At 47.3% G+C, this 105028-nt stretch overlaps 1 protein-coding gene and 1 pseudogene across 1 annotated transcript; one reads left to right on the top strand and one right to left on the bottom strand.

The window, feature by feature from the left end:
* Nucleotides 1-8587: 8587 nt before the first annotated feature.
* On the bottom strand, nucleotides 8588-79479 carry Taf4 (TATA-box binding protein associated factor 4). The gene is given in 16 exon segments (XM_060382740.1): nucleotides 8588-10010; nucleotides 22714-22833; nucleotides 23243-23299; nucleotides 24202-24327; nucleotides 25298-25428; nucleotides 25735-25904; nucleotides 27623-27737; nucleotides 29716-29863; nucleotides 32322-32567; nucleotides 33000-33089; nucleotides 34935-35057; nucleotides 35782-35901; nucleotides 38634-38756; nucleotides 40046-40206; nucleotides 78242-78497; nucleotides 78499-79479. Coding segments are annotated over 16 exon segments (3111 nt in total). The 5' UTR covers nucleotides 79456-79479; the 3' UTR covers nucleotides 8588-9842.
* LOC132653554 (peptidyl-prolyl cis-trans isomerase NIMA-interacting 4-like) lies at nucleotides 41367-42409 on the top strand (annotated as a pseudogene).
* Nucleotides 79480-105028: the final 25549 nt, after the last annotated feature.

Here is a 105028-nt window from a genome sequence, read left to right as displayed (position 1 = left end):
GGGTCAACGGCCCCCTCTCTCCACTAACCTTCTCTCTCCTACTTAGGGTTGAGGGGGTTGGGAGACGCTTTAAGGAAAAAGTTGAAAAGAAAAGTTACATCTAAGACCCTCTCTACAGCTGAATGCCTGTCCCTGTACCTCCATTTCGTGTCACAAGCAGCATGGATACACGTGATGACCAAGATCGGTTCAAGGCTCAAGGCTAACCTCCCAGCATGGAGGGCCCACACCCACCAGGGGACACAGCTCGTGACAATGGCTTCTTGTCCAAATGGAGCTCTGGCCTGAAGCTGCTCTCTGGCTTGCCCTGATCAAGTTGTCACTGTAGTGACTTTTCCCAAGACTGGTTTCCTCCTTTTATTAAAATTAATTTTATTTTACTTTTTGTGAATGGGTGTTTGCTTTTCTGTGTACCACATGCTTGCCTGGTGCTAGGGAGGCTAGAAGAAGTCCTGTAACTGGAGTTAGAGATGGTTGTGAGCTGGCTGATGAGTGCTGGGAATTGAACCCAGGTCCTCTGGAAGAGCAGCCAGTGCTCTTAATTTCTGAGTCATCTCTCCAACCCCAAGTCTGGCTACCTCTTCACTTTGATTTTTTTTCCAATCAGCTATATTTGAGATATAATGTGCCTATAATGAAATTCATTCATGTTATTTTATTTACTGGATGTTTTAGATTCTTTTATTTTATGAGTGTTCTGTTTACATGTAAGTATATGTACCATATGCTGGCACCCATGGAGGTCAGTCAGGCAGCATCAGATTCCCTGGAACTAGAGTTATAGATGAATGTAAGCTACGATGTGGGTGCTGGGAACCAACCCAGAGCCTTCTGCAAGAGAAGCAAGTTAAGAATGCTCTTAACCATTTAAGAAGTGCCATTGGAAACTGGGTGGTGGTGGCAAATGCCTTTAATCCAGCACTCAGGAGGCAGAGGCAGGCAGTACTCTGTAAGTTTGAGGCCAGCCTGGTCTACAAAGTGAGTTCAAGGACAGCCAGGGCTACAAAGAGAAACCCTGTCTTGAAAAACCAAAATAACAATAACAACAACAAACAAACAAAAACCCCACTGAGCCATCTGTGATGATTTGAATGAAAATGCCCTTATAGGCTCACAGGGAGTGGCACTATTAGGAAGTATAGCTTGTTGGAGGAAGTGTGTCATTGGGGTGGGCTTTGAGGTTTCAGAAGCCCAAGTCAAGCCCACTGGCTCACTGTCTCTTCCTGCTGCCTGCTGATCCAGATATAGAACTCTCAGCTACTTCTCCTGCACCATGCCTGCCTGCATGCCACTATGCTTCCTGCCATGATGACTGCTAGAGACCAGCTCCAGCACACAGGGTGAAGCAAGGTGGGTTGCAGTATCAGCAATGACCGGCTGATGGTTCGTGTTTCTATACTTTAATCTTTCAGGCTTGTAGATTCGCTACTGTCTATATACACTTTAATTCTTAAACTTCCAGGCCTCACTATTTGGGGCTCTACATATATACAGTTTAATTCTGTAAGTACAGTCTAACTCTATATACAGTTTAACTCCCAGGAGCCATTGGTCAGGAGAGCCTCTAAAGGAAAAGACAGCAGAGGGTCTCAATCAGTCAAGCCAGGTGGCTCCTCTAACTCCCAGTACAAGTGGCCTCAACCCTGACAGTTTCTACAAAGGGTTGTATTTACGGTTCTTCTAACTTAATGGCTTTTAACTTAGTTCTTTTAACTTAACGGCTCAGCAGTGAGCAGCGGCTTGCTAGAAGGTAGAGTCCTAATTAAGAAGGCCGGTGAAACACTCTGGACTGCTGATCACTCACTAACCTTAATAACTTAGAAGCATGCAAAAGTGTACACATTTGGCAGGCAAAGCAAGCAGATCTTTACGAACCTAACACACACATGCACACACAGGCAACACAAGGGAGCTCCTAAAGACACCATTCATCCACATATAGGTAAATATACAGATACACATGTAGATACATACAATATATTCAGATGATTAGACAGACACATTTCTGGATGAAGTGAGTGGCCTCAACAAATGTTTAATTCTGTCTTGGGTTTTTATGCTCTCTAATACAAAGGTTCTCTATGTATGGAAAAACTTTCAAAAACATTCAAAAATAGATGCAGGGGGATGGAGAGATGGCTCGGCAGTTAAAAACACTGTCTGCTCTTCCAGAGGTCCTGAGTTCAGTTCCCAGAAACCAGATGGTGGCTCCCTGCCATCTATACTGGGATCTGATGCCCTCTTCTGGCATGCAGGTATACTTAGCACTCATATATGTAAAATAAATAAATACATCTTTAAAAAAAATAGATGCAATCATTACATAAAAGGGGAGCTACAGTAGGACTACTGATCCTAACATCTAACTAGATACTCTGTTTATTATAAGTTTGAAACAGTGATTTTATCTATATTCTCAGTATGAGTTCAAAGCAGAAGCCTTATCTTCTTATTTCAAATGTACATTATGTGTTCAAAGCAAGTTTTTTTACATCAAGGTTTTTCTAAGAAACGGGTGTCTGTCTTGCCTTATACAGCTAACCATTTATTCTTTGTTTCTATATTTATATGGTCTTTCTTATCGTGGTGCACACCTGGGCCTTATCCCTGGACTAAACCTAGAATGAGTGTATCTCCTTGATTATTAATTTACTTCAATCTCGTTTTCCTTCTTGGTGTAATTCAAGTGCTTGACATATCTCCATATGTCCACAGAGCTCCTAGCAATTTTTTTGCTATACTGCAGGACAGTTTTTAAATTACTTGAATCAAATCAGAAATTCTTTAAAAATCATCATCAGGGGTTATTGAAATCATCAATTCGTTTAAACAGCACTATGTCATGAAGGTACATCTTCAAAATAATTGACAGGAAATCTGCCCAACAGTGAAGCAATAAGCAGTGAGGGTCTCTGCCATGCCAGCTATATGAGACAAGCATGTAAATTAGCAGTCTTATGGCAAAATCCTCGGGGCCTTGCGTACTCCAGGGATACAGCTATTCGTCGGCCATGCAAAAACAAGTGGGCTGCCTCCAGGAAACCCACTTGCTTGCTTCTGTCAATCCAGCATGCAGTTGCTCCCAGCAGATGACAGCGGACCAGCCCCATTAACCAATTAAATGTTTCCCTTTATAATAAAGTTTCCTTTATAATAAAGTTGCCACGGTCATTTCTCTTCACAGCAATAGAAACCCTAGCTAAGACATGATCTCTACAGCCCCTTGGAGATATATATATATATTAAAACTTTTTTTTTTGAGACAGGCTCTCTCCCTCTCTAGCCCTAGCTATCATGTTACTATAAATTCCAGGCTGGCCTTCAACTAACAGAAACCCTTCTGCCTTCGTCTTCTGAGTGTTGGGATTACAGATGAGAGCCACAACATCAATGGAATTCACCAGTCTTCTATACCCTCTGATGAGTGTTTATGGCTATGTACTGATGGATGCCCCTACAATGGCACAGTGCATTCCTGCCTGCCCAGCGTGTGCTCTTTGTGTCCCCTGCAGTCACCCTTGGCTGGGTTCCAAAACCAGTGCTGTACCTGCTGTCACCAAGGCTCCCTGTCCCCAGACTGGCTGACCTCTCTAACAGGACACGGTTGAGAACATGCTGATGTGAAAAGCATTTCTCATTTCATAGTGCTTCCCATTCTGAAGGTATACTAGGTGCTTGTTTCACTGGCATGCCTGCTTCCCGCAGTGACTGACTGAATCAAGCTTGCTGCCGTGTCTGCTGGGACAGACCTTCCTCTGGGGTGGCCTGTGCTTCACTTCCCAGGAAACCTCCGTGCCGGTTCACAATAGTGGTACCACTGCATATCACAGATAGAGCTGCATTCCTCCCAGCATTTAGCCATCGTGTTCAGCAGCATTCTTGCAGTGTGCAAAGTCACCTTGCTGAGATCTCAGTGGGTGTTTCCTTAGTGGTCAGTAGCCAAGCATCTTTCCATAGGCACATCTGCTCTGGCGGTTTCTCTGCTCAGGTCTTGCCTTTGGGGTTCCTCTTTATGGTCTGTTGGTTAGTGGGCTTCAAATGCATCTCTCCAGTCCCTCGGGCCTCTCTGGGGGACGCAGTACTACCTGACATCTGAGATGACAACAGAATTTTATGTGGTAGCCCTCTGAGGAGTCTTGCAATTTTTCCATTTCTGAAAGCCTTTTTAAAAAGACATGTTTATTGGGTAAAAACTTTAATTTTTTTCTTTCAGTGCTTCAAGTATGCAGTGTCATCGTGTCCTTGCTTGCAGTTCTTCCAACAAAAATATCTTTTTTTGTTTCTTTGTTTTTGACACAAGTTTCTCTGTGTAGCGTTGGTGTCCTCCCTTTGTAGACCAGGCTGGCCTTGAGATCCACCTGCCTCTACCTCCCTGAGTGCTGGGATTAAAGTGTGTGCCTGGCTTCTTATCCTTATTTTGTTCCTTAAATTTTTTTCCTCCATTTTTTTTTTTTTTTTGAGTTTAACATACCTCCACATTGTTTTTTCCTTCGTATTTCACATGCTTGAATCTTACTGAGCTTGGGCTTCATCAAATTTGAAAAACAAATCAAAGTTTTCTGAAGCCGGAGAGATGGTCCAACAGTTAAGAGTCTAGCTCTAAGGTCAGGACTGCCAGCGACCCCAGCATCAGGAGATGCAAACACCTCTGGACTCCTCAGGCGGCTGCACCCACATGCCCATCCCCACACACAGACATAAACAATCCACATAATGTTTACAAAGGCATCCTCCACTGTTATCCAAATTTCTGTTCCCCCTCTTGGAACTTGAATGGATAACTTCCACTGTCCCTGTGGAGTTTCCCACACACAGCGGCTTTATTCCAGCGGCGTGCAGTGTCATGTGATTTTTGTGGCTTTGGTCTGCTCCCACTTGTCTTCCACAGTGTCACGTGTGGGGCATCTCCTCCTAGACGCTGTAGTCCTGGCTGAGGCAGCTTTGTGGAAACCCCTGTCGCTGCTTGCACTCAGCCTTCTCTCCTCTTCACCATGTACTGAGATTTTTCAACGGCTGGATTTTTTTCCATGTCACATTTCCAGGTCCATTTTAATCAGCCGGTTTTTGTTGTTGCTGTTATTGTAGTTGCTGTTTTCTCCTCACTTCAGCTGTTTCTGTTTCTTTGAGCACCTGGCGACCCGATGTTGTGACTTGGACCTTTCTTAGGTTATGGGTATTTCCACGTCCCCGGAAGTGCTCTTGGGTGTTGTTATGGGACGCTCCCTTTACCTGAATGTCTTGAGCCATTTGGGAATCTCTGAGCTTCATCAAGTACAAATGAGTCCACACACTTCTGAGATCTGGGCTCTGTCCCACAAATGGCGGAGGGTGGGAGCGATGGTTAATAGTGTGGGCGGGGTCTCTAGGTCAGGTGAAGGTTTTTAGATCTGCTCTAATGTGGGAAGCACCACCCCATGGGCTGGATTCCTGGAGTGAATCAAACAGAGAAGGGCAGCTGAGACCCAGCATCCACGTCTCCCAGTTTCCTGATGGATTCAGCGTGACCAGCCACCTCGGGGCTCCTGCCGCCATGACTCACCCACGATGCCATGGTACACTCCAAACTGTAAGGCAAAACAAGCTTTTCCCTGCTTGTTTCTCATGTCAATGTGTGCATATGCATGTGACAAAGAACACGTATTTTAGCCAAAGTCATGAGAAAGGTGAAAAGTCATCTACCAGGCTTCAGGGCTCACATCTGTGTGCACGTGTGCGCACATCCGTTCACGCATGCACACAGAACACATGTGAAGGGCAGAGGCCGATTTGTGAGTCAGTCTTGCCTCCCACCGTGTGGGTCCCAGGGACTGAACTCAGGTCTGCAGGCTTGGTGGCAAATGCCTTTACCAGCTGAGCCACCCTGTGTGCCCAAGCTGCAGGATCTTACTCCTCTGTCAATTATACATTTTTCCAAGTCTGTGGTTTGCCTTCCTAGTTTCATAAGGAAATCTTTTTAAGAAAACATTCTAAAAAGGAATCACATTTCACTTTATTTTTAGCCTGTCTCATTGATACAGCAGTCTCAGGATACCAAGTAACATCTTACTTTTCAGAAGTAATACTCTTCACAGAGAGACTCGATGGGCACTACTGTCTCCTCTGTCTCCACTATTTGAATTGTTTATTATGGAGCAGTACGCGCCACAGACAGGCCTGACTAAGAAAGTCTGTGGAATCTTCCCTTCAAGTGAGCAGCACACAGCTATGGAAAGCGGATTCATTTACTGTGACAATGGGCTGGATGCTGACTGTCCTCCACATGATGGCCATTAGCAAAAGCCCTGTGACCCACACCACCCGCAGTGGGCACACCTGCAGTCTAGTGACCACAAGCTGAGGGTCTGCTGCTTACTGGCCCCCACCCCTGGCACTGAGCACAGCACCATTAGGCTGCCCCAATAAGGCAGAACAGCAGTCGCCTCAACTCTTCTACGCCCTCATCTCCAAATCCAGTGAATCTCTAAATCCAGCCTGCAGTTCTGCAAAATGTCATGGCACTGCTCCAGCTACGGCAGTGGTTCTCAACCTTCCCAAGGCCATGGCCCTTTTAACACAGTTCCTCAGTAACACAGTTACTTTACTGCTACTTCAAAACTGTAATTTCACGGTTATGAATTTTAATATAAGTATCTGATATACACAATGTATATCAGAGCCCTGTGGGGGTCTTGACCCTCAGACTGAGAGCCACTGACCTACGGGTTTGGGCAGATCTTCTCAAATCTGGCCTGAGGATCTTGGGGTGGTTAGTGTTATCAACTTGACAGAATCACCTGGGAGACAGGCCTCTGGTCCTGCCTGTGGGTGGTTTTCTTGATTTCACGGAGACCCTACAGTGGGTGGGTGACATCGTTCTGTGGCTAGGGAAAGGGAGCTGAGTGGTGACACACATTCACTCTGCCTACTGACTGGAAGCCTGGGACAAGCTTTGTGCTCCTGCCGCCCTGACCTCCCTGCCCTGACGGACTGCTCCTTCCAACTATGAACCAGGATAAACCCTTTCTCCTTGAAGATACTTCTATCAGAAATGTTATCACAGAAGCAGGAAACTCTTACACAGCCGTCATGAAATGCTTTCTAGGTGTCTGTCTGTATGCTACTTTTAACAGCATGTTCCGAAGTTTTCTAATCATTTGTTCATTTGTCTGTGGTGCGCAGAATTACAAGTTGGCTGAAGGCCTTAGATACGGCACTGAATTCACAGTGCCTCAGCCAAGCATCTACAAGGTGCCTGGCATTTTTCCCTAACCTCATCCATGTCATCTTCAATTCTTCATGTTCTTCCTCTCCAAATTTGGTCAACATTTCTTTCTTGTCTCATGCCTGATGTGAGACACCAGTCCCCTGAGAGTGGAGAAGTCCTGTCATGTCCCTGTCCTTACAAGAGACACATTATCACATTGCCCTCTATCCCTTGATGTATAAATAGTTAAATGGGACCCAGGACGCTCCTGTCATACTGCTGGGTTCAAGCATCAAGTGGTCTTATGAATATAACAGTGGAAGAGCCTAGGGGCTATATGCCACCAGTGCAGGATCATCTCACCTGGATACAGACGTAGGTCTTCACTGTGGCTGTCCTGGAGGACTGGACACAGCAGGAAGAGCAAGAAAGTGAAAACAAAGTCAACTACATGCACAGAGAGCCAGTGTCCTTTACAGTCAGTTGCAGGCCAGGAAGCCAAGCAACAAGAGCAGTGAGGCCACAGGAACCTGAGCCCACAAATCCACAGCCCTTTACCCTCAAGCTTTAGGTCTCATTTTTCACTGCTTAATATTGTAGGCTCTGTGTGTTGAACTTTGTCCCCTCCCCAAGGTTATGGTGGTGTCCCAACACCAGGACCTTAAATGTGCCTGTATTTGGAGAGAGGTCTCCAACTATGGCAATCAGGATAACATATTGCTTGGGTATCCTTGACCCAACCAGACTGGTGTTCTGACAGAAAGTGAAGCCTCAGCACAAACAAATACAAGCCAGGAGCTGCTCAGAGAGAAGGAAAGGAGAAAGGGTGCTGTTGTACATGGCCAGGGCCACCAGAGAAACATTGGAAGCCAACCCTTACCACCTGGACCTCAGACCTCCAGCCAGCCAGGACATGAGGACATTTGGCCATGGTCCCTGATCTGTGTCCTTTCATCACTACAGCTATGAGAGTGTCAAGGAGTCTTCAGCTAAGCCTAACTACCTGCCTGCAGGGCCGTAACACCAGGTGGGTAGAGGCTCTCTGTGGGGAGCAGCTCCAGTTACACTGACTCAGGCGGCTGGGCCTTGAATAAATTCCACTCTGTTGAGGGGCATGGTTCACTGTGACCACCCCAAACATAAGAGTGACAGAAACTCCACCCCTCTCTATGTGGCTACCTGTGGCCAGGCTTACTGGGTTACCAGTCTTATCACATACCCCTCTGTCCACCCCCAAATGGTCTACAGACCTGGAATGCAAAGTATCCTCTAGTGGACAGAACCGAGGGCTGGCCCTATCTCCAGCCACTGGAGGAGCCTGTCCTCAAGTTAAGCCCTAGATTCAGAGAGGAGTCTCGGTAGCATTATCAGAGACTTAGACACTGGAAAAACAGGCACGACAAATACAGATAAATTTGTTTTTAATAAAGGAGTTAATTTTCTTTCAATCCTATATAAAACAATAGCAATTAAAAACTTCATTTTTGAAAGTAAAATATTTACATATGAACAAGTAACTGTGCAAAATTTACATGAAAAAATGGAAAGACAGGGATTTCCTAAAAGATAAAATGAAAGGTGTAACAGTTCTCAGGTGTCGGTAAAAAATACTGATCAGCGTTCAGTTCACACGTGCGAATTAAAGTCTAACATGAGAATCCACACGGAGAAAGCCAAAGTATTTACAGTCATAAAAGTACTATCAATAGACAATTTAATACAATAACCTCTGAAAATATAAAGAACCAATTAGTATATTTGTAATAAAAAAATAGGTACAAAGAAGGGACTTTGCTCTGGACGCCTGTAAGGTTGGCCACAGCTTGCATACAGTCTCTTAGCAAAATAATTATAGTTTACATAGCCATTTTATGTATGTGCCAAAAATTATGTACAATTACTGACAAAATACACCAACCATTTCCAACACTTGATCCACACTGAGAAACAGTCTGTTGTTGATTCTTCTCAACTCTGATTTTATTTCATCTAAGTTTTCACTCTGAGCTAAAAACACAGTGCAAGTAAAATATATTTATGCTGAAAAGGTTTTCATTTCCTTCCACTTTACAGCTTCCAAACTGCAGCAAATAAAATGTATTTGTACAGGTGCTGCACCCCGGCCTCCACTAGCAGAAATTCGACCCTGCTTGGAGCTTGTATTCCTGGGGAATTTCATGTAGAAGGGAGGTAAGGGACAGGGTGGGGGTGATAAATAGTCTAAAAATCAGTTTGCTTCGCCAACTGACTTCTACAACAGTAAAATAAGTGAAATGAGGTCATCGGCTGTAGATGTACACTTAGTGGGTGAGTCAGAGTGAACTGAACCAAATGCACACAGGATGAGCAACTGCTAATTATTTGCTAAGCGCTTCCATCAGTCTTTAATATGGCTTGTTTGGCAAGAAGGCCACTCAGTCGAGGATGAGCTCGGGGCAGCTGTCCTGTAAGAGCATCCACAGGCCTTTGTATTCTCTCTGCTGCAGACACGGTTTCTGCTGCACTGAAGAGCTGATTTAGAAACAGGAGTATAAAACTGCTCCATTGTAAAGAGGTGGCTGTTTTAAACAATATCCCGTTTGCTTGTTACAAAAAGGCGTAATCTGCAAATATATAAAAACGTCCGCAGGCACCCCATCAGAAACGCCGGCTCATCCTGTTACTTAAGGAATGCTTTGTAGAGCAACAGTGAATGGCTTGTCTCACGCTCATTTTCTAAACAAAATATGAGGTCCCTGAGGTTGACCCGCGTGATTCTTTGCCGTGTGAACTGTCTGGGGGTTCCTACGCCGGAGCCGCCTGGGACTGCTGAGCCTGGGCCTGAACCCTGGTGACCAGAAAGGAGAAAAGAAGTACATTAGTGACTGCAAAACAGTTAAGAGGGAAAGGGGATTCCAGGATCCCAAGAACCCTGGTGTTGAAGGAAATAGGCATGGCTATGCCCCTTCCACAGTCCTAGGACTGGAGATAAACTGTTATTTAAGTCGCTAACTAGGGCAGAGACCCACACACTCCACTCTACAACACACTCAAGACACCCCCCTGCGACGCCCCAGACCACTGGCCCTGATGAGAGAAGACAGAGCAGTGGCTCCCATCCAGAGGATCTGAAGCGTGCAGCCCCCAATTTCCACATCACCACAGCACAATACTGCCCAAGAGGCTCAGGTGAAGGGACCAAAGACACACTGGATGCCACACCTGGGACTGCCATCCCTGCTTGGCTGACAGAAGCACTAGGCCTGAATTCTTGGGCTAGGCGGGCTGCTGGTCAGCTGGAGAGGCCGACTGCTCAGCGGTCATGACGGTGATCCAAGGGAAGGGGGCTCCCTGCTCCCCTGAGTGGGCCCTGCTGTAGACCCATTCCCTGGGCCACCAGCTATCCAGTGAGCCCAGCCCAGTTTCTTCCTGCTCAGAGACATGGACGCTCGAGGGCGGGCTTTCTGACCACTAAGCAGAGCAACAGCAGCAGCAGCAGTTTATCTCATCACTGCCTCCATTTGAGCCCCTGCTGGGCTCAAACCACACGATCCCACTGGACAGCTCTCCTCTTCTGCTCAGTAAAGAACAGGGTGTTTGTCCTGCTGGTTTAACTGCTCATCCATATTCAAGTATACAGGCTGCAGTGGCGTCCTTACTCTGCTTCCATAGTCAAGCTTAAGAAACTGGAAGTGCCACGATCTACTCAGCAGGCCACAGGGCCCAGATGCCAACTGGTGGCAGGCCAGGTACAAGTGTGCCTGCATGACCTGGCCACAGTTTCTTCATGCATATAGCAGTGCAACTGAAGACAGGGTACTTTTCTGCAGATGCTGGGAGCCACCACTGTCCATCTTTTCGTCCAGCCTCCATCACCACCTTGGTAGCCACATCCTTTCAGTAGACAATCTCCTTGGATTTTGTTACAGTAACAGCCCCCAAGAAGCGTTTCCTCATGAGATCATGTGGCCTCTTAAAGGACCACAGTGAAAATGAACAGTCAGTAGGAATGAGGAAACCAGTCCATCGCCCCACAGCCACCTCGGGCTGCAGCTAGGCCAACAGGCACGTGAGTTTCCTTCATAGGGGGGTCTTGACGGTCTGCACAAGAGCAACAGGCGAGTTTCTGGGAGGAAAGCCAGTAAAGAAGGAGGGTCTCCAACAGGAGCAGCAAAAGGAGAAGGCTGCTAAGATGGGCAGAGTTGACAGGTCCGGAGCATTATAGCAGGTCAGATCCAAACTGCCTCCCATTTCCAGATGTGCGCTCCGCTCTTCTTGCACTTGCTATATGTCTGACCAGAATCACCCTGACTCTAGGCCCAGAGAAACTCAGGCGGTGACGATGTGGTGCCCAGGCCCACAGAGACCCCACCTGGGCAGCAGGATGAGTCTGCGGCCAGTGTCCAGGCTGTATTTCATGCCTCTACTTTCAGATTCAACAGCCAACACAACAGGGCTTGGGATGAAAGGGAAGCATTCATCTTAGATGCAATATGTAAGAAGCGCTAAAAGTTAGAAATTGAGACAAACAGGATCAAACTGGTACCCAAACTTGCTGATGAGCAAGTGTTGACACTGTTGAGGCCCAAAGCACTTCATGTAGTCACATCCAACCTGGGCCTGGTGGCACAGCTGTCACTGCTGGACCCACTCAGCCTGAGGGGTAGTTGGCCAGGTGAGACCACAACACAAATTCTCACTTGTGTTCTGAGGGCTTCATAAGCAACAGGACGTAGCTTCAGTTGTAAAAACCCAAGTACAAGCGGAGGCATAGCACACTGAGTACTGCACCCATTTCTGAGCATGTGCAGGGTTGGCCACAGCAAGAAGAGCCTAACCCTCTCAGGACTACGGCCAACTGAGTGAGACCTGAGTGAGAATGGTCCTTAGAAGACTGTGTGGCACCAAAGTATATCCAAAATCCTTGTGGGCTATGAGAGGACACACAGGTCATCCAGCAAGTGGGGTCTCGGAGGCCCCTGGGGAGCCTTAGCTGGGGGTCCAGGGAAAGCCAGGGATGGAGTGAACGTATTCCTGGCTACTAGGTTTGAAGCTTCTGCTCAGAGCCCAAGCACATACAGGGATCCATAGGAACAAGGCATTTGCTAACACCCACATAAAAGCTGAAACCTTAACATGGTAACTACAGTTTGGACAATTCTCTGAGGTATTTCAAGGATTGTCATGGACACACAGACAGAGACGGGAACACACAAGGTAGAGATACCAGGGAATCTCTCCCTGGTCCATGAGTCTGTGCCTCCTGGGTTGTACTGCTGTGTTTTACTCACCTGGCCCTCTCCAAGGCTACTGAAAGGACTAAATAAAGGGTAAGTGTCTTTCTTGGCTATCTAGCTTGCTCTATCAAGGCCAGCCTACTATACACAGGGCCTATGCAGCAAAAAGTACTTATCTGAAAGGAAGCACTAGGCTTTAGCTCCTCCCCAAAGCCGCAGGGCTACAATACTGCAATCTGATTCTTTTTCTTCACCAAGGAGTCTTATTCCAGTAACAGACTAGAGCTCTGTACTCCAGAACAGAGTGAGGGTTCCTGAAAAAAATCTCTAAGACCCCGAATCTGCATCACTGTCTCCTGACCAGATAGGTGATGGCAAGCCATTGGGTGAGAAGAACATTTGGGAGAGTAACCTACATAGTACTGAGAGTGTCTGTGCTCACCTGCAAAACATTTGAACAACATTAATGAACACCCAGAAGCCCGCTAAGAAATGACATCAGTTCTAAGGGGCTCAGCAACAGAGAGCCTGGCCACCTCCCCAGTACAAAGCACTTGTGAACCCCCTGAGAAAAACAGCTGCTCAAAAAGGCAGGGTTGTTAGAAGAGAGGATCCTACCCCTAGAGCATGACCACACTCCCAACAAGGCTGCTCATAACAGGGACACATGTGGGAGACTTGAGATTGGAAGGAGCCTATGAGAAATGTGCAGGTGGTCCAAACACAGGCAGCGAGGAAGGATCCCTCAAGGCTGCAGTGGCTCCTCAGATGGCAAAAAAGAACCTTCCACACATGGGAAAAATGAAGAGGAAGAAATGAGAGAGGTTCAGGGTCTGTAAAACAAGCATCTATAGTCACTGGCATAGACACTGGGAGGTCCTGAGCAATCACAGCAAAATGTGGCATGACAGAGATAGAGTTCCCAAAACCACCAGAGGAGGGTGCCATCACCCCACAAGTAACAACACCCAGGTGCCACTTTTGGGAGGTAGAACACTGGCACAGACTAGTTCCTGGTCAAGCAGAGGTGACCAAGGGTCTATGAGCAGCAGGACCCAGAGGCTCAAGAGTTCAGAAGCACTGACCTCACAAAGAGAAGGAGAGACAGAATCATCTCAGGGAGAAGAGGCCAGTGTGAACATAAAATAAGGAGGGCTGAGCAAGTCCAGGAAAAGGAGAAAGAAAAAGAGAAGGAAAAAGAGTGACAGGGTCAGAAAGGCAGTCATGCAAAGAAAGTCTGCAACTATGTAAACAGAAAGACCAAGGCTTACAGCATAGCAAGGGCCAAGGGGCATGATGACAGTGACAATAGCTCTCAATGATTAAGTAACTTACCAAGACAAGAGAAAACATGGCACCTATGCCTTTAGCCAACACACAAATCAGGACAATGTGATCAACCACCACCAGATGACAGCAGCAAGAAGCGCAGCTGAGTTGCTGGAGGCTGGCTTCATCTCCTTCATGTAAAACACAGGTTCAGTTAGCCTCTAGCTGAAAAGGAAAACAGCTAAAAGGAGGCCAACCTCACAGGATCTTAAGTGATAAGGGGAGGCAGAAGGTGTGAAAAGGAAACACCATTACTACTGGAATTGGTAAACAGGCATCTCTATGGCCAAGCTCCCCGGAAACCCGACAAGAGGGACATCAGGCATCTCTAAGGCTACCTCCAGAAATTCAGCAGCAATAGGACCCTTCAGCACCTGCAACACAAACACCTGCTCGTCCTGCACATGTGCTGGATCACCTTAGAAAAGGAATTGGCTCCCGTCTCCCCTTACCTACGGACTGTTTCTGTAACCCCTCCCCTTCCCCTAATAAAACCTCCCATGTGGAACCTTGTCATGTGGTATGATTCCCTAACCCTCTGTATAACTCTACTACATAAATCCTAACAATTGCATTAAAGAAACAACTATGAAACTAGGGACATTTAAAAACTGTTTAAGGGGCTGGAGAGATGGTTCAGTGGTTAAGAGCACTATCTGCTTTTCCAAAGGACCTGGGTTCAATTCCCAGCACTCACATGGCAGCTCACCATTGTCTATAACTCCTGTTCCAGGGGACCTGACCCCTTTACATATGGAGACAAAACACCAATGTACATAAAAAATAAAAATTAAAAACACTGTTCAAGGATGAAAATAACCACAAGAACACAAACTTAAATCTTCCTTAACATAACAACTTTCACAAAGAAGCCAGGTGTGGTAGTGAACCCTGTTATGCTAGCACTTGGGTGGCAAGGGTATGAGTTCAAGGTCAGGCTGGACTCTAACCAAGTCACTAAATCAAAAACTGTAAAGAAACTGGGAACAGTGCTGCACATCTTCAATCCCAGTGCTCAGGAGGCAGAGGCAGGCAAATGGATCGGAGTTTAAGGCTACCTGGGCCTACATAGTGAGTTCCAGGACAGCCAAGGCTATACAGAAAAACCTGTCTCAAAGCCTTACCCTACTCCCCTCCCAAAAAATAAAATTAAAAAAAGAGAGAGGGAGATAAAAGGTTTTTTGTTTGTTTGTTTGTTCTGTTTGTCTCTGAGACAGGGTTAAAAATGTACATGTGGTGGTTTGAATAAAAATGGCCCCCATAGGCTGACAGGGATTGGCACTACTAGATGTGGCCTGTTGAAGTAAGTGTGGCCTTGTTAGAGAAAGTGTGTCACTGGGAGCCGGCTTTGAGGTGTCAGATGCTCAAGCCAGGCCCATACTCTCTGCCTGATGCCTGCAGATTCAGACATAACTCTCAGCTGTTCTCCAGTACCATGTCTGCCTGCATGCTGCCATGTTTCTCCATGACAACAGTGGACTAAACCTCTGAACTGAAAGCCTGTACCAATTCAATGTTTTTCTTTTTAAGAGCTGCTTAGCCATGGTGCCTCTTCACAGAAATAGAACCCTAGGGCAGCACCTTAGGGAGTTAGAGAGATGGCTCAGTGGCTAAGAGTACTTGCAATACAAGAATTAGGGTTAGAGTTTAATTCTCAGCACCCATGTAAAAAGCCAGTCATGGTTCCACATGCCTGTAACTGTAGCACTGGAAGCGGACAGGCAGATCCCAGGGACTTACTGGCCAGCCAGCCAGTCTCCCCAACAATGCAAGTTTTTGGTTCTCTGGCTTTTGCATACATGAAGTCAAATATTAAGTCATGTGTGCAGACACTCTGTGCAAGCACCACACACAGACACATGCATGCTACCAAAAATCAAAACTCCAAATCATAAAAAAACACAGCAAACACACATAATTATTTATATATAATATCACTAGTAGACATCAATCATGTTACTCATATTAACAAGCCTAATAGCTTAACTTGACTGTCAGGAAGTTTTCAGTCTGAGTCACAGGTAGTGCACACCTGTAATCGTAGCACTTGGGAAGTGGAGTCAGGACTGGCAGAGGTCAGGGCCAATTTCAACTGTATACATGACCCATGGCCAGCCTGGGTGACATAAGATACCTTGTCTACCCCATCCCCAACCGCAGCCCAATTTACTTTAGCTGATACAAAGCCTAACAGCATGATATAGCCACACCCAGTCACAACATGTCAGAAGGGGCAACAAGGTCAGGGCATCCAAGCTACTGGAAAGAGACTGAAAGGAGTTGGGCCCAATGTAACACACTGACCTTAGCAATACTTCTCAATGCTTAGCTGCAATCTGTACCGCAGATGTCACTTAGATTGTCCTGCATGCACACACACCTCTAGAGCAAAACCCCAGAGTTAGAAAAAGAAACACACCTGGACCCGGGCTACAGTGCACTAGACTTGTCCCAAATCACACTGACAGAAGTAACCAAGACTACAAAGATCAAGGCCCTGACCCTATCACATCATCAAGCTCACCACCCATGCCAGAAACCTGCTCTCAGGCCCCTACCACACACACATGGAAATTCCCCTCACCCTTCAGACTGAACAACTGATGCTTCAGGAAGTAGCCCATTCCCAACACAATGGCATCCAAACAGGAGCTCACCACCACAGCATGCCTGCCACTGTGCACACTCTACTGTACCCGGCACACAGAGACACCTGTAATGAACGCCACACAGCTGACAGAAGGACCAAGGGGACCTGATAACAGAGTCAGCACCAGAACATGTTGCCAAGGGGCAAGGGTACCAGTGCCATGGTCCCTTTTCCTTGAAAGAAGGAAAGATCACGGGAGATGGGACAGGAAGGAACACAAAAGAGGCAGGCACTTCTTTGCATGCATATTCTTTTGTAAAGTCTGACTCTTAGAACCATGGCAACATTGTACCCAAAACAGTGAGACACAGCCAACATGGGCAACATGACACAGGGCCTAGCTAGTGAAAAGCATCTTCTACTGAGCCAAGGTGAGGTGTACAGTGAGGGTGGCCCCTCCAGGAGCAGAAAGGAGCCACTATGGAACTCAGACGATGCAGATACCATGTGGTCTGGTAAGGCTAAACATACAGTACGTGTGTGGGAATGGTATCTTTTTGCTCACAGGTGTTCATGTTTCTCACAGGGTACAGCAACTCTGAAATTTACCGGGAACTGAGAAAACCAGCAGCTCAACTGGGACAGTGAAACTCAGGTCCCCAGAGAAAAGGGGAGCGTGAGGAGATGCCCTACAGTAGCAAGTGGAGCCTGTGGCCTACAGACAGGTCCGTGTCCTCAGCAGAATACAGAATGTGCTAGTGAGGGTCTGGCACAAGAACATCTGATACCACCTACCCTGTGCCAAGCTCATCCTTAAGACTACCCCCAGGAAAAGAACTGTGCTTCCTGGAAAGGGCCTGGTCATGCAGGCCTCAACACTTGATGGTGCTGGAAGGCAAGTAAACCTTGGGAAATGACAGGCCACCAAAAATGCTCCAGAACCAACCCAAGGAACTCAAAAATCACTGAAGCTAAAAAAATAAGAAAAACCAAATGATAGTAAGAAAGTACAACATACAAAACAGAGCAAAGCCTGCAGTGACCAAGTCACTCGGAAAATGAGGCATGGAAAGGAAGGCCAAGCTCTCTTTACAGAGCTGCACTTACTAAAAAAAAAAAAAAAAAAAAAAAAAAAAAGCCAGAAGAACAGCAGCACACCAGAGCAGATGCAGGCAAAAACACAGTGCAAAAGCATGGTGAGAACAGGAGCTTCCAGATACCAATAGTGACGTCAACAGTGTCAAGCCTGGCAGAGCTTTCAATAAAGGTTCACAACTGTCAGCAGTTATGTCCAGATGTCTGCCTCTGCCCCACCACAGCTGGACATAGGGCTCTACAACACTTCAGCCTGAATGACAGAATCCGACACTTTATCAAAGAATGTATGTGAACCCAAATGAGAATATTTTATAACTGACCCACTCTCTTCAAAGACTCATGGTCATGAATGAGCTATCACAACAATAGAGGGACAAGCTTATCTAGCATGTGCAAGGCCCTTAGTCAAATGAGTCTAATGCTACAAACAAAAACATGTAACAGTACAAAACAAGCTAAAGACACTAAGGAAAATAAGCATGAAAGAACAGTATGAATTAGAATAAGCAAAACTTAGAAACAAAATTTAGAAATAAAGTTTCATTTGAAGAAAAAAAAAATCAAAGGCTGGCTGGGCATGGTTAATCCCAGCATTCAGGAGGCAGAGGCAGATGAATCTCTGAGTTCAAGGCCAGCCTGGTCTAAAGAGAGAGTTCCAGGGCAGCCAGGGCCACACAGGGAAACCCTGACTCAAAAAACCGAAACAACAGCTACAACAAAATGAAATCAAGGCAGAAAACAGTAGCAAATGCTTATAATCCCTGAACTTGATAAGAAGGGTGGGGTGAATTTAAGGTCACGCTCAGACACAAAGCAAATTCAATTCCAGTCTGGACTGCAAGGGCCATTGTCTCAAACAAACAACAAACTCACAAGCACAAGTAAAGAAACAGGAAATTCCAAGGAGACAGGTATATGTGTATACAAGTGTGCATGCAAGGCCAGAAGCTGGTGGTCACCTTATCTGAAACAAGGTCTCTCACTTGCTGTCTCAGCTGTACTGTTAGTCAGCAAACCCCTAGATCTCTCCCTCTCCAAGTGATGGGATTATGGGTATACACTAAAGCACCTGATTTCTTATGTGGACGCTGGAGAGCAAACTCAGACTCATGCCTGTGTGGCAAGGATATTGTCTACTGAGCCACCACCCCAATCATCACCCCTGCCCATGAAGGAGGCTCAGATATTAAGAAGAAAGAAAAAAGGTACTTAGGGGAGACACAAAAACAGCCAAGATTTCTGGCAAAGACACTGCTAAATACAAACCTGAAGCTGACCACAGAAAGAACACCCACCCAGAAAAACCATCTAAGATGACAGCTCCTATGGAGAAATAGGCAGAGGACACAAAGAGAGGGTCACCACCCCCTGACAGAACTCTGTACCAGAAAAAACCTGTACCAGGTGCTGAAGGCCATCAGGACAGCAAGGAAGCCAGGTGCAAAGCTGCTGCCTTGTCTCTTGAAGAGTACTGCTGTGGAGACTGCGTCAGGTCCAGGGAGTGGAGACTCAGCACACCAGAACTGATGTATTAAACAAAGCCTCACTCAGGGAGGAAGGGAAGAAGGAGGATGAGGAGCGGGCAGCACGGCACAGTGCCAGTTGTTGGCAAGGAGAGGATAGCACAAAGAAAACTGGGGCAAAGACTAGGACATCTACAGAGACAACTCCTGCCGTCCACAGCCGTGGCAACTGCTGGGACAACATCACTCAGTTCTCTGGTAACTCGGCCACGGAGAACTAGGGCTCTTTTGCTCTCCCTTCTCTGGTCTCCAAGCCAGTATATCCAAGACCAGTGCTATTAATGGGAAAGACAACCACATCATCTGAGAGAGTAAAATTCTGTCCCTCTGAATTTAAATTCTTTAACGTCCAGGAACTCTAGCACCCCAGTCCCATTTTTTGTGACCTTCAAATCCCACTTTCTAAAGGAATGAGTTTTTTCCAGTCTGACAGGCCTGAAACATCCAGTGCCACACTGCAGGAACATTAAATAGAAAAAAATCCAATCTCACCTTGCCATGGGGAAAAAACATGCACCAACACACACATGCGTGCAAGCACAGTACAGACCTAAAACCACTTAAACAGGCAAGGGAGACCACAGGGTATGGGCTGCATAGTGGAGGGGGCATCATGGACTTTAATTTCTTCAAGTTGTGATCATCAGGATACATTGTTTCTGGAGTACAGTGCCAGGGACTAAGAAACTAGAGGAAGAGGCAAGACACAGGAACTTCTCAGGCAATTGGCAAAGTCCTAACCCCTGAACCAGAAGTGAGTTACCATGATTTACATCTCAGGATAATTCAGCAGGTCCCAAAAACAACCAACAGAAAAAGTTCACGAATGTCTTCTAACTCCCCCAAAGTTTTACTCACTTCTTGTCCTCATTTCTGGTGTGGGCTTTACAGGCCTGCATACGTGAAGGCCAGACCGACCTGCCGCAGGCTCTTGCTGACAAGTTTTGTACAGCAGAACCAGCCTGGGCTCCTGCAGCCAGCCACTTCTGTCTTTATACCAGCCAGGGCCCTAACTGAGAGCCAGGAATTATATTTTCTTCCAACTCACTTAGGAATAAACCTAAGTCCACATACAGCTCAGACAACACATTTACATAAAGATTCTAGCCTGGGTTTTCTTCCTATCTTACACCCAGACTTTCTTCCTACCCTTGAACTGAGAGGTATGCCCCTGAACCTCTAGGGACTTCTCACCAAAGCAGAGTCTACACATCAAAAGAACACTACCCAGGGAGTCATGGCTAGCACTAGGGCCAGGGCTATAGTTCTAGGCAGGGACAGCACTGCCCCAGAGTCTACCTGCATACCTCCACAGCAAGACATAACTGTCCAAGCAAAGCAGACAGCCGTTTCTTCTTTTTTTTTTTTTTTGCTTTTTGAGTCAGGGTTTCTCTGTGTAATAGAGCCAGGCTGTCCTGGACTCACTTTGTAGACCAGGCTGGCCTCGAACTCATAGAGAGATACCTGCCTCTGCCTCCCAAGTGAGGAAATTAAAAGGCATGTACCACCACACATGGCCAGACAGCAGTTTCTATGGGGATAAAGATAAAACAAACAAACAGGTCAGGTGGCAACACAAGGGTTCAGCTGAAATTTTAGACAAGCCCCTCCCCAGGATTAAGGGTCATACTCCATTACGACTCCTTCTAAAATATCCAAAAGCCACACACAGTAAGGCGTGTTTGTTGTTAGATTGGGGGGGTGCCCTACCTCTCTACAGAGCCTTACTAACAAAATACATAGCAAATGAGCCACTGACTTGAGTGGCTGCTGAAACAGTCTAGTCCAGAGTCTTCGGAGGAAAACCAGGAGCACCCTTAGCTCTCATCCCAGGGTGTATTCAGGCAACAGTCTTCTGATACGCAATAAAACAGGAAAAGTAGTCCAGACTGAAGGAGAGCAGTGAGGAGAAACTGAGGCTGTGAGGCAGGCTTTAATATGTATGCTCAAAGACTTAAAGATACAGCCATCGTAAAGTCGTAGACAGGGCAAGTCTGCCGCTCCTTAGTTAGACGCTTGCAAAGAGCCTACAAACCAGTTGTGATGGAAGTTTTCATTTCTTTAAAAGCTCAGTTATGTTATATGAGTATGTTTTTGTTTTAATCCCAAGTATGGGATTTTAGTTTGGGCTTAGTTTGTCCAAAACTGATAATTGGCTCCTGTGGTCTTTGCCAGCTCGTAATAGCCTGCCTCGTGCTGCACAGAGAGGAGAATGGTGGACAAATCTGAAGGATATAAATAGGAGAGCCTGGAGAAAGCGTTGGGTGGCAGTTTAAGGAAGAGTAGAGGCTGAAGGTGTGGATATTTAGAACAGACAGAAACACTTGGGGCACAGCAGCTTGGAGGAGACTGCTGGCTGTGTTTGCTATTGACGGAGATTGGTAAAGGCCCCCAAAGAACCCATTGATCCAAACAGCCAATAGAAGTAAGGGGTTTGTGCCCTCTCTCCCCATAACCTTCTTTCTCCTACCTAGGGTTGGGGGGTTGGGAGAAGCTTTAAGGAACCCCAAATAGAGTTTTAAAAAATGAACACAACAACCAGTGGTTCTAAAACCTTCCTAACACTGCAACCCTCTAACTCAGTTCCTCATGCTGTGATGACGCCCAACCATAAAATACTTTTGTTGCTATTTCATAACTGTAATTTTGTTACTGCCATGAATTGTAATGTAAACATCTGATATGCAACCCGCAAGGGGGTCTCAAGCACAGGTTAAGAACTGCTGCAGTAGATGCTCTAAAACCGAAGTCTGCATAAGTAAATGAAAATCTCACAGGACTTAACACCAGCAGGGGCTGGCACAGCTCCCATCTGACCAAGGAGCATGACCCAACCTGAAGGGCAGAGAGGAAAACTACTGATGAAAATGAGCACAGGCTATGCCACAGCCTAGTGTGTGAGCAACTGGAGATCATGATGAAGACAGGTGGAAAGAGAAACAACCTGAAGAAACAATGGCCAACATGTTTCAAATGTATTGTAAAGCACAGACCCACATGTGGCTCTAGACAGCTCCGCACATGGAAGCAGGCTCAACACCCAGAGACTGAACCTAACACAAGAAAACTTTATAAAGAAAGGTCTCAAGTGTCAACAGTCAGACAAGACGCACTCCACGCAGAGCTAAGGGTAGTAATCACAACAGGTCTGCAAATAAAAGCAACACAACACCCTCTTAACACCCGAGAACTTTATAACAGTGAAAAATCTCACAGATGAAAATGAAGCACGCCTAGTTCAAGCAAACATCATCAGAGAAGCGGATCCAGAAGCACACACCAGCCCAGACAGCCTGCAAGCCATTGTGAGTAGTGATGCACAGACCAAGGTAAGAGAAAGAAGAGGATAACAGTGATGACAACTGGTAAATACAGAGGGTTGCTACTATACTCTTCTGAAATTCAAATAACAACCAATGGTTTAAAGCAAAAGTAACCATTAAGGCAGCATATATATAAGACACTCAAACTTTGGGCTCAGGAAACAGGTGGCTACTTCTCTGGATTATACACCCTGCAGGTCTCCTCACACTGTCCCCACCAGAGCAAACCCTGAGTTCCTCCCCGTGCTTTTCAAAGTTTGCCAAACCTCAGTCAGAGCCAACCATGTGAGCATGTGTTTCAGCTCATGTGATATGAACAAAAAGGCAACTTGAGCATCAAGTGTCAAATTCAAAACGCCTCTACAAAGACCAGGAGCTCCCACTGGCTACCTAAGCAAGGCTCTCTAAGCTCTCGATGCCTTCCAGACCTCAACCCCATGTTCTGTTGTACCTCTGCTCCCGATCCAGGCCCGGCACAGTCCACTTTCCTCTTTTTCCTGGGCCCAATTGCTGCCAGTGCCGTGAGGTTGGCATCTCGTTGTCGCATCTGTGCCAGCTCCTGCTGCTGCATCTACGTGATGGGAAGGAAACAAGAGCTATTGTTGCTTGAGAGTTCTTACTGCAAATGCAGCAGCAGCTATCAAGAACCTTCTGAGTTTCCTAAGTTACACCTTCTTTAAGCTGTGACTTTTAAAACTAAGAACATATCTGTAACCAAAAATATTTTGAATATTTTTAAAACAGAAGCTTACCTTAAAATGCTCAGAAAATTAGAAGTACAAGTTTAAAGAGCCTAACCTCACTGAGTGGTCACCAGGAACTCTCCAGCCAGATGCAAACTGCACAGGAAAAGCCTGTGGTGGCGCTGGCCGCCTGAGAGCTCTAGTGAGCAACAAAGCCCACATTCAGGCTTTCTAAAGTAATCTCTTTTCTTCTGGGCAGAGCATGAACATGAGCTGCAAATGCAGTGAGAAGCTCACCTCTTTTGCTTTCTGCTTCAACCTTAATTGCTCTGGGTCTTCTTGTCTGGATCGAGACTATTTTGAAAGAAAGAGAGAAGGAAGAGTCATGCCATCCATGAGCATCACGGAGCCAACGCCACTGTATCCAACCTGCAGCAGCACTAAGCCAGACAAGTGACACAATTCCTGCTAATTTTATGTTTACATTCAAAACATGAAAGTTTAGATTACAAAGCATAAAAAAAAAAGTCACCAGTAGTCTCCAGATGCAATAAGACAGAATCTTAGCCACACAGCTACCAGTTTGTCATATGCCTGACTCAGTGTGGCCTAAGAGAGCCAGGACACTGGGCTCAGGGGCTAGTAAGGGCTGGTATTCAGCTCTCACTCCTCCTACCACACAAAAAAACTTGGCACTAGAATTAATATCTCTAGATGACTCTAATAATAAATAAATAAGGTTCCAACTCTTAGCTCTGAATGCTCTAGACCAAAGGGCAATGTGAACTCATAGCCATTCTGCAATGTTGGGGAAGGCAAGGTGTCAGAATCTCAAAAACACCAACACCACCAAGCATAGTGATACACACCTTTAATCCCAACACTTGGAAGGCAGAGGCAGGAGGAGCTCTGTGAGTTCAAGGACAGCCTGGTCTACACAGTGACCAGAGCTACATAATGAGACCTTGTCTCAAAAAAAAAAGTAAAATAAAAGAAATTATTAATTGATTGATTGAATGGGAGAACCACATCACTTACATCAAATCCCCAACTGGAGTACATCCTCCAGCAGCTGAAGTACTCCACAGGAGTCAAGCTTCTCTCCCACCTATCCAGCTCCACTTACGACACCTGTTCTTCTACACCAGTCAGAAACATGGTCCTGAGTACTGGCAAACCCAATGTGCCAGATTAGTGTGTCAGGAGGGGATGACTGCAAGCTCAGGCCTGAGACCTAAGAATAGTGTTTAACTTGCCTTTGCTGCCCGCATTAAGATCTCCCTTTCCTGCTCATCTTTCCTCTGCTTTTCAATCTGATCGAGCTGTTCAAAGAATTTGAGCTGAGCCCGGACATCACTTGCTTGCTCATATCTGTCGTCATCCTACAAAAGAAAAGAACAGTGAAAACGCTGCCACAATAAATTTGGAATTTCAGCAAGCATAAGTGTGCATTACATAGCTGGGCATTCTGCGCTCGGCTCCAATGGGTGCTGGCAGCTCTTACTTCTCACTCCAGATCGTACTCTCACAAGGACAGGAAGTCTCATGAGTTACCAGGAGTTCCACAGAGGGTTCCACCTGATACACTTTGATATTTTAAAGACACATTTAAGCCCTTCTTTGTACAAGTGTTTATTTATTTGTTTACTTGTTTGGTTGGTTGGTTTGGGTTTTCTGAGACAGCCTTCCTCTGTGTAGTCCTGGCTGTCCTGAACTCACTGTGTAGACCAGGCTGGCCTCAGACTCACAAAGATCCACCTGCCTCTGATGAATTAAGGGCGTGCACCACCACATCCAACTTTAGAAGTGTTTTAAAACTGACAGTTCACCATAAGATACTCTGAAGGCACAGACACTGACTCCAGAGTGACATCTGTACAACTGCTCAAGACTTATTTTGCCTGAAAAGTCTCTTTATAAACAGGGCCACAGCTGGCTGAGAGCCTGTAGTTTTCACTCATGGATCAGGAAGGACCAGGCTGCAGGTACTGAGCACTTTGGATGGAGTAAGAGTTAAGACTCCATGATTTCCTAAGCTGACAGGCTCATGTTCCAAAGCAGGAGGCCTGCAGAGCATTCTGGTAGAGCCCCATCCCTACCTTCCCAGCCCAGAGGCAGGAGCCCCTCAACAGCACTTCGGGGAGTGAGTGAGTTGAATGAGTAAGTGAGTGAATGCATACATGTGAGAGTGTGTGTGTGTGTGTGTGTGTGTGTGTGTGTGTGTGTGTGTGTGTTATGTGCATGAAGCTGAGACAATGAGCACAGGAACAACCTGGAAATTAAGGCCTCCAGACAGCCCCCGAGCAGTAGCTGAGAGCACAAACATTCTCCCCAGGAAAACAGACCCATTACCTTATAAGAGAAGTTTTTCTGCTGAGCCGTTTCAGATATTTTTTCTACAAGATTCTGCAGCCTTTGCTGTGTGGCATGAGACACATAACTCACTACATCCGGATGCAGTTCCGTGATGCCGTGCTTTTTACCTGCAGGCCATGCAGAAAAAGAGCACTTTATGGTACTTACCCAGATTTCTTCTTCACCATGGTACTGGCTTCTCTCACCCACTAGTTACTGCTTTGTACAATCAAGGGCAACCTAAGCAGGACAGCAGATGGTCACTGCCCACCCTTCTCCTACCTACGAGTGGAGCCACCATGGATGAGCCCAAGACAAGGCAGAGGGCACACTCACCCAAAAGTGCTCTAATGAGTCTCATCAGGGTCACGGAGTACATCAGACACAGATGTGGACACTGAGCATCCCAGAGGCATCATCAGGTGCAAACGTACCTATTTCCAGTATCCTCCTCTGCAAAGGCGCGGGGAGGAGGAAGGTGTCGTCCTTACAGGATCGAGTCAGTGTCCCGACCAACTCAGAGTTTGTGGCCAATATTCTTGCACTTTCTTCAGACAAGTTCACTCCAGCCATTGATGCAACATCATTGATGTCATCATCATCCCTGAAAGGAGAACAGATCATTTTTATCACGTAAGAAAGTTACAGCTGACTGACATGATTCTAATTCAGTGGTAGCTTGCAAGGGGCAGGAAAGAGCAGAAGGCACTGGGACACTGACACACACAGGCACTCCAGCCCCCGTGCTGGCTGTGTCCTGTTGTCTGAAGGAATCTTGCTTCCTTATGTGAAAATTTAAGTGTTCAAAGGCAGAACTGTGTGGAGTCATAGCTGTGTGCCCACAGTCCATGCTATGCCTTGAGAAAACAAAACCCAGAACACCATCTGTTGCTTTGAAAACTTACAGGGAGAGAAAGGTGAACCAGCAGTACGTTTTTCAGAGATGGAGGAAGAACACAAAACTCATTCTGAGCCACCACAGAACAATGCCAGACAGATCCCAGACATGTATTTGCTTGTGCTTCCTGGATAGGAGCACCACGTGAAAATGCCCCGGCAAAAGGACTTGTGTACATGTGGCCACTGTCCGAAGACCTTCCTCTTTAGTGGGGAGGTCTACATCCAGCAAAAGGGGCCCCAGTGTCCCTCAATGAACACTCCTCAGCCTCTCTATATGACACTTATGCCCTTGGCACAAAATCAGTAATAGGATGACAGCAGAATACCCTCCTTGCAGCCTGACTCTTGGCATGGCTCCAATGAATCATAACTACCCTTTGAGCCCTGCTACCTGCTGCTGTGTGCACTCTGAGAGCATATGACACCCCAGTGCTAACCAGTATTTTGGAGGTATCCTGAAGCTGTGAACATACTCAAACTTCCTACTGCTTACAAGTTAATCAGCAGCTCACTTCTGCTCAGGCTTGTCATCCTGCCCTACTTGATTCAGTGCTGACCATCCACATATTGTATCCCAGTCTGGGCTATAGGAAGGAGCCATATCCTGACATGATTAGGTGGCCACCGCTCACCTTGTCTTTTGCTTATTCCCACTCTAAAGAATTCTCTTCTCTGAAGAGCCCCATCCCACTGGTCTTATACTGGAAAATGGCCTCTGGTGGGTAAGATCTAAGTGCAAGGCTCTTCCAGTAGACCAGTGGGAATCCTAGCCTCCACTGCAGTCCTGAGCATGCTGAGACCAAGGCTGCTGCTATCTTTAGCTCCCTTCATCAACTTTAGCCACAGCACCTAGAAGCCTGTACAGTGATGTATATACACCTAGCCACTATCCCATCCATTCAGTTCCTGTCCTGCTCTGCCTGGCTGCTCCTTACTCTACAGAGCCACTACAGCTCTATCCAGCCCCATTTGATAGCTTTGGGATGAAGAGTCTCCATGAAATTCAAACACTTCCATTTCCCAGTCACAGTGAAGGTCATGTTATGGCCTCTGGTGTATCCACACAAGAATCCCAGGACACAGCAATGTCCATGAAGGCTATTCTGTTCATCAAGATCAAAGTGAGCACACAGAGTGACGAGGGTAATCTGTATTACAAATGGTAGTGACCTTGGGGCACTGTATTGGTACCAAGTCAGCTGACCTGCTCTCCATTCCTGCACAGGGCATGAAGCAAGCCTCCACTGCCACACTCACGTCGGGACCCCACACTGACAGATGTGTGGTCAGAACCAAGAAAAAGAAATAGTCCTGAAGCAGCCAATGCCAAGAACTAATAGGGAAGACCCAGCAGTAAAGTCCACAGATAGCCTGAACCCCCTCCCATGCTTTCCCGAAAGTAAACGGGGCTTCCATCCTTACCGAAAGGAGCCTCCCCCTGGCTCCTTGAGTTTGTTTTTCTGTGCAGCGACTGCTTGTGCAGATACAGTAGAAAGGGCTTTGGTTCCAGGTAATACGGTGGGTTTCACCACGGGGACTGCAAAGTCAAAGACACAGTGGAGACCAGACAACTGTTACCAGAGGCCTGATGCTGCTGGATTACAAGCCCCAGGGAGAAACTGCCATCTCCTTACTCGTCACAGTAACATTCTCAAAACTCTGAGCTCTAGGTTGTATACACATTTAAGTTGCAGTGTTGGGCTGCTCAGTGGTTAAGTGCTGAGACTGCTCTTCAGAGAACCCACACTCAGCTCCCAGCACTCCTGTCAGGCAGTTTGCAACACCTGTAACCAGAGCTCCAGGGACCCAAGGCCCTCTTCTGAACTCTGGAGGCACTTGTACTCACACACACCTGGTCATACTGCAGAGAGTCAGAGACTAATCCCCTAGATGGGACCATTTTTCGTACAACCTTTCCCCTTAGGAATCATCACAGAAGGAGGGGATAGAAAGACTCTAAAAGTGAGAAACTATGGAAGACTGCTTGGAAACAGTGTTTTCCAGACATGGCAGGCCCCTTGCACATATAAACTCAAAGCAGCCATGGTTGCCTATACAATATCTGCTAAGATCAAGCCCATTAAAATCCCAGCATGGGGGAAGGGAAAGATGGCTCAGTGGTTAAGAGCACTTCCTCTTCCAGAGAACCTAGGTTTAATTCCTAGCACCCACACAATGGCTGACGCCAGTTCCAGAGACTCCAACACCCTCTTCTGGCCTTCAAGAACACCAGGCATGCACTTGGTTTATAGATATACATGCAGGCAAAACACTCATACCCATGAAACGATAATAATAAAGTTACTGTGGTGTTTTTCTTTTGTTTGTTTTGTTTTTTGTTTTTTAAGTCCTAACATGGACAGGGAGGAGCTCCTAGCTGAGGAACTCTGGGAGTTGATATCAACTGAGGGTGGGATGTCAGTCCTCTCCAAGGATGCACCCCTGGACAGTCTGCCCACGCTACAGTGGATAGAACTAACTCATGCACACAGCCTGTACCAACAACAGGACTCAGAAAGACAGACGTGGTGGTGCACACCTTTAATCCCAGCACTCAAAGAGGCAGAGACAGGCGGACTTCTGTGAGTTTGAGGCCAGCCTGGTCTACAAAGGGAGTCCAGGACAGCCAGGGCTACACAGAGAAAGACTCCTAACAGAGACTAACAGTAAGCAGACATATGGTATGAGTCCAAAGTCTCAGCTAGGAGACTGAGGCAGGAGTTTCTGGCCAAGGCAACAGTGAGGCTGCCCTGGAAATGGAGGGGCGGGGGGTGGTAAGTAGGTAGGTATTATTATAATCTAAAACCTAAGTCTGCTGGAAAGGAGCTGATACAGAGTTACATTTCAGAATAAACTTTACTGTGAGGAGCCCATAGCCAGGCTTGAAGTGGGAAGGGCCTTAGAAGAGACAATGTCACACCATAGGTAGCATGATGGGGCCTTGAAGGGGGAGAATACCTTCCATTCAAACCCCCAAAACAAAGCAGGTTTCTGGCTTTTTATAGGTTTTTAGAGGGTGGGAACAGCATTTATACCACACAACCTAGACTAACCTATGTGCCATGAGGAGGCACTGAAAGGCTACTGCACAGTTTACAATCTGTAAACTCTGGGAAAGGGGGCAAGAAGGAGAGAAGGAGGGAAGACAGAGGAAGGGAAGAGGGGCGAAGGAACAGAGGGAGGGAGGAGGGGGAGGAATGAGAACATGCAGACCACTAACACAAGGTGTGAAAGGGTATGAGAGCTGCAGGGGGTGTGGCCTGACTGCTAGGAGAACAAGAAAGGCAGCTAGAAGGTCTGTGACCTAATAGAGCCTAACACTGACAATCCTATATAATCCAGGTAATTTAAAAACCACACAGACAAGGGCAATGGCTGCATAACTTCGTAAATGAAGTCACTAGTGGTGTGCATAAATGAATTTTATCGCAATGATTAAATGAAATCAAGTACCGTCCCACAACTGGCCATTTCCGGGAATAGCCAGCCCTGGGTGGCAGCAGCCGGGGCCTCACCTGGCTGCAGCTGGTTCAGTTGGATCTGCTGTGGTGTGGTGAGCATGATCCGGCTGTGAGGCTGCCGCAATGCGACCATGGGTGTCTGCGTCAAGGTCACCTGCGGGGGCCGGATCAAGGCTCCAGGCTTCGGGGGCTGCTGGATCACCTGGGGCACAGCCAGCACAGTGCATGAGCACACACACACACACATCCTGGGGGCTACCACACTGACCCCTGAAGCCAACTATTTGCTTCATCAGTGCTACCCCAACCTTGCCCTGCCAGAAGCTCTAGGAAGTTCAGGTATACACTTCATTCCAAATCTAAAAGCCTGGCTAAAACAAGCCCTACCACAAGCCTCTACACAGAACTTCAGAAGACTCAGACAAAGACAGAATGGCAGCACACCAGGCCACAGCACAGCAGAACAAGTACATGGGATACATGATACTGAAGACCTGAACTGGACCCACACACATCCTAGAGGGAGCAGCAAACCCCACAAGAAACATGGACTTCTCCCAACCCATTAGCAGAGCAGCACTGTTGCCTAATGGGCCCCGCCAAATGACTTATTTCTATTCTAAGTTTTCTATAGGATCAGGTTACATTCCTATTGTGAAGGTGGATCTCCAAGTCCTACCCTGAACTTGGTTCTCTGTCCCAACACAGCCTTGTGCCCCTCATCATTCTCTGTACCATGCTTGGCCCAGAGGTACTTGGTCCTTACTTCAGGGCCTGCTCAGCTCGCTGTCCTGCATGCAGTCCTAGGCTTACAATAGGGATCCAAGAGCCCATAGCACCCCAAAGGCCTTCTAAGATTTGATCCTCAACTCTGCTTTAAAAAAAAAAGTAGGGGTGTGCTTTCATTAGGCACCACATGTAACAGGACACTTGCAAAGGTTGAGGCCTGCACCAGAACTGTCTCTGCAACAAAACATGGTGCTCACACCACAGGATGGGTGAGCAGCTCAGGCTAGGCTTTCCACTGAGAGCCACTAAATGCAAACACAGGCAAAGCAGCCCACTTCCATGAGTTCTGAGATCCTCTGGCCTCAGGCCCAGGCTTGCATGATGCTGACCTATCTGCCTCAGCTGCACATACAGGCACAAGTAAAATTTCTGAGTATCGGTAGGGGATCAGGACAGTACACAGCAATGACCGGGTGGCTGAACATACCACGTTCACATTTATGAAAACAAATACCATTGTTCTAGCTTCATTTCAGAAGCTGTGATCAAACACCCTGACCAAAAGTAACTGACAAAGAAAGAGATTTATTTGGCTTATAATTCCAGGCCTGTCACTGCAGGGAAGTCACAGAGGCAAAAATTGAGACAACTGGTCCACATCTATAGTCAAGAGAAACAAATGAGGCCCTGTTGCCTGCCTGCTCCCTTCGGTTCAGCTTGTATTCTTTGCTGTTTCATGGCCCAGCGCCCCACCCATACTCAGGGTAGGTCTTCCTACAACAATCAAAAATCAAGATGATCCCCACAGACATGCCTACAGGCCATTCAGATCTCATTAACAATACTCTGCCCAGATGATTCTGGGTTGGACCAAATTGACAGCTAAAACCAATACAATAGAAGTGATGGTTCTACGTGCAATCCAGCACTCAAGGCACAACTGATGATACAACTGACAAGACCATGCACCAGAGGCCAAACCCTTACACAGAAAGCAAATCCTTCCTCAAAACTGCCCTCTAGGTAAATCAGTGAGCTGATCACTGAACAGGACAGTTCCCTACTTGAACTATGTGAAAGCAAAGGACACAGTAATCCTGCCCCAAGAGAAACCCTACTCATGTGGTTCCTCAGCCTGCTCTGGACACGAGGTCTCCTCGCCACCAACAGAATGAAGACAGAAGCAAGCTCTATCAGAGCAGAGGAGTCTGTCCTCCTCAACACCCTTCTCCCATACAGCACTGTGCAACCTGTAACTACTCATCTTTAAGATACATTTACAATTCCAACCGCCTGTCGTCCATCTCCCACCACCCAGTGCTGAGACCTCATAAATGCTCTCTATAACATTTTACTATACAGCCAGCCCCCTCTAGAAGTTTGCTGTTTTAGGTGTGGAGAGGCTATGCTGTTAATGGCAGGTGCACTTTGAATGCAACTCACAGTGAAGAGCTCCTGCCTCCAGTAAGAGAATACAAACTGAACAAAGCTAGATCCACCCACCTGCCAGCAGCCCTCAGCTTCCCCTGAGCACTGGCTAGACTGCACTATTGCCACCAGCCAGCTGTACCCTCAAAAGGCAAAAGCCTGACTGACCAATCCCAAAGATTTGAACATTCAGGCATTACTCAAAAGTCCAGAGTGCATCCTCCTAAGAGACCCATTAAACACACTGTGCTCATGTACAGGAAACCTATACAAGAGCCAACCTGTTGTAAGTGAGCCAACAAGTTCACTTCATTCTACGAAAACACCAGGTCATGGGCCTCAACCTCCAGCTCACACGTTAACCACTTAAGAGAACAACCACACATCTTTCCAGCAGGAGCTTCCTTGCCTGCTCTTTCCAGACAGGGGCTCCGAGCCAGGGCTGGTGAGTTAAGTGGCATGGTGGCTGGCAAGAACACCATGCCAGGCTCGCGCCTTCATACCAGTGGTGTGGGCGGTGCCTGCTTGCCAACGCCAACCTGTGTGGGCTGAGTGAGACTGATGACCGGAGGCTGGAGGGCACTGGTCACAGAGGCGGCTGTCTTCCCAGCTGTGCGCTGCACCGAGCTGCTCAGCACCACAGCTGTGAGTGCAGTGGTAGCCTGCGAGGCAGGTGGCTGCTGCTGCTGGCTCTGCTGGATGAAGGCTGCGGAGTCTGGCGTCAGCTGTCTCAAGGCAGGTAAGCTCCTCTAAGGACAAACAGATATGTAGGGTCAGTCACAGTGGAGCGCAAATGCTGCCAGTGTCTTAAAAATTCAGAAGCATAAACCTTCACAAAAGCCTTGTGGCTAATAACACTCTGTACACTCTAACATCAGGTATTAATCCCCCACCTATAACTCAACTCCAAACATGCTTATCAACCAAGACTTTCTTTGTAAGAACTGGCTAAAATGTGTTTCAGAAACAAAATGCATCTCCAAGATGTACCAACACCATCAAGCTTACTCTGGAAGCAAACCCCTCCCCACAGGGAGCACTAGCCAAAGAGGCAACACCACTCAGGGCTCAGCCGCAAGAAAGCCAGTTGTAAACAGAAACCTGACATGCGGTCCCAGGCATGCCAGGTAGACACACCCACCCTGACTGGACCACACTGCTGCAGCACAAGAGTCAGTTACCTTCAGGAAAGGCACAAGGTAAGGTTGAGGTGAAGAGTTCAGCTCTCGATACAACCTGCTAGTGAAATCTTCTGCTTCAATTTTCCCATCCTGAAAAGTAAACCACACTGACACTGCAGTGACACCACAACTGCCTTGACACATTTCCACACAACTTCACAGCACACAGCACCACACTGGTCGGACCCTTCTGACAGCGGACTGTGTGTCATATGCTACTGCCCGGTTCAACACATGCAGATCCCAGATGCACGTGTGTCTGGTGTGCCCTTGGATCCTGAGCAGCAGCTGCAGAACATGTCTCTAGCTGGCCAGTTACAGGTCCATGTTACCAGCCTCCCACAGGTTTCTCACTCAGTGTGTTTTCACTTGGGGAATACCAGGCACTTACCCAGTGCCAGGCATTTTGTTAGGAAACAAATGAGCTATGGTACAAAGTGCCAAAGGCAACACTTTAGCACAACCCAGTCAAGAAGTAGTGTACCTGTCAGCAGAGACTGGCACCTATACTTAGACCTATACAGCCCAAAGGGGAAACATAAGAGTCTACAAGTAAGGCATACGCAGACGTCTCACAGTCGTCTTATACATCTGGGAACTCTTGTGTAAACTAGAAAACCCCCTAAGATGGGTGAGAACTACAACAGCCTTCTTCCATGAAGTAGGCACCTGAAGTGGGACAGAAGCCTAGCCATGCTGCCATGAAGAGGGATATCCCAAACTACTACAGCATCTGTCCAGGGCTTGCAAAACCTGGATAAGGCAGCAGCAGGCACAGCAATGGTAGACTACTGAGAGCAGGTTTATGGCAGCAATCTGTGCCTTTAGAGTAAAAAGCTGGATTTCAAGCTGGCAGGGGAAAAGAGATGCCATCAGTGTCACCAAAGCACAAAGCATCAACAGCTGGCCTGTGCAGCAGATGAGCAGCCACCCTCACTGGGCTCTGAGGAGGGCTGAAGTAGCCAAGGTGAGGCAGAAAGGCTGACAATATTTCTGATCCCAGGAATGGTGTGCACTGTGGGCTGTTGAGCCCGTTTGACTGATGCAAAGGCCAGAAGGGGCAGCCTATGAAACAAAAGGCCACAAGAGTCATGTAAGAAAAAGCTAGGAGGGCCCCAGGGCCCTGCGGAAAGCTGGATGCAGCTAAGGAGTGAACAAGTGAGGAAGACAGCACTGGACAAGGATGGGTCCTTGCTGACATCAGAGCAGTGCAGGGGGCAAACCTCTGCCTGGCCTGCAAACCCCTTACAGACAAAAACGATGAGAAGTGCAGAAATGAACCAACCAACACACTCCATCAGCTCAAAACCAAAAACCACAAAATCCCTATGCTTCCTGATCAAAGAAGCGGGTGCTTTAGGTTAAGAGGGACAGAGTTAGAGGAAACACGAGGCAAGGAACCCAGTTCAAATGGTGATACAAGCAAGCTACCAAAATAAAGTAAACATGGGACATCCAGGGACAAAGGAGTGACAACTAATGGCAAAAGCCAGTTCTGTACATCAGTAACACAGGCACCTTCACAGCAGCTTGGGCAGTAGAGTGGGAGGTGCAGCAGAGACTACCTGCTTGCAAACTGGAGTTAAGGATGCTACCTGTTTCCTTTAGTTTTAAAGGGGAAGAAGAAGAGAAGGCAGGCTGCAACCTTAAGCAGCACTGCTCTGTGACTCTCAAGCAAAGGCAACTGCTACTTAGGGGGTCCTTTAACCTTCCTCCAAATGCTGGCAGGTCTCCTCAGGTGACTCCTCTAAATATAGTAGGAATGGTGGGATTCACTCAAGCCACTATCCACACACCCTCGAAGTGGTGCACCCTGCTCCCTCTCCAGGTCCTTCCACAGGATCTCCCCTGTCCACCCAGTCCCCATGGTAGGCTGAGCTGGGGCTGCAGGTCACACACCATGCTCTGAGGCAGAGTTCCACCTGAGTTCCTTACCAATAAGTTTTGTACTAATTCTTTCACATTAGCTGCTGTCTCTGTAGACTGTTTACCAGAGGAAGCCAGTTTTATTAATGTAGATAGAAAACTTTTACATTTCTTCACATTTTCCATAGTTTCCTGTATTAAAATAAAAAGGTATAAGTTACAGGAGATTTCATCACAGCATCTCATTGCAGTGAAATGTGTACAGGTTTTTAAAACATGTACACTTAGCATTTAAACTTCTTTCAAGAAACATGCTACTTCTTGCACAAACCAGAAGGTTCTTAGAAGGGTAATCAGCCACTCTGAGGACACCAAGCCTGCATCTCTCAACCCAGTAGCTCTCTTCTAGGGAAGGCTGCATCTGCCAAGACTCTGCCCTTATATCAGGAGCAGAGGCTGCCGTCTGCCTGCCTAAATGTGCACAAGCAGACTAAGGTCCAGGCAGCATCTGTAAAGGTTCAAAAGTCCTTGGCAAAGCACACACACACAAGTTAACAGAGCACGGCCCCAGCTTGTGTAACGCTGCCGGCACATCAAGGAGGCAGTGCCATGAACACAGACAAACTGACGGCCCAACCCCAGCGGCTCGGCAGCTACCTGTATATGGCTTCCATAGGCATTTGCAGGGTCTAGATCCCAAGCAGGATGCTGAGGGCCCTTTCCTACTACTTCTCAGTGGTTACCCCATAAGGGGAAGGCAGAGCCCAAGGTCACATGGGTCCCCTCTATGTCGCCAGTGCTCTTGGTTGGGTTGTGGGACCCAAAACATTCTCAAGCCCCTTTGTATACAGCTCTACTTCCCCACTAATATCAATGGGCTGTCTCTGCCCCTAGGGGCCCCGAAGGGAGTCCTTACCGTGGCAGCTGTGGAGGTGGTGCTGGCCCCGGGGACTGTTCGTTGAGGTGTCCCTGTCTGAACAGCTGTGGCCGTTCCAAGTGAGGCTGTCTGTGCAGAACCACCCAGAACCAGCTGAGGCTAGAAGAGTTCAAAACATAAGGTAAATGCATCTCTCAACTGCAGTACTAGTCCAGGGAAGTACCAGCTTCTAAAGAAGTAAGGAGCCCAAATGGCTGAACAAGTCCCAGTTGTCACACCTCCTACAGCCAGATGAGGTAGCCAAGGGCATTCCTGGCAGACCCACACCTGAGGACCACAGTGATGACAGGTAGATGTATTCGTATCTGCAATAAAACATGATGGACTTGAACCTATCACTGTCAAGAATCTGTGTCAGGCGGACAGCTGTCACAGAGACAAGCACAGAGGACTGGATAACACCATGAGCTCCCAACTCAGAAGCTACTCCTGAGAACGCTTTAAGCTGTTCACAGAGCCCTGGCTACAAAGCAATTGTGGCCCTCAAGCACACAGAAGCCACTACAGGGTCTGTAGTGGAAACAAAAAAAAGGGAAGGGCCTCCACTCCCCAGGACTACTTTGCACTAATGTCTTCTGCTTTCCAAAAGTGAGTCGGAAGCCACAGCAAGTAGAGGTACATGTACAAGAGCTGGGTCACCAGTACTGGCCCAGCTGTGAAAAGGTGCTGCTTGTCCAAACATAAGAACATTTGCAAAGCAAATGGGCACTTAGATGTGAAATGACTTAGATTCTCCAAATCCACTAGCCCTTAGCCCCTTTCCCAAGATTTCTGCTTTTCTTGAATAATCATGATGAAATATCAACTGGTTTTTAAATTAGTACCTCTCCAATTTATAAATCTAGCTGCTCACATTTCCTCACTCCAGTTTTTTAAACACTAACCCCAATATCAGAAGGCAGGGAGCTTCCTGAGAGCAAAGCCTTTGAGTACTCCAGCCACAGATGCTCATGAGGGTGCTGCACAGCTTTGACCCACTTCCAGGTCTCTTGGCCCTCAAAGTTACCCTACAGCCGGTGACAGATTCAGGGGTGATAAGTGTCTCCTTATAATAAGCATGCACTGCCACTGTGACTGGAAACCACCAAACAAAACATCACATGAAGATAATATACAGAACAAACCAAGAGGCTGACTCAACAAGCCAGGAGTAGCCAAAACACCAGAGACCCTTCTGACCAAGTTTCTTTCATCTTAAAATTTTATTTCTCAGCTGACTCCTATGGACCTAGGGATACAGATCTCATCCTGACTGGAGACTGTGTCCACCTACTTCAATACATGTCATCACTAAACACAATACACAGTTTCCATGAGCTTCTGTGACCTTCTAGAGGGCCCTCATCAGAAACACAGACCCTTTCATCAGATGCGGACAGCATAAGTTCCCCTCAGGAAACCCCAGACCTCCTAGACTCCAGCTTCTGAAACACAGAGTTCTCTGCTGGCTTACAGCTCCCTGGGACAAAACTACTATCCAGGCTGTTCTTACTCCCCACCACTGCCCCAGAACAGGGAGCTGAACTCCAAGATTTAGAAAAGCCCATGTGTGGGGCTGCCCTGCAGCCCATCACCTAGCTTAGGCTCCCACTGGGATGCAGGTACAGCTTATGCAGTAATGGTGCGGCTAAGACATAAGTAGGCACAGCACTGATGCACAGTATGGCAAGAGTTTCATTGCAGATCCAAAGCCCTACACTGTATGGCTGCTCATAAACACAATATCAGGAGCCTTTGAGGCTCTTTTCTTCCCACCTGCTCCCAAATGACTGTCCAGAGAGAGTTTCCCTAAACAAGTTTGCCTCCCCAGCCAATGATGTCTTCCCTGACAAGAGTCTCCCTCATCAAATGTGTCTTCTCTGTCTAGGAATGTCTTCCATAGTCAGATCTCTCCAAACATGTTATGTCTTCTCTGCTCAGGTATGTCCTCCTGGAGCAGCCCCTTTCCCCACTTGACATGTGCTTTGAGCTCTGCAAAAGAACCCCTGACATGTAAACTCCTCCTGCTTGTGCTACAAGCTACACAGGTTGATCAAGAGCATCAACCTGTGCCAAGTAAGGCCAGTATCTGCAGGACACTCTCTCCTGCTGCTACCTAGAACACTGCTTTACAGACAACTCCTAGCACTCAGGAGACAGAGGCAGGAAGAGTATTACAAGTATATGACAGTGCAGTCCACACAACAAGTCCCAAACCAAACAGGTTACTTCCTGGGATCCTAGCTCAAAAGAGCGGTGGAAAAAGAGGAAGCAGAGGAAGAGGAGAAGGCGGAAAAAAGAGATGGAGGGAAAGAGAGAGGGGATGAGGGGAAAGGGAAAGCCCATCTTTTCTAGGTCTGTGCTATGAGCAATGGGCCACAGGGGGGCAGTGTGGGCTGGAAGCCACGAGAGGCTGGAGTGGTCCCGGCTAGGAAAGCAAGACCCAGCTCACCTACAAACTTGCCATGGGAAGGTGAGAGGACATCCTGCACACACAGCAGTCACACTGCCCCTGAGTATGTCATGGGTCACAGCACAGACAAACTCTCCTCGCTACAGATTTTCCTTCCTCAAAAATGCCGTGAGTCCAGTGTCAGTGAGGTGACATTCCTAGTTATACTTTATAAAGAGCTTTTGAATGTTGCTAATGCTAAACTGTTTGATTTTTAAGGAAAAAGGATGTAGCCTACATTCAGACACAGTGAAATCACGTTCTTCAGTGACCACCTGCATCCTCAAATTTAACCTGGTTTCCAATAGTAAAAGTCCTGAAGCCTAGTCTTTGCATCAAAGCAAAAGCAGGCATTGCCAGCCAGGCCACCCTACCAATGCACCAGGCTGCATCCTCTTACCTGCACCCCAGGAGAGCGTTGTAGGGTTGTAGTGGGCTGTACCGTAGTCGTCTGGGCCTGAGACACTTGCTTGATTATGGTAGTTGGGGTCACCTGCCGTGCAATAATTGGTGTTCCTGGAGCCTGAAAAATAAATTAGGAGTCATCTAAAATGAGCTACAATAAGTAATATATGCGTGTGCGCAAACATCACACTCATGCGTAAATGAACTCCCAAATACATACTAGTGCTCTCAAGTAATCCACAGCTTACTATTAACCCATAAGAAAGTCATCCTATGCCCAAAACTTTCTAGGCAAAAAGAAAAATGTATAATAAGAAACTTCTCATGAAAAATCCTAAAAGCAGATTCTTTTTTTTTTAAAGCAAAGTCTACAAAATGCCATCTTTTAAAGTAGACATCTGGAAACCCCACTGTGTCCGTGCTCTTAGGGTGACAATGGCCTGCACTGAAAGTGAAGGAGATGCCCTGGTCCTAGCCACAGGCAGTATAGGGAAGGCAGGGGCTGACCAGGAGGAGTCCTGAGGCGGCTACAGAGAAGCTGTGTGAGTAGAGATGCAGAGGTCAGTTGGAGAAGCACAGCCCACCGCCACACAGAACCTTCAAAAACAGTCCACATGCTTCCTACTCAGGACACAGAACACTGCAGAGGTGCTCAAAGAGGTGCTCTATGTTATTTCCTATGTGGGAGCTCTGCCTATCTCCAGCACACACAACCCCATCTACAGGACAGGGCGCAAATCCAGAGAGAGCTCAGAGCTATCAGGATCACTGCCTGCCATCTCTTTAGTTGCCAGCTATCTAGGGAAGGCACTGGACAAAAGCAAGGACACAAAAGCATAACACAGAGTGTACTGGCAGACCCAAGGGCTTGTGGTGCTGGGGATGAGAGGGTACTGCACACTGGGACAGCACAGCTTGGCATCAAGACCTATGACCTCAAGGCTTGGGAGCCAGGGTACACCTGTAAGGCCTTTGCTCTGCCCTACTGCTCACTCTTGGTACTACAAGCATCCTCAGTCTTCATGACAGTCCCATGACCTGTACACTGCTGGATCTGCACTTTAGAGAGGAAGACACTGGGACACAGAAAGGTAAACCTACTGGCAGCAAGAAAAAGGCCGGGGCTCAGCCAAAGCAGCTGACTCCAAGTGTCTAACCCTACTCAGTCAACAAGCTGAGCACTGGCCACAAGAACTGGCTCTTCCAAGAGCTTGTGGTCTCAGCCAGGAAAATGGGGGACCTGAGCCATCCTAGACCCTGCCTGATGGTTGGGTTTGAAAACAACTTGCATGTCTCAGCGTCCGCTCACCCAGGACACACCTTCACTCTTGCAACATCCCCAGTGTGGGTGAGCTACGCTGAGCTGGGGCCACCCAACACTAGCCTATTCACCATGCATGCACTCACCTGCACGGTGGAGATCTGGACAGGTGGAGCACCTGTGGGGGTTGCAGGACGGGGAGCCATGGTGCTCTGAGGCTGGGCCTGGGCATGGGCCTGCATCTGGGCCAGGGCCTGCTGAGGGATCATTAACAGCTGCCCATTCTCACTCCGCACGAGGACCATTCCTGGGGGACAAATGAAACTTGGCATCAGGAAGCGCTCCCTACTCCAGCTCAAGAAGACCCTAGCCAGGGGACAACTTACTACAAGAGAAACACATGAGCAGCTGCAGAACAGTTGGCTCCTCAGGAGAGACACAGCACAGGGTGGGGCGAGGCTCCCTACACTAACACCACACATCATACCTCCTTTCACCAAGAACACAAGTGACAAAGCCAAGCTCAGCAGCCACAGCTTCAGTCCAAATGTGTGCCCTATAGATTCTTCTGATGTAGGAGCCTAAGACATAGACTCACAGCTGCCTCTGTCTTTTCTACACTCACAAAGTAGCAGGTACCATTCAAGGCAGGCTTCCATAGCCATGAGCTCGTGTCCTGGGTAGCTACTCTGCACTGTCTCCACACTTTTCTAACCAGCACACTCAAGTGTGCAGGTCATGCTTCTGAGTGCAGGACACCATCACCTCTACAGTCCATATGCCATGTCTCTCTAGCCTCATGCCCCAGAATGTCCACACCAAACCAAAAAGTGTAGTCCTCTATTGTTCATGAGAAGGAATACTAGTCAGACATACAGGTATGCTTTGCTCCAAGTGACCAGGAGGCCCACAACACAACACAGATGTCCACAGCAACAGGTACAGAACTGTATCTCTCACCCTTCAAAGTTCTTGAAACTCTGGGAAAGCAAATTCTACTACAGTTAAGTTTGACTTTAATACCAGCAAACAATTGTACCCTTTGTCCTAGAAGCAACAGTAACACAACCTATCTGAAATGTAACTTCCACAACAGAGCTACAGATACTCTCAGCAACAGCCCGGCACAGCAGGACACAGCTGCAAAGTAGCACACCTGCAGGGGAGGGGATGCTGGTACGGGCACTGGGGCTAGAACCTTCTGTAAGCTACACATCCAGCAAACCCTGGGCTTTCCTTCTGTGAGGAATAAGCCAGAGCAATCATACAGAAAGTCTTTGATGCTGTCAAGCTCTGAGTATACCAGAAACAGCAGTAGGGCCTCTTTGAACTCACTAAATTCATCATCCAGAAAGCCCTATTGTTGGCATTAAGGAAATGAATGTCCCTTCAGAACTACCTCATACAATCTGCATCAGCACGCTTGTGGCCAGTGTTTCTCTATAAACCTAACAAGATACAGGCAACATGTCTTGGGAGGTTTGGTCTAACTATCCATATGGCCACTGTCACACATACCCACTCTCACTGCAAACTGGGTCCAGCTTAGTTGGTGGAACACAGGCCCCTTACAGGATTCCTCAAGAGACACTTCTTCCCTACTGATGCAAAACAGACTGAAGGGACTCTGTTCCCTTGGCTGATAGGGTCTTTTGGTCTACAGGATCTTAATGCCACCCTACCCTCAAGCTTTGCAGCTCCTTGGACTGTGTAGCATAAATATCCAATATAACAGGCACAGTGGAGCCTGGAGGCAAGGTTCAGCCAGCCCACAGTGGCTCACAAGCCCTGCTCTGGCTCCATCCCGGACTTCTAACTGAACTCTTTGTTAAAGCTAACATTACCCAGTTCCTCTAGCTGTTCTGAGTGAGGAGGTTTTCCCGGTGTTATCACACAAATAACAGGTGACAACCAAGGATCCTAGACACCTGGGACAGACCTAAACAGATAAATATACAAATTCCACCCCTCTTTAGAAAATGCCTGCTTGAGAGTAGTAAGAATTAATCAGGTTGTTGACGCTGCTTTCAGGCATGGTTTACGGCATACCTACAGGGCCTAAAGGGGCTTCTCCTAGCACCGGAGAGTTCAACGGCAAACTTCAGAGATGCCAACAAAAGGGGGAAAGTGGTTCTGGAAAAGGGGCAAAGGAGGTGCAGCCTCTGGGAGTGACAGTGCTGACAAGAAGTCTCAGGGCCCTAAAGGTGGTGGCAATGCCGTAAAGGTCAGATACATTCTATATGAAAAACATGGCAAAATCATGGAAGCCATGGAAAAGTTAATCTGGAATGAGATTCAGTGAAGTGGCCTCATAATATAGTGAAGATAAAGCCAGGCAAGGGGGTGACTTGGGTTGGATGACCAGAGGGTCCATGGTGGGACCATTTCAAGAAGCGGCATTTGCCTTGCCTGTACGTGGAATGGAAAAGCCTGTGTTTACAGACCCGCCAGTTAAAACAAAATTTGGATATCATATTATTATTGTCGAAGGGAGAAAATAAAATAATATGAAAGACTGAAAAAAAAAAAGAATTAATCAGAATGCCCTTCAGTGTTACCCAAACACCCAACACCTACAAGACAGCCAGATGCGGGCACTCAGCACAACATAGAAGACACTACAGAAAGAAAAAGTAGAGAATTGATAAAGAGGGTTATGATAAAATTGAGGAGATTGTTTCAGAAACTCCAACAAATGACGAGAGATCGAGCAACGACGCAAGACAGCATATCCTGAACAGGAGGCCCTGGCATTGGCAGCAGTGCTCTGCCAATAAGGACATGAGATGATGATGCCCTCTGGACCACACAGGACTCCAATACCAATGACCACTTCAGGGAAAAAAGTCCAGAACTCACATTAAGCTGACACAACTGGGCACTCAATAGCAGACGACGGACCCAATGAGACTTCCACCTGTCACCTGGAAGGCAATACCAGCCACAGGACTGAAACAGGAAGGAAAGCATGTCAGATGCTCTGTCTCAAACATGTATGAAGAAATGCAACAACACTAGGACATGAACATGGGTTTGTACTCAAGGGGGAGCTACAAAATGCCTCAGAAATCACGCAGTACCTCATCATCAGTGCATCAACACAACAGCTCAGGATGCAGACAGGCCCTTACAGACAGACAGAAACCTGAGTGAGCAAGGACAACAGAACAGGTACAGGCAAAAAGCTTGGATATACCCTCTACACTTAAGACCAGAGCACCAGGAGAGAAAAAGACATCACCATTATTCTAGAAGTCATTCCAAAAGAATGGTCCACAGAGGACCAAGTGAGCAATTGACTCCATACCCCAAACTCCAGGTGCCACTCTTCTCCAGAAGCTGAAAGGAAATGCTGGTCCCCCAGCCAGCCAGCACACACAGAGAGAGAGAACGCACACAGACTCACTGACATCTCACATCTCAGCAAGAAAACATAAAAGTAGGCAACAGATCTGAATAGACATCTCCCATCCATGAAAGACGTAACAGTCCATGGCAACAAATTAGCACAGTGTCACAGGCCAACAAGGAAAGTACAAACTAAATCCACCATTCCAAGCTATCCACACCCACTACTACAGCTGAAACATAACTGGTGATGGGGCAGAGGACTCCCAGCAGCACACCGAACCCCCTGAACACCACCCTACAATCTTAGGCCTGCCCAATGATGGGGTACATAGCTCTCCATTCCAGTCTACCTCAAAGAGACTTGGACCTGAACTAATTGAAGCAATCTTATTTCTAACAGCCCAAAACTAGGAGCAACAGAATACATCAATATAGAGACAACACCCAAAATATTTACATAATGGAAAAAGTATTCAGAGCTAAAGAACTGAGCCATGGTGCCAACACTGAATCAAAGTCGCCAGGAAAAACTCACACTATACACTTCTATATTCCAGGACCCAACTCCATGTGACAGAAAGATGACAAACAGGTACAGACTGGGGTCAGGGGGCAGAAGTGTTCAGCCAATAGGACAGACTCATTTTCTTCACTGATGGTGAGTTCAAGGATGGGTATGTCAGTCTAGCAAACTGCACTGAGAACAAGAGATTCCTGTATGTCAACTGCACCTCCATAAAACTCTACACACTCACACACACACCATACCAAGTTGCCATAACATATAAACACAGGCCAGGAATGCTACCTCAAGCATGCTTCCCTCATACATGGTAACTGGAAGCTGAGCCTGTGGTGGCAACATAAGGGATCACACCCTCCAGGTTCCTTTTTAATGATACTTCTTGGAGTACAGCTCAGGTGGTACAGTCCATGGAGGATGCACAGAACCTTAGTATGGGCTCCAAATCAAAGTGCAAAATGGCACTGGAACCCTCTAATGAGACAGAGACCCCACAAATGCCCCAGGAGAAATTGTGCTGATACCTAAGAGTAAGTCACATAGAATGCATCCTAAGAGGGCCCTGCTTGAACTTCCAGCAACCACAAAGCTCAGAACACTGTGTCCAACATGTACCTATCGTCCCCTCAGAAAGCTGGCATCAAGAGCCCAGAATGGGGCTGCAGACACCATTGCAGGCATCTGCCGACCTCAGCAACCCACAACTACATCCTGGAAGAGCCCGACCAGGCCTCTGTGTCCTTCCAGCATACACTCTCCCTACGTACTGGTTCTGGGTTCATGTGAGAACTGACAAGTGGTTATAGAATAGACTGCAGACTCAGGATTCCCCATCATGCAGGTTCCACAGTTATGTCAGACTCTCCATGAAGTGCCTGAATAGCAGCCTGTGTGGTTTCATTAACAGTGCTTCTTACTGATGCTTTTTTATTTATCAGTTTGTATACAAGACTATACAAAAAACAACACAAGGAAGAGCAATGCACAGAAACACAAGTAAAAGTTCACAGCCCCCTCCCAATCTTTCCAGGGTAAAGAAAGGGGAAGACTTCAGTGTCCTGTGTGCAAACCTGAAATTGGGTGGCGAGTTTCAAGGGAATCCAGCTTTGTGCTTCACAGGTACATGATAGAATCGCATAAGAGAACACTGAGGCTGAGTAAGCCCCTCACTACCACTGCCTACCACAAGCTCATTCCAAAAGACATGCTGCCACAGGTCTTCCTGTCACTTGAGGACATGCTATCTGAGGCTCTTCCAATTTCCCTGGCAGCTCTTCTTTACTACTCTACAGGTGCTTTCCTGGTCACTCATCTTAAACCCCAACTCTGAACACCACTCTTACCATGCTCACTCCTACAAATTCTTCTGAGCCTTCACTTCCCACTGAAGCCTCACCTCATTCCCAGCTTACCACTGCAGAAGTGCACTAGTCCAATCTCCTGACTACGCCAGGTTCCCCTGCCCCTCCCCTCTCCATACCCCACTGTCACACACCTGACTGGGCTGTAGCTGCCTGTTACCTCAGTCAGGAGCAGGTCTCCAATGCCTCCCTCCCATTGCAGGACAGAGCTCCAATTGCTGAGAGCTGAGATGGGCCACTGTCTCCTTTCCAAATGGCGGCCTCCAAGCATCAGAGGCCTCTCTGCACTCTCACTCACAGGCCTGCAAGCTGCACACACAGAACTTAGCAGCTTCTTCAGACACTTCCTCACAGACTAGCTGATGTGTGGTCTCTAAGTCAGCTCCCTGAGGACAAGGCTAGGACCTATAGAAGCCTTCACTCCCTGAAATCAGTCACATCTATTCATCTGCATTGCTGCTCCTTCCCACCACAAACCCTGACCACTGAAGATGTCTCAGTTATCTTTTTTTCAGAGCTAGATAGAGTTGACAATAAATTGTTTCTTGCATTGCCCCCCCCCAAAAAAACAAATCATCAATACCATGGTTACAAACATCTAAATTAGATATTGTTCAATGAATGTTTATTACGGATTTTATTTGCAAGTATTACACACAAAATGGACCTCAGAAGAGGTCTGAGCTGGGCTGCAGATAAAAGTGTAGCTAGTATATACAAAATCCTGGGTTTCACCCCCATCACCATATAACCTGTAATCTCAGAACTCAGGAGGTAGGTAGGAAGACCTTAAGTTTAACTCATCTTCATTACATAGCAAGTTAGAGGAAGCCCCAGATTGATGAGACCCTGATTCAAAAAAGGGAAAAGGGGTAGGGATGACCCTGAGCTGCTGCTTGCTACTCTGTGGCTGTGAAGAAAAAAGAGTGTACACGTTTGTGTGTGTGTGCATGCGTGCATGCATGCATGCATTAGGAGGAGGGAAGTACTTTCTACACTTCTAGTTAGGAGTGGCCCTCCAGGAAGAGTGTGAGTGTGTGTGAGTGTGAGTGTGTATGTGCATGTGTGTATGTTAGGGGGAGGGAAGTACTTTCTACACTTCTAGTTAGGAGTGGCCCTCCAGGAAGTACCAGGTACTGTGTCCTTCTGCATCTTCAGTTGGCAGGCAGCACAAAGTCACCTCTACCCAGCATAATTCATGACTACAACCTAAGCTTCCTTAGATCTGGGGTAGGGTCTACAGCCGCAGACAGGGAGCTGCTCCACCAGAGCTAAACAAGGCGACTTGAAGTGGCTGATACCCACATGCCCACCAGCACTGTGGCCCAGTCTCTGTATTACATAGTTCCCTAAACCCAAATGTGCCCTTCAAAACATTAGCCCCTAAATTCTCTGTAAGTGTAACAATTAGCCCCTAAATTCTCTTTAGCTTTTAACAGCTATCAGACTTTGGTAAGATGACTTTCAGAGATTAATTTTGTGTTTTCACAAAGCACGAGTGTGCATGTAAGAAGCAGTATGCAGGCCTCAACTACAAACTAACCTTATGTCCTTTAGAGTCTGGTTCCTACCAATACCTGCCCAGTTCAAAGTGACATCCTCCACTACAAACAGCTGCAAATTCAGTACTTCACCTAAGTCTCGGTCTCTAACAAAGGCACAGGCTTGCATCCCCCAAATACCAAACCCATGCCTACAGATCAACGGTGGCTTGCTGTAACTGTCAGGAGCTGCTGGGACCAGGGAAAATGTGCTAGTCTTTCCTTTAAGTTGGAAGTTTCACAAAATAAAGAATCAGGAGCAAGCACTGTTTTGCTATGTAGAGACATAAACCTGGGTAAAATGAGCTTTTTTGGAGCAGAGGGAGCAACACAGCAGCAGAAGCCTGGTTGGTGACCCCTAACTGACCCAGGCTCCCTAGGAGGCCTGGCCATCTCATAATCCCTGACCCTCAGTACACTTACGCAGACTTCCTCCCAATTCCCATCCCCATCCACGCCCTGCCTCCTGTCCTCCCTATACCCTCTTCCTGACACCCAGCAGCTATGCTGTGGGAGAAGGAGCAAGAGTCAGGCACAGCTCTGGGCCTCAAAGAGCTGACCTACCTTTCTTTCTTTCTTTCTTTCTTTCTTTCTTTCTTTCTTTCTTTTTTTCTTTCTTTCTTTCTCTCTCTCTCTCTTTCTTTCTCTTTCTCTTTCTCTCTCCCTTCCTTCCTTTTTCTCTTTCTCTCCTTCCTTCCTTCCTTCCTTCCTTCCTTCCTTCCTTCCTTTCCCACCTCTCCCGAGAAAGGGTTTCTCTGTGTAACCTTGGCTGTCCTGGACTCACTTTTTAGAGCAGGGGGACCTCAAACTCAGAGATCAGCCTGCCTCTACCTCCCCACTCCCCACCCCACCCAGTGCTGGGATAACAGGTGTGCGCCACCGAGCCCAACTCTGACATTTTCACATAGATGACCTAGAGGAAAGGGCCAGGGCCAGCAGGGGTCTGGACTAGAAAAAGAGAGCCATGGAGAATGGGTACAGTAAAGGCACCCAGCATTAAGTGTCAGACCTGGCCAGGGAAAGCAAAAGGCTATCCTAGAGCTGAGAAGACAGCAGGCAGTACAGTGAGCTAGAATCCACAGGAAGACATGAGGGTCCAGGAGAGACCTGCACACATGGGCAGGGGAGGGACATGATGGCAGCAAACATCTCAAGTCCCAGCACTAGAAATGCTGAGGCAGGAAGACATGAAGAGTTTGAGGCCAGCTGAGGCTATGTAGCAAGACACTGTCTCAAAGCAAAACAGGCACTAGTAAGAGGATGCCAATATAGCTGCTGCCAAATACAGCCTTCTGTATGTGCCCGTTAGGATGGGCAACATAGTGCCTTCTCCACGTGGCCATGCCACTCTAAGGTCAAAAGCCACAGCCTGTTCACATCAGTCCATGCTAACTGAGATCTGCTCTGATGTACAGAATATGAAGATGCCCTCAGGGTCAGTGATGACAGTTCTACACCTCCTGGACCCAGCAGCACCCATTCTCACTTTTCCTCTTCTCAGAAAGTGCTCAACTAAAAAGGGCACAATTATTTTTGTATTTAAGAAGGTTGTTTCAAACTCAGCCCTAGGCCAGTCTGCAAAGCAGGAAGGTCAACCAGGCAAGGCAAAGTCTAGAAGAGGCCAAGTGGCTAATGCAGACAGTCACATGCTGTCAGTATATGACAGCAGCCTACACTTCTACTTTGTGAAAGTTCAGGCAGCCACACCTGCTCAAGCCCACACACAAACACCCTCAGGACCACAGCAGAGAACACCCTGGGCCGGACCAGACACAATGCACTTTGAATCCAGCAAGGCCATAAACATCAGTGCAACCTAGGTTGGTAAGTACTCTGTCCCTAGCATTCTCTGAGCACTGCACACCCAGGGTGTGGCTAGAGTCACATATGGTGTCACATCCATTCAGAATCAAAGTTTCCAGTGATGTTTACAGTGACTTTTTTAAAAATAGTCTCATGATGTAAACTAAGATGATTATAAACTTGTGATTCTGCTGCCTCAGCATCCCCAGTGTTAGGATTACATGCACACAAGCATATGCCACCACACCCAGCTTAAAGTAACAATTTTTGTTTGCTTGTTTTTGTTTGTGTTTGCTTGTGTTTTCCAAGACAGGGTTTCTCTGTGTAGCCATGGATGTCCTGGAACTCACTCTGCACATCAGGCTGGCCTTGAACTCACAGAAATCTGCCTGCCTCTATCTCACAAGTGCTAGGATTAAAGGCATGCACCACCAGCCAGCTAGGAGTGCTTTTTCAAAATAAAATTTTTATTTAAAAATTTTACCTAGGCTACTAGAAGATACCTCAGTTGATAAAGCGCTTGTCCTGCAAGTACAGAGACCTGTGTTAGATCCCTAGCACTTCCTTAAAAAACCCAGGTGCAGCAGTGTGACCTGTGACCCCAGCACCAGGGAAAGAGGAGATAATAGGGTACTTGGGGCTCACTGGCCTGGAGGCCTAGCTGGGTCTGCAAGCTTCAGGCTCAGCTCGGCCCTATCTCAAAAAATAAAGTGGAGAGCAACTGAGGAAGACACCAACATTTACTAAGGTGCACATGCATCTGCGTGTATGTGTATGCACACATGGAACATCCCACTTCTCTGAGCTGATCATCATAACTGTCTACTTTAAAGGCTGGCTAAAGAGTAGCAGATGAGCCACAAAAGCAGCACAAGGACAAACGGCAAAGATGCTCTGTGCTACTAACAAGCAAGAGAAGTAAGTAAATTAAAACGAGATGGCAAATTTACCTACCATAGTAGCAGAAACTTCATGCAATTTCTAGTATTCACTGCTGGCAATGAATGGTACAGACTACACATAAAGAAGCAGGCACACCATCCTTTGACCCAGTGACTTAAGCTCAACTCTACAGCAGAAACACCTGTCTTGTGCACAACTCCAGCAACCATCCCCACATGACAACTACTGCTCTTGTGAGTTGTGTGTTGCATGTGCACACTGAGGGTCATTAAAACATAAGTAAGGTGCCATGTAAGTCACCTAGCAGGGCTCTCACTGGAAGGATGGGTCACCTTTGGAGTTGAGAGAATCCACACTTTGGCTTTAGATGTTTGAACAGTTTGTCTCCCTGAAACCACATGAAGATCATCATTTACTTATTTACTTACTTATTTATTTCTGAGGCAAGGTCTCCCTGTGTAGCCCTACTTGGCCTCACTACATGTAGACCAGGCTGGCCTCAAATTCACAGAGCTCTGTCTGCCTCTGTATGCTGAGTGATGGGATTCATCATGTGCACCACTGCATGGCTAGCTAGCATTTAAAGCAGGCATGATGACACATATTCCAAGCTCAAAGACAGCCTTGTCTACACAGTTAGCCAGGGCTACAGAGTAAGGCCCTTTCCCAAAACAAAACAAAAATGTGTCAGACAGGAGCTACACACTCCACGCTCCCTAACTGTTCTCAACTACACACTGCCTCATGCATGCCCTACGGTGTCCCTCCTCGCTACATACCATCTCCATAGTCCATACACTGGCTCCAGCAAGAAACCCTGTGGCTTGCACTCCCTTTTCACAGCTGCCTTCCCACCCAGCTTCTCTTCCACTACATGGGCCCCTTGACCTTAAGTGCCTCTGCAGAACGAAGGGCTACCTGTGTCAAGTGTCCAGAGGTGGCTACACCAGCAAAATAGGCCACACAGTCCTGCTCCATGTGCCAAGAAATAAATCTGCAACTCTAAGTGTTTCATGGGCCTCACTGACTTTTCTGGAAGCTACAGCTCTGAGATGCTCTCAGGGAAAGGCAGTATCAATACAAAACAAACAGTATTCATACCAGATGTAGAAAGCCCCAGTAACCAAGAGCCAGGTTCTCCCCCATAGCAAAGCCCCACACAAAAATCACTTGGGAGTGGCCTTGGCCAGGTAGCAGATCTGGCCAAATTTTCAGACTTCATCATGCTCTTTACTTTCTGGTGTGCAGTTCACTAGCCAGGCCTCATCTGTACTTACTATTAACAGCAACAGGAAATTGCAGGACTTCATTCCAGCCAGCAACACCACTCCTGAGCTGGAATCTGCACAAATGGGCTACACTCACCAAGCAGAGTCCACAGAACCACCTCTACATGCCTTCAGAATGAACACTCCAGCTTACCTAGGTTCACGACACCCAGTGTTCTGCCTGTCAATGCACCCACACTGCTACAAGATCTTAGCACTTGTTTTCTCCTCTGAAGACTCAGACTTACCTAGTTGGCATGCTGGCTATGCTTTCGTTGAGAACTGAGAAGCTAGGGAACATGAGGTAAGACATTTCTTACTCCTTATTCCCCTCTCCTCTGGCTCTCTCATGAACTCTAACTTCTTATATCATATCTGTGCTGCTCATTTTGCATTCTGATTATGTATGTGAATAAAAATGAAAGTTAAAGTCATAAGAACCCAGTCAGGGTACTCAAGTGCACAGCACAGAAGCAGTGCCTAATGAGCCATCTCTACAGGGGTTGAGAAACCGGAGAAGTACACGAACAGGCTGCTCTGACAAAGTCCCAGCTCCTCTCCATGTAGGCAGAAAGAACACCTACACCAGTCCTCACTGCCATACTTCTCCATCCTTCTAGAAGCTGCTGTATCATTTAGGATTTCACATGTCTTGGTATGTCTTACTTGCAACTTAAAGAAAGCATCCAAATTGACAGTTTGAATGGTACTTACATGGCAGTCACATGTGAGTGACAGCCTATGAGATCCCTGGGCTGCTTCCGCTCAGCATCCTCTGATGTCTCAGATTATCTCCAGCTACAATGTCCAGATAAAGACGCACACAGGGTGGGATGCAGCTCAGGGTAAAGCACTTGCTACCTCTAGCAATAGAGACAAAATTTTACCTTCAAGATGGAGAGGTGGGTCTCTGCCCTTTGCATATTGAGCTTTTAAAAGTAGCCTCTACCCAGAAAGGCTAGAAAGGGAAGAAAAAAAATCTGAGAGTCAACAGTAGAAACAATGAAAAGCACAGACAGCCCATCTAGTGCAGAAGAAGACCAGGCTGAGGGAGTGAGTGCCAGGGCCTGAACCCATGCTCTACTTGTATAAAAATGATTTAAACTAGTGCTCTGTCCATGCCACTGACAAGGAAACAAGTAAAATGCATCTGAAACAATGTGAAACCAAGCTTCAACTCTCCAAACCTGACTACATGACAAAACGTGATGGGGAGAAGATAGCCATGGGCTCTCCCATCTCCCTCAGCCTGCACACACACTGACTGATATCTGCTGTAAGCTGCCACATATACTCACTGGATACCTACCAGGTGCTGCCTTACACACCCACAAAGTACCTGCCATGTGCCACCATACACACATCTGTACCTGTTCTGTACCACTACATAATCACTGGCCAGTCTCCATCAACCATCAGAAACCCATGTAGTGCACCCAGCTAATGTTCCCACTGTAGGCAACCAATGTGGTTTGCCAACCAATGTGGTAGATCACATCTCCTCTGCCTGTATCAGGAAGGGCAATCACTCTATGCAATAAGAAACTGCTTAGACCTATTGTGAAGGCCCACAGCAGAATGGGTAGGACTTGGCTGTTAGGAGAGATGAGAAACAACCAGACAAAGATGAAGCAAAGGGCACACCAGAAGGGTAGCTTGAGAACAACAGAGAGGACCAAAGAGGCACACACCTACACTCCCCAACTAATCTGTCACAGCCTCAGCTCCAGAGACTAGCTCTAGTGTCTCCTGGAACAAAAAAAGAAAGTGACCCACAGAGATGGGAATGTGTGGGTAAGGCCAAAGAATAGCACACCATAGGAGAGTAGAAGGATCTGGAGTCCACAACAGCACTGTTAAGACAGTAAAGAAACACAAAGAAACCCGATAAAATCCAACAACCACTCATGACAAAAATACAAACATTCCCCTGTCCCTGCACACCAACTCCCACCCCAAAAAAGCTCTACAGTATTAGCAATGACTTGGTAGAGTGTTCACCACATGAACATCTATGTTATAATTCCCAGAAACTATGCAAATAGTCAGGGTCTTAGAGGTCTACTGCTGTGATAAAACACCATGAACGAAAGCAACTTGGAGAGAAACTGGTTTCTTTTTTCTTACAAAACTTTCAGATTTCCTCTGTCATTGAGTTCAGGGAAAGAATTCAAAGCAGTAAACTGGAAGATGGAACTGAAGAAGCAGAGGCCATGGGAGGAATGACCTAGCCTATTTTCTTATACACTCCAAGACTGACTGCTGGGGGTAGGGGTGGGAGTGGGGATGGCAATACCCACAAATGGGCTAGGTCCTCCCACCTCAATCACTTATTTTTAAAATGCCCCCAAAAGCTTGCTGCCCCCAGACTAATCTTGTGGGGGAATTTTCTCAATTGAGGTTCCCTCTTCCTAAATGACTTTTAACTTGTATTAAGTTGACAAAAAAATTAGGTAGAACAGCCAGTCATGACAGTGGCAATGTGTAATCCCAGTGCCTCAGGAGTGGAGACAGAGGATCCTGAAGCTTGTTGGTCAGTCATTCTAGTTGAATCTGTGAGCTCCAAGTTTAGTGAGAGACCTTGTCTCAAAATCAAGTAAGATATACAGCAACAGAACAGCCACTGTCAACCTCTGACCTCCACACATATCTCAAAAGAGAAAGTCAGCAATCTGTAAACCCAGCACTCAGAAGGCTGAGGCAAGAGGACTCTACCATGACTTCAAAGCCAGCCTGGACTGCATAAATAGTCAGTTGTAGACCATCCTTGACTATAGAGTGAGGGCTTGTCTCAAACAAACAAACAAACAAACCCACAGACATCAGAAACAAGGATTGATTATGTATCTCAGTGGAGTAAGAGAACTTACTCATGCCAAACATGCATAGCTCTTTCTTTCCCTGTCAGAAAAGAAAAAAAGTTTGAATCAGAGAATACAAGTGATGGTGTGGAAAATGATATTAAAGGCTGAAGGGTATATAGTTCAGTGGTATAACCCTTGTCTGGCACACATTGGGGCCCTGGATTCAATACCTAACACTGTCCAGGCGTTTTTGTTTTGTTTTGTTTTGGGGGGGTTGACACAATCAAAGCAATAAACTCAAGATTGCCCCAAAATAAACCTAACAAAATATGTACAAGATTAATATGGAAAAATATAAAACTTGTTTGGAAGTCATTGCATGAGATCTAAATTGAGTGACAGCCCATGCTCACTCAGACAGGCAGACAGCATTGTTCAATGGGTACTGGTTTCTTCCTCCAACATAGCAACAAGACTCAACAGTCTTTCAATGAGTCACATCTAAAGTCCAGCGGCAGGAGGACCTAGCACCAACCCTGGGCAACAAGTAGTCAATACGGAGCTTTCCCACTTACGGACAAGTTGACATGAATGGACACAGAAGTGAAAAGAAAACTCAGAGCTGAAGACAGAGTCACCAGGCAGGAAGAAACTGTTTAAAAGAAACGTAGGCCACTTTGCAGAAGTATTCCCACAAGCAGCAGGAAAGAGAATGGTGTCAGTTTCTGAGCCAGGCCTGAGGGAGAGTGGAGTCACCTCCCTGGATTGAAGAACTTCAAAAATCTGGCTACATGGACCATGACCAAAGACACTGCAAGATGGAAAAGGACAAGCTGACAAGTTCTTGAACTTGAACACAGGATATCAGAGGTCAAGGTGGTACCTTATGACCAGGTAGGGTTTGTGACAGAGCACACCTTGGTTTAGCATCCAAAATTAAGTGAGCACAGCTCTCCACAAAGCGAACTAAAAATGAAAAGTCATTCTGACAAAACCAAACACCCATTCAAGAGAAGAACTCTCACTCACCAAAAAGAAACAGAAAAAAACTATGGCAAAGCCTAACTCCCAAGGTGATGGTGTTAGGAGGTAACAAGGTCACAGGTGGAGCCTCAAGAATAGGATTCACATTCTTAAAAGGACCTCTGACCTCCTTCCTCGCACCATGCCAGGACACAGTGAGAAAGCTCCCTCTGTGCATCAGGAAGCAGGTCCTCAACAGACACGCCATCTGCTGGAACCTGTTCTTGGAGTTCCAGAATCCATGACTGAAAAGGAAGTCTCAGTTGCTGAGGAGCCCCCACCCCCGACTGTGGGGACAACATTTATCACAGCAGACCAAAGAACCTAGAAAAAGGGTGAGTGATGAATGATAATAAAAGAGTACTAAAAAGAACTAGACTACAAAGACTTAACAGGAAAGATGCCAAAGTGTCCCTTCCCATGACCAGTCTGTGCTATGCTGAAGCTGCTAGCCAGAGCACCAAATAACTACAAGAATGGATGAAATGGGGCCTCTGTTACCACAATGTAGTAGTCTCTTAAAAAAACTGTAAGACTCTACAAAGAAAAGCTGTACAAATTAGCGGTAGGTTAGAGAGATGGCTGAGAAGGTAGGAAGCACTGGCTGCTCGTACAGAAAACTCCTGGGTTCCACTCCCAGAAGCCACATGAGGCAGTTCACAACTGTCTATACCTCCTGTTCCAAGGGATGCAAGGACCTCTTCTGGCCTCAGTGGGCATCAGGTACACAAGCAGTGCACAATGTTTTGCCTATACACAGGCAAAACACTCATACACATAAAATAAAAATAAATCTTTAGAAAACAATTAACATTATTTTTGCAAGAACACAGTATAGAAGATCAATGGCTTAAAAAGTGATGGTTCTAAGTACTAGCAACAAATAACTAGATATTGACATTTTTTTAAAAGTACTGCCTGTATACTGTGTAAAATATGAATACATAAAAAATGTTAAGAAACTCTTAAAAGTATAAAGCAATGCTAAGAAAACTTGCTTTATTTGTATTTATAATCTAGTCTCACTCTACAGCCCAGGAGAGCCTCAAACAGAACCCTCTCAACTCCTGCACTCTGGTATCATAGACTTGCACCACCATGTGTGGCCTTTGAAAGACCTAAATAGACAGTCTTTCATGCTCATGGGTCAGAAGTTTCAATGTTAAGATATCAATTATCATCAAACTGATCTAAAAGGTGGAGCAGGCTCCTGAGCTTTTGCAGAAACTCATTAATTCTAGAGCTTACATGAGGGCAAAGAACCTGAATAGCCCTACATGGTCTTGAAAAGACAGAGCAATGAGGACTCAGGATCCTGGAAAGAAGCATGTATTCCCCTCTGTAGCCAATGGGCCATCAATGGAAAGAAGCCTTTCTCAACAGACAGGGGTAGAACTGGACACACTATGGAGAAAGTGCAACTCAACCTTTACCATACAATTCTAACAAAATTCTTTCAAACCAGATCCCAGGAAAGCAAAAACAAACATTCTAAAAGAAAATCCCTGTGCTCAGAATCTGACAGGACATAATCAACTTGGAAAGAAACCCATAATCTGGATGGAACCTTACACTCTGAGGCATGCCTGATGGACAGAGGAAACACAGGCTAAGAGAAAGCAGTGCAAAAACTACTCTACCTGACAAAGGACTTCGTCCATCATGTTCCTGAAAAACTCTTACCCAAGACAACAAGCACATTTGTAAAAACAGTGGCCAAAGACTTAAACCGATACTTTACAAAAGATGAGTCAAGAACATGAAAAGATACTGCACCCCTTGGTCTGCAAGAAAACCAAATTAAAACCAGTACAACAGTACTACACATCCATCCCGGCCAAACATTAGAGGATCCCACCAACCTCCCACAAGGGTGAGAAGATCCAATCATACTCATCTGGGGAAGGTCCAGAGCTCAAACAACCTGGAAGCCTCTTAAATGGCTACATACTCACTCCACACACACCCTTCATCCCTCTTACAGGTGGCAGCCCAAGAAAGGGAGACCGTATCTATTAAAGGAGCTACAGGGAATGTTCCTGACATTGGAAAGCAAGAGAGGATGTCTAACCTTGGTTGTCAACTTGACTACATCTGGAATCAACTAAAACCCAAGCACCAGGACACAGCTGTGAGGGACTTTCTTGATTGGATGTCTGAGCTGAGAAGACACACCCTAAATCTTGGCCACACCTTCTGGTGGCAGCCTACATAGAAGGGCATAGAAGAAGGAAGCTTTTGTTGTTTGCCTGCTTGCCCTCACTCTCACTGGCAAGTTCATCAAGTGTATATATTTGTTTCGTTCAATCAGTCCTGTTCCTATAGAGAATCCTGACCAACACACCAAAACCTACACATTCGTTGACTGATGAACAGGTAGAGGAGCTATTGTGCACTCACACCAACTGAGAAAAAGCCGAAGTTCGTGTAAGGAGTGGAAGAGAGCTGCTGTGTGTCCACTCCTGCATGAAGCACAAAGGATTCCATCAGTCTCCAAGGCAGCCAGAGAGGGCTGGGGAAGAAATGCACACCACAGCAGTAGGATGGCCTCATCTGAGGCCACTGGCATTCCCTTACCTTGACTGTGGTGGTGATGTGACTGAGTTCATTACATCTCAGAGAACCATACACAAAAATGGCATCCATATCTATGCCACAATTAAAAAAAAAATGCCTTTAAAACAATGAGAGGCTATTCCACTTGGGAACGGCCAAGTTAGAAAGCAGGTGAAGATGTGGAGTTACAGACAGATACACAGAAGATGTGCTGAAAATTGCTGAGATGGGTCCAAGACTTCCCACAGGACACAATAGCCTATTCCCAGTGTTGCCTAGAGGAAAGAATATCCACACAAGGTTCAGATGCAAATGTTTCTAGAAGCTCAGTTCATAACAGCCAGATGCTAGAAGCAACCCCAAAGCCCAGCCCACTGTTGAATGAATGGACAGCACATGTCTGCACATAGAAAACTACTCAGCATGCACAACAAGCCACCAACAAGACAATGCACGGCCACTCATTCTGAAGGATCACCTGAGCTCAGCCTGAAAATGACAACGGTGGCAGCTGGGGTCCAGCATGTGAGGATAGGCTACGGGGGACTGTGGGCTGCATGAAACTTTGTCTTGACTAGTCACTGGTTAAACAGACACTTGCTTCTCAAAATAAACTGTACTTTGAGATGAGAACATACTGATGTATAAAGGACAACCCTTAAAAAAAAAAAAAGTTATGTATGCATGCCTGTATTTAAAGGAGAACCCCAATCCCGAGACAGCTCAACGGTACTTACCTAACACACATAGAGCCTTAGGTTCCATCACCAACATCCAAAAAAAAAAAAAAAAAAAAAAAAAAAGCAGCCAGGCTGAGTGGCTGAGTGTGGTAGCTCAAACCTTTTAATCCCAGCACTGAGAACGCAGAGAGGGGTGCATCTCTATGAATTCAAGGCCAGCCTGGTCTATACAGCAAGTTCTGGGCCAGCCAAAGCTATAAAGTAAGACTCTGTCTCAAAATAAATAAACAAATATTAAAGGGCATCTAGCTGGTGCAGTAGCGCATATCCACAAGCCCATCACTCTGCAGCTGAGACAGGAGTCTGAGTTTTAAGGCCTGCCTGGACTATAAAGCAAGATCCTGCCCACCCCACTCCAACTTCCAGGTACTATATCATATCACCTGCCCACAAGTCCACAGTGACTACCCTAGTTTGGTTTCTGCTGCTGTAATAAAACAATAACAAAAAACAACTTAGGGGAAGAAAGAGTTCATTTGACTTACATATCCCAGGTTATAATCCAAGGGCAAAAACTCAAAGCCAGAACCTCTGACAGGATATGAAGCAGAGACCACAGAAAAACAATGCTTCCTCGCTTGTTCTTCATGGCCTAGTCAGGCTGCTTTTTAACACAACCAAGGACTACCTGCCCAGGCAGCACTGCCCACAGTAGGCTGGGCTCTCCCACATCTATAATTACTCAAGAAAAAGCTCCACAAACTTGCCTATATTCCAATCTGATGAAAGCAACTCTTCAGTTGAGGTTCCCTCTTCCTGAGTTACTCTGGTCTGTGCTAAGTTGACAGAAACTAAACAGCACAATGACTGAGCAGGAAAACAGAAAGGAGGGACTCAGCACCACCCAGACTTCTGCCACAGCCCCCCCCCCCCCCCCCCCGCCTGGAAGACCATCACTTCCACTCTCAGATCCACCCAGGCAGAACTAACTGAACTTGATACATACTTTTAACATTAGCAGAGAAAAGTGTTTTTGAACTGTTTTCTTCTGAAATTATGTCTTAAATTTTAGTGCCTGAATTATGCAGAAAGGCATCACTACTGAAAGCAATTTCTTCTCTGAGTGTATTACATATAAATTTTTAAATATTTCAATTAAAAGAAAATGCCAGGGCTATAGAGATGGCTCAATAGTTAAGAAGGGAACTGGATTCCAAGATAACTCCAGTTCCAGAGAATCCAAGACCCTCTTCTGGCCTCCAAGGACCCTGCACACATGTGGTACATCGTTATACATACAGACAAAACATTCATACACATAGAATAAAAATAAGTAAATCTTAAGAAGAAAATGTCACCAACAAAAATTTCAAGCCTGTAATCTGTCAAACCGTGTCAAGAAGACAGAGATTAACACGTGACACCAGGTACCAAGGAGCACACCTGCAATTCCAGCACCTCCTTCAAGTGGAGGCAGGTTTAAAGCCAGCCTGAGCTACAGACCAAGATCCCCTCTCAAAAACAAAACTAAACTAAAACAAAAAAAGTATAAATGCTGGCATGTCTGCATATGTTCATTTGTGTTGTATACACAGGCACATATGTATACAGTGTTGTATACACTTCCTTGTTTTTACAAAAACAAAACAAAACACTAAACAACCAAAAATAAAAATGAAAGCCTATCCTGGGGAGCAGGAAAGAGATCAAAGTGCTTCTCAGAAACTCCCTTCTGACCCATGTGTTTTACAAATTTAATACATAACATGAAAACAAACAACAAATAGAAATTAAAATTGAACTTGAATCAAACCGAACCAGGCTAGCACTGGCACATAGACTAGACAGAACATGCAGAAGAAAGGTAGCCTGAAAAGCTCCATGTAGGACAGAGCCTAAGGAAGGCAAAGAAGCCTCACCTACTCGGACTCCATTGTCAAAACTTCAGAAGCTGTGTGTCTGACAAGCTGCACTAGGCAAGTAAATGCACTGACCTTATCAGACTGAAGGCTTCCTGTTTAAAAGAAGAGGGGAACAATTCAAAAGGTCCTGTGGCAAAGGTTGCCATGTCAAAAACCTAAAAAGGCAATGCTGGATTATATGCAACTGGCCTGCATGTCCCTGTCCCGTAACTGCTTCACCTAGGGGCTGTGGCCTCCTAAAGACTCCTCCCCAGGGAACACACGCATGTGCATGCATGAACATAACACATACACACACACAACCATTGTTTGCAAGTGTGAGCTATGTAGAAATCACATAATAACAGCCACTACTGGGATCAGAGCGCCTGAGGAGAAACCAAATCTGGGGTATAAAAGACAAAGACTTCTGCTCAAATGGAACAAATATGGGACAGACTCCCAAGAAACCTGCTGACCCATGTGAGTAACTCTGCTCCACATGACAGACTCCGTCAGCTCTTCAAACCACCCAACACTGTCCTTGTAAAAACAAGAGCAAAACCCACAGAGATCATCAGCCCCAGCAACAATTCATGAGGCTGCTTCAACTGAGCCCCAAGCAGCTGACCCAACCTTAGCCCTGCTGCACCTGCTTCGGTCTACTGCACCTGCTTTCTGCTGCACCTGTTTTCTGCTGCACCTGCTTTCAGAGGCAGCAGGGTGCTGAGGTTCTACCCAAATAAATGAGAATCCAAACACGGTTCGAGCTGCAAACACCTTTCCTGATCTTGTAATAGTTTGTAGCACCAAGGAGGAAAAGACAGGGCATCATGAACTTTCCTGCAACTTTACTAAACTACAGCTCACAGAAATAAAATTCACCATCTTAAGGACACAATCTGATGGTGTGGGAAAGAATGTGTAGCAATGTAACTTTCTCTGTCATGATGTGAACATCCTCATACACTACAAATGTCCCCGAGCCACACTGCAACCTCCCTGCTCTAAGAAAGCATAACCATGACAGTTTACTGTAGGCTTTGATTTGTTTGGGGGACAGGCCTTACAGTGTTAAGAACTGAAGCCAGAGCTGGCATGTGTTAACCAAGGAGCTACCACTGAGCTATACCACCAGTCCCTAGGTTCAGTTTTTTTCCCCTAGAATCCCATGCAAACAGAATCATGCAATAAATCATGCATGCCTGATTTATATTTTTAGAGCACTCATGCAGCTGCATTTGTCAGAATCCTGTCCTTGGTGCTGCCAAGTACAGAGCACTCATCCCCACATGAGTGGCACGTGTAGTAAGCTAGTGGGTATGTGAGTAAGCACTGAGTCCACTCTCCATCAGGAGTCACACGTACAATAAAATGCAGGGTACTTCTCACCTTTATTCTAACACCTACACTGTTGCAGGACCCTGCAGGACCCGGGATCAGCACTCCACATGCACAGTTTCTTTCACTGTGGCTATAACATGGGATAATGAAACGTCTCTGTGTGCACATTCCAGCCTTTGTGTGAGAGCTGCTTGTCGCCATCACATAAACGGTAGGAGCCTTTTATACCGTGCTTTGACCTGCACCCACCTTGCCAAAACTCAAGCTTTCTTCTAATTTTGAAGTCAAACCGACTGATCTTTCCCTCTATTTCTGATGTCACTTTGTCCTAAGGCCTTTCCTCAGCCCACAGTCAGAAGACACAGCAGCAGTTCATGCATCTTCCAAAAGTCTTCAGTCACCTCTGAGGCTAAAACCTCCATGCACTGCAGCCTTCCAAGTGCATCCTTCTAGAAACCTCTCCCTCTGTGAATGTCACCAAGGTCTATGTCGCAGGCACTAGGAAGGAGGAGGACAGCTCACCCTTGGGGAAAGGCTCACTGTACTCCCTCCTACACTCCAAGTGGGAAGATCACACTCAAGGGTCCAACACGGCAGGATTAGCTCTAACAGAAAGAACACCTGCGCAAAACACTGTGACAGGCAGCCCCTTCCCTCCTCAGCCAACTCAGAGGTCCTGCCACACACCAAAGGTCCTTCAGTCCACTTGGGAACAATCAGACTCTGCCATGATAAAGGTCACCCTGATTTCCACATGTGCAGTGTCAAATTTCAGTTACACCAAAAATGGCACAGTCACAGATGCCAGTAAGCACCTATAATTCCTCCGAGGATAGACAGACAAGGGGCCTCCTCCTCCGATGACAGACAGAGGGGGCTCACTGGTGATCATGTTCCAAGGGAGCCTTTCATCAGGACTGTCCCAGGCCCCTCTTCCTCCCACGTTCACTGCTCCAGCCCCAACACACAAAGTGCCAGTCCCCAAACCAAGTGCTGCAACTTGAGAGGGTTCCTTCCAACTGCAACCATGTCTGACAGCAGTCAATGGCCAAAAGTAACCTGGAGAGCCCAAGAAGCACAGAGCTGGGGCAGCTTCCTCTGCTGTAGTCCCCTCCCTAGAGCAGATCGGCACCTGCTGACCTGTGCACCAACAGAAGGCACAAAAACTAAAACCCCAGGGCTCATGCACAGCTCGAGTGCCACATGCACCCTAGATGTGCTTGTTGATGTCCTAGAAACCACACTCATATGGCTGGAGAGTTGGACAGAACCATGCCTGTGAAACTGAGCCTCTGGAGCCCTGTAAGACAAACCCATTGAGGAGCCACCAACAGGCTTCTCCAGCACTAATCCTGAACTTGACTTTCCTATACTAGCTGGTAATCAGTACTACTTTTCCCAGCCCCCCACAAGGCCCTGCTTCTCCCACAGAGGCTCATCCACTCTTGTGAGCCCTGCTCTATTATGTCATCTTCCAAGGTCTTTATTTGGGAGCCACATCCCATTTAAGGACAACTCTCTCCTGCATCACACAGCTCTTGTACTTGCTGTACTGCCACTCCTGGCTTCACACCCCATCCTTTGTCAGCCAGCACCATCCTATTTTACTGTGGCATCTCCATACGCACTGTCTGTCCTATACACTACCATCTTCCATATCCACCAATCACAGAGTCTCTAACTCAATTTACAACTATGACTGCCAGCAACCTCCTGAAAAATAAATTTGAGCATCTGCCTTGTGGGCAATGGCTGCCACTTGGGCCCTCCCTGCTCCCATAAGCAATGCCACTGGCTCCTTGTCTCTCCTGTGTAACATGAGAACTAAGGTGTGAAGTCGCAGCCAGGCTCCACAACTTTCCATGCTTTCAGGTCCAAATCTGACACCTGAACACTACTCTACTATACCTCCCGAACACAGACAAGGATCTTCAATAACCCTGCATGTGCCCTCCTCAGGCTTTCACTGTGCCTTCCCAGTTTTTAACTACAGTCCAACATCACAACTTTCCCATGAACCTATGTGCTTCCATCTGAGGGCTACAGCCATCGACCTCCACATCACCAAAAGTGGATCCCATCTTGTTTAGTCAGCCACGTGCCCGTTTCACATAGCCACTGCACATCTCCTGAGTACAACTTACTCACTGAAAAGACACAGCTGAGCCCTTGTGTCACATGAAGACTGGGTTATACACTGAGTGTGGTCACAAACACAAAGTAACTTCAAAAGGAAACCACATACTTGCTCATTTGGTGGCAATGCACAGACAGCAGCAATCAGAGCTGTCCAGTGAGCTGTCCGTGGTCCCCCTTGAGAGACCCATTCTCCCTGCCTTGTTCCTTTCTGCCGCATACCAGTGCTCATGGTAGCCTGGCCCTCACAGGTTCCACAGTACCTTCTTACTGCTAACCTGAGCTTCTCAGACTCCTCTCTCTTGGTTCTGCCTCCTGTCTACTAGGGGCAGTTCTGAGGTTCTTGTCAAAGTACCATGAGATCTGCTAGTACAGGAGGGAGGAAAGACCATAAGGAGGTAAGGAGGATCCAGGAGGGAATACCTAGATGAAGATGACCCAAGGGTGGACCTAAGTATAAAGAACCCAGGTGGAGAACAAAGACAGGAGGTCCTCACTGGAATGACTCAGGTTGGGGGGAAAAAAAAAACACTAAAACAAGGGAGTTAAGAGGCATCCAAAAACAAGAGACTTCTCTGAACACATGATAAGGAACCATTTTATTTTAGAATGCCTAAAATAAAAAAACTCAAGTAACAGCACATGCTAACGAGGATATGGAGCAAGGAGAACATTCCTCCATTGCTGGTGGGAGTGTAAACTTGTACAACCACTGTGGAAATCCATCTGGAGGCTTCTCAAAAAAACTGGGAATAGTTCTACCTCAAGACCCACTGTACCACTTCTGAGCATATAACCAAAAGATGGTCCACCATACCACAAGGACACTTGCTCAACTATGTTCACACATTTACACAATGGAATTTACACAATGGAATACTACTCAGCTATTAAAAACAAAGACATTATGCAATTTGCAGGCAAATGGACAGAACTAGAAAAGATCATCCTGAGTGAGGTAAGTTGGGCTATAGTTTGTCTACTCCTGTTAACTGTCATGCGCTGGGCATGATCTTTGACAGCTGGTAACAGCTGTCCTGTGCCACACATAGAGGGGCGTGGTCCAAGACTCTGAGAGTATAAATACAAGGCTGAGAAAGAGACTGTGGAATGTTCTGGGATGGCGTTTGGTGTGGCATTCAGTGCTGGCATGTGGCATAAAGCAGTTTGGAGAGACCAGAGACCAAAGACGGTGTGGCACTTTGGAGCAGACAGATGAAGAGAAATACTTCAGGGCGCAAAGTGTGGAGGAGACTGCTAGCTGAGATTGACGGAGATTGGTATAGAGCCCTAAAAGAACCCCTTGACCCTAAGTAGCAGGAAAAAGTAAAGGGGTCTGGGACCACTCTCCCCACTAACATTTTCTCTCTCCTACTTAAGGTTGGGGGATTGGTGGAAAGGAGGTAGAGGCGTAGACACCCCAAATAAGAGTTAAGAAAAAGACCACTACAGGTGGCCTTCCGCTACAGATATGCACAGTATGTAGTCACTTATAAGTGGATGTTAGCCATAAAGTACAGGATAACCATGCTACACTCCACAGATCCAAAGAAGCCAAAGAAGGCCCAAGGGAGGATGCTGAATCTCACTCAGAAAAAAGAATAAAACAGACACCTGAAGTAGATGGAAGAAGAAAACTGGGTGAGAGACGGGGTAGGGAGGGTAACACGGGTGGCAATCAGGTGAGGGGAGAGTAAGGGGGTGGGAGAGGGAGGACCTGGAGAGAGAACGGAAATTATTGGGAGAGTATCTCTGAGACAGGGGAGGCTCCCTGGAGCTATGGTGGTGAGCCTAGCTGAGACTCCTAGCAGCGGGAGATATAGAAGTCACCACTTCATGTAGCCAGGTGGAACTTCCAGTGGAGAGAGGTGGACACCAACCCATCCATAAAACCTTTGACCCAAAATCTGTCTCACCTACAAGATGTGTAGGGAGAAAGATGGAGCAGAGATTGAGGGAATGGCAAGCCAATGACTGGCCCAACTTGAGACCCACCCCATGGGAGAGAGCCACCTCTCCTGACACTATTAATGATACTCTGCTATGCTTGCAGACAGGAGCCTAGCATAACTGTCTTCTGAGAGACTATCCAGCAGAATAGTCTCTCAGAATAGTGATGGAAACAGATGCAGAGATCCACAGCCAAACAACAGGCCAATCTTGAGCTCTGGGAATTTTGTGGAAGAGTGGGAGGAAGGCTTGAGGCGGTAGGAGGGATCAAGGACACCAAAAGAAGATCTACAGAATCAACTAACCATGGGCCCATCGGGGCTCACAGAGACTGAACCACCAACCAAAGAGCAAGCACAGGCTGGACATAAACCCTCTACCCATAAGTAGCAGACCTGCAGCTTAGACATCATGTACGTTCCCTAACAATAGGAGCTATGTCTAACTGTGTGTGTCCATAACAAGACAGGGCAGCCTGGCCCACCCTGTGCACAACATCCCTATTGGCATGTGTGCAGCTCAGCTAATCTGTAACCTCCTTTCACAAGGGTGGCTGAGAAACTATCCATGCCCCAGCCTACCTGATGCTACAGGGTCCCTCTGTGGGTGCCTTTGTCAGGCCACCCTCTCAAGGATACTCTTGCTAAGAACTCTTTCATCTACTGGCCTGGAACCAGAACACAGACACTGGCCCACAAAGCCACAGGATGGAGGCCCAGCTCTTGGCAGTTAGGGGCACACCCCATGTGCTGAGAAGCACATCTGCAAACAGACAGTACAGCTTAAACTGCCCACCACCAACCTGTGCCACCTGTGCCAGCGGCTTTGCTGAATGCCTGGAGACCATGGTCTTCATTATCCCTTAACACACACTTCGTGAGCACAACAACCACAAGGACAGTCCTTCAGTCCTCAAGTTCCTCATGAGGAGTCTGGCTAGCTCCCTGCCCCATACCTCAGAAATCACACATCAGAAAGGTATGCTACACCTCCTCCCCTGGTGTGCCAGCTCTCCTGAAGCTAGTCCCTAGTCTGTGGTCCGTCCTTCTCTGTCCCATGTTCCCAGGTCTGTGACCACTGCTGACTCAGTCCAGCAGTACTTCAGCAGAATTCTAGGCAGAAGAGACCAGGGACACCCAGGGATCCCATCTATGGGAAGTCTGCACCCATGGGACAACTTCTAGCCATCTGCCACCCTTCTCCTGTATAATCTCTCATCACTGGCCTCAGTAGCCAGCCACCGATATCCTGGTCAGTATGGCCAGGGAGAGAGCAAGGCCTTGCCTGCTACCCTATTCTTTCCACATTAGCCATGCACTCCTCTCCCAGCCCTCACATGTCCTTCCTGAGGCCTCCCTCCACACTCCAACACCGCTGGTTCCTCCCTCTACCCAACTGTGTTTGGTCCTTAGCAGCACAAAATCTAACACAAGCAGCAGAAGCACAGGAGTGTACAGCCAACACAAGGTTCAACAGAGGACAGGGGCAGAGCTGTGCACACTGGGTAAGAACAAACACAACAGCCACGTCAAATACATGGTACATGGATGAAGCTGGCTTCACAGCTGTTTTGTTTGTTGAGACAGCCTCACTGTGTAGTTCTAGTTGGCCTAGAACTCGGATCCTTCTATCTGCCTCTGCCTCAGAAATGCTGGGATTAAAAGCTTGTACCACCAGTGTCTTTTTTATGCTTTCACATGCTTTTAGAAATGGTAATTCACCCATGTGACTCACACTGTCTCTACTAGGGAATAACCCTCCACCCCCCTCCCCGCCAAAAAAAGATTTCTCCTTAGCCAGGTGTGGTGGTACACATCTTTAGCACTCAAAGGCAGAGGCAGACATTACTGGAGCTCAAGGCCAACCCAATCACAGTCCATACAAGGAGTATTAGACCAGCCAGGACTACAGAATGAGATCCTCAAAAACAAAACACTAAGCTGCCCTTTGACTCCATTCCTACAGTGACATGCTCTCCCATGTGTCTTCTAAAAAGGCTTAGAGAATGCAACCACAGTGCTACACAGGCTGCCCTGTGTGTGCCGTACCCCCCCCAACACACCTATGCAACTGCCCTGCCTCCCCACCTCCAGACCAGAATAGACTCCAGGCTGCCTTTCCTGTCCTCTCCCCAACACTAAATGAGGGGACATCCCCATGGTTTAAAAGTTGGAATTCCCTGGCCCTGCACTGACTCACCTGCTTTCTGCTGGATACTTAAAATCTGCACCACCCCCCCCCCCCCCCATATTCACAGGCAGGAAGTAAACAGCATGTTCTCAGGCCAACTTCACTGCTGGACAGCAACAACTGGACACATAACAATCTGACAATGCTCAAGACTACAAGGCTGCCATTCTGCCATACTTAATTACCACACAGCAAGGCCCTGCAAGGTGGATAGGGTACTCCTTTGCCTAGACAAAAACACAAATGGATATGACAGAAAAAACTGTGGTATCCACATACAAGAGATATCATAAAGCCGTGGAGACAGCCACTGGCAATAGAATTCTACAATATCAAGGTAAGATGAAATACTCATGCCTAGGAATATACTGAAGAGGCAGTTAGCATGCACAGAAGGAAAGGAAAGACAGAGGAGCAACTACCATAGGCAATGCAGTCACCTGGAATGCTGGCTCAGTCTGAGCCCTCCTACAGAGCAGTATGCAGGTCCTGATTCAAGTGTGAAATGACATAAATAAAAGCTGGCCTGGCAGGTGACAGAGACTGTAACCAATCCAGATGTACACATTTGAAATCCAAAAGCACACACCCTGCCTCCTGTATGGCGTCTTATGCTAATTAACAGTCTCCTAAACACCAGCTGTCAACCCTTACCCAAGCCACAGGGCATCCTAGAGACTCCCTTAATCACACCTGGGATATCACAGCCACATGAGGGGACATTGCAGCCACATGAGGGCCCACACCGGATACTGGGGGTGTAGGATGTGTGGGTGCTCCTGTTCAGTGGACAGGAGCACAGCAAGGACAGCACTGAGCCAACAGGAAACCCCAGCGGTGTGGTCTACCTTGAGCAACGTGACTATCTAATGGTACCCCACAGGAGCTCTGCTCAGCTGGCCTCCCAGCCAGAGTGACAAACAGACCCAGTACAGAGAAGGAAGCACCAAAGTCTGCAAGTCAGGAAAAGATCCTGACGGTCAAGACACAGCTGACAGGAAGGCTGACTTTTAGCGTAAAGCTCCTGAATCTAAATTTCATCCTAAAGGCAACAGTTAACTCACAGAACTTCCTCAGCAGACCAGGTACCTGGCAGAGAAGGGACACCTTGTGCTCTAAGAGCATTTAAAGGGTTTTCCCAACAGTGGGAAGGGAGATACAGGGGGAGCCACTGGACACCTGTAACCACACACACTGTCACCATGACTGGAACCGCACCTGCAGAGGGTGCTGCACCATCACCTACCAGTGCTGAGGCAACTATAAGCACAAACATGAGAGCAAGCTGCCACTCAAAGCAGAAGTCTGCCAAAAACTGCTGTAAGAGCCTGAGCTCCAGGTCTCCTCAGGAGAACTGCAGTAAGATGATTGAGAAGTGCGTGTGGTCCTCATCCTCATCTCCCTGGAAGTGCTGTTGTGAAGTCTCCACATGTTGGCAGTTCACAGAAACTGTGCCAGCACCAAGACACCTTTGTCTTTTTCAGGGCACTGCCAAGAAAGGAAACTAGAGCCTTGCACAGACTAGACAAAGGCACAAAAGGTGTGCCCTAGCCTTCTTTTTACTTTGTACTGCAGTCAGGGTCTCATCCTGAACCTCATGCTGCAGCCCAGACTGGCCTTGAACTTGTGATCCTTCCATACCAGCCTTCCAAGTAGTTGGAACTACAGACTGGGCTACCAGGCCTGGCTCAAGTGCATTTCTGCCACCTGGGAATGGTGGTCTCACATCCCCCAGTACTTATTATATGTGTCCCATACATAATCCACAATACTCCCTGTACACGCATGTGTCACCCGGGCTCAAGTACTTCAGCCATGGTCATGGTCACATGCAGACATGAGGTGTAACCTTTCTTTCTCAGGGTGGTCTTCCCAGCCTTGGAGCCAGGTCTAGGAGAGCCAGGCTACAAGGTGGGTTTCCAGGGCCATGATGCTAAGATAACACTAACCTAACCAAGCCTCAGAGAACCCGGAGCTGAGTCTGGCCTACAAGGCAGCCCAAGGGTGAAAGAGGTCATCTCTCTTCAGCTCTAGAAACAGACCCTCAGTCAGCTAGCTCCCAGGGATGTACAAACATGGCAACAGAGCCATGTCACAGGATCCAGGAAGAAATGTTAAACTACACCCTGCCCTAGAGCCAATTAGAGCCTACAAGACCCACTGCACCAGGACACAGGGGTCGGAGGCCAGAAGTCAAGGGATACCTGGAACCATATAGTATGATAGGCCTGGTAAGAAATACCCTACTGCTCCTCACAGGACTAAGACAAACTAAAGTTTCCCACACACTCTAACATCCAAGTTCCCTCAGTGCTAAACTAAATTCATCCCTAAGTAGCACCAAAGCAGCCCCACCCACTTGCCAGAGGTGATAGGGAAAACTCTGGAATATCCTGTATGGAATGCAATCTACAGAGTCTAGGGATTGGAAGGGCACAGTCCTTACAGACCTGTGCTCCCCAAACACAACTCCTCCCACCTCTAGCACAAGGGGATCTGAAGCTGAAGCTGAACCTCCCCACACCATTCCTCTTACCTACTTAGCCGATTATCCTAGGACCTGTTCTTGGTCCCTCAAACCTTCCTTCCCCTCTGTACAGGTCCAACTCCCCAACATTCATTGCAGTTAGAAATGGCCAATTACCAAATTTTCCCAGCTGGAATTAGAAAAAGTGAGCTGTGTCACTTCTGGGACAAGACCTAATGACAAAGGGAAGCCTCTGCCCACTGCCTGTTGCCCTTCCAGCTGGCATGACTATAGTTATTACTGCACAGGCATCAGCCAGGGAGCCCCGCTACAGGCAGGAGCTGCAAGGTGGAACAAAACCCAAGGAGCTCACATCAAAGGAGTCTTGTAGAACAGAGCCTACCAGAATGACAGAAGACAAGGCCAAAGAACACACCGAGTCACTGCACCAAACAGGCTCCCTGACCCCTTAGGCACAGTAAGCACATCCCCCTGGCAGACTCAGACACTCTGCTCCTGTGCTCCCTATAGAAGCCCACTCCCTGCACACACATGTGTAAAGCACACATGCAGACTTCAAAGTGAACCACATGCAGGCCCCCAAGAGCTGACAACACACTGAAGGCTCCTTGAAGTGGCTTTGGGTCCCTCGCAGACTGTTTTCCTGCTTACTCACCACCTTCACAGAGGAAAAATTCCTATTATAGGACCTTCAAGACCCAGAGACAGGCCACAGACTGGAAGTCTGAACATCAGCAACAGACACACCTGGCAGCATGGCTAGGCCTGAGTCCTACCTACAATAACACAGAGCCCAGTCACAAGGACAAACAGGAAGCACTGGTCCCCAAGCCATAAAAAGGCCCCAACACACTGGCTACACTATGTCTCCCCATCCCCCAAAGTTGGTGATTCTTTATTCCTGCCTGCAGGCCTTCCTCCTAAGCCACCCCCAGGCTTGAAGGACTCCACAGCCCTTTCCAGGAGCAGGCCAGTGCCTCGAGGTACAGGGTATGCCTGAAAGGAGGGACCTGCAGCTCTTCCTGTCATGACCATAGGGCCACCAAACATACCTCTGGGCTCCTGCTTGTGTTCACTCTCCAGTGTTTCCACTCATATAGAACATATCAAAACAAGCCCTGCACATTCTACCCAAAGGACATACACCAGGATGGCCCCATATGAGACTCACTGAGAAGCCCTCCTAACCAGTCCCCAGAGGTGAGGCCATGAGCAAGCCCCCACTAATGTCCAATCCTGCACCCTGCCTCTGGCCCAGCCCCCAGAACAAACTTTGTATGCCATAGCTCACAGACACAAAAATTACTAAAAAATGCAGCTTTGGTTCTGTCACTGCCCTGCATAACCCCTCAGTAGCTGGCTCCCAGGTGAGAAAAACCAACACAGCCTTACCTCCTACCTCTCCTAACACTCTTGCCCTTTCCCCAGTCTTTTCCTGGACAGGCTACATATGACTGGCCCTTCTAATCATTCAGGCTTCCCAGGAGGGTCCTCCCTGCCTGGTATCCCCTCTCAGCCATAGGTATCCATCACAGCCAAAAATATATTCTGGAATTCCTCCCACCTGGCCTCACACAAGAGCCATGTCAGAAGAGTAGAGATCGGCAGCTGTGAGACCCCAAGGTAGGCCCCTCGACACCTAGCTCAGCATGCTTACTGGTCAGCATGTATTTTTAGGTGCAGTTCTGCAAGAGAGCCATAGTGAAATCAGCCAGACTGCCCCAGCACCATCTACACTAACAAGATCCACAATAGCTGAGTCAGAGACACCATCAAAGCACACTACACGGGCCCTATAAGATGTTACCGATCCCCAAAAAGTCATATTCTGGCAATGATTACAGGTGTAAACCAGCCTAGCCCCTTCAAAGCTGTATCAAGGCCTAGAAAATGTTCAACCTATCAGACAGACAGGTATGTGTGGAAATATTCAAGTAAGGGTGGGCCATTTGCAGCAGGCAAGGGTCTTTACAGGCTGAGGTATACACAGTGCAGCAAAGCCTCAAAAGCCAATGAGGGCCAGGGGGAGCACAGAAAACAGCAGGGCAAAGCTAGCCACTCAGCAGGGCTGGGGGGGGGGGAGAGGAGAGGAGTCCTAATTTTATTAAAATCAGAATATCATAAGAAAAGGCAGAAAAGGTCAGCCCTGACAAGAAAGTCTGGGCTGGTTGCAATAACAAAAGACTTCATTTTCTTCCCGCTTTCTCCAAAACCTCCTATAGTAAATACAAACTGATAATCAGAAAAGGCAGGTTGGGAAATACTAAGGACTCTGCAACACTAGGGGAAGAGAAAACAACCCATTCAGGCATGGTGATACACACCCATGACCACAGCACTTGGGAGTAGACAGCAAGGTGACTGCAAGCTCCCAAACAGCCTGGGCTACATGGGGAGACTCTGTCTGAACAACAAGCCAGCCAGGTCCTTTAAACACCTTCCACATAACCGCTGTGAGGCTCAAAAAGTGCTATTCTGTGTCATTTCAAAAGGCTCAGCCAGCACTAAGTAAGCTTACCCTGTGACTGCTGCACTTCTACGTGTGAATTCAAGGAACAACCACGAAGTCAGGACTCCCCCATGAAAGACCCAAAATCTCTGGAAAACTAATGCTGAAGGCTGGAGGAGAGCACAACCGGTAAAATGTCTGTTGTACAAGTGCGAAGCACCCACAGGAAAAGCCACCTATGCATGTACTTACAACCCCAGCACTAGGTAAGCAAGGGCAGGTGGGTTCCAGGGATTTGCTGAGTCCCAGCCAGTGAGAGACCCTTCTCAACAAACAGGCAGTCTGCATCTGATAAATGATGGCCTCTATATCAAAGTGCGACATACACACACACACATACACACACACGTGATGGTGATGGGTTAATTTAAAAGCAAGAGGTGGGGAGATAGTTTAGGCAGTAAAATGCTTGCTATGCAAACACGAAAGACCAAAGCTAAATCCAAAGCACTCCAATACAAGTCAGGCATGACAGCTGCGATTGTAGTCTCAGAGCTGGTAAGGCAGAGAGAGGAAAACCCCTGAGCTCTGCTGACCAGCCAGGCTGGCCAGGTTATAAAGCTCTGGGTTAAGTGACCAAACATACATTGCATGTTTGTATACATGCAAACACAAACACATACACACAGGAAAAAAAAGAATCCTGAGCCACTGCCCCCAGTGAATTAACACAGAAAGTAAAAAAGCAGTCTCTCTCTCTTCCCTCCTTCTCCCCTCCATGAGGGTTCACCAGCCAAGGAACCTTTACTCCTGCCAGCACCTTCTCCAAAGTGCTTAGATAAAAGATGCTCAGTGTCTACCCTGTGGCTGCTCTAGGCCACACATCCCAGCTTTAGACCCTGCAGTAGCCCTCAAAGGGAAGGGCCCAGCTCTTTTGGCTGCTCAGCATCAACTTACACCTCAGACCCTCAAGTGAAACCCCGTCAGAGCCATAGAGCAGATTCTACGGAGGTCCTATGCTAAAACCTGACATGTAGTCTCTACAAGCAATGACTCCAAGTCCCAAAGTCATCAGCACCACCCCACCAGCTGCATGTTGTGGGTGAACTCCCTTCAAAAGTTTGGGGGCCAAAGAAACCAGTAAGTACCTTCCTCAGAGTCACCCTACCATACACAGAGGTCCCTCAGGAAGAAGTCACAGAGATGGTTTAGTGAATAAAGACACTTGCTATGCTATGAAAGCCTGGCATCCTGAGTTTGATCCCTAAAACCCAGAGAAAGGTGGGAAGGACAAATATGACTCCCGACACTACTGTCTGTTCTTCACACATGTGCTGAAGCACATGTACCCACACATGCCACGTCATGTACAGACACAGTATTTAATAATCCTTTTAAAGTTTCAGGAAGGACAAAGTTCTTCCTAGTCTCACACTCTCAGAGTGGCAAAAGGGCCCAGGCCTCCAGCAGCTCCTCCCATCCAAAGTTCCTACCAGGACAGGAACATGGAGCATGCAGCAGGGCTGCACCCAACTCAGTGGCCCCATACAGCAGCAACATGGTGCACAGACAAAGAACAGGACAAGGGTAGATGCTGGAGGGTCCTAACCGTGGACAATCTTTTCTCTTAAAGATTTTCAGGCTTCTAAGTGCATGGTGCAAATATTCAAAATAATATATAAACCAAAACTTTCACAGCACTACCATAAAACAGAAAACCCCTAATTCTTAGACATAACCTTGCAGTGCCGTAACAGCCATGCAGAGCAATGCTGCCTAGCAAGATGCTCTAAGAGAATTGGCCCAACCGCACTCACAACACCAACACCCAGGTAACCCTGGCCCCAGCAACAGGCACATAGCTACTGTACAACACCCAGAACTCCCACACAAAGGCCTCCCTCTCCCATTTTCTCTTAACTTCATTTAGCAAATTTATTGCTAGCAAAGGCCTGATTAATAGACTGCCAATAAGATCCGTAAATAGCAACTGAGGCCCAGGCTAGCCAAGCAGAGGCTCATGGAGAAGAGTAAAATTGCTTCTTCAAATTCCACAAACTGCCTCAGACCTCAGGCAGTTTCTACAGATTTTTACATCTTTGCTTCAAGATTTGAAGAAAAAAAAAAAAAAGCCAACTATTATGATTTAATCAACTTAGATATAGCCTGCTATTCATAAAAGCTGTTTCCAATTTTGTAACATAAATGGAGGAAAGCACACATTTACACAGAAGCAGACTTTGAAGGCATCCCTGTAGCACCCCGACTTATATTCCACTACCCCACCAAGCCACTCCATTCAAGGCAGGGGCTGAGTGAGGTGGGCACGGTTCTGACCCAATGGCATCTCTGGGCAACTGTGAAGAGATTTAAATGGGCAACTTCCTCCAGTACTCTCAGTGGCCTGTCTTCTCTCAGGTTCATTCACTCCTAACCAAACCAGCAGTTCCTTTTCCTAACAACCCTAATATACAGAGATCTGCCCCAAAAGTGGCAGTGCAAGTACCTGGAGATGAATAAGTCAAGTGTGGTGGTATACACTAGTACCCAGGAAGCTTGAACAGAAGGACCTCAAGCTCAAGGCCAAGATGGGCTACAGAAGGAGTTACAGACAATCTAGTGACAGACCCTGCCTCACAAACACCAAAACAAAGAGTTGATAAGACGGGTCTTCCCCAAGCTCTGAGGCTTCTCCTGAACACACACCATGAAGTGTTAGAGACCACCATCCTGCAAGTGTTCACAGGCCCCTCTACAACTACTACCAAACGTGAGGCTCAATAGCTCCAAGAACACCTGCAGATGCCAGTCATCCATCCCATCACCACTCTGCCCAAAGATGATAATGACAGGCCAACAGTAAAGTGGACAGGGAAAAGAGACCAGCCCCCTGGCAAGGTCCTCTCCATAGGTAGCATGTGGATAAGTGGTTGATGGCCATGCCAACATGGTCCACCTGTGATGATTTCTGTGCTTTCTCCTCTGAGAACAAGACAATCCTGCCCTAAACTTCTTGTCCATGTGGATAAGAATTTTCACTGGGATAAAACTAACCTTAGAAAGACTATAACTTCTAAAGCAACGTCACCCCTGAAACAGGAAAAGGATCAGGGAACCGGGAGTAAAGAGCCGGTGTGTCCATGTCTCATCTTGACAGAATCTCCTCTTCACAAAGCAGTCATTTTACAGTCAGACAGACTGAGGCTCCATAAGCAATATACTTTTCCCAGGCAATCTGCAACTGTGACATCAAGTAAGAAAAGCTGAAGTTTCCAGAATATCCCTTTTGGCTGCTGTTGCCAAAGTTGGCCTCTAGAACCCCAGCCTCATAACTCCACCCAGCTCTCCATCCTTTATGAGAGCCTGGAAATCAGTATACCAACTAAGGCAGGCCCAAGTGCAGTCAGCCTGCAGCAGGCTTCTCCTTTTCCACTAATCCCCAATCCACCACATGTGGGAACCAGCACCTGTCTTCACCACAGGGCCACAGCATCGAGGCCACAGAAATGTTTTCTCCTAAACCAAGAACCTATGCTTGAGCCAAGTTCTAGACCAATATGAGAGTAAATTCAATACAAAGGTAGAAGGAACAGACACACACACAAAAGAATATACTAAATTGCCATGTCGAAAAATAGACTGCAGGACAGCATCCTCAACCCAGATCTTTCAAAGCCACGAAAGCACACACTAATTCTGAGGTCCTCTCATCTGTTCCTTGTCTAAGCATACTGTGATTTGTCTCTATTGCCTCCTGAGCTGCACACCAGCCAATCAGCAGGAGCTCTCTAAAGCTCTCGCACTGTGGACCAAACTTAGACTTTGGCCCAGCAAACCAGCAAATCACAACCATAGTAACATTCCAGTCCCTTTACAAACCTGTTCTGACAAGGAAGATCGGGTCTCAGTTTGCTAAAAACAATTTCAAAGTGCTTATAAGAAGTTCCTGGTGAACTGTGAAGATGAAACTTGACCTTAAAGACCTCAGGTTGAAACCTGTGTCCCTCCCCTCTCCCAGCATGACCTCTATCAAGAGGGCACGGGGAAGGACTCAGCCCCTTTCACACTCTATTCAACTGCCAACGGTATGTTATTCCACTTGACACCTATGTGCGGCCCTGAAGCCTGCCCTCGCCTGTCTCTCTCACCTCACCATATCAGGCTGTTAGTGGCTAAACACAAGTTTATTAGAACTTATCTTCACCTTTTCTGAATATATTTTATTATGAAAAGTGTCCATGAAGAAGAAAGGTAGGTCAGAAAAAGTTCTGATCACTCAGTTACAGGACAAAACTAGCCATCCTCTGACTGTGCCTCCCTGTCTTGTTTTTCTAGCACCAAATCATTAGCTTAGCTTTGGGTGTTTTTAAATCAGCATTCCCTATCAAAAGAGCAACAGAAGCCAAAGGGTTCCAAAGATGGGTATGAGCCCTTTCTTTTCTAGAAAGCATGCTAATCTGAAGCAAAACTCTGGGTGTTTGCCACCCAGATGTCAACAGGCACTGCTCTCCTCTCCAACACAAGCATGGGGACTGAGGCAGAGCGCAGAGGAACTGCAAATAATGCGTTTACATTTTTCCCCAATGAGTTATCTTCTGCTCAAACACATCAACCCTGAACCTGACCTGGAAAACAAGGCAGTTGTGATAGAGACAGCAGCAAACACCCTTTTCTTTTCAAATGATACCTTCCTTCTCCCAGGGAGATGGACTTCACCTGTATAGCACTCAAACATAAAGGAACCAGGGTAAGCCAAGCTCACTATGGAAGGATGCCATGGGCACCTGACCATGCCAGCTTTCCTGATAAAAGGACAACATGGGTACATCCTTGCCATGGGGAAGGTAGTGCTGAAGGACTCCCAGAAAAGACTCCTATACAAGGGTATTAAGTAGTGTAGCTTTTCAAATAACAGATTACAACCACAAAATGCCTTCTAAACTATAAACATCAGCCATATCTTCCACCTAAAGGTCAGAATGAACATAATGAACAAGACCTTCAGTCACACACCCAGCACACTTCTCAGCAAGCCCCAGATGTGTGGCAAAGGACACCTGCAGCTCCTAGGCCCTTTGTCACACCCAGCCCCTCCTCAGAGCATGGCAGCCCCTGCAACATCGTAAACACTTCGGGGTCCCATATCCCCTTAGATCTGGCAGGTATCACTGGACCATTGATGAGCCTTCCTGACCCTCACTGACTTCCACAGGTAAGCTCAATTCTTAAGATGCTGTAGTTCTTTCAAAATGACCCAAACCACTTCTCAGAAAGCAGTGGCACTTTTCAGAAAACGGGAGAGGACACAGGGGCAGCATGTTTTCCAATTCTCTACTACTGCCACCGCGGCGGGCGGCGCTGCTACTACCACTGCACATGTCACTATGTAACACGGGAGGAGCGCTCAGGGCTTGCTCCAGCCCAGGGTTCAGTGGGAACGCTCCCGCAGACGACTCTCAAACAAAAGCAGTCTACAAGCCGGGAAAGGAGCCACTCGTCAAACCCAAGGGGCCCTGAGGAATCTGAAGCCAACAGAGCCAGAGCGTGTGTGGAACCTGCAGGCGCTAAGGCAGCTTCTGTGCCCCCACACCACCTCGATCTCCTGCATCCGCAGACCCCTGCGCATTGAGCGTCCTGCTGACCTCCAGGGACAGCAACAACAAAAGCACCCAGAGTCCCTTTAGGCACTGATGACCATCAAACCACTCTGCTCCCAACAAGAAGTCCCCAGTGGGCCTCCCTGGCAGCAGGGAAGCCGATGCTTTTCCACACAGAGTTCACCAGCCTGGCTATGATGAGTTCGCCCTCTCTTGACCTCACCTGAGGTAGCAGAGAGAAGGGTGCCTCTGACACACGGCGGTAGCCCATGGCACCCCAACGGGACAGCAGCAGAGTTCCTCGAGGGCTCTGGAAAGCCCTCACGACTGTCAGGTCACCTGGGCAGAGGACGCCCCTCGGCCTCACGGGCCACAGGGCCAGGGCACAGCCCCAGAATGCAGCCTAGAACTTCCTGGAACACCAGGGCCGCCTGCTGCACCCGCCCTCGCCTCCCGCCGCGCGCTGCCACTCACCTGGGGGCAGCTGGAAGTTCTGGATGTTGGTCGGGTTCTGCGGCGGCTGCGGCAGGCGCGGGGCCAGCACGGTGGGCGTCAGCGTGGCCCGGATAGCGCCGGTGGTGGCCGCCGGTGTACGAGGCAGGCTGGGGGTCGCCGCGGCCGCGCCCTTCGCCAGCCCCGCGGGGGTCCCGGGCGCAGGCCCCGGCAGCGCGCCCGGCATGGCGGGCCCGAGCAGCACGCCGCCCGCCGCGCCCCCGCCCGCGACCCCCCGCCGCCGCCGCCGCCGCCGCCGCCGCCGCCGGCCCGGGCCCGGGCCCGGGCTTGGGCGCCTCGGCCTTGGGCCCCTGCGCGCCCGCGCCCGGCTGGCCCAGCCCCGCGGCACCCCCGGAGGCCGCCGCGGGGGCAGGAGCGGCCCCGTTCTGCGCGGCGGCGGCGGCGGCGGGTGACACGGGGGGCGCGGGCGCGGCGGGGTGCCCGGGCGGCCGGGCCGGCGCGGCGGGCGCTGGGGGCGCGGGCGGCGGGGGCGCGGCGGGCGCGGGCGCGGCGGGCGGCGAGGGCGCGGCGGGCGCGGGCGCGGGGGCCGCCTGGATGACAGAGCCGGCGGCGGGCGGCGGCGCGGGCCCGTTGTTGACCGGGCTGACAGCAGGTGCGGCGTGCGGCGCGGTGGGCGGCGCGGCGCTCCCATTCAAAGTTTGCGCGGCGCCGGGACCGGGCGGGCCAGGCGGGCCGGGCTTGGAGGCGCCGGGGACGGCGGGCGGGGCGGCGGCGGCGGGATCCGGCCCGGCGGCGGCGGCGGCGGTGGCGGCGGCGACGGCGGGGCAGGGCCCCGCGCTGGCCTCGGGCGGCGGCCTCAGCTTGGCGGGCGCCGGCGCGGGCCCTGCGGGAACAAGCAAGCGGCGCGGTGAGCTGGAGCCCGGGCGCCGCGGGCCCCCACCCGCCGGCCGCGCTCTACCTGCGGGGGGCGGCTCCGGCGCCGCTGCGGGCGCGCCCTCGGCGGAGGCGGCCGGCCCTGCGCCCGCGGCTCCGGCCGGGCTGCCGCTCACAACATGGTTCCCGAGCGCGCCGGCGGCCGCGGCCCGCAGCTCGGGCGTGCGCGGCGCGAGGTGGTGGTGGTGGGCCGCGCTGGCCGCCAGCTGCGACTCGAGCGAGCCCACCAGATCGCTCACCACTTTCTCGTCCACCTCGCTGTTGAAGAAGACCTCGTCCAGCAGATCCGAGCCCGCCGCCATCTTTCCTCCTCGCCGCCGCCGCCGCCGCCGCTCGGCCGAGCGCGCCTGGGCAGGAGGAGGTTCCAGCGGGGCGCGGGGCGGGCGGGGGGCGGGGCGCGGGGCGGGCGGGGGCGCGGCGCGCCGGGCGGGGGAGGGGCGGCGCACTGCGCAGGCGCGGCGACACACACCGCCCCCGCCCGCGCCCCTGTGGCCTCTGATTGGCTACGGCCCGCTCTTAAAAGAGGCGGCCAATGGCTGCAAGCGCCAGAGGCCGGGGAGCAGGCGAGGTGTCGAATGTTGGCCGGCTGTTCGAGCGCGGCTGGGAATGGCAGCCGGGCCGGGCGAGCAGCGGCGCTTAGCGCCGGGTGGGTCGCGGCAGGCGGCGGCGGGGCTCGCCCTTTGTCTGCGCCGTTCCAAAATGGCTGCGGCCAGGGCGGGAGGCGGCAGCTGCGCGGGTGCTCCCGGGCCCGGGCGGTCAGTGAGGAGCCGGAGTCTTGGCACGGAGGCGCTTTCAGGGAGGCGAGAGGTGCGCAGAGGACGCCGCGGGCGTGATGGTCAGCTCGCCTGTCTTAACCGCGCTGGGTACGAGAGCAATGCACACACACCCCAGGCGAATCTGGACATCCGGAAGCAGATTTGTTCTTTATTTACTTTTTCCGTGAGGGAGGGGGTAATAAATCCTCTAACCTGATGTTTGCGAGCACTTTATGGGACTATTTTAGTGACCATTTCACCCCCTTTCATTTGAGTGTTTTCTTAAGCAAAAGGTCATCTTATTGGACGTTGCTATGGAGTTCTTCTTTCCGTTTTTTGGAAAGGCCTAGAAACAAATTTCAGATTGCAAAGCTCCTTTTTGGGAACTCACCCTCCCGGGACTTCTGAAGAGACCTGCCAACCATCAGCACAGATCCAGCACTGGGGAGGGGGGGTGACATGGTCATCTTTTTGTCCTGCCTTAAAAGAGACTCTTCCCACCAGCCTGCGTGTACTACTCATACACAGCATCCCAGCACTTGGAAGATGAAGGCAGGAGGATAAGGAGTTCAACCATCGTTATATATTTAATTGGAGGCCAGCCTGGGGCTTCATGAGAACTTATTTCAAAAAGATTGGGCGAGGATTCTTCTCTCAAAAGCAGGATATAACTGAGCCCATGTGCTGATTCTCTCCTAGCCTTTTAAATTAAATGGCTTATTAACAACTGCTGAACAAACCCCACCCTACCCCACCTGTTTTCTAAACAGTAGTGTGCCTAAGGAACTGTACACATTGAAGCCCAAGAACAGTTCCCCACTTGTAAAGTGTGCCTGGGAATCCTTAAACAACAGAAACATTACTCCTGAACATCAGCCTCCAGGATGGGAAAGCCAGTAAAAAGAACAGGCAGACTACAGGAAGCAGGTTGGGGGCTACAAGCCGCTGTAGGCTTGTGTACCCCTCTCCAGAGGCTTTGGCTTAATACCAGGAACAGAAATTCACAGTTGTAAATAAAACCTAGAGTCTTCATATGGCATAGGGGAACACACTCAGAGCCAAGAACATGCTAGGCAATAGGAGCACCACTTAGTGGCATGCCCCCAGCCCCAAATCATGGAATTTTTCAAAGCTGATGACCAGTTTGAAGATGTTAAAGTAGATCAAACCATCACCAGGTTCTTGCTCGTCCCCATGGTATGTTAGTTAATGGGAACTACCAGCTAGGTGTGTAGCAGTCTATACCCCAAAACCCTTAGATGAGAGAGGTGCCTATAAAAAGCCCCATGTTCTGGCAGTCACAGGCTCTTGGGTGATTCCCATTCCCACACCTTTACTGTGCGTGTTCATTGTTGTCCTGTACCAAGACCTCTAATGAGGGTAAGCACTGTTATCCGTAGACTCAGCAGGACCTCTCTCCAGTGTGATCCCAAGCCTCTCTAAGAGGGCTCAGCCTCCTACAGTGCCTAAGCATCCGCAGGTGACACTTATGGGCCCTGAGCTGCACTTAACTCGCAGATATAAGGGCTAAGGGTCTGTGCCCACCAACACCTTAATTCCTTGCTGAAGGGTCCAGTGCTGGAGCCACAGCTATGGCTGCTCTTCTCCAGAGTACTGCCCCTATGACTGAGGTGTGTGGAGGTAAAAAGCCCTGTGTTTCCTCCCCTCCTCCAAATGTATATGCAAGGGGCAGTAGACACTGTCAGCCTCTTAACCTTTGTCACTCAGGAGACTCTAAAAGAACAAATTTTCTTCAAACGTCTCTCCCTTGGATATGTTGCACAGGCCATTATGACTTCCGTAGTTTGAAGCTGAAAATCCCAGAACTAGCATTAAAAGAGAAAAGGAAGAATTATTAAGACAAGCTTACATTATAAAACACTTCATTTAGTTTGAGGTATGGCTCACTCAATAGAATGCTTGCACGGCTTGCACAAAGCTGTGGGTTTCATCCCCAGTACTTCATAAACTAGGTATGGTTGCACATGCTTGTACTCTCAGCCCGTGAGTGGTGGAAGCAGGAATCACAGGTGCAAAGTCAGGCTGTCATTAAGAAAGCTCCAGGCCAACCTTGGCTGCAAGACCTTGTTTTTATTTCTGTTTTGTTTTTCCAGACAGAGTTTCTCTGGGTAGCCCTGGCTGTTCTGGAACTCTGTAGACCAGACTGCTCTCAAACTCAACACAGATATCCTTGCCTCTGCCTCCTGAGTGCTGCGATTAAACGTGTGTGCTACCAGCACTCAACAGAGACCTTGTTTAAAAAAAAAAAAAAGAAAAGAAAAGAAAGAAACCACCATGTTTAAATGTAGAAGAATGTGATGGTATAGGAAGCAACACACCATGATGCTAATGAGCAGGGCTGTGGACTGCAGGCCATCAGCTTTTTAAACCTTTTAAATTTAAGCAGTATATTTCCAACAAAAGTAGAGACGTTCTGATAAATATGAGAACAGCCAACCAAAAGTTAACAATGTGTGCTCTTGTAGCTGTGAATGACACCATACTGTCAGCCACGCTTTTACTGTCTGCCTGAAATCCTTGCCATAATAAGATGTGTGTGTGTGTGTGTGTGTGTTTAAGGGAGAGAGAGACTGACTTCAGGAATGTGCATGCAGAGACAGAGGACAACTTTTGGGAGTAAGTTCTCTCCACCATAGGTTCCAGGGATTAAATTCATATCAAGCTAGGCTACTAGAGCAAGTGCTTTTACTTGCTTAGTCATCTCACCAACTCCATACAATGTTTGTTTCAAAAAAATTAAAAGGCACAGTGGAGGCTGAAGAGAGAGCTCATTTGGTAAAGTGATAAGGATCTGAGTTGGATCCAGCACCCATGTGAAAAGGCTAGATGTAGCCTCATGCCTCCGTAACCCCAGCTATGCGGAGGTAGAGACCTCGGTATTCCTGGGTCTCACTGACCCAGAGAGTGTAGTGAAATATCCCATCTCAGAAAAATAAGAGAATGATTAAGGAATACACCTGTGTACCTGATGTTGCCTGCACACACACATACAGAGTGCTAGATGGCAACTGGAGACTTCAAGCTGGTTCCCTTTTTCTGGGCCATTGTATCAGGCATCCTTGCCTTGTGGTGGCATCAATCATCTCTAGCCTCACCTGGCTGTGGTCTCTCCTCTGTTTTGTTTTGAGACACTGTCTTCTATTGCCCATGCCAGCCTAAATGTGCTCATTCAGTCCTATCAGCCTGTCACATAGCTGGCACTTCTCATCTTAGAATGACACCAGTCCCTGGATTTGGGATCTGCCTACGTCCAAGATAATTTTGAAAGGTCTTTAACTCAGTAGCACAACTGCAAAGATAAATTCGGCACATAAGTTCACTTGTGTTCTCGGTGGGTGTGAATTGGAGGAAGGTCATTCATTATTCAACCCTCTACACCGGTGTGTCCACATAAGGAAAGAAAGCTAGAAGGCATATGCTGCAGTCTCTTATTCCTGGACAGAAGCTTGAAGCAACTGGAATAGTCCTCTCCCTGCCCTGCATTCAAGTATGCCTTGTCAAGACTCTTTTGCTTCGGGCCAGGCTTGGGTGGCCACCAGTCCCAGGACTAATTTATCAAGTGCTCTCTACAAAGAAGGAGCTGAAGTTGGAAAGCTAAGTCTGTCGCTGGGTCTCACATTTGGTAAGGGCAGAAAGCCAAGTCTTGGACCCTAAAGTTGCTGGGCACTAACTGCACTCTGTTCTCACGCTGAGGTCAGCCATCCTTCTGTCACATGTTATGCACAGATGGATATCATGCATCTGATGCCTGCTCCTGCCCTCTCCCTTGAAGCTGACCCAGGGCTCCAGAGCCAGCTATCTACACAATTTCAGAATGACTCATGGACAACAGTCTCTTGGCTGACTCCCACAAAGGACTAACTATCTGTGTGACCGGGTTTACAGTTCAGCTCAGAGGAGCTTACTCAGCGTGCGTGAGGGAACCCAATCTCTCAGCATGTGTGCACCCACCTTCCCCAGAGTCTCTGTGTCCCCTAAGTGCCTCAGCATCGTCCTAACTTCCCAGCGAAAAGCCAGTGATATCTCCTCGACTTGGAAGGTACAGTGGTGCTCTGCTCCATCAGGTGGTCCGGTTCCTTGGGATTTCTTTTTTAGTTAATTTGTGATACAGCTTGTCCCTCATTCAGCTCATATGTCCAGTTTATGAAATGCAGACTCATTATGGAACAGGGTATAGTGGTACACACGTGCAATCCCGGCACTTCAGAGGTAGAGGCAGGAACTGTTCAAGACTAGCCTCAGCTACATAGTAATTTCAAGAGCAGCTGGTCCACATAAAACTCTGTCTCAAAAACAAACAAACAAAGTCAGTAATCAGCTGGCAAAACTCAACACTGTCACAGTGTCCAGGCGAGAACCCTAAAAGAACCAGTATCAAGATATTATCCTAGAGTGGCACTTAATCCCAGCACTCAGGCAAAGGTAGGTGAATCTGAGTTCCAGGCCAACCTGGTCTACAGAATGAGTTCCAGGATAGCTGGGGCTACACAGGGAAACCCTGTCTGGAAAAAAATAAAATAAAAAAATACCCATTCTCAAAAAAAATAAGGACCCAGTGGGATAAGGATGTAAGAATTATAAAGTAGCCATCGGCTATAGACATGGCTCAGTAAAAGCATTTGCCTTGCAAGCACAAGGAGCAAAGATGGATCCCCAACAACCACGCTTAAAAGGTTAATTTTTTAAAAATTTAAGCTACACATCATCCCAGCACTCAGAGACAGAGGCAGGGAGATCACTGAATTTGAGGCCAGCCAGGACTACATAATAAAACGTTGATTCAAAAAGACAAACAAACAAAAAGATTCAGTTCTAAAAAACATAAGTAAATAAACTCATAATCCAGTGCTGGGGAATTGGAGACAGGTGGATTCTTGGGGCTCAAAGCCTGCATTTTTTCAGATGAGTGGAAGACCCTGTCTTAGAAAAAGACGAAGGCTGAATGAGGGTAGTGGACACAGATGCCTACTGTGCAAGCATGAGAGTGTAATCACATACTTAATCTAGGCACGGCCACATACACACTTCTACTGAGTGACACATACATAAGGTCCACCTCTGGCCTCTGTACACCTGCACATACAAACGTGCATATCACATACACACATGCATGCACACATGTATTCAAAAGCAAACAAACTGTCCTGAAGAACTCTGGCCTGCATGTGTATCACACATATGAACAAGGTGCACACACAAAGAAAATTGAATTATAAGGCAAGTGCAAGACCAGCAATGCCTGGCATAAAGGAAAATGTGCCTTCAACCAATGAAAGTTTTTTTTTTCAACTCACAACACAACTAGAAACTATATTTTAAGTGTATATGCTGGAACTGAAACAAAACTCGATGAATGAGCCAAGTATTGCTAGAACTCATCTGAAAAGAAATGAGGGGAAATGGGGCAACGTGACAATGTCTATGTGTGTACATTACTGGAAGAGAGAGGAAGGACTAGGAAAAAGCCCTGAGGGAAATAGTGGCTGAAATTCTGTTTAGTGAGAGATGTACAGTTATCTGTTGATGAAATTCTCTGAACTACCACAAGAATAAACTCAAAGGAAACTAGAGGTAGGTACAATGTGGTCTACTAGACCATGGAGGACTGCACAGTAAGACCTATCCCAGATGAACAAAAGTAAAATGTTGGAAAGACATCTGCCAACCAATTTAGATTATATCAGACTCTTTTAAGAATGAGGGTCAAGTTGGACCTGATGGCACAGACCTGGAATCCCAGCTTAGGCAGGCTCAAGCAGCGAGGCCATAAGTTCAAACCTGAGCAACTTAGTAAAGCAATCAAAATAAAAGGCAAGAATGGGGCTGTGAGTGTAGCTTAGAAGTAAAACACTCACCCCGCATGTGTGAAGCCCTAGATTCTATCCCCAATACTGAGAAAAAAAAAATGGGTGTGTTGTCAAGACATTTCCATATAAAATTAAGAGAAGCCACCATCAGCAGACCCCAAAATACTACAAGAAACTGCTCAGATGAAGGAAGAGGATACCAGACACAAATTGATGACCAGGAAAAAAATTAAAAGCCTCAGAAATGCTGAATATTGGGGGAAACATAAAGGATGCTTTTTACTCTTAATTTCTTTGAAATGCACATGCCTTTTAAAGCAAAAACAAAACAACAACAACAACAAAAAAAAAACCACAGCAGCAATGAATGGTGGCAAGTTAGTGTAATGAAACAGTGCACCTATAATTTAAAAAAAAAAAAAGCGTAACGATAAAATACACCTATAATAAAAAGTTGTCCTACATACGAAAATGCCTATGACAAGTAGCCACAGAAGACAATGGGCATCAGTTCACATGTCAGCAGCATTTTGAGGAGCCCAGCACTGCTGTGAGCAGCACAGGAATTCCTCCTTAGGTACTTACTTTCCTTTGAGTAAAGCTGGATCCTTGGGACTGCCAGCACAAAAAAGAATTTTAGGACCAGACAAGCTGAAGCAAAGTTAACAGTTAAAAGCACCAGCTGCTCTCGCAGAGGACCCAGGTTCAATTATCAGCACCCATGTGGCAGTTCACAACCACCTGTAGCTCCAGGACCAGGGCAGCTGACTCCTTCTTGGGCACCAGGCACACATGTTGTACACATACAAACATGCAGCCAAGACACTCATACACATAAAACAATAAAATAAGTAAACCTGGAATTTTTAAGTGTTGGGCTGCTTTGCTTATATCTCTTAACAAAGTTTGGGGACTGTCAAGAAGGCTCAGAGAGTAAAGATGTCCACCACCAAGACTGATAACTAGAGTTCCATCCTGCATGCCCACTAGGTGGAAAGATATCCTCTGACCTTCACATGCGCATTGTGGCTCATGTGTACTTTCACATACATGTTCACTCACACACATACAGAGAGAGAGTCGGATGGGGGGAGAGAGTGCAAAATGTAATAAAAATGTTTTAAATTTTGTTTTTGGAGCCGGAGAGACGGTTCAGCAGTGAAGAGTACATACTGTACTTGCAAAGGACTATTGTTCAATTCCCAGTACCTGAGTTGGATGGGTGGCTCCCAACCTCCTAGAACTCCAGCTCCAGGGCTTTGGCTCACTCTTCTGGCCGCCTTGGGTACCTGCACACACATGCACATACACAAATAAAGTAAAATAGAATTTGAAAAATATTTATTGAAAGGTGTTTTTATGAGGCACGCTGCTTAGATTTAGGGAGCGTTATCGGTTAAACTGAAGGTCACAGACATTTTCGCCCCACGTAAACAAATGTGTATGTGTGTAGGCCCTTGTTCTGTGGCATCTGTGCGGAGGTCAGGACAATCTCAAGGGTCTGTCTTCCCTTTCACCTTCTTTGTTGTTTGATGCTGTGTATGAGGACCATGGAGCCTCCAGTCTCCACCTCCCATCTCTCCACGGGAACACTGGGATTACAGATACAACATACATTACGGATTTTGACTTCACGTGGGTTCTGGAGCTCCAAACTCAGATCCTCATGATTATGTTTTCTCCATTTGGCCATTTTGCAGACCCTTTTCTGCTTGTCAGATTCTAATAAAGCCATATGTCTAATAAAGCCATATCTAGTCCAGTATTCTACCCTACATATCTCCAACAGACATGCACTTTTCACGTCCCAGGTTCACAGTGCTAATCTTGATAGTCACACACTGGGAACAGCCCCCACTTCTGCCGATAGTAAAGCCAGGGAGGAGACACAGCCTGTTCACACTGTGACAAGCGGTATCCTTCATATGAAGATTATTTGTGTAAGCAGTTTTCAGTGTGCTGTAGTTGAATGAAAGCCTGTGTAGGCTGCAGCTCTTCTGTGCATACTGACTTTCTGAGCCGGAAAGTCAAGAATAAACTCATTTTGTAGGAAGCAGAAATCTGAGCCTAGAGATGAAGTTGGCCTTTGGCCTCCAAAAAATGGAAGGCTGTGACCCCAAACCAAAATTTCTGTATTCTTGGCCAACAAACTGCTCTCCTTGGTGATGTATGTGTCAGTCGATGGAGTGCCTACTGTACAGTGCAAGAGCCTGAGTTCGAATCCCTGGTGCCATGGAAAAGCCAGTGCTGGGTATGTGGGGAGAGTCAGGCAGATACCAGGGGCTCACTGGCAGGCCAGCTTCAGTGAGAAACCTATCTCAAAAAATAAGCAGATGGCTGAAGAGGTGGTTCAGTGGTACAGAGCATTTGCTGCTCTGGCAGTTGACCCAAGGTCAGCGGCAGCACCCATGTCAGGTGACTCCCAAACACCTGTAACTCCATGTCCAAGGGGATCTGACACTCTCTTCTGGCTCTTTAGGCACCTGCACACACATGCATATACATGGAGAGACACACACATACATAATTAATTTTTTTAATTTTTTTAAAATATCATAAACACACAATGGATGCCATTCAGCATTATGAAGGAAAATTCTGTCAGTGAGGCAACATGAGTGAGCCTGAAGAGCATCGTGCTAGGGTGACAATAAGCCAAGCACAGGGGACAAAGCCACATGGTCTTACTTACATGTGAGACCTAAAGAAAATCAAAATGGTGACTGTGGACAGCGGGGGTATTACCAGTGATTGGAAATGAGAAGGAGTGACTGAGAGCAGAAAAGCCAAAGGAGAGTTCATCTAAAGCATGAGGGGTAAGTTCTGATGACCTCTTGCCCAGGATGGGACCATAGTGATGAGCATAGCACTGTAAAGCCAGGTGTGGTAGTATATACCTGTAATCACAGCATTGAAGAAGCCAAAGCAGGAGCATCACTATGAGTTTCAGACCAGCCTGAACTGCATAGACAGACCTTGTCTCAAAACAATCAACTAACATAAAAACATGCTGTTGCTGTTATCAGGATTGCTGAAAGGTGGACTCTAAATGTTTCTACCTGTGACAGCAGATCTTGGTTGTCAACTTGACTGCAACTAGAATCAACTAAAACCCAAGCACCGGGGCACAGCTGTGAGGGACTTTCTTGATTGGATGTCTGAGCTGAGAAGACACACCCTAAATCTTGGCCACACCTTCTGGCAGCAGCCCACATAGAAGGGCATAGAAGAAGGCAGCTTTTGCTGTTTGCCTGCTTGCCCTCACTCTCACTGGCAAGTTCATCTATGCCATTGCTAAGGCACTCCTTCACTGGAATTAGACCCTACTTCTGCAGGATTCCAACACAGACTGAAGGCCAGAAGCTCTCAAGGAATCCTCTGGGATTCCAGCACCAGACTGGGACTGCTGAGACATCCAGCCTCATGGACGGAGCAACACATGGATGGACTCTTGGCCTTTCCATCAGGAGATAGCCATCGCTGGAAGACCCTGACCACAGACCACCACATAACAAGCCACATGTATGTGGAGATGTTGCATATGTATATTATGTAATATACACACATTCATTCGATCAATTCTGTTCTCTTAAAGAACCCTAACTAATGCATAGAACCATAAAGATGGCAAATGTATGAGGTGATCCTTTGGCTAATTAACCAAATTTGGTTAAATATTCAATCATCCTGTGGCCTCTTATGATTATTATTTGACAATTAAAAATTTGATAATGGGATTTTAAATGTTTCATGTGGCCAAGATTTTTGTTCTTTCCTTGTGTAGGAGCTGGAGATCAAATTTGGGGCCCATTTAATGGCTCTACCACTGGGTTGAAATGCCAGCGTGAAGGTTGTGTAGGTGTGTGGTATGTAAATTATATGGGCATGACTGAATACGCATCTGTGTGCACACACATGCTGAGGCCCAGTGTGGACAACAGGTGCCTATCCTTGACCATTTTGTACCTTTGTTTATTTTTTAGGTATACTTTCTATTATGTATACAAGTGTTTTACCTGCATGCATATCCGAGTACCATGCACATGCCTGGTGCCTGCAGAGGTAAGGAGAGGGCATTGGATCCCTGGAACCAGAGTTACGGACAGTTGTGAGCATCCATATGTGTGCTGGGAATCAACCTGGGTCCTCTGCAAGAACAAGTGCTCCTAACCACTGAGCCATCTCTCCAGACCCTCCACCTTTGTTCGTCTGTTTGTTTGTTTGTTTGTTTGTTTGTTTGTTTTTGAGACCGTGGCTCTCACTAAACCTCATGCTCCACTTTACTGAGTCAGGTAGGCTGGCCAGCCAGTGCGCTTCAGCAACCTGACTTTTTTCACCCACCCAAACACTTGCAGACACTTGCCAGTGCGCCAGGCTTTTTAAGTGGGTTTTGGGGATCCACTCTTGGGTTCTCATGCTTGCATGGCAGGCGTTTACCAACTGAGCCATCACCCCAGCCCCAATCGTAGCAGTTAAAAAAAATAATTAGAAGATAACATTCCAGGCAGGGAAACAGGTAGACTAACTGCAGATCTTCACCTTGCCCCCAGTCCCCCAGTCTTACCTATTCTGATTGAGGTCCCAGACCCAGAAAGAGGGGTATGGTACTTTATTCACTTATATGTGAATATTAGCTGTTAAGTCAATGATAATCAGGGTACGATCTATAGAACCACAGAGGTTAGGTATGGAGTAATAGTAATAGGCAGGGACAGATAGAGCTCTTAAGAGAGGCAAAGAGAATGGATAGTTAATGGATAGATGGGAGGGTGGAGGCTGAAACAGGAGGATCAAGTGGGGGAGGGGAGAAAAAAGGGGGATGAGGGAGGGAGCATAGGGAGGGACAGCTAAAACTAAGGGCCAAATGAGGGGTAATATGAAAACCTAACATAACTGAAGCTTCCTAAAAATATACATGTAACAAGGTGATACATGTAGCTGGGTGCAGTGGTGCACACCTTCAATCCCAGCACCAGGGAGGCAGAGGCAGGGGTTGTTGCTCTTTGAGTTTGAGGCCATCCTGGCCTATAGAGCTAGTTCCAGAATACCCAGGGCTACACCAAGAAACCCTTTCTCCAAAAATCAATAGATAAAGAAAGAAAGGCGAGCTAAATGAAATTGTCAAATAATGGGGGAAACAGAGCCCCAGCTGGCCATCTTTTTCACCAAATGAAGCTTTGAGTCCTGGGACTGGGTTACATCTTTGTCAGTCAAAGGGTCCCATGGATCCCCAAACAACCCAGGCTGTTGCCAAGATCATATATTGCTTTCTACAAACTGGCAGCAAGTTCTCATTGCTGAAGACAACATCGACACAACTCACTGAACATGAAACTGAGCCAGGAGAAAAAGCTGATTAAAAAAAAAAGGTCAAAACTACAAAGAAGATTGTGTCCAGCCCTGCTGCTGGTCCCAGAGATGCCGGCCTTCAAAGATGCGGCCTTTTGAACTGTGGGAAACAAGAGGAAAAAGGGCCAAGTGATCCAGTTCTAAACTTGTGTGTCGTCTGAGAGAAAAATGCTGAAGCAGAAGAAAGATTACCTGTTGGAAAATAGAATTACTGTTAGTCATTTTAAGAGAATGTTGAGAGGTGGGCATGGTGGTGAATGCCATTAATCCCAGTACGTGGGGAGGCAGAGGCAAGCAGATCTCTATGAGTTTGAGCCTGGTCTACAAAGTGAGTCCAGGACAGCCAAGGCTACACAGAGAAAGCCAGTTTCACACACACACACAAAATATTTTTGAAAACTGGGCATGGTGGCACAGGCCCTTTAATATCTACACTTGGGAGGCAGAAGCAGGTGGATCTCTGCATTCCAGGACAGCCAGAACTGCATAGCAAGACTCCCCAACAACAACAACAAAAAAAAAAAAAAAAAAAAAAAAAAACCAACAAAAAACAAACTTGGAATGAGAGCATCAGCTGTCCCTATAAGAAAAGGGGAAAAGGAACTTCAAGGACTGTCCCTACCTGAAGGGTTGAAGATAGGAACACTAGGAAAAAACTATCCTTCAGAGCCTTGAGAATGAATCAAACCTTATTTTAGGGTTTCCAGCCTCCAGAACTGTAAAAGAATAATTTCCTTGTTTTGCTTAATGTTGAAAATTTACTAATAAATACACAGACCATGTAAGCAAACATTGATTATTGGTTGGCATGTCTTGGGCACCTCTCCAGGTTTTATGGACACACCTTGGATTCCCCAGATTGCTGTACAAGCCAACTGAACACAGGTGTCAATTGGTTTCACACAGCTGCAGCCTCTAGCCCTGCTGTCATCATTTCCCACCCTGATTCCCAAACCCACCCAACACAAGACCAGAATGACTCAGGGCCCCCAAAGGATGGGAGGTTTGGGGCAATGGGAGCCGGGAGCCAAGGAATTACGCTTCAGTCAGGACTCACTGGACAAGATTCAGTCTATGATCCGGACAAACCGTTCAGTCTCTCCAGCCGGTGGGCAAATCAGCAGTTCACTCAGGCTTTCCCACCCTCCCTGTCCATTCTGTCAGTCCTCAGCCAATGCACTCACAGATGAGCCCCTTGCTTGTAAGTCTGGCTCGAGCCCTGATCTCTGGGAGCCGTCGCTAGTAAATGACTACATAGCTGAAGGTGAGGTCGTCCAGGAATAAGCCAGGTCTATAGTCTTTCAACATAAAGGCACAAAGGTGGCATGGTAGGGTTTGTATTGGTCAGAGTTCTCTAGAAGCACAGAGGGACAGAACGAACATATCACATCGAGGATTTTCCACATTGCCTCACATATGGCCTGTGTAGGCCAACAGTGGCTCTCCGAGTGCTGGAGAGGCTGAGAACCTGCTCTGTCCACAAGGCTGGGTGTCTCAGCAGTCCCAGGCTGATGCTAAAGTCCTAGAGGGTTCCTGGAGAGCTAGCAGTTGGTCTTTGTCTTCACGAGAAGGCTGAAGAATCTGGGCTCTAACTTCAGAATAGTAGAGGCAGGAACAGAAACTCTCTGGGAAGAGGGTTTTCTCCCTTAGTTAATCCTTCCAGGAATTACCTTCCCGTATTGTTCTTATTTCCTTTCTTTTGCTGTGATTAAACACTATGACCAAAAAAAAAAAAGCACCTTAGGGGAAGAAAGGGTTTATTTGGTTTACACTTCCAGGTCACAGTCCATTGTTGAGGAAAGTAGTCAGGACAGGAACTCCAACTTGAAGCAGGAGGAATTCTGCTTGTTGTCTTGCTCACAGGCTCACAGCAAGCTCTCTAATTCAGTCCAGGACCATCTGACTGAGGAATGGTGCCACCCACAGTGGGCTGGTCTCTCCTGCAACGATTAATAATCAAGCCAGTGCCTCAGAGGCCACCCTGATCTAGATAATCCTTCTCAGATGACCAGAGGCTTTGTGGAAAATATAAACAAGTGTATTGACTTTCTTTTTTGTCTTGTTTTCTTCTGTTTTTCAAAACAGGGCTTCTCTGTATAGCACTGGCTGACCTGAAACTCACTATATAGACCATACTGGCCAGGAACTCAGAGATACACCTGCCTCTGCCTCCCAGGCGCTAGGATTAAAGGCGTGTGCCACCATGGTATGGCTGACTTTTTATCAAAGGGTTAAATAAGATAAAACTCCATTTAAATTTTTGTAGAAAAGCCACTTGTCAGAAATTCAAATTTCCTCAGGGTCAGCACTTCTTGAAATCAAAGTATATGTTCCTTTCATTTCTTTATAGATACTGTGCTGCTATTAGCCAATCACATAGAATGTGAGGCGAGATTTGACCACTCAGAGTGGGGCACAGGATTCCTTTGCATAATAAATTAGAAACTCAGACATACCTTTTGTCTTGTTTTTCAAGACCGGGTTTCTCTATGTAGCCATAACTGTCCTGGAAATGTCTCTGTAGACCAGGCTGGCCTCAAACTCATAGAGATCAGCCTGCCTCTGCCTCCTGAGTGCTGGAATTAAAGGAGTGTGGCAACACTACCTAGCCAACATACCTCTTGGATGTGCTTGTGTGCTTGCTTGCTTGCCTGCTTGCCTGCTTAAGCATGGCTACACACCCTTCTGCAGAAATAATACTTGACTTACCAAATGCTTTGGATTATGTAGTCATTTTCTGGAGACCCCAGAACCATTTCTGAAAGCTGTGTCAAGTCAACAGTGAAAGCTAACTCGGGCATCGACCTTCCCAGAGTTGTGCCTGTTAGATGATCCCAAACTCAATCGCAATAACAAGATGAGCCATCTTGGAGTTCTTAAGAACACACCCAAGACTCAGCAATAGGGGCGCAGCCTTAGCAAAGCGTCCTTGCTAACACTGTTCCTTCATTGTGTAGATGTCAAACAGATGCATAGGTTCTATATACATATGTTGTGGCATATTGCTTCTAGACACGTGGCTAACCCGTGATACCACAAGACATGTCATACATGGAGACATGAAGCTACTGCTTTATAAGCTATTTACAGTGTTTAATTTTATAAGTAGAAGGAATACACGCTAGTGATAAAAGGTGCAGTACAGTAAATTCATAAACCAGTAACCAGTGTTTATCATCATTATCAAGCACTAGGTACTGTACCAAATTATATGTTGTACCTTTATAGGCAATGTGAAAAGTTTATGTACATCACCAGAAACACGTGGAGGGTGCATTGTCCCGTGATGGTTATGATGGCACTGGGAAACAGGGGGTTTTTAACTCCACTCTAATCTTACACCCCCACTGTCCGTGCAGCCCAACATTGACCCAAGCATCTTCATGCTTGAGACAGTGGCTGGCATGATTATGGAGGCTGAGTCCCATGCACAGCCAACTGTAAGCCAGGAGTTTAGCCTTGACGTCCAAGCAGGGTTCAGAGGCTGCGCTTGCAAGGTGAGACACGATGAATCACAGTCCCAGACTAGATGTTAGAAGACGTGGTGATGAGGACATGATGAGGCGGGGAAAAAAAGTGAAAATAAATTTGTGGTTTCAACCACACAGCTCCCCAGGTGCTACATTCAAACGATGAAGGGTCTTGAGGTGGCTCAGTGAGGCCTGGAGGACAAAGGGCTCAGTCTGTGGAGCTAGAAAACATGACCACATTAGTCACCTTGGCTTCCAAAGCATTCAGGCTATCTGAAGTGAGTTCTGGTTCAAAGAAGATAGGAGAGATGAGTACAAAGCATAAAAGGTGGGAGTTGGAGAGATGTCGCCATGGATAAGAGCACTTTTAGAGGACCTGGACTCAATTCCCAGTGCCCACATGGTGGCCCACAACTGCCTGTAACTTCAGCTCCAGTAGATCCAATGCCCTCTTTTGGCCTCCATAGGCACCAGGTAAATATTGTTGCTCAAACATATATTCAGGCAGAATACCATACACATAAAATAATAACTTTTTTTAAAATTCAAAATAGAAAAAAGACAAAGGGTCAGGGAGATGTTTCAGCAGACAAAAGTGCTCATAATGTAAGCTTGAGAACCTGAGTTTCAATTCCAAGAATCCATAAAAGTCAGGCTCTATGGCTCAAGTCTGTGAGACAGGTACTGCTATGGGAAAATGGAAAGCAGAGACAAAAGGATCTTCTAAAATCTTGTCAGCAAGTTAGACTTTAATACATATCTCAGCAGCAAATAACAAGACAGCCTGTAGGGGAGGTTTTGGTGTCTTTAAAAACTCAGTTAGGAGGGCTGAAGAGATGGCTCAGAGGTTAAGAATACTCGATGTTCTTCCAAAGGTCCTGAGTTCAATTCAGGTCTTAAGTAATGACTCTTGATGAGCCATTTAATGCCTTGATCTCAGATGAGTAGAGAGGGACCCAGGAGGGGACCGCTTTGCCAATGAATGGGGTAAAAAGGGAGGGACCCAGTGGGAAGGGCCATCCCTGAAACACCATATGAAGAAACAAGAGGTAGGAGCAGCAGCAAGGCCACCCCATGGCAGTGGGAGTGAGAAGAACCCAAGGGAACAAATTTTTGAAGGAATCTCCCACCCCATCCACACTGAGATCAGAAGAGGGCAGAGGCCAGGTCAATGTCACTTGATACAAACAAAGGTGAGGATAGGTCCACATGTAAAGTCGGCCACTGGGATTTCCTGGCCACAGCAGGAGAGAAAAGGAGGTCATGAAGACAGTTCAAAGTCCTTATTCTTGTATGGTTCCCTTGTGTGCCAGCCGTAAGTAAATGAGAAGTCTGTATCCAGGAGCTGCAGTGGCAACTGTGCACAGGAGAGATCCATCAGAAGAGTCACAGTGCCAGGCAGGGGTGGGCACCATGTCCCAGAGAAATCCAAGGAGGACCAGACAGACAGGACAGCCAGCAAGGAGAGGAAAAGCATGCTTGAGCCCCTACTCCCTCCCCAGAGCTGGGCTTAAGAAGCTTAGCATCCTGGAGGTCACTGGTAACCTTGGCAGCTATATCTGTCTTAGCAGAAGCCTGTTTTGTGGGCTGGAGATGGGTGGGTAGTAATGAAGGACAGCCAAATGGCCTCTGGAGGAGCGCTGCTGTAATGGAAATCAGAGAAATGAGGCAAGTTAGCCAGGGAGCTGTGGAAAAACATTAGCGCAGGCAAAACTCAGGGTGGAGAGGGGGAATAGGGAGGGCTAAGGAAGGGACACATGCATGGCAGGAAAAGAGGCAGAGATGGGGGTGGGGAGGTGAGGGCTTGGCCTCAGACAGATGCCAGTCAATACAAGAAATGATGTCACCACATATCTAGGTTAAACTTTATCCAAGCTCATCAGAGCCAAACAGCAGCCTTGGGACAAAACCAAAGACAGTAAGCTTGGCAGTCACATCACAACCTGTGATTTCTTCATCCACTGACTTCTCTCAGAGCTTCTAAGAAACACAGTCACCACACATGCCAGTCAAAGCTTCCTGTAAGAGGTGAGACTGGCCTTCCAGGCAGGACCATGAGCTAAGCAAAAGCCTCCAGAGGAAAGACCAGGGAGTGAACAGACTAATTTGGGGTAGGGGCAGTCCTGGGCCTGCAGGTTACCTATGGGAAATGAGCTAGATAAATCTACTGCCTCTCCTCAGCCCTACAGGAAAGTCATTGCACAGGGAGGAGGAAAAGGGGGTAGCTGGCCATGCCAGGGCTAAAAGGGGAGGAGGAGACCTGCTGGCCAAGGGCACCGTGCGGCTCCTATGAAATGCTCTTCAAGTCATGGCTGTCCATCCGAGTTTTGTGGCCAGTTCTGGGGCTGAGGAAACCCACAGACCTACTGGTCAGGAGTATGATTTACAGACTCCACAGCTCATCTGTTCTGCTTTGTTTGGAGCCCAATCCGGGCTTGAGGCTAAGTATAAGCCTTCCATTACCTCCACAGCTGCTGGCCACGTTGGCTATGGGCTGGGTGTCCCAGAGCAACACACAGCTCCATACATACACCAGGTTAGGCTCCTTGCTGTGTGGCACCTGGGATCCCAAGTGACTGTCCCACTAAAGAAGCCCTTTCACCCCACCTCCTTCATCAGGAAACCCTTTTCAGGTTTCCAGATGGAGTAGCAACCCCATTCTGCTTCCACTGTCTCCCGACTGGCTGTATAATCCCATCAAGGAATGCTACCCTGGGGTAGCCAGATGCTTGTGTGTTGTGTGTCTTCGATACGTGTGACAATGCCCTCAGCTACCAGCTCTGTGAACTTCAAGAGTCAGCATTTACAGTGCATAATTTCAATCATCAAATACACTAGATTTGACCTGGAAAACACAGGGCATTTCCAGAGAGGCTTAACTAAGAAGGGGGACCCATTGTGAGTGTAGGTCACACCATCCCATGGATGGGCTGGGGTCCCAAACTAAACAAGATGGAGACTATGAACTGAGTAGCTGCACTGTCTTTCTCTGCTTCCCGGTGGAGGGTGCAACGTGACCAGCTTCTGCTGCCTCGAGTTCCTGACCACCATGCTTTCTCTGCCAGGATGGACTGTATCTCCTCCAACCATGAACCAAATAAACCCTCCCTGAAGCAACTTAATAACACAGAGTTCCCACAGTTTGCACCTGTCTGCTTCCTTCCAGGACTTCACATTTGCAATTCCATCTTTAACTCGTTAATCTGGTGGCTTGCAGCTCCACTATCAGACCCAGGGCCACCCCAGTCAGGGTCATGCCCAATGTATTCCCCCTGTTCTTGCCAGTCACTTGGGTGATCATTTGCTTCCTTTCTCTCCTTCCCTCCTCTCAACTAGACACCCCTCAAGGGCAGTCCCAGCCTTCTTTCCCCTCTCTGTGCCCCTCAGAACAAGAGAGAAAGGGTGGGCTGGATTCTATTGGTGTCTGACTGGTGTCAAGGGTGTTTCCAGATGTGCTGTGCACTTGCTGAGCCCTGCCTTCCCAGAGTTGGGATCAGGTCAGCTTCCAATCCTGAATTGGCTTCCAAGAGGACAAAGAAAAAACTCTGGCACTGAATTGACCAGGGCTGTAGATTTCCGTGTTATAGAGTCTCTGAGATGTCAGTAGTTGCTGAGACCCTACCTGCTTTGTGCAGACAAGTAAGGGCCAGCTTCCCCAGGAAAGGCCATTAAGGTCAGAGAAGCTTCCTGCTTGGGGAAATGGAGGAATTCCTTACAGACTTTACTGAAAATGCCAGAACATCCTAGGTGCTATGAACAAAGTAGACTTCCAACTTGATCATGAGTCCCAGGATGCCAGAGAATTGCTTAGAGTGAAAAGTGATGGTCCCAGATGGGGCAAGAAGAGCTGGCCAAGGCGACAAGATGTCTCCACTCTATAGGCTTCAGACTTAATTGTCGGTTCTGACTGTGTAGCTTATTGAGTCACTCTTCTCTGAATCCCCAACTTACAAAGACAGAGAGGGGCAAGTAGGTGAAGACAAAATAAGATACAAGAAAGAAGTAAAGCCACCTGCAGACAACAGAATCTCCTACACTGAAAACCCCAAGGAAGCTGGCCTGGTGCTGCAGGCCTGTCAACCATAAGGCAGGAGGGTTTCAAGTTCAAGGCAGCCCAGGCAACTTAGTGAATTGGTCTCAAACAAACAAACAAACAAACAAACAAAAAAACCCAAAACACTCACAGCTAAACTTTGGGCAGAGTACAGGGAATCTTATGAAAGAAGGGGGGGATAGAAAGACCTGGAGGGGACAGGAGCTCCACAAAGAGAGCAACAAAACCAAAATATCTGGGCACATGGGTCTTTTATGAGACTGATACTCCAACCAAGGACCATGCATGAAGATAACCTAGAACCCCTGCACAGATATAGCACATGGCAGCTCAGTCTTCAAGTGGGTTTCCTAGCAAAGGGAACAGGGGCTATCTCTAACATGAACTCAAGGGCTGGTTCTTTGATCACCTCCCTTTGAGGTGGGGCAGCTTTACCAGGCCACAGAGGAAGACAATGGAGCCAATTCTGATGAGACCTGATAGACTAGGGTCATATGGAAGGGAAGGAGGACCTCCTCCTATCAGTGGACTGGGGAAGGGAATGAGAGGAGAAGAGCAAAGGAGGGTGGGATTGGGAGGAGATGAGGGAGGGAGCTATAGCTGGGATACAAAGTGAATAAACTGTAATAAATAAAAAAATAAAAATAAAATATGAAAAAACACTTTTTTTAAGAATCAGAAATATAGTTCAGTAATATGGTACTTGCTTAGCATGCATGATGTGAAGGGGAAGTTTCTGGTTTCTTTGGAGAATCAGTTGTGTCATGTGAATATTTTTTTTTGTTTGGTCTCAAGTGTGGGGTGTGCGAATGCTCCCCCTATGGAAAACAGCTCCCCCTGTAAAAAACAGCCCCTCCAATACTGGTTGGAGTATCAGTCTCAGAAAAGATACAGGTTGGAATATCAGTCTCAGAAAAGACCCGTGTGCCCAGATATTTTGGTTCTGTTGCTCTCTTTGTGGAAAGAGTTCCCATGAAAAGGCATATAATGTTTGTCAGCTGAAAACTACCTCATGCAAAGGGTCATGGGTTTTTGTGAGCTGGAAAACATCCTCCTGCGGACTCTGAGAAGGGGTAAATAGAAGCCCACACACAGTGAGACAGTGACTTTTGGATCTCTACTCTTTGAAATGGTTCTGACCATTTTGCTGGTTTTCCCAGAAAGAAACATTCTTGCTTTAGCAGAGTTGTGCCACTTTGGTAGACTCATGCCATGTGGGCACAGATTGGCCACTTGCTGAGTGGTACCACCTCTGTTTCTGTTGCTTGCTATTTACTTCTGCTGCTGCTGTGGTTTGCTGCTTTTCTGATTGACTGGACTGCTGGTACCCTGACGACTGACGACTGAGACTGACACAACGACCCTAATCAGCAGGAAGTAGCTAAAAGAGCTCTACAGCCCCTTTCCCTGCCAATCTCCTACTCAAGGTTGGGGGTTGGGAGGGAGATAGAGGTGTTGAAGAACTTTAAATGAAGTAGGTGTTTGAAAAATCTAAGCCTACAATGATGTTCTGCTAGTACTACAAAGGGGGCGGGGGAAGGAGAGAGAAAAGGGGAGTGTCTTAGCCAGTGTTCTATTGCTGTAAAGAGACAACGTGACCACGGCAAGTCTTATAAAGAAAAACATTTAATTACGGATGGCTTACCATTTCAGAGGTGTAGTCCATTATCATCACAGTGAGAAGCATGGTGGCATGCAGACAGACATGGTACTGGAGGAGGAGCTGAGAGTTCTACATCTTGATCTGCAGGCAGCAGGGGGAGACTGCCACACTGGGCCTAGCTTGAGCATATGAGCTCTCAAAGCCCACCTCCACAGTGACACACTTCTCCAACGAGGACATGCCTCCTAATATAGTTCTAATCCCTATGAGCCAAGCAGTCACACATCTGAATCTGTGGGGGGAATTCTTATTCAAACTACCACATTCCACTCCCTGAACCCCATTGGCTTATAGCCATAACATAATGCAGAAATTCATTTACTCCAATTTCAAAAGTCCCCATTGTCTATCACAGTCTCGACCCTGTTTAAAAGTCCAAAGTTCAAAGTCTCTTCTGAGACTCATGCAATCTCTTAGCTGTAATCCCCTGGAAAAATAAAAATAAAAAAGCAGATCATATACTTCCAACATATCATGGCACAGAATATACATTACTGTTCCAAAAAGGAGCATAGTGAGGAAATACTGGACCAAAGCCAGACTGAAAACCATCAGGGCAAACTCCAAACTCTGCATCGCCATGTCTGTTGTCAAAACGCTCTTCAGATCTCCAATTCCTTTCAGCTTTGTTGACTGCAACACACTTCTTTCTCTTGGGCTCTTTCCACTCCCTGTCAGCATTTCTCCTTGGCAGGTACCCCACAGCTCTGGCATCTCCAACATTTTGGAGTCTCCCAGGCAATCCAGGTTTCACCTTCACAGCTCCATAGAATGGCTTCTCTGAGCTTCCATGCAGGAACACCCCTGACACAACCTGACTTCAGCAGCTTTCCTGATGGAGAGTCCATAACCCCTTTCCTTAGCCACAGAGAAAGATTCGAAATCCTTGACTCTAGAGCCAGAGCCATGTGGCCAGATCTGCCAAGTTCTACTCCTTGCTGGGGCTGGGACATGCCCTCCCTTGTTCAATTATATTCACCAGCTTTCTGTTTTCACTGGTTGCCTTCACTGATTAAGCTTGGATGTCCTACAATTTACCGTATAGACCAGGCTGACCTCAAACTCAGAGATCTCCCTGCCTCTGCCATCTGAGTGCTGAGATTAAAGGTATACACTATCACACCTGGCCATAAACTATTTTTTAATTCCTTTCATAAGTTGGAAGCTTAGCTGAATGGATTCTTGCCTTGAGGCTACCACTTCCTTTATTCCAAGTCTTAATCTTGTTGATGTCCTTGAACACGGGACTCCATTCCACTTCCTGGTGCCCCTTTTACTCCTCAATCTGTACATTTTGTATTTTTATTTTCTCTGCTTGCTTCTTTTCATTAGGAATCTTCATGAGAATAAACACTAATAACCACATAACAGAGTAAATACTAGGCTATTTTAAGATTTCCTCTGTCAATGAAATTAATATAAATCTCTTCATCTTAGCCTTAGTAAACCTTTTAGACAAGGGCAAAAAGTAGTCACATTCTTCACCAAAATGTTACAGAAAATAGTCTCTAGGCCACATACTAACATCCTTCCCCTCTGAAACCTCTTGAGCCAGGTCCCCACAGTTCAAATTACCCTCAGCACCACTGTTTTCCATGTTCCTAGTAGGATGGCTCATTAACTCCCCACCTAAAGCGTTCAACTACTTTCCTAACCCAAAGTCCCAAAGTCCACATTCCTCCAAACAAAAGCATGGTCAGGCCTATCAGAGCAACACCCCACTCCTGGCACCAACATCTGCCTTAGTTAGGGTTTCTATTGCTGTGAAGAGAAACCATGACCACAGCAACTCTTATAAAGGAAATCATCTAATTGGGGATGGCTTACAGTTCTGAAGTTTAGTCTATTATTGTCATAGCACGATGAGAAGCATGACAGCATGCAGGTAGACATGGTGCTGAAGGAGGAGCTGAGAATTTTACATCTTGATCCACAGGCAGCAGAAGGAGACTGCCACACTAGGCTTAGCCTGAGCATATGTGACCTCTACAGCGACTACTCCTCCAACAAGGCTACATCTCCTATTAGGACCACTCTCTATGGGTCAAGCATTCAAACTTATAAGTTTATGGGGCCATTCCTATTCAAACCACCACCAGAAGGGAGGGAAGGAGGCACAAAGAGTGAGGGAGAGCATGAGAGACAGAGACTGAAAATATGATGAAAAATGAGAATCCTAAGGAATCCACTAAAAAAACTATTAAACTAAGCATAGTGGTGCACACATTTAATCCCAGCACTTGGGAGGCAGGATATCTCTGTGAATTCTAGGTACCCTGGTCTACACAGTAAGTTCCAGGATAGAGCTATATAGTGAGACCCTGTCTCAAACAAACAAACCAACAAAAACTCTTAGGACTAATAAATGAGTTTGGGACTGGAGAGATGGCTCAGAAGTTAAGAGCCATCTTAACTTAAGTTCCTGAGTTCAATTCCCAGCAAGCACACGGTGGCTCACAAACATCTATAATGAGATCTGGTGTCCTCTTCTTGCCTGTGAATGCAGGCAGAATACTATATAAGTAATAAATAAATAAATATTTAAAGAAGGAATTAAAAAAATAAAAAATAAATGAGTTTGACGAGACCGCAAGATATAAAATGAATACATAAAAATCAGTTTTACTTCTATATAGTCCTGATGAACAAATTAAAAACAAAATTAACATAATGTTGTATGATGGACTATATAAATAGCTCAGGAGTTAAAAATGACTGTCTGCTTTTTTAGAGGACCTGGGTTCAAGTCCCAGCACCCACAAAGCAGCTAACAACCATCTGTCTTTAAGTCCAGTTCCACGGGTTCTGACGCCCTCTTCTGGCCTCCATGGGCACTGCATGTGTGTGGTGCATAGAAACTCAGGCAGGCACACAAGCATAAACGTAAAACAAAAATTTTTAACTTTTTTTTAGCCCTTTATAAAAAAAGCAAGTTACACAGTGGTAACGAGAATATGGGAAAAACAAATTCATACACACTTGTCTTAGTTAGGGTTTCCACTGCTGTGACAAAACACCGTGACCAAAAAGCACGTTGGAGAGGAAAGGTTTTATTTGGCTTACACTTCCATATCATTGTTCATCATCAAAAGAAGTCAGGACATAAACTCAAACAGGTCAGGAACCTGGAGGTACAGCTGATGCGGAAGACATGAAGAAGTGCTGCTTACTGGCTTGCTCCCTGTGGTTCGCTCAGTCTGCTTTGTTATAAACTCAGGACCACCACCCAGGGATGGCCCTACCCACAGTGGACTAGGCCCTCCCCATCAATCACTAATTAAGAAAATGCCTTACAGCTGTATCTTACGGGGGCATTGTCTCAATTGAGGTTCTCTTCTTTCGAATGACTCTAGCTTGTATGTCAAGTTGATGTAAGACTTGCCACATAACTTTGCTGGTGAAAGCATTCCACAGAATTGCAACTTGGGGAAACAGCCTGATGGTTCTTCAAAAGGTTGAACAGTTACCTAATGATGCAGCAAGGCCATACCCAGTGTGTCCCCGAGAAATAAAAACTGTCCACACAAAAGTTTGTATACTAAGAATATGACAGCACTGTACTACCTACCTAAAAATGGAAAAGACCCAAATCCACCAACTAGTGAATGGATAAGTAAAACATGGATGCTAAGAGTGACACCTGTTACTCTAGCATTTGGGAGGACTGAGGCAGGAGGATTGCCATGAGTTTGAGACTACCCTGGGCTACATAGGGCACCTTGGAAAATATAAAAAGACCCTGTCTCAAAACAAGACAAACTTACACATGCAATGCAGACACCAACAAAAATCAAGGGGCTTAAGAGATGGCCAAGCAGTTTTAAGAGCAATTTCTGCTCTTTCATAGGATTTGAATTTGGTTCCCAACACCCACATTAGATGTCTCACAACCACTTGTAACTCCAGATCTAGGATTCGACTCCCTCTTCTGATCTTTATGGACACCCACATCCATGTGGTACGCATATGTAAGTAAAAACTTTAAACTTTTTTTTGCAGGTGAGGGGGTTAAAGACATGGTCTTGTAAGACCTGGGGTCTCACAGTCTCACTGTGTAACGCTGGCCAGCTTTGAACTCCTAGAGATCCACTTTCCTCTGTTTCTCAAGTGCTGATATTAAAGGTTTGTGCCACCATATCTGAACCAAAGTAAATCTTAAAACAAAAATAAAACATTTATATGCTGTCCACCATCTGAAGGAACACATCGCTAACACGTCTTAACAAGGAGTCACCTGGAAACCTTCCTGTCGTAGGAAGGAAGCCTGGCGCAAAACCCACATCTTATATGGTTCCCTTCACACTAAATGTCCAGAGGAGGCAACCCATAAAGACATGAGAGAAGATGAGTGGGAGGAGCCTGAGAAGGAACAGTGACAGTAAGTGCTGGGCTCCTTGCTGGGTGTGCAAACCGTTCTGGACCCATAGTGATGGCCAACATGGCCTCAACACATTGAATTGTGTATTTTAAGTCGGTATGTTATTGGATATTTTAATTAAATGCCAATAATGTTGTCATTATTCTAAGCCATAAAGGCTAGAAAGGGTCTTGGGGCAACCTGGGGGCTCAGGTGTGGCTGTGGCAGGAGAGCCGTCCTGTGATTCTCTTCTGCTGGTGCCTTTAGTGTCTTTTCTTGTTATTATGAGGAGATATATAGAGGAGACATTGATTTTTGGACTGGTATCACTGTGCTGATCTTCATGCTTCGACCCTTGACTTTGCAGAGAGAGATGTTCCAGAGAACTTCTCAGGGCAG

Source organism: Meriones unguiculatus, chromosome 4 (genome assembly GCF_030254825.1).
Source record: "Meriones unguiculatus strain TT.TT164.6M chromosome 4, Bangor_MerUng_6.1, whole genome shotgun sequence".
In the NCBI taxonomy this organism is placed as follows: domain Eukaryota; kingdom Metazoa; phylum Chordata; class Mammalia; order Rodentia; family Muridae; genus Meriones; species Meriones unguiculatus.
Note: the sequence above shows the minus strand (reverse complement) of the source record. Positions and strands in the feature narration are given on the sequence as shown.